This window comes from Dreissena polymorpha, chromosome 10 (genome assembly GCF_020536995.1).
Source record: "Dreissena polymorpha isolate Duluth1 chromosome 10, UMN_Dpol_1.0, whole genome shotgun sequence".
NCBI classification, from domain to species: Eukaryota; Metazoa; Mollusca; class Bivalvia; order Myida; family Dreissenidae; genus Dreissena; species Dreissena polymorpha.
This window is the reverse complement of record NC_068364.1, coordinates 29,495,749-29,597,652: the sequence shown is the minus strand read 5'-3', so window position 1 is coordinate 29,597,652 and position 101,904 is coordinate 29,495,749. Positions and strand designations below refer to the sequence as shown.

Sequence of the window (101,904 nt, the reverse complement as noted above, 5' to 3'; positions counted from 1 at the left end):
AGCTGATTTCTACTGTGAATCGTGCGTGAAGTTTTACTGCCGGATATGTATTGTCATGCACAGCCAGTTGTTTACAAAACATGCCCCCCTTTGGAAGGGAAGATATGAAGAAATGGCCAGTGGCCAAGAAGGTGGAGGATTTTCTTTTGAAATGTGATGTCCATAAAGAAGAAAGCCTGAACATGTTTTGTGATGAACATAATGAGCTGTGCTGCACAAATTGTGCATTCCTTAATCACAGGTATATTTGTACTTCACTTTAATTATTGAAAAAAACACCACCTTTAAGAAACAAACGTAAGGTTTTCAAACTTCTTTGCAAGGAAGTAGGATTATTAGATTTTTTTATATATTTTATGATATCAACGAAAGATTTGTTGTTTCAAGAAACAATTAATATGTTAATGCGCAATTTTAATAAATAGGTTTTAGCTTTTTTGTAAGGGGGTAATTAATTTTACATCCAGTAAAATGTATGATGAAATGAATTTTTAGAATTAGATTTGAATAAATGAATATTTGTGTTTATATAATGTTGACGTATGGCTGGACTCTAATACATGAAATGCCTCATTCTGATTGTACCAAAGTATTATCAGAATCCCATGACAAAAACTTTCAAAAATAAGTATTTTAGTATTTTATACATTTTAAGTGTTTTTCCCCTTTTCTCTCAGACACTGCCCAAAGGTAACTCTTATCTCGGACATAATTAAAAGTCAGCCCACAGACCTTAAAAAACTGCTAGTTTCTATCCAAACAATTCTAGAAAAAATGAAGAAACTTCAAGACAACCAGGAGGCTAGCATTCAGTATGTTCAAAGTTCATATGATGAGCAGTTACAAATCATACAGGAAACTCGACGAAAAATAAATGCATCTATAGACATGATTGAACAGAAGACACTGAAGGAAATGAAAGATACTCTTACAAAACTGCAAGCCTCTTCCAAAAGCGAGGTTGACAAATACATCAGGCTTAGGGATGAATTGAAACAACTTCGAGAGGCCATACAGGACATTAGTGATAAAAACAAGCTGGATCTATCCTTTATAGCTTACAGGAAATTCGAGGACAAAATGCAGCAGGCTGGAACCTTTTTGAAGAAGAACTCTCGTCAGGTTAGAGTTTCAATAACATTTCAGACTGACAGTGAAATTGTACAGTACTTTTCCAATCTATCAGGTCTTAGGAGGATCGAACACAGTACCCAGACATTGATGGTGTTCACTGGGCAGGGGAAGTCTGTGCTAATGTGACAAAATCAAATGAATGGTTAGGGTGCTTTATCAAAGCCATCTGTGTTCTCCTGGATGGGCATGTCCTGGTTGCAGACTGGGGTAATAATTATTGCAATGTCAAGCTACTTGACCAGCAGTATCAGGTGGTGAGTGACTGTAGTGTGACTGCCTATCCATGGAATATGTGTCAGGTCACACCCAGTGAGGTGGCTGTGACTGTGGATCTTTTGCCCAACATACATGAGGTCCAGTTTATCACTGTCAAAAAAAAGGAAGCTGGTGACCGGAAGGAAGCTTCAGTTACAACATACCGTTAATGGAATAGCAAGCCACCAAGGAGACCTGTTTATTACTGCTAAGACTGCACTGTACAAGTACACAATGAGAGGGAAACAAGTCAGCAAGATGTATGAAGATACATCAGGTGCTGAGACAGGTAAAAATCAGAGTGGATTAATTTGGATATGATTAATTCGTTGATCAAATAAATGTATAATTTACCATCGATTTATTATTTCAGCTGAAGTTAAGAATACTTTGTTGATTTAGACACTCCCTGTATGCGTATGCCATGTCTATAAATGTATGTGAATTAACTTAATTTCATTGATATTAAAGTTCATAGATAAGTTAAATCGGGTGAATTTGTTGGTTATTTAAAAGTGCGGGCTTTTATGTCTGATATAAAAGACTTTGGAAATAAAAATTGGGTTAGACATTTTGTTTTGTTACTGAGCGGAAACTACAAAAGTTTATGTCTGTTGAATCATACTGGTTTCACAGTAGATAATGCATTCCTTCTTTTTACTATTGGTAATCTCTTTTTTTTTTTATTTGTAATTTAAGTTTTCCAAAAAAGGTGTGAACTTATTATTTTATCAACTGACTTTTTTAACTGATGATGAAACTTAATACAATATTTCAATTTCAATAACAACCGTATATATAGTTATTATTTTGTATGATTGTCATGTAAAATAATGTGTGTCAATACAATTTTAATCTTGTGTACATGTTTGGTAAATCTATTGTTACTGCATGTAGTTACACCAAATGACGCATATGCATATTGCATAAAATTAGCAAGGGTTTTGAAAAGGGGGTGCGAATTTTCCCATCAACGATTGTTATTGAGCAACGAAATTCTACCATTCATAAATCAAGCAAATTAAAAGGAGATATTTGACTTTTTTGAAAAAAATTATTTGTTTGCTGATATGGATAGTACCAGAGGCCTAGCATTGCTCTAAACGTGCTTATAGTGTTTTGTACAACAAACACTGATTAACAAAACTGGGTCTTCTCAAACCTGCTTCAATACTAAACAGAAATCAAAATGGTATAATTTGTAACTGTTATTTTTTAACAATTTTTAACAAATCATTTAGCATTTTCTACACGAATTTCATAAACATATAACAATAAAGGTTTCATAAAGACCCTATAACCAAAACCCCCAATTTTGTTTACTCGTCAATAATTGTTGAGTGAGAAGTCACCAAACGCATCCCCTGGTACAGGTATGCTTTGGTGGAATACTTCATTTCATCAAACACAAGTCAAATACAAACAAATCAACATAAAGAGAAAACAAAACACTGGAAAACAACTTAAATAATAATAATTATTATATAGTATCTGTCCTTCACTATTATTAACACAGTTTCAATACGATTTGCTATAAACCACTACACATATATTTCAATATCTTATGCTACTCTGTTTTGCAGTACATATGTGTGCTATGAGTCCCACAGGGGACAAGTTGTACATCTCTAACTACTCCGATGACAAGCTCCTCACCCTGGCCAGGGATGGTTCAGTTCTGGCTACCTTCACTGACCCTGCACTACAATGCCCACTTGGTATACACGTGACACCTGCAGGCCAGGTGCTGGTCAGTGGATGGGGTTCCAACACTATCCTTCAAGTAGATAGTGAGGGCAAGAGGAAACTGGCTACACTTGCTACACATGAGGATGGAGTGGAGAGCCCACGGTCAGTCTGCTACAACAGACACACTTCTTCCATCATCATTTTGGGTTGTCATAAGAACAGTTAGTTTCCTGATGTTCAATGTGCAATAGCGTAATTCTACATGTATCTTACTTAACCATTCAGATTATTTAAATTGTCATGGCATTGTATTTTTGTGCATTAAAACATTGTGTTATGGTTATAGTATTATTGCAGATGAATATATTTTCTAAACAAATGTATATAACATAAAGAGTTCCGGGATCATTAAATAACTGTCAACGAATATATTTATTTATATTGTTGCATCAATTAAATTTTTTAAATTTCTCTTTGACAAGTTGACAAGAACTGCTTGTCAAATTTGAGTTCATTATATAATGTCTGTTATCATCGTCAGATAACCACGTTCGACCCATTCCGCTCCATTTATCGACCGTGGGACACTACGAACTCTTTTCACCGTTTAAGGGTGTGTCAAATCCAGTAATTTCATTGGATCACTCACGATTGCATGAGGATTGTTTTACCAATAATACAACTCGTTCTATAGAGACTTCGGAGAGTAACGAATGAATTTGTCGTGGGTAACCGACGATGGTCTGTTATTAGCATAATATACAAAAATCGCATCCAACCAATTTAAAGGCAGTCATTTCTTTTTAAATAAATAAAAATTATTAATGACTACTAAAATGTGTTTAATTCTTAATTTTAAAGTATTATGAATAGTTGTGTTTCCTGCACTAAAAACACATTTCTTTTATATTAAATTGCATTTCAGCATCGCTGTCAAACATAGGTTTCGATTTGAATTAATTTCCAATGAAATGTTGATATTTTCTGCCAGTAGACCTAATTGAATAAATGTTAAATGAGCATGACTAATATGAAAATTGCAGCAATACAGGATTTTGCAATAAAGTAAACTCGAGTGTACATGATGAAGCTATTTAATCAAGTATCAAGACATATTAAGCAGCTTCAACAGTTTGACACGTAGCAATATTAATACATTTTGTGTGTACCCCCTTATAGTTGCCAGAGCGTTTATACGTGCATGTTGTGTTCTCATATAAAACAATGAGTATTATATTGCATTTTATGCACTTGTACATATTATAACATGTTGTTTTTCCTTATTGTTCCTAATTTACATTCAAACATTTTGAACTACGTATTTGACATATGACATCATTCCATCTGCAATAGTGACATTTCTGTAAATGAAATACATTCCATTAGTGGTTATACAATGCTTATTATGTACACAGCGCAGGAAATTTAGTTCAGACATTCAACTAATAAAAACAATTGACACAGTGTTAGTTTTTCCAGACAAATACCATTCCAGTAAGTTATATGTTGTGTGCCTGGAATTGATCTATACATATATTTGTTGTTTGTTTTCAATTTATTTGTTTAAGTACATTTACTTTAATTTATTCTGAAAATAGTTTGATTCCTAAGGGGTTTTCTTCTAAACGAAATTGGTTGCTAAGATTTGTCAACTATAATTTTATTAAACGACAATAACACCTAGAACGAACATTGTATTTTATACCTGTTTCTTTATCAGTAAAAAACTTTATCAGTACATGAAATGACATTATTATCGTTTTAAAATGCATTTGCTTGTACACTAACACTTTATGCAGACATCAATGAGTAAACTAATACTTAATGTCTTGAATAATTGTGAATATAAACTATGATTATGTCAACTTAATCTATACTCTTTTATTTGAATGCACCGCATTTTGTTAATCAATGAAACCATATTTCCCTTATTGTGTTTGTCACTCCAAACATTTGTACTGTAATAGCATGCAAGAGAAATTGAAGACATTGAAAGGTTTATATTAAACTCAGTTAAACTCATCAATACCACTTAAATGTGTATGTTTATTGTTGTTGAGATTCTCTTTTAGTTGTGATAAGGTACTTTAGAAGACATGTATTGTCAATTAATTAATTAAAAAATGTCTATATTGTAATGTAAAAGCTATTGATTGACATGTATAACATGTGTTAAAATACCATTTTTTTTGCTGATGCTCATAATTTAATCACTGTCCTCATATAACTTTTATCCAAAATATAGCTTTTTATCGGAACGGGTAACATATGTCTATTTAAAAAAAAATATAAACACACACACACACACACTCATGCGCACACACAAAACTACATATAACACATATACGTATATATATGCCGATACAACAAACCAACGTTAACAACCTTTGCTTAATACTCAGGTGAGCGACCTAGGGCCACCATAGCCCTCTTGTTTTGCTTAAAGGTTGTGTTAAAAAAAATAGCTATCGAAACAGGCGCATGTTTTGTTCAAGTTTTGGATAAGATTTAACCAAGGTATTTGACTTGATCCGAATACAGAGCGCATTTACTAAATGACTGTCTTCGGAATACCGAACGCTAGACGAAGAAATACGCCTACTATTTAGATTTTCATCGGACATAGATTTGCGAGACCATCTGGACGGAATCAACCCTTGACTCAGTGGCAATACATATTGATAACTCTTGAGGTTTTTTGCTTCATGGGGATTTTTGTAAAAAAAAAATTGCAATGAATAGCTGATACTTTTGAGGTTCACATTGCATTTCCATGGTGTTGTGGGTCTTGACCAAAGAAGCTGACGAACTGAGTGACCTTCAAGTTAAAAAAAAAGACGAAAGGCAAACTTAAATAAGTATTTCTTTCAAATCGCTGTGTTTCCGTCAATAATTGTGGCAATCGATGAGACCCATGTTCTAATAATTGATCCACACGAACACGAGGAGAAGTATGTCAATCGGAAGCATTACCACCATGTTAATATACAGACCACGTGTGATCATTAAGGTATTTCTTGCTTCATTTTAATAACTTGGTGTATTAGTTTAATGTTTTTGTATAGAGGTACTTCAAGAGTGATATTAGATGTTATGTTATGTCATCATATTTCAGGTGTATTCGCCAACATAAATGTCGCATAGCATGCAAGCCCCAATTATGCCCATGCATTTAGAACATAGGTACTTTTTGATTATTTGGAGGCTCATCATCATGGTAATTGCATTTTTCTAACGTAAATTAATGTTCTGTGCGATTAAATTTATTGTTATACATTTTCCTATTTCTCATGTTTCAATTAATATTTAAAAAGGTCATTTTAACGAATGGGGTGTTGAACCATATTATGTACGCTTCAAAGTCGATCATATACTGTAATTGTATTTAACGTGTTCTGCTCAAATGTTTGGAAGATCGGATTATGTTGGGGGACAGTGCCTTGCCATGCACGAAGTTCCTCATGACGCCTTACCTGCATCCTGGTGAGTAGTTCGTTCTTGAACACCTTTTCCCTTTACCTATAATTACAGTGTGCTGAATCTTTTCTTAAAATATAAGAATTATCCGCTGTCTAAATTGATTTTGATGTATAGTATGAAAATATATATAATATTTACACCAGGACACCCACAATAGCAGAGGTATAACGACGCCCATCCGAAGACAATGTACATGCTATCGAAAGAACATTTGGTGTACTGATACGGAGGGTTCATTTTCTTTATGGAAATGTATTAATTAAGTAGTAATTCAAGTGTCGATAAGCACTATTACCTTTATGTTTATCATAAAATATATTAAGTATGCACTGAATCAACTAAGTTGAATTTCATAAGGTTAACTTATATTTTGATAAAACATATTACGTAACAATTGAAAGGCTGTTTTAGCTCAAGGTAAACAATGAACAATGATATTACAATATTTAGCAATTAAAATACTTAAATAAAAATCTTAATAATAATTACAATAATACTAATACTGAATGATAATAATAATGACGATGCAGGAGAGATGTTTTCTTTATAACTTGTCTCTGGCAAGCCACACAAGATGTGTTGCCCGCAGATAGAACTCTCTCTAGGTCTTCAACAGTAATAACTGTTCGCTCTGAACCTCTACGGCCTGTATTATAAACCATCAGAAGTTGCTTCACTGCTTGCTCTTTTCTGATTGATTGGAAAGGTCATTATAGCATTTATTAAATAACCAGTTGTATATGTTTTAGCATTATTACAAAAATCTCGGTTCTTGGAATGACTGCTTCATACAACAGCTTCTTCAATAGCGAGGATAAAATTGATAATATTGTACATATAGGTTAAACAAATTTTATTTGTTTCATCACGATATAATGCACATAAATTGAACATAATTAATAAAGACATAGAGAGTAAAACAACTACATATTCTTATTTTAATGCCTTTCCTTAAACGAGTTTGCTGCATTTCCAAAAACAAGTTTACTGCTTTACCATGGCTAGGGTACATACTGACCCAAACTGTTCACAACTGACCTTATATTACAACCACTATGTTCGCAACTACACAAGTAGGCATGCTTAAAGAAAGCATGTCTCATGACATAAGTATACAGTACATCACAAGTACAGCACTGAATGTCATTAAAAGCGCTGTTTTGTTGATTAATATGGCTTTAAGATTTCATATATTTCAAGTTTCTCACATGAGACCCAAAACACCGTTTGTGATGCTTTAATAACAATTTTAGAACTTGACCTACCTATGATAAGAACAAATATTCTAAGCAAGTTTCTTTAATTTGACTTAATTTTTGATCCCATGGTACCAAGTTTCGAACTTGGCTTAGGAATTTGGAATACATGGTCTGACCAAGTTTAATGAAGAGTGGGCACTACTTGTGGCATCTAGAGCGTTCTTAAGCGTTAACTGTAATTTAACCTAGTAACCTAGGTGACCCAGTTTTGAACTCGAACGAATTATGATTAGGAAAAATGTTTTGACCAAGTTTCGTGAAGATTGAGCTATATTTGCGACCTCTTGAGTGTTCTCAAGACTGTTCTTAAATTTCACCAAGTGACCTCGTTTGTTACCCACTGACCCATTTTGTACTCAGCAGAGATATCACGTGGACAAACTGTCTGAAGAAGTTTTGTTGAGATTGGGCAATACATGTTACCTTAAGTGTTAACTAGGTTTTTATTTTGCTTTTTATTTTATTTGACCTTTTGAACTAGTTTTGACTTCTACTGATACAGTTTGCTTAAATCGGTCTAAATATTATTGGCCAAACATTCTAACTAGTTTAATACAGAATATGCTACAAACGTGACCTTTAGATTGTTCAAACGCCTTTTAATTAAGTTTACCCTGTGACCTTATTCGTGACCCCATGTGAAATCAGGTAAAATGTTATTTGGAAAGATTCTCTGAACTATTTTTTATGTAAATTGGGTTATACATTTGGCTTTAAGAGTGTTCACACACTATTTGCATTGGACCTTGTAACCTTGGTTTTTATCCCCCATGACCCAGTTTTAACAAATGACGGGATATTATTACAACAAAAGTTCTGACATAAGGATTGAGCTATAAATGTGGCCTTTAGAGTGATCACGAGCTTTTTTAATTAATTTGTTATAGTGACATTATTTGTTTATCCCAATTGAACAAACAATGCTCGACGAAGAAAAAAATGGCAAAAGCTTATTGTGCTTTGTTTTGAATTATACTAAAGAAACATGACAATCTAATAGTTTTAAAAATATATAAATAAATATAAACAAACTTTCTCAAAACAAGGAATGAAGAATGCACCTGTTACTTCTTATTTAATTCTACTTTAACATTACATAACAAAAACAATCTTCAAATACAAAAATCATATATTATATCCAATCAACAATCTAAGGGTATTGTCCACATATCAACAAACTGACGATTTCAAACTTTTTGGTCAGATCTATAAATTTAAGAAATAGAAACGCTTGAACGTAAACAGTACTTACATTATGTTGAGTTAAATACTAATCAACATTAAACATTCATACAAGAGCACCGCACAGCGGGTGCCAACGCTCCGCTGCAGGTGCGGTTTTGAATAAATGAAAGCTTGTCATATTTCGTTTTAGAGGTCACAGTGACCTTGACCTTTTGTATGTTACCCAAAAATGGGTGTGGCGTGTAGAACTCATCAAGGTGCATCTACATATGAAGTTTAAAAGTTGTAGGTGGAAGCACTTTGTTTATGGAGCAAATGGTAAGGTTTTTAGCATGGCAGTCGGCAAACACCGAACGGCGGACGACGAGCTGGCAATGACAATACCTTGGGTTTTCTCCGAAAACAGCCGAGCTAAAAATTACCAAACATATGCATAATAAGTTATCAAATCCTTTATGAGGTTTGATTAATGTCAGTTTTCACTTACAGTAAAATCATTAATATTCTTGAGCATGAAATTTCCTGGTTTTTCCAAATATGACTTTCGTGGACAGGTAAATTGTAAATTTCTAATTTTGGAGAAAACATAAGAAATTTGCTTTGGTCACTTTCCCATGTGTTTGTGTCAAAATATACCACCAAACGAACGTTATTGCCTTTGTTGTAATGAATTAGAGTTTGAAGATTAGTTTCATTTTGTTTGTAAATGTACTTTATACGTTGATATAAGAAGAACCTGCTGCCTAAAGCAATGTTATAATATTAAGCCTTTTGTTGATAAATTCCACCAATTGCTGAATACAATGATTAAATTTCAACTTATTAAATTAGCCAGTTTTGTAAAAGAAGCTCTGATTTTAAGAAATAATATTTCTAACGTTGTGACTTCACTTAAAATTGTTATCCTCCATATTTAACAAGTATTTTACCTAAAATTTTTCGTAACCGTATACGATGGTGCTTATGTTTATATTATAACAATGTTTATCTCTGTGACATACCTAGTGCTAAGACGATGTGCACTGTGCAAGTCTGAATTATTATTTTTCTTGTCTTGTCTTGTTAAATTCCTGGGTCGGTAAAAGCACCAAATCAACGATAATTAATGGTCCACGAATCATAATGATTTTACTGTATGCAATTTTTCATTTAAATTTAAGACATCAAATGTTTCTATTAAATAAAGTATGCCATAATATTCTTTGTGCCGCTAGGTGTCAGATTCCGTGGTAGTACGTTGGCGTCCCCATAGCGACCATTTTGTCTCTTGCTTTTCAATCGTTTTCACATCTGGCATTGACGATGCGCGACTTAACTGTGAAAGTTCTATGTCGGTTACTTCCTGCCTACGTTTTTTCACGAAGCGTCCACCTATATAGCCTAAAAACAAATTAAAATGTGCTTAACTGAACGAAAAACAAGTGAACCTCACTTTGGGAAAACTGGGCTTTATGTATAAGAGTAAAGTGTCCTTCCAGATAAGCTAGTGCGGTCCGCAAGGGCTAATCAGGGAAAACACTTTCTCCTTTTAAAAGAGATTTCCTTTAGACGAAAAATTCCATAAAAGCGGAAAATGTCATCCCTACATAGCTTGTGAGGACTGCCCAGTTTACCCAGACAGTGGCTCATTTTGTGAGTACTCCAAAAACAATGATGCATGTTTTCTTTGAAATGGTCAAATTTTAAATAAATATCTCTCCAGTGAACTCTACAATGAAGAACAATTCTTCCATATTAGGTTAGTTATGAACATGTCCATTTCTCAACGTACCAACAGAATTAAGCTCTCTTAGACAAACATTTTATTCAATATATCGTGTGTTTTGTTACAAGTACTTCTCTGGTCCAAATTAAAGCAAAAACTTTAACATCATTTATAATTGTCGTCACGACAGTTATTTCTTTTAAGAACCTTTTCCTGGACACGTACATTCGTGGATTTCTGAATCAGAAAAACTAAAAAAATTGCGTTGGTAATTTTCCAATGTGTTTGAGTAAAATTCGTGGATCAGTTAATCCATAAAATCAACCAAAATTAATGTTCCATATATAACATTTTTACAGTACTTACAAGATCATCAAATATTCTGTAACCTTAAATTCAAGATTTCTCACAAGCGGATGCATTCAGCATGCCATGTATTTTATATGAAATTCAGAATTGATCATGCAGTGTAAATCTATTTTATCTGATGAATAAATTTTGAGCATATACATGAGATTACTGTTTACCCCTCGAAATGATATTTAATCTTGTTGAACAATTGTATCTGACATACAAATTTTAAGAATATACAACAGTTTAACTCTGAATCTTTAACACATTGTTTGTTCCTCTATTTCCATAAAATCAAAAATCAATATGGTTGGAGAAGTAAACTGAATGTCATTACAAAAATATCTCCCCAACCTTAATACTTTGCCTTTCAGAGATCCCCCCCCCTCCACAACTCCACAGCAGTTAATATGCCACCTATTTCGCATTTCTCCAACGCCCCCACCCCCGGGAACAGTTGATATGCCTCATATTTTGCCTTACCCTTAGCTCCCCCAGCAACAGTTGCTATGCCTCCTTTTTTGCCTTACCCATAGCTCCCCCAGCAACAGTTGCTATGCCTCCTATTTTGCCTTACCATAGCTCCTCCAGCAACAGTTGCTATGCCTCCTGTTTTGCCTTACCCATAGCTCCTCCAGAAACAGTTGCTATGCCTCCTATTTTGCCTTACCATAGCTCCCCCAGCAACAGTTACTATGCCTCCTATTTTGCCTTACCCAAAGCTACTGTAACATTTGCTATACCTCCTTTTTTGCCTTACCCATAGCTCCCCCAGCAACAGTTGCTATGCCTCCTATTTTGCCTTGATAGCTCCCCAGCAACAGTTGCTATGCCTCCTATTTTGCCTTACCCATAGCTCCCCCAGCAACAGTTACTATGCCTCCTATTTTGCCATGCCCATAGTTCCCCCAGCAACAGTTGCTATGCCTAATATTTTGCCTTACCCATAGCTTCCCAAGCAACAGTTGCTATGCCTCCTATTTTGCCTTACCTATAGCTCCCCCAGCAACAGTTGCTATGTCTCCTATATCGCCTTACCCATAGCTCCCCCAGCAACAGTTGCTATGCCTCATATTTTGCCTTACCAATAGCTCCCCCAGCAACATTTTCTATTTCTCCTATTTAGCCTCACCATAGCTATCCCAGCAACAGTTGCAATGCCTCATATTTGCCTAACCCATAGCTCCCCCAGCAACAGTTGCTATGCCTCCTATTTTGCCTTACACATAGCGTTCCCTGCAACAGTCACTATGCCTCCTATTTTGCCTTTCCAATAGCTCCCCCTGCAACAGTGGCTATGCCTACTATTTAACCTTACCCATAGCTCCCCCCTGCAACAGTTGCTATGCCTCATATTTTGCCTTACCAATAGCTCCCCCAGCAACATTTTCTTTTTCTCCTATTTTGCCTCACAATAGCTATTCCAGCAACAGTTGCAATGCCTCATATTTGCCTAACCCATAGCTCCCCCAGCAACAGTTGCTATGCCTCCTATTTTGCCTTACCCATAGCGTTCCCTGCAACAGTTACTATGCCTCCTATTTTGCCTTTCCCATAGCTCCCCCTGCAACAGTTGCTATGCCTACTATTTAACCTTACCCATAGCTCCCCCAGCAACAGTTGCTATGCCTCCTATTTTGCCTTACCCATAGTTCCCCCAGCAACAGTTGCTAGGCCTCCTATTTTAAGGCCAACCAGCAATCCAAGTGGCCCTGCCACAGCTGTTCCTATAGCTGCCCCAATGATTGGAATCATGGCCGCTTTATACTTTGATGCCTGAAAACATGCAAGAGTATGTTTTAAGAATTAACGTTCATGTTATTTTTTTTTAGTTAACAATTATTTTAGTTCTAAGGCATGGGAATCAACAATTTAACAATAATGCTGAAATTCCAATATAAATTATATGGTGTTCTTTTTGTGTCATTTATTGGGGAATTCGACTCTGATGTTTTTTCTTTAATGATGAGAAAATTTAGTAAGTTTTGAGCTAGAATATTCCTGATAAAGGAAATATTGCAAGAGGTAAAACTAAATGCAACTGCTACATAATGAAATGTGATTTTTTTTCTAGGTCAAGAAAACGTATGAGGTAAATTAAAAAGAACAAAAATGTGTTCAAAGGACATGGATGCCAGTGCTATGTGTTACATGGCACAGATGAAGTGTTGTGTCACAGACATTATAGGAACAGCGAACATAACATACACATACCAGATCTTTTTAACTGTTTCTGCACATAAAGCCTATTTCACAATTGTGACATTGACATTTCAGCAAACATCATAGTTGGTGCATACAACATGATGTCTTGAAAGGCTAACAAATGTAGCCAGATAACTATAAAGAAATAAACCTGACAGTCACAAAAACATGTACTATCAATGTAACCATATAAGAACTATGGGCAAAAGTCACATAAATATGTACTATCAATGTTACCACATAAGAACTATGGACAAACTTCAAGTGTCTAATGTGACCTCGACCTTCAATCCACCGACATGATTTTTGCATATTAAAAGTCGTCTTGTTATGATGACAGTTTTTCCAATTTATTTTAAAATTACATAATGTACATCAAAGTTATGGGCCAGACAACTCGTACTTTCATTACATACATATGAGGAATATAAAGAAAACTCGAAGTGTCTGCTGTGACCTTGACCTCAAAGTGAGCAACATGGTTTTGCATAAGACACTTCTTCTTGATAGTATTATCATTTGTGCCTTAAGCCATATAATGAATATGACTTCAAACGAAAAAGATGAAGTTTGTTACCTTGCCTAACTGTTTGACTCCCTCCTGGACATCTAGCGAAATATATAAGGTTAGTTACCTTGCCTAACTGTTTGACTCCCTCCTGGACATCTAGCGAAATATATATGGTTTGTTACCTTGCCTAACTGTTTGACTCCCTCCTGGACATCTATAAATAGATAAGGTTTGTTACCTTGCCTAACTGTTTGACTCCCTTCTGGACATCAATAAATAGATAAGGTTTATTACCTAGCCTAACTGTTTGACTCCCTCCTGGACATCTATAAATAGATAAGGTTTATTACCTTGCCTAACTGTTTGACTCCCTCCTGGACATCTAGCGAAATATATAAGGTTTGTTACCTTGCCTAACTGATTGACTCCCTCCTGGACATCTATAAATAGATAAGGTTTGTTACCTTGCCTAACTGTTTACTCCCTCCTGGACATCTATAAATAGATAAGGTTTGTTACCTTGCCTAACTGTTTTACTCCCTCCTGGACATGTATCTAAATAGATAAGGTTTGTTACCTTGCCTAACTGTTTAACGCCCTCCTGGACATCTTTAAAAAGATAAGGTTTTTTACCTTGTCTAACTGTTTGAATCCCTCCTGGACATCTATAAAAAGATAAGGTTTGTTACCTTGCCTAACTGTTTGACTCCCTCCTGGACATCTATAAATAGATAAGGTTTGTAACCTTGCCTAGCTGTTTAACTCCCATCCTGGACATATATAATTAGATATGGTTTGTTACCTTGCCTAACTGTTTGACTCACTCCTGGACATCTGTAAATAGATAAGGTGTGTTACCTTGCCTAACTGTTTGACTCCCTCCTGGACATCTATAAATAGATAAGGTGTGTTACCTTGCCTAACTGTTTGACTCCCTCCTGGACATCTAGCGAAATATATAAGGTTTGTTACTTTGCCTAACTGTTTAACTCCCTCCTGGACATCTATCGAAATAGATAAGGTTTGTTACCTTGCCTAACTGTTTAACTCCCTCCTGGACATCTATCGAAATAGATAGTGTTTGTTACCTTGCCTAACTGTTTGACTCCCTCCTGGACATCTATTGAAATAGATCATGTTTTTACATTGCCTAACTGTTGGACTCCCTCCTGGACATCTATTGAAATAGATAGTGTTTGTTACCTTGCCTAACTGTATGACTCCCTCCTGGACATCTATCGAAATAGATAAGGTTTGTAACTGTTGGACTCCCTCCTGGACATCTATCGAAATAGATAAGGTTTGTAACCTTGCCTTACTGTTAAACTCCCTCCTGGACATCTATAAATAGATATGGTTTGTTACCTTGCCTAACTGTTTGACTCCCTCCTGGACATCTATAAATAGATAAGGTGTGTTACCTTGCCTAACTGTTTGACTCCCTCCTGGACATCTATCAAAATATATAAGGTTAGTTACATTGCCTAACTGTTTAACTCCCTCCTGGACATCTATCGAAATAGATAAGGTCTGTTACCTTGCCTAACTGTTTAACTCCCTCCTGGTCATCTATCGAAATAGGTAAGGTTTGTTACCTTGCCTAACTGTTTGACTCCCTCCTGGACATCTATCGAAATAGATAAAGTCTGTTACCTTGCCTAACTGTTTGACTCCCTCCTGGACATCTTTCAAAATAGATAAGGTTTGTTACCTTGCCTTATTGTTTGACTCCCTCCTGGACATCTATCGAAATAGATAAGGTTTGTTACCTTGCCTAACTGTTTGACTCCCTCCTGGACATCTATTGAAATAGATAAGGTTTGTTACCTTGCCTAACTGTTTAACTCCCTTCTGGACATCTATAGAAATAGATCAGGTTTGTTACCTTGCCTAACTGTTTGACTCCCTTCTGGACATCTATCGAAATAGATAAGGTTTTTTTACCTTGCCTTACTGCTTGACTCCCTTCTAGACATCTATCGAAATAGATAATGTTTGTTACCTTGCCTAACTGTATAACTCCCTCCTGGATATCTATAAATAGATGAGGTTTGTTACCTTCCCTATCTGTTTGATTCCCTCATGGACATCTATCGAAATAGATAAGGTTTGTTACCTTGCCTAACTGTTTGACTCCCTCCTGGACATCTATTGAAATAGATAAGGTTGCAATCGGTCACTTGCCTTAAATAAAGGACCAACTAATTGTTTTTAATGAAAATTCAATACTGCTCCAGCAGCTGGAGTTTCACTTCTTTATATTGTTACCTTGCCTAACTGTTTGACTCCCTCCTGAACATCTATCTGTGCCTTTTCCATGTTGTTTTCGATACGGTCGATTCCTTCCTGCTGATCCTGGACGTGAGAGATTAGGAAATGAAATCATGTGGAAATTAGAAAATTGGGATATGAAATAATTTGGAAATTAGAACTTTGGGAAATGAAACAATTTGGAAATGAGAAAATTGGGCAATAAAATATGAAAATGAGAAAATTGGTAAATAAAATAATCAGGTAATCGTATTGTTGGAAAATGAAATATTAAGGAAATGAGAATAATGGGAAATGAAATAATCAGGAAATTTGAAAGTTGGGAAATAAGAAAGTTGAGAAATAAGAAAGCTGGAAATAAAATAATCATGTAATTAGTTAGTAGGTGAATGAGTTTTGAATTGAGATAGTTGGGAAATCAAATAAACAGGAAAATTAGATAGTTTGGGGCATGATATAGTAGGGAAAGAAGATGGCAAATGAGATTGTTGGGACAAGGATTTAAAGAAAAATTATATATTAAAGAAATAAGATAATTGATGGAAAACAAGATGGCTGGGAAATGAGATGGTTGGAAAATGGTAAAGTTAGGAAAATTGGGAAATAAAAAATTGGTAATAATAGAACAGAACAGAACAAAAAGTTTATTTGTTTACTTTGAACAAGTCTAGTTCATCGTTATAAATACAAAACTGACAATATATAAGCAATATGCACATGCATAGCAATACGAAAGTGACAAAAATAGTATATAAAATGTGTTTAAAAAAAGAATAAATAATGGTCAATGGGAATTTAGATAATTGGGATTGAAGGTCGAAACAAATGTGATGTTAGAAGAAGATATTTGGGGAATATAATCATAGCTGTGAGAGGAATTAGTAGTAAATGGTTGTGAAAGGAATGGGATCAGTAGGAAATGACTGTGAAAGGCAATAGTTTTCAATTGACATAAATGAGTTACAAACTAGCTGAAAAGAGATGTTCAATGCTCCAGAAGAAGCTAATTGGAAAATGAGATTATTATTATTAAATAGCCTAGATATGTGACAGTATAGACAATTAAACAAATAGAAAAAAAGTAAACAATTTGGAGAATAACGACAAAAATTATTAATTGAGGTAATTACAAAATGTCATGTGACGTTTATGTTTTCAATCAATCAGACGAAATACTTTAATGGAACAAAGTATGGAAACTAACCTGAACTGCTGCTGCAAACTGGTGGATCATTGTGTTCAACTCCTGCAGGTTCTGCCGACAGCATTGAGATATTTCAGATAAACATATGAGTTCTGAGAAAACTGGGCTTAATGCATGTGCGCAAAGTGTCGCCCCAGATTATCATGTGCGGACGACACTTTTCGCCTAAATTGGATTTTTGCTAAGAAGAGACTTCATTTAAACGAAAAACGCCATTAAAGCGGAAAGTGTCGTCCCTGATTAGCCTGTGCAGACTGCACAGGCTAATCTGGGACAACACTATCACATGCATTATGCCCAGTTTTCTCAGAACAAGGCTCATATCATTAATATTTTTCTTATTTTATATTATTCACTGTATGTGACAGTAGCCTTCTTTGAACAGCTAGTGTACTTTATCATTTAATAATGCTACCATTCATAATGTGCAACAAATTTTAAAATCAAAATGTGTTGGGTATTAACTGTGCCTTATACATGGTAAAGTACAGTACACGTTTTTTGCACACATTGATGAAAGTGGCCTTTTCTTCTGTAACCATAATTTAAAGAAGTATGACTTTCTTTGATAGTCACCAGAAACAATATTTTATTTTATTATTGGAATAAAATGATAATTTAAAAACATGAATCATTGGGAAACAGTTTAGAAATTAGAAAGTTATAAACTAATTGATAACCATTTGGGCTTTTTCTGCTTTCATCCAAATTACTCCATGGCAACAAATCAGCTAATTTGGCTACAGGATATTGTTTTTGCCCACAACTGTTTCTTTATGAAACCTTGAGCAATCAAGCAAATAAGAAAGATTATAACTGCCTTTAATTACTATTTCGAATCAATAAAACTGAGTAAAAATAATATTTCTAAATAAATTACATCTTGTAAGATCTCCCAAGATTGCGCAACTTCTGAGTGCTCTGGTCGCTCGGCAACCTGGGTCTGTAGAAGGTCGTCATGAGACTGACCTTGACCTATCAAGGTCAAACCAGGTCCAGGAAACAACATGGTTGTCACATCATCTGGAGTATTCTCTGCGCTTCTTGAGGACTCTGAATGTGTGCCATTCAATTTCAAGATTAGAATTCAAATATAGGGGAACAAATCAACAGATTGTATACATTATTAAGGAATTAAAAATTGTGAATAACTTATGTTGATAAAGATATCAACCTTAATATAAATAAATTATGTATTTATGCATGTTATGGTGCAAGTAATCTGCAGTTAAGAGCAGTTAAACTTGATTTTCTGAAACATTTATAAAAATTAAAATTTTGAAAATTATAAAGCACATGAAGCAGCAAGTGCCACTCTTTCCCTATGGCTGGTAGAATAATTATTAAAACAATTCTAACTTCAAAACCACAGTGTACCATTCAACCAAACTAATCAACAAGATTTAATAAATAATGTTTGCAGCAACCCAGTAATGTAGGACTTATTTGAATGAAATGTTGCATAAAGATACTATGTATCATTGTAACACACACAAAAACAAGAGAGATAAAACGAGAAACTTCAGATTCAGGTCTTCAGGGTAAGTTAGGATATCCATGGATACATTAAACTGTAAAACCAATATTATTAGTTGGGCACTAATTTTTCACGGATTTGCATGGGTTCTCTTAACCATGAAATCATATGCCAAACAAACGTTCAAGTCGAAAATCAGACATTATAAAAAATCTATTATTTAAGATTAAAGATCAAACGACAATGCAAGATTTCATGAATCCACGAAATTTCATATGAACAAAAAATAAATGAATCTGTTGTAGTTTACGATACGCTATGGTATTAGACAGGCTTGTAACATTCACCAGGTATCAACAAATAACATTAAATTTTGGGCCTTCTTGGTGAACTGCTTAGTTTAATGACTGATGGAGGATAAAGAATGTAAAACTATTGACATTTAACAAATGTTTTTGCTGGACAGGTAAGCATAACAATCAAGTCGTTGCGTTCTAAATAGCAAATTAAATTGTCAATCAAAGCTACTCATATCAGTGCTTTTTTTCCACCATTTTAGAAATGGGGCCAGGCCCTTTGAATCTGAAAAATCTTGTGTTTTTACTAAAACTAGAAAGTTCGTGTTGTGTGTTTCTGCTAACAAATACTCTCAAAGTGTTTCAATTAACCCATTCATGCCTAGCGTCCTGAAAAAAGGACATTGCAAACAGCTGTTTGCTTAAAGGAATTTCAGAAAGTAATATTCTAAATATAGAAATAAATATACTAGACATCCCTAATTTTGGAAATACATTGATCCAATTAAGAAGGATGGGAGAGTCCACTAGACATAAATGGGTTAAATAATTACTATGGTTCATCTTATGGAACTGAATAGGAAAAATGAACTAAATGTTGCAATCCTTTTAAACAAAACATGTGTTTTTTGGAAACGTTAATTGGGTATATTATGCATTCATTTGGAATAAAATATACATTTTTTGCAGTTCGAAATGGGGACAAATTTCAGCCCCAAATTTAAGCAAAAAAGAATAATATGCTTTTGGTGACCATCTCAAATAACTCAAATAAATATTTCCTTACCAGTTGCAATGCTGAAAAAATCTTGAACTGATCCTAACGCAGACTTTTTCATGGGCAGGATTCTTTCGTCGAACGCTTCAAGGTCCTCGTCTTTTACCTGAAGCCGACACTTCTCGATCTCCAGCACGTTGGCCTTGATTTGCTGGATCGTACGGGAGGCGTTAATCTGCTCATTGTTGAGACTGGACCAGTCTTGTAACCGGCTGAACTGCAGACAAGAGAATCAGCATCAAAATATTAAACCCCATACCCTTGGGAGTTTTAGAGAATAAGATAAGATAAGCAATTAACTTATTCAGAACTGGGTCCATTACATTGTACATCATTAAACATGTTCTTTATAAGAATTACTTGATATTAAACAATACAGACCTAACATGGAAGATTGTTTGATCATATATAAAATATTCAAAGTCGTCAGACCATGACAAAAATGAATGACTGATGTGTGTATTTAAAAGTTTATGAGGTACCCCCGCGTCGCGGGTTGCATAACCCAGAGAGTTTGCCAGCATTCCTACCTGATTTGCTTGCAAGTCTGGTTGGTGGTCACCATACCTGACAGATTTTAGAAAATTGGGGACAATTTTGAAATAAAGCTGCAATTGAAGCTATTTAGATAATGAAAGATTGACTAATGCTTGGTCTTGTATTGGGGTGGAGGGGAGAGGAAACCACACCTGTTCAGTATGGTGACTCAGGTGTTTCTGGGGATTAAAATTGTATGACTGAACGTTTTTTTTAAATTTAGAACACATCCTTCTTACTTTTTTAAAATCATGTCTTCAAGTGTTAACTTATTAATAATGTTGGTCTCCATAGCAACCTCACCTTCTCCACATTTACTTTGTGCCTGTGTAATCGCTGCAGGTCAATGTCAATGACCTGTATAAACTTCCTGATGGAGATTTCCATGCGACGCAGCGGATACTTTGTGTAGTTGGAGGCCTCATCTGGGTCTCCATGCTTCTCTGGAGATGCCATTGGTAATATTCTGAAACATGCTTAAATTATGTTGATTTTATAAAAAATTAATTTGCTTAATTTTTCCAGCGAGGTCTATATACACCAACCTCATGTTGGTAGGTGCATTTTATTGATATTAATTAATGGCAAAAGAATTACAGGCTGCACATACATTAAACAGATGTTATCAGAATACTCACTAATTACTTAGACAAAAACCGAGCATATACCCAGCGATGTTTGTCCATCTTTATAAAGAACTGGAAAATGGCACGTTCCCAATTATGGAAAAACTACAAATTTCCCAACTGCTTTCAAAACAATTCCAAATTGAAGGAAACTATAAAATTTAAAACATAAATAAAATGCAACATTTAGTTAGTTTCTCTTTGCAGCTTTACGACTTGAACCACAGTAAATACAAGAGCACCGCATAACGGGTGCAAACGCTCTGCTGCAGGTGCAGTTTTGAATAAAACAAGGGCTGTTTGTAAAACATGCACACGCCCCCCCCTATATGGGGCTATAAGTTGTAGTAGCAGCCATTGTGTGAATACGTTTTTTGTCACTGTGAACGGTGGTGGTGGTGGTGGTGATGGTGGTGGTGGCTAGTAGCTAGCAAGACATAATCGTAGTAGTAGTAGTAGTAGTAAGTAGTAGTAGTAGTAGTAGTAGTCGTAGTAGTCTAAGTAGTAGTCGTAGAAGTAGTAGTAGTAGTAGTAGTAGAAGTAGTACGTAGTAGTAGTAGTAGTAGTAGTAGTAGTAGTAGCAGTAGGTAAGTCAGTTATAGTAGTAGAGTAGTAGTATAGTAGTAGTTGTTGTAGTCTTAGAGTAGTAAGAGCAGTAGTAGTTAGTAGTAGTAGTAGTAGTAGTAGATAGTAGTAGTAGTAGTAGTAGTAGTAGTAGTAGTAGTAGTAGTAGTAGTAGAGTAGTAGTAGTAGTAGTAGTAGTAGTAGTAGTAGTAGTACCAGTGGTGGTGGTGGTGGTGGTGGTGGTGGTGGTGGTGGTGGTAGTAGTAGCAGAAGAAATAATAGTAGTAGTAGTAGTAGTAGTAGTAGTAGTAGTAGTAGTAGTAGTAGTAGTAGTAGTAGTAGTAGTAGTTGTCGTAGTAGAAGTAGTAGTAGTAGAAGTAGTAGTAGTAGTAGTAGTAGTAGTAGTAGTAGTAGAAGTCGCCGTAGAAGTAGTCGTAGTAGTCGTCGTAGTTGTAGTAGTCGTAGTCGTAGTCGTCGTAGTCGTCGTAGTAGTCGTTGTCGTCGTAGTCGTCGTCGTAGTCGTAGTAGTAGTAGTAGTAGTAGTAGTAGTAGTAGAAGTAGTAGTAGTGGTAGTAGTAGTAGTAGTAGTAGTAGTCAGGGATCATATTTTTTTCGGTTTTGTCGGTCCTAGACCGATTGGGGTCATGAAAGACCGATTGAAAATCCCAAACAGTCGGTCCGATTCTGATTGCTATTAAAATTCCCATGTCATGAAATTGATTACACAGTGTACATGTTTACACACCCTAATGACATTCTTATCTTGATTAGGTGTGGTAAACCATTCGCTGCAGTCTCTAAACCGGTCAGGACCGGTTTATTGCACGTCAGACCAAGAATAAAAAACTTGTGATAGCGGATTAAAGACGCATCCGAAAAGACGCGTCTGAATGCACGCGCAGTAACTAAACAAAATATACCGATACATTTTCCACCAGCGTAATAATCCGGTATTATAATTATGAATGAAAGTCGCGGATCTGATCGACAGAACAGCCGAAAGTTAATTTTATGGGCGGAACTACAAATAAAATAGTACACAAGAAAAATAATATACATTGAATAAATCTTTAGTAAAACCGTGTAAGAATCGAAATAATTTGTGTACTTTATACTTTGTTGTTGAATAACTCACGGCTGGAAAATTAGATGCGTGGTTTCAAATGCTTCGCTCTCGTGATTAAATCCCTAAGCATCAAAACTATCGGACGTGGGTTATTTGACAACAAATTATTTCTTAATTATTTGGTTTAATGAAATACCAAATGATAAAACCAGTTGAGAAAACTCGTTCCATTTAAAAAAAAATGCCTAAGGGAATTTTACTTGTACATGTATTACACCACCTTCATGAGTGGCAAAATCAATGGTATATATTTTAACGTAATTTGTCATGATTTCGGATACACATTTTCGGATACTTTTCCCCATTTATATCCGGACCGATTGATGTTGCGGGAAAATATGATCCCTGGTAGTAGTAGTAGTAGTAGTAGAAGTAGTAGTAGTAGAAGTAGTAGTAGTAGTAGTAGTAGAAGTAGTAGTAGTAGTAGTAGTAGTAGTAGTAGTAGTAGTAGCAGTAGTAGTAGTAGTAGTAGTAGTAGAGTAGTAGTAGTAGTAGTAGTTGTTGTAGTAGTAGTAGTAGTAGTAGTAGTAGTAGTAGAAGTAGTAGTAGTAGTAGTAGTAGTAGTAGTAGTAGTAGTAGTAGTAGTAGTAGTAGTAGTAGTAGTAGTAGTGGTAGCAGCAGCAGCAGCAGCAGCAGTAGAAGTAGTAGTAGTATGCATTTCAAAAATGCAGTTAGCCTTACATTTGGTAAAATTTAAATATATTACAAGGGAGGCAAATGCAGTAACAATAAATTTAAACTTATTGCATTTGTTTCCCCTGTATATAAGAAATATATAATAGTGTATTACCTCCCCTGACCTGCTTATATTTATATTAATCAACAAAATTAAACATTTACACAATATTTAATATACAAAATATACAAAAAAACTCATATTCTGATAATATTTTTACTGATCCACTGTATTTTACTAAAAGGATGATGTTTCATTGGACTGATAATTATAGATTTAGGATTACAGACCAGTTGCTTCAGTAATATTGTTCAGAGTGTGCCCTGTTGGCCGCGTGTGCTTTCTTGAGTTATCATTCAAATACCATTTTACTATTTCGAGTCACCGTGACCTTGACCTTTGACCTAGTGACCTCAAAATCAATAGGGGTCATCTGTGAGTCATGATCAATGTACCTATGAAGTTTCATGATCCTAGGCCCAAGCGTTCTTGAGTTATCGTATGACAACCACCTGGTGGACGGACGGACCGACCGACCGACATGAGCAAAGCAATATACCCCCTCTTCTTCGAAGGGGGGCATAATTAAAGCTTGTCAGAATATTTTTTTTTTGGAGGTCACAGTTACCTTGACCTTTGACATCAAGGTGCTTCTACATATGAAGTTTCAAAGTTGTAGGTGGAAGCACTTTGATTTTAGAGCCAATGTCAAGTTTTTAGTAGACGGCGGACCACAGGACGAGCTGGCTATGACAATACCTCGGGATTTCTCCGAAAACAGCCGAGCTAATAAAATTGACAACTTTACAACATTTAGCTATCATTTTCAAAGTATTTGGGAGCAAACAATTAAATATTGAAAATTTGTTTTTTGTTAAATTTTTGAACGAAGTCATTAAAATTTCTTCAAAGCTTTGTTTACATTTAGCCCGATTATTCAGATTTACCGGTAAAGTAAAAACTTAGCAGAAGTGTATGAAGCAGACCATTTTTGCTTTTGGAAACTTCAAAGAAGTTCTGGATCTCAGAGATCGAAATGAGCATTCCTTGAACTAAAATTCTTAGCAAATTAAACAAACAATACAAAAGAGCACAGATACACCAAGTAGACAGATTTCAACATTGTGATGATTTTTTCCATATGACAACCTAAAATTCCCAATTAAAGGTTTATTTTTTTTAAATACAGTCATAAATCAGAACATTAGTTCATCTACCTCTCCAGGGGGCCGTTTCATAAACGACCGTACACCATTGTCCAATTTTAAGATACGAGAGAATTTTGTAATCTTAATATGTAGAAGAACTAGCTCGCCATGCTCGTCAAACATATAAGGCACTTGAGATGTCACTGTAATTAATTAAGTACTGAACATTAATAATCATATGATATGGACTTAAGCAATTATGTTTTTTCGAAAAATGTATCGTATCGTAAATGTGTACTACGATATTTATTGAAAACGGTCTCCTGCTCTATAACTTGCACTTATGTAACTAAGTATAACATTGAAAACACTTAAACTCAATTTTTAAGTATTTTTAAGCAATTAAACCAACACCAATTTCCATGTGTTTTGTCAAAACTAAGTATTTAGTTAGGCCACGACTTTTTTTTTTATTGGTTTACAAAAATTATTTTGAAAATGGTCCATCGGGCGGTCGAAAAAAAAAAAAAAAAAAAAAACATCATTGGAAAAATAAGTTAATATTAATAACATCAGAACAAAGACATCATATCTTTTATAACCTTAACACAGAGACGAAAAATCTAATTATGCAATGAAACACATCTATATCTTCAAATGAAATGAGTCACCTAAAAGCACCTTTTGAAACATCAGGCAATTTAAACACTCCATTAAATGACATGCGTTCTTCTCCCATTAAAACGAAAAACTGCGCTTCATTTCCGTAATTCGATGCGCACCATTACGCAATGCGATGCCCGTTGCATAAATCTTATACTAGTAAAAGATAAACTACTCATACACAAAGTTTGTGTTTGCTCTTATTGGACTTATGACATCGTCCATGAAAAAAAATCGAGGTAGATCGATCCCCGCGTCGTCGCGGTAATGTTTGTTAAAGTTGTTGTTGTCGTGAAAACTCGTTGATTTACAACGCAACACGTCTTTTTTAAACTGACGCGAATTAATACAATCATATTTGTCAACTTGGCTTTTGCTTTATTTTGATAATTTAATCCAAAGTTTAATGTTAGCAAGTGTTTTTACTGGAATTGTAAACAAGGAGCCAGTTAAAGTCTTCTGAAAATGTGCAGTCTGTGTGAATTGACAGTTTGACGTCATCAAAGGAAAGCCGCTTGCTGTCTGAAGCAATAAAGCGACAAATTTCGCGCCGACAAAATTGGCTTCCTTTGTCTAGCAATCAACATGCCGAACCAATCGTGCGTTTGTTTCTCAATTGCAATCCTTCAATTTAATAATAGCACGTGCATAGCTCCGCCTTCGAATCTTTTGCAGAGAACGGAGGCGGAGTTTAACGGTTAATTGAGCTAGTATTTTTAATACGCAAGTTGAGTTCCGATTTGCCGAAATTACTCGGCCCTAAGCATTAAAACGACAAATACATTTATCAATGATTTTCCGATATATACCGATTTGTTCCGATTTCCAAACTTTCTGTACAGTTCCTATAAACTATGGCGGACGTGTTTACAAAATTCCTAAACACATATATCGTAAATAATGGCAGTGTTTTATTGGATTATTTATACTAATTATCAAATTGCAAGGTTATACTTTTTATCTACTATAATATCGGGTATGTTTAATATAATAAACATGTTAAACAATATAGTTGCGTCACAGACTCGGAAATAAATTTTGATGCGGTCGACATTTTACTGACGCTGATTTTCCTATTGTCTGTAATTAAATAAATTTTGAGAAGTGCCCATAAAAGGACTGGTACATACTGTGTCACATTGAAAAATATCCCGATCTCTGTAATATATGTGAACCAATCGTTGATTGTACTTACTTGATTTTATTCGCAACCGTACTCAAACCGGATCGTTTTTTTTCTCGTTTCGCTCGTTTTTCAGTGCGGTCGGGAATAAAATATATAAAAAAAAGACGATTTTCCGATTTTATTTTTTTTCCCATTTTCCAAAAATTAGGGTCGGCGGTTTTGTAAACCAAGAAATATAAAAGTCGTGGCCTTAAGAAAAACACAAGCACACTGATCCTTGGTGAGCATGAACTGATGGTGCAGATTGGAATTATATACTAAGTCATTTCCTTGTGGATGCTGTTCAGGGCTTGCACTAAGAAATAAATTTTGGATGTCCTGACTTCCTGCCCTTTACTTATGGAAGTCCCAATAAGAAATGTTAAAAGTCCAAACAACTAAAATGGTGATGTTAAAGGAATGTCAACTGTGTAAATGATCACAAACTCTTCCCATCCATTTTTGTTCCAACCCTCAACTTTTTTGCCCAATTGAAGTCAAGTTTACAGCGAGAAATTCAGTTTTTGATAAAATTTGTTAAACTGGATTCTTCTATCAAAATTATGATTATGCCAACTTAGAAATACACAGAAATCATGTTGCATAGACTTTTGTCATGGAAATTACATTTTTAGTGGAAAATATCTTGTAAAGGTAAATTAAAGTTCAATAATTATTATTTTTTAACTGGATTCTTCTATCAAAATTATGATTGTGCCAACTTAGAAATACACAGAAATCATGTGGCATAGACTTTTGTCATGGAAATAACATTTTTAGTGGAAAATATCTTGTAAAGGTAAATTAAAGTTCAATAAAAAAAAACTTACGGGGACCGACCTACCCGATTTTTTTTTTTTGCGATGTCAGTGGAAACAAACATTTTTTAACGCGTTGCTTATGACATTGTAATCTTTTCATTTATATACAGATCAACATCATTACTGTGTGATTTTATATAACATGTTCCAGCTCCATCCTTGGTAAATAAATTTTGCAACCCTGTTGCATGGCAGATTTTGCAAAACATGCATTCGTTCTTTTCGTTAAACTCCAACCAGTCAAACTGCTTTAACCAAGTCGTCTTAAAAACATGCGACTTCGGTGCTTCAATTGCTTCAAGCGTACGTTGCGACATTCTGAAAACGAATGATAAGTGGTACAAGTTCAATGTTTTTGTCAAATTCATATCTGTGTTTGCCAATTAAAATATTTTGACAAGTTACAAACTGATCGCAATGTTCTTTATTGAAACAATGGTGCAGGCCTACTTACTGTTGCAACAATTTACAACTTTTGGCCAAACAGGGTCCAAGACGGGGTCTCAACTTATTTGCCAACATTCACATGCTTGTGTTATCAAAACATCGCGACAAAATAAACAAACACTTACTCCAATTAAGCGCTGTACGCCTAATCGTGAACAGCGAACGTGTTAAGGGTGTCGTCTGCTAAAATTCTTGAATACACAAGTGTCTACTGTGAGCCTGCCCCAATCGTATTGGAAAGGAGGCGGAGTTAAGACTGTTAAAGACGTGTGAAAAAAACATTGAATCTGCAGAAAGCAGTGTTGATTGAAGCATTATTTTAATGGACAGCTTACTTCACAGGTTGCTATTTTCGGCGTATGACCAATTTTTAGGAAGTACAGTGGATGTCATAGGGTTTTGTTATCGCTTTGTGATTCTGCTGAATGGAAAACAAAGATGTCGCGCAATTCTAAATATCAATACGTGAAAAAGATTCCTAAGAAAAAACCTGGCGGCAAAACAAAAACTGTTGATTTTTTTAAGCAAGCATCATTAAATAAACAAACATCGTCACGAAGTACAAGTCTTCCCTTTAAAACTCCTTCCATTGTTAATGATAGTAATTTAATAACAAGTGACTCTTTTGCATCATCATCATTGATTTCTGAAATCAAAGTGCTGTCTTATATTTAACATGTTGAAAGCAGTAGTTCTCCAGAAGAAAATGAAGCGCCTCCTAATAAAATGGTGCCTGATGTGACTGAAGTCTTTGTGTGAGCTTATTATGTGGAAAACTGTTGATAATGATGGTGTTTGTGGTGTTTGTGATTAAATATGCTGAGCTCATTCATGTAGTTTTAATCCCAATTTATTTTCCCAATTTCTTGAAAATGCCGATGAAATTCCCAATTTCAAAGCCATGGGCTATCTTCCCAAAAAGCCGATAAAAAGCCCTGGGCGTAATATACGTACGCCACTTAGTGCAAGCCCTGACTGTTAGATGAATGATAAATAAATAAAAACATTGTTTTATAAAGTCAAACAGAAATGTTCATGTGTCAATATACTTGTTGGCCCTTTTTGTCAACTAAAAATATTATCAATACAACCAGACTCCATTTCCCAAAATGGCCTGGAAAAATAAAAGATTTACTTTTTAAACAGAACTTAAAAGCTGTAACTGAAGTAAAAGCTAAGCATAGTTAAACAAGAAAACGTCGGAGACGGGTGATGCTCCCCAAAGGTTTTTTTTTGTCACAATATTGCACTATATATTCAGATAAAAGGAAACGTCTTGAGGGCAGAGTAGTTGCGGGGACAAGAATTTTTTATATAAAATTTCAAAGGGCCATTACTCTGTGAAAAATCATCCGACCAGAACCCGCTGATAATATGCACATCTCCTCTTGGTAGTGAAGCTTCCCATAAAGTTTCATTGAATTCCGGTCATTAGTTGCTGAGAAATAGCCTGGACAAGAATTGCACTATATGTTCAGTTAATGGAAAATTTCAAAGGGCCATAACTCTGTGAAATATCATCCAACCAGAACCCGCTGATAATATGCACATCTCCTCTTGGTAGTAAAGCTTCCCATAAAGTTTCATTGCATTCCGGTTATTAGTAGTCAATATAAATTGCCGCCTAAGAGTCTTTTGATGATTTTTGCTTTGGCAGACTCTTGGTGTCAATAGTCCACTTTATCTTTTTAATAGCGAGAGTTTTCCTTCTTTGTCTATATTGATGCGCAAGGAATTTGGTGCGCAACATTCAAGCCCCGATATCAGACAGTTAATATCAACGGATTGCAATAATATTTACATACCTGTGTAGATAATTCATTTCTCAATAATGTTCCGTAAGAATTATGTAATGACTCTTTCAATTTTGCACGCCTGACCAATTTAAATCAACACACTACTCACATTTTCAATTCCAATCGCTGTGCCCGCTGTATACGGCAGGTAGATTTTAATCGATAACGCAGCCTATAACACCGTAATGCCTTCTTCTGATTGGTTGATATTTAAATATTTCATAACATGGCGAGAGGTCAGTGATTGTATTGCGATTTAAGCAGAAGTTTAACTGAAACAAATTATGCCTTTTAACTTCAAATCGACGCTATTTGAGGTAAAAATGGACTAATTAACTAAAACTTTATGAGTTGGTAATGTTATTTTGCAATTTTAAGCATATTGATATAATAGTATTGTATTTATTTTTCGTTATGGTTTTTGCAGACCGGAGTTTCAGCGTTCAGATTTATTCTGAACGTGAATTATTTCAGCTACGGTTATTAGTTGCTGAGAAATAGCCCGGACAAAAATTGTGCACAAACGGACACACAGACGGGCAGACGAAGTGGCGACTGTATGCTCCCAAATTTTTTTTGGGGGGAGCATAAAAAGAACAAGATACGCTTACTCACGTTTAAATCTAAGGACTAAAAGCAAAAAAACTCTTCAAATAAAAAAACTAAAACTAAAATACCTGATATCTCGTTATAACTTACTAAAACGCAAATTTCAATTTGATGAAAATTGCATCTTCTTTATTCACATTTCTTGTTGTTTCAGGAAGCGATAGACAATAGTTTAAAATACAAATATATGTTATTCTGAAGTTTTGCTTTTTTCCTTGTTCTACTTTCGGTTTGTTTGCGAACAACGTTTAATCGATTACTCGAGTCGATTTGGTCTATTAGGTTACAAACCACTTGAATATTTGCACGAACACATTTATGGTGGACGAACCAGTTATCGAACACCTAAGAAATTACCTTAAATTATGTTAACATTGAAACACTTAAAATGACAAAAACATTTTGTTTTAACAAATGACTAACAGTTTAATCATTAAATAACTTATCTGTAAAGTTTTCCAGCAAATATCCTTCAAGAATTCATAACAATGATTCCCTGGTTATTGTCACCTCTAGCAGACAAAACAAAATGGCGGCCGATGTAAACATGACCTATTACCCGACACTTCATAAATACTACTCTAGCATATACAAAGTCACATGACTATCACGTGACCCGGACTCGGCGAAAAAATCTGCGTCGGCTGCAATCAAAATTGCAAACGGAAATATGCTTTTGGTGTGTAAATGCACGTTTTGATAAATGCATTCAAAAAGTAATAGCAAAAAACACATAAAACCGTGTAAATAACAATAAATGCATTCCTTTAACCTGTTTTCAGCGCATTTGTTTGAAGCTAAGTAGGCAAGTAGGTCAGTCACTTTATGTGCGACCATTTGTTTATCAATGTGACGTAATGCGCACTTTTGCGCATGTGCATACAGAATCAAAACAAAACGTCCGATAATAGGTGCTGTTCGATAACTGGTACTTACACGATAAAATGTATGAGTTTCCTTAATGTTTTGTATATATTTAAAAACATCTAAAAGCTTTATTAATGGAAGAAAAATTTGATACACATATTTGATGTGTACGCACGGGCATGTGTGGGGCTGGTGGCTTGGATGTGTGAGATGATATGTAGTGTCACTACATTTATCCATATTTTAGTTGGTCGTGGAATAAGCGAATAATGCAGCAACCTATATAACTATCTGCTTCAACCAGACCCAAGTCTCGTTCAGAACGATACTAAACCAGAAGCGGGTGACAAAAGTCCATCAATACTTAAGGTAGATGTTAAGGAGGCAATGCGCTTTCTAGAGTCAGGAAAATCTCAGGGAGAGGACAACGTCTCTTTCAACCTGATTAAGCACGGGGACAACGAATGCAGCAATGACGGAACTATGACAAAAGTTCTGTGAGAGAAGAAATTTCCAAGGAGTTGATCCAGTCTCTGGTCATCCCCAAAAAGTGGCATTTTCAAGCTAGGCGAGAATTATCGCACCATCAGCATCATCAGTCATCCGAATAAAGTCATGCTACGTACCATCCTCAATCGATTGAGAAGTAAGGCCGAGGAATTGCGGGCGGAAGAGCACAGTGGAACAAATCTTCATCCGCAGACCGGCAGAATCATCATTGAGAAAACACCTGCATCAGGAACGTGAGCTCTTCCACAATGTTATCGCCTTAAAGAAAGCTTTCGACCGCGTGTAACATAATAGCCTACAGAAGGTTATGGAGAAAATTGGACATTGACAAAGGGCTGGTGCAAGTCATGCAAGAACTCTACGGAAACGCCAGCAGCGCAGTTCCTCGTAATGGACAGAAGGGAGACTTCTTCGGAACATCAGTGGGCGTCAGTCAAGGATGTCTGCTCTCTCCCTGCCTGTTAACCTTTTCATCGAGAAGATAATGCAGGAGACCCTCCAATACCACCACACCTCTCTATCACCAACTTGAGATTTGCTGATGACATTGACCACATGAGAGGAACTTCAAGACCTTACCAAAAGACTGCACATACGGAATGGAGGTCAGCACGGTGAAGTCAAAGTTCATGGTGAACTTCAAGACAAACACAAGTGCATAATCTGAAAGTAGTGACAAGTTTTTAGTTATGAGGAGCTATCCTGTCCAAGGATGGCACCAGTACCGGTGAAGTCTGAATAAACATTACCGTGGCTACCGCAACGAATGATCAGTTTATTGACAAGTAGCTCGATCAGCTTCCCCACCAAGTAAAGGCCCTACAAGTCCCATGTAGTCTCTATCCTACGGTACGGTTCACGGGACGTGGAACGCAATCAGTATGTCCGGAACATGACTGCAACACTTTTTGACGAAATCTTACTTTGTTCGGACACTTAACCAGGCACGACTCTCTGTGCCAGAGTGCTTCATGGTGCGCTAGAGGAAGGTCGCCGTCGAGGTAGTCAGAAGAAAATCTGGATGTAAAATATGAAAGAGTGGACAGGATTGGATGAATAACTTGTAGTAGTCCTCAACAGACCAGTCTGGCGGAGGTTCTCCGTGTCGTCGTCCCTCATTTCCCCTACCCCATCATGCCAACGGCCATAGGAATGATGATGATGACGATGATGATGATGTTGTTGTTGTTGTTGTTAATGATTATCTTACTGACAATAACGTAGTGACGTAATCATCTATGTATAGAATGTGTTCTCTGCTGGTCAATTTCATTAATATGGTCCGTTGCGTCCCAGGCCGATTTGACCTAAAATCAATTTGGCTACACTCCATCATATAAATCATTGTCAAAAGACGCTCTGTAAAAGCATTTATTTGTTCAAGATCAAAAATAACAAACGTGTTTCTCAGATTTTTGGTTTGTTTACATATTTTTTTGCGAAATGGAGGCACCAATGTACGCCAAAAAGTATTCAGAAAGACCAACAAATGTAAGTTACAAAAATTTGTATTTTGATACACTCCAGGTATCCTTACCAAAAAAACACATCAAATTCGCCCCTTTCCAGTTTAGCGCCCCCTAGCGGTTAGCAGGTGATATCAAATCAAAGATGGCTGCCTATGGGGTCATAACCCATATGATATGAAGACATTGACAATCGATATATATACAGTAAAGTCGTTCGCTAAACACCATCAAAAAAGAATTAAACTCATCTACAAGGTAAATATGATTGTTTCTTCAATTATTCTTTTATAGTCAGCTGATTACATCTATTTAGTATCATCAAAATTGACGGTAGGCATCGGTGCGCTGTGTTGAAAAGAGCGGGTGGGGTAATGTAAATACATTACATATCGGTAGTTAATACATTGAAGTGTTAAATTTATGTTTGAAACAGCGTAAAAATATTTAATAAGTGAACTTTAACAATAATATGAATGTTTACCACCATAAATCAATCAATCATTATTTTAAAGTAATCCCATCAACACACAGGATGAAGTGCATTAATACCACTAAGCCTCTTAGGTTGAGTCAGTGCAACTGTAAATGCTGTAACAGGACTATTTCAGTGTCCGAAAGTATTTGATAAGTTGCATGTGTGTTTAAAATCTAGATAGAACATATAATAGTGTCACACAGCAATTAGTCACTGTCAGTGTGTTACAATGATATTACCAGTGTAATGGCAGAGGTAGTGTTCACCCATCAAGTGCCAAAGGTTACCAATTTGATTCTCTGTCAAGACAAGCCATAGTCAAGTAAAAAATAGTATTGTATGTATTTGTCTGAAAACAAATGAGCCAGAGTGTGGAGTCGCATAAATTGTTATTCTTTTTGCAGGATCTAAAATGTCGAAGAAACGTAAGCTCGGGGACGGCTCTACTAAAGATGTTCAGCTGTATTGTCTGTGCCGACAGAAGAATGACGAGAATGAAATGATGGTTGAATGTGACTTCTGCGATGGTTGGTTTCACCCACGTTGTGTTGACATGGATGAAGACGAGGCTGGTTATTTGTCTTCATGGAACTGCCCTGGTTGTATAGAGATCATGAATGAAAATCCAACATTGACTCGCAAAGGTAAACATTTTCTGTGAAGTGTTTAAATATATTTTGGAAATAGATCTGTTTTAAAATGTTAGCTTAGCATCTTTAGAAGTACTGACAGAATAGTGTACGGTTTGGATCCTTATCAGCTTGCACTTAAAGACACAAGCTGATCGGGATCGAAACTATTAACACTCACGCTAAGTCCATTTTCCTGTGACGCAGATTATATTATAATAAAATTTAATATTATAGACAAGGAATGCATGTGCCTATTGGGATTAGTGCTTCAGTATAGATAAAGCAGATACTCCTGTACAGTGTATATTGCATGATTTAAAGCCAAAAAAACAGGCAGTATTATTAGTTGTACATATTATAAATCATGTAGCTATAAAGTCAAAATCTGGTCACTTTCGCTCAGATGATTGGTACAACGACTAAAGGAGTCTCGTTATGTGAAAGCCTATATTATTATGTATGTTTTTGACAATGTGAATCTTGATGAGACAGTGTGGATCAAAACATTCATTGTTGGATTTCATGTAGCACTGGTCATATTTCATTCACTTGGCAACTTCTTTTGCAAATTAGCCATACCAAGCAAAAACTAATAATGAAAAAGTTGTAACTAGTTTTTTTCAAGATTCAAAAAGCAGTCTTCGCAGATGCCAAATTCTGTAATATTTAGATTCTATCTTCAAAATTATTTACCAGCAACTTATACATATACAAAGTCTCTGTAAGCATTTAACTTGAACAAAGTACTTTAATTAGTTAAATTTATTTATTACAGCTTTACTGGCTTTCCAAGGAAGAATTGCTCCAAAGAACGGCTGGGGTCAAGATTTCTATGTCACCGATATCGACGAGAAGGTCTTGGATGAGAAAGTCAAGACAAAACGACATAGAATTGAGGGATACAACCTTTTTCGAGAAGGCAAAGTATCAAAACTAAGTTGCGTGAAATCCGAATCCGGAAAATATATATATTTTAAGGGTGTCGCTGTCCCTTCTATGAAGGATAAGGACTACCATGTCCATTTGTGTCTGAAAAATGGTGGTACCTCCATGAAGTGGGCAACTTGCACCTGTCCTGCTGGTAATGATGGACAGTGCAAACATGTTGTGGCCATTGTGTACTTGATAATTGACCTCCATAGACAAGGAGTGGAGAAAATTCCAGACATCCAAACTTGTACAGATAAATTACAAATGTGGCATGTGCGAAAACCCATTTCTGACGAACCACTTTTGTTTAGTGACATTAACTTTGTAAAACATGACCCTTTCAAAGTGGCAAAGAGAGAATTGTGTTCTACAGTGAAATATCACAATCCTGTACCGCACTTTGCAAAAGCTGTGTCAAGTACACAGATTGAAAAACTTGTTAAATTGTATGACACTGGTGGGCTGAAATTGCCAGTTATAGAAACATTAAGGAGCAACAACTGTGAGCCAGTGTTACCAAAAGCCCAAAGTGATGCAAGTGACTTGAATGACATGCTCTTTGAGCGATTACAAGAAACAACCAGTACCTTCAGCAAAACTTGCCATGAATTCAGCGAAAATGAGAAGACATTCTATGAAGGACTTATCACCTGTGACATTAAGATGTCTAAAAACATTGAAAAACAAACACGGATGCAAAGCAAAAATGCTAAGTGGTTTTCTGAGCGCGAGTACAGAATAACATCTTCTACATTTGGAACATTTTGTAGAATGAAGTCAACAACTGATCCATGTAAAACATTTGACCAAAAAAAGGTGCACTTCACAAGTCGCAGTGTAAAACATGGGATCATGTATGAGAATGTTGCGTTTGCTAAATATGCACAACAGACAAATGTTACAGACAGTGCTGTAGGTCTGGTAGTGAATCCAAACATTCCATTTCTTGGTGCAAGTCCTGACCGAATAGTTCTGACAGAAGATAGGGTCATGAAGTTGGTAGAAGTGAAATGTCCATACAGTTTGTTTGATAGAAAAACTTCAATCCAGAAACAGATAAATAATAGATCATTCTATTTGAAAAAAGACAATGACAGAGTCAAGCTACATGAAAAGCATGACTATTACTTTCAGATTCAAGGACAGTTAAATATTTGTGGTATCGAAACATGTGACCTGGTTGTGTTTGTTCCCCCTGATGACATTATGATAGTTTGTGTGGAAAGGGACCAACACTTTTTCAACAGTGTCATGTTGCCTAAGCTGTCAGACATATGGTTCAACAAGTTACTGCCACATTTTGTTTCTTAATGCTTTCTGTAGTGTCAGTCTATGTTATTAGATGCATTCCTTTTATATTAGTGTATTATTTGAGTCGTGTTACAGGAAAAGGTACCTTAAGTAGATTGAAACCAGATAGAAAATCTCAGTCCGTTCTGAATCCAGTTTGCTATTCATCCAGTAAAGAATAGATGTTGAATCCCTATCAGACTGCACTTTTAAGCAAAGGCTGAACTATATTCAAACTTTACGTAATCTCCGTAAGGTCCCTTTTCCTGTGATATGGCTCATTACCTATGTCAGGAATTACACAGCTCTCCTTACAGTGAAAATGGTCTTTAATTGAGTGGAGTTAGTCGGAATAATACTGCATGTTTGAAATGTTGTGGTTAAAAAAAAACTGCCTTGTATAAAAATTGTAAAAATGTACTTTTATAGATCTGTAATATATGTTTATATCATATGTATTTTAACTGTTTGAATACAAATGGCATATATATCAGCATGACAAAATGTGTTTTCAGTTTAGTAAAGTTCTAGTTCACAAGTCATCTTAATTTAACCCTTTGCATGCTGGGAAATTTGCCGTCTGCTAAAATGTCGTCTGCTGAATTTCTAAAATTAGCATTTTCTTCGATTTTTTTCAAAGAATTTTATCAGAATAGCAAACAGTTTGGATCCTGATAAGACGCCACGTTCTGTGGCGTCTCATCTGGATCCAAACTGTTTGCAAAGGCCTTCAAAATTCGGTTCCCGCACTGAAAGGGTAAATGTGGTTAAAAAACTGCTGTCTCATGCTTGCTCATAATCTGTATAATATGTTGATATGTATTTTGAATGTTTCCATATGGAAATTCATGAATTAAAAGTGTAAAGTTTACTTCTGTTTTTAATTTTGATAAACATGAATGAAGAGTGACCATTCTCGTCTTAGATATAATGTCTGGTATAAATGGTGTCTGCTGAATTTCTACAGTTACAGGTTCTATATGATTTGAAAAACAAACGATCTTTGGCTTCCGATAAGTTCTATACACTAAGTTAATTTTCAAGTTTAACTTCAATGACTTCATTCATTACCAAATGGATCTTGATCGCTTTCTCATTTTTGCACCGAGAGGATTGATTCCACCAAGCACTCGTTTGAGAAGGCTCATGGACCTTTTCAAAAACCAATTAGATATACAACAAATGTACTATGTAAAAATTTTATTAAGCGTTCTATGCACATTTGAGGAATAACATTATTATTTAAATATATCAACAAATAAAAGCACTAAAAATAAGCATCATTTATAAATAATCAAAATCAAGAGATGACCTAATATTTTAACAGAGGTTTAGCTTTAATAAATAACAAGGACAATTGATTAGGAAAAAACAATTGTCTGCAGATTAAAATAAATCTTCATATTCAAGGTCATTTTTTTGGTTCTTCTGAAGAATAGCAGTAATAAATGTTGCTATCTCAAATTAACACAAACATTAGGAAAAGATATATAAATATTAAGTATCAAATTTAATTACAAGTATTTTCTGAAGTAGAGCTATAGCTATAATATATAATTTAATTTATATCTCAAATTATAAACATTAGTTTGGACTTCATAATATTATGACAATTCATTATTTCATTTCTTAAATGACATTCTAAACTCTTTAATTTCTATTCCATAAAGATGAATGATAATGACTAAAAAAAAAGTGATGTGACCAAACATTCATACACTCAGTGTTTCATCAGCACTATATAGATGATACAGAATAACAAATCTGCATATAAACATCTTGCAAAATTCTTTGTAACTATGGGAAGTCCTTGGCAACAATGGATAAAAAGGTGTCATAAATTATGGGACATCCTTCATATGGCACATGGCCTTAAGCAATATCCAGCTGATCAACTCTCGTCTACACAGTCACTAGGGGATCTATGACCCCTTGTTTATTGGCATTGATTGGGATTACAGTGGCCACCTGCAGTTTTAAGTGTGCATTATCTAATATTGCCAGCAGATCAATAAGTCACTAAAATTTTTTACAGGTTCTTATGCAGTAAGGGTTTAGGCAACATTTTAATTTTAATATTATAACTATGTTGTGTATTTTCCAAATCAGTCTTATAGCCTATAAATAGGATAATATATCAAATGCAGTAGAATATGAAATAGAGGACCAGACATGTATGTTTTATAACTCTATTATAAGATATATCACTATAGAGTCAATAATTATTTGAAAAATCCTGATTCTAGTTCCATCATGGACTATGTTATTTTATACATGTATGAAATTGAAAGTGATTCAAGGTGCATTAACTAAGTATTTAGTTCATATCCATATTAGGAGCCAATTTTCAGGGAAATTTCAGGTTTGCATGCTGACAAAAATAAAAATTATGGAAATCATTTCTTGATATTTCACATTAATCTGACAGTCGTGTCCAAATGGTTAACACTGTAAATGCTGGGAAATATGTCGTCTGCTGAATTTCTAAAAATATAATTTTAACTATCTGCTGAATTTCTAAAAATATCATTTTAACTTTCTTTCAAAAAACACTATCAAAATATCATTTAGTGGCATCTGATCAGGATCCAAACTGTAAAAAGTAAAGGCCATTAAAGTTTGGTTCCAGCACTAAAAGGGTTAAAATAAAATATAAACATATGAATTCAGGACTTTTCACAGTTTTCTGTATTAAATTTTCAATGATATTGTGTTTTTTTTCTTCAGTAATCTTACTTTAATTATATTTACACTTTAACACAATATTTAATACTGAACACACATATGAAATAACACTTGTTCAGTTTCTGCAAAATCACAAAGGCCGGCTTCCCATCTAGCGTGCCACAAAAGCCATTGTAAATTGTAACTGTTCAAACAAGGTTTCTGACAGAACCACAAAGAGGACCTTTTTATTTATTCTTAAATAAGCTACCAGTGAAATTGGCCAAGTGAGCACAAACCGTCCAAATTTTTTCCAACATTGGGCAAAGTGATATTGGGACTGTGTGTCTGAGTATTTCAAATTCTTTCACCTTTCTTATTGCTCGTTCCACATGCACTCGTACTGCGGCTATGTTCCTTGTCGCCGCAAGCTGTTGGGAGGTGAACTGAGCCTGGTTCTCAAGAAACGGGGGGATTGTTAACGATAGGTTTCTCTCCTTCAAATCCTCTTCAATATCAAAACCTTTGTCGGCCATGACTGAATCTCCCTCCTCCAGAATATCGTATAAGCCACAGTGCCTTACAATTTTTTTGTCACTGCATCTACCCGCATATAAACTTGAGATGAAAGTAATTTGGCCACTGGGTGCTATACCCACGAGTCCTTTGGCAGTGTTATGGTGTTTATAGGAGCTAAATGTTTCCCTTTGGCACACTGATGCTGACGGCTGTTCAATGAATATCTCTGTACAGTCAATAATGACTCGTGTGTCAGGGTAATCAGTCCGGAATGAAATGGGCATTGTTTTTCGCACCTGTTCGTGGGACGGCCAAATCGGTAGGCACCTTAACCTGTCAAACAGGAAAAGAATCCAGGTATTCACAATCTTCGAAATGTGTCCTTCAGATAAGTTATACAAGTCTGCAATTACTTTCTCTGGAAGACCTTTTCGAAGGCGGACCAATGTGAGAAAAAGTTCCTCTAGGGGAGACAGAGATCTGGATGGCCCCCTCTTCGACACAAACTCATACGCTTTACCTTGAGAAGTATTTTCCGAACCAACATAGTACAAAAAGTTACATTCAGGCTGAAGGAAGTGAAAGAAAGCACACATAGCTGTGTATGAAGGGAAGCCAGTGTAATATCTGATGTCACTATCAGAAGAACAGAACCGCACAATCGTAAACTTTTCTTTAGATCTTGCATGCAGCAGGGCTTTGTGCTGCTTGAAGAGGTCCTCTTTGTGTGGTGAAGGGTCTGCTTCAATGTCTTGAAGGCTGTCATCTGTAGATGAAGATTGCTTACTAGTGTTCAAGGTATCTGGCGAAGGAGAAACATCCTGTATGTCACAGTCATCAATGACATAGTCCATATTGTCACTTGGTCCAGAGTATGAATGATCTATCATGAATGAACTGCCAGAGACACACCTTTGACCACTTTCTGTCACTTTCAGCGTCTTAGGTGTTTTGTCCCTGAATAGCTTTCTACGTGGAATTTTTGGCGTGACCCATGAAAATATTGTGGGCAGAGCGTCTTTTTTCAACCTTCTACGCACTTGTCCTGGCACAGCCACTTCATAACAAGTTCCCTCAAAATGAGCTGAACATATCCTTGTATGCTTGTTCAAATTAAAGTTCTTTCCAATGTCTCTTCGAATGTTCTTTACCCATTTCTGTTTCAAACTTTCATCCTTGGGAAATGAATGGAAAGAAAGATTCTGCGAGGATTTCACTCTAGAGTCACTAGTACACAACGGCACACAGCAATGATGAGGCATCTGAAAAATAAACATAACAGACACTGTTATTGCCATTTTCAATGTTAAACTTAAGGGCCCGGAGAAAAAAATTCGGTTGGTCTGGAAAGCGGAAACAATCAATTTATTTTTTGGGGCCTATCATAAATGGAAAAAAAAAATTTTAAAAAAAAATCTGGAAATGCTTATCCTTTGAGAGCAACCAAACCAAAAATGAAAGTAAAAAATTTGCGACTCAGTTTTATCATATCCATTCATGAGAGGGAGGCAATAGAAGGTTAAACATCTCTTACCACTAGCACCGGCTTAAGCAGTATTCAATACTCAACACGAAGCGTTTTATATTCAGACGACCACACAGACTTTACATGTTTTAGTGTTTCCCTGATTTTAATAAAGTCAAAGAATGCATTTATGACATACTGTTCACATATGATAGTCGATACTGGAATTTCATTTAAAAATGATTGTCATCTATCAATGAGGATTCACATTTATTTAATATTAATATTTTTACATATAACATTTTATTTGGACGCTATTTTCAGCCTAAATCTACCTCATTTCAATGTACGTAGATATCAATGTGTTTACATTACCCCACCAAGTCTTTTCAACACAGCGCACGTCAATTTTGATGTAAGGACTTGATATTATCAGCTGGCATTAAGAAAAAACTGCAGAAACAAATATATTTACCTTTGTTGTGTTTGTTTCTCCTTTGATTATGTTTACGTTATGAATTTAATGTATATTTATCGATTTTCAATGCTTTCATATCATATGGGTCATGACCCCATAGGCAGCCATCTTTGTTTTGAAATCACCTGCTGACCGCTAGGGGCGCTAAACTGGAAAGTCGCGAATTGTATGGTCAGAAGCATGAGAATATAGTGAGTTATCTAGTGATCAATAATTACCAGTACTTCCAAACAATTTAAGCAAAAACTGTTATCTTTAAACACTCTTTCTTAGTAAAAACTGTGCCTGACTGGAATAATTTTAGTGATGACATTATGAACTCTTCAACTATAGACATTTTCAAAGCCGATGTATTAAAACATCAAAAGTACAGGGTATCAAAAAGTTGTTGCAACTTATTTTTGCAAAATTCAAAAAGTGTTTACCAAACTGGGGTCACATTGGGGCAAAGAAGAAAATGTTATAATAATGCAAACAAAAACATCATTATTCAGTACGTTTTATGAGTTCATTTAATAATAGCATTATTTAATATGTTTATTAAATACAGCGTTTTTTCTCTTTATAAAGTTGGTACTGTACAACAGCACCATTCCTAATGAGACAATTTTTTTCCAATTTAAAAAAATCTCAATTGGCACATAAAAAATCTGTTGTTGAGTTGCATACGAAAATGTTAATTTCCGTTTGTCAAATCAGAAAAGGCTACTCAATAGGTCAGTGTACGTGTGTTTTCACCACATCCCAACACTTAATCCAGTGTTGTCCAGATTTTCTGTTTACTCAGTACTGTTTACTGTAATACATGTACCTGCTGCAGTATTGAATCATCTAAAAGACCGTACTGATAAAGAAACAGCTTGATTGATTTGAATTTATTTTAAAGGAAATGTCTATTCAAAATCATTCTCAAAATAATTTAGGTAAAACAAAATTAAATGATTCCAATTGTCTCTAAGCTACATAGGTTTTATACTAAAATCAAAACATCCATGCTTTCCATACGGTAACGTGCTGTTTTACATAGGAGGTATTATTCTTGTGCGCTTTTTATGAAGGATGAACAAAAAAAGGTTTGTACAAAGTTTATTTGAAGCTACAATTTGATGACGTCGCGTTAAAATTGTTTTTTGTTTTTTTTCAAAAATGTGTTTCCAATGTCAAATTTAATAATAATCATTTGAGAATGCAATAAAACATAATAATAACAGTTCTAGGTAATCAATTAAATTATATGTATGTTAAAACGCTTTATGTGTACATCTTTTGACAATATTAAACATGAAATGCACGATTTCCATGAGGATTACACCAGGTTGCCATTATCAGTCTCGTAAGTAACTTGTCAAAAAATTCTCCTGGAGGAGTACAGCACAGTCACTGGGTAGTGTGGAAGGTATAGCAACGCCAACAAACTGACACAAAACCACTAACAATATCTATTGATAGTGACAATTGGTTATTAATGTGCCGAAATTCCAGTGCCCTGAAATTGCTTTCCTTATGAATCATTATTTTGATTTGCTTTGAAGTTTTAACACTTAACTTGATTTCTTTTTTCTTTACAGCCAAAAGAATTGATAAAATGGAAAAACGAAAGTAAGCCATATAATTTCTACATGTAATTAGCATGCTTGTTAATTGTTGTGTTTGATGACTGTGTTTTCTTAAGTTGCTGTAGATCTTCTTTAACGCAAACAAAAGTTTAAATGAAGACAATCATAAAAAATGTGTAATGTACTTATCTGATCTTTCATGTATAACAAAATGTATCAAAAGGATGGAGCTAAATAATATGCTTTTTGTTATCAAAGAAATTGTTTTCAAACTTAACATACATATATATTTTCATCACTTGCCAACACAAATTGTTAAATAATGATTTGAAACATTTAGAACATCAACATTAAAACAATGAACAACCATAAATTTGGAAAATACTTTCATTTCTGTTTAGATTTTTGTTCTGATTAATAGTGTAGACTACGATATTTTTTTAATTGAAAGATAATCTTCTAAATTATTTCATATTTGTGAGTATCTGACTAACTTGTAGAAAAAGCCCGGAAAAGAAAATTAAAAGAAGAAAAACTGCTCGCACAGATGAAGAAGAAAAAGGAAGAAGAACAGGCAGAAGAAACACAGAACATAAAACTGGTGGAGGAGGAACAGACACAGAAAACTAAAGGTACCTAGCTGTCTGTCTCTTAGCAACAGAAAACTAAAGGTACCCAGCTGTCTGTCTCTTAGCAACAGAAATCTAAAGGTACCAAGCTGTCTGTCTCTTAGCAACAGAAAACTAAAGGTACCAAAACTTAAGGTACCAAGCTGTCTGTCTCTTAGCAACATAAATCTAAAGGTACCAAGCTGTCTGTCTCTTAGCAACAGAAAACTAAAGGTACCCAGCTGTCTGTCTCTTAGCAACAGAAATCTAAAGGTACCCAGCTGTGTGTCTCTTAGCAACAGAAAACTAAAGGTACCAAGCTGTCTGTCTCTTAGCAACAGAAAACTAAAGGTACCAAGTGGATTGTCTCTTAGCAACAGAAAAGTAAAGGTACCAAGTAGATTGTCCATTAGCAGCAGAAAACTTAAAGGTAACAAGCAGTGTCTCTTGAATGTGGGGTAGGCAGTGATTTATTTGCCCAAAATAACAGCCTATTAAGGCTCTTCCCATTGGCAAAAAGTAACGATATTTCTAAAAAATCTGACCAAAATTTCCCCAAAAAGATGCCAAACCTTTTCAATAAAGTCATTGATTGGTTTATTGAATTTATAATACAGCAATATTATTCTGTAGCACTTTATAAATTAACTTTAAAAATGAAGTTAAAAATGCAATTTTATCCTACTACCAGATGAAAATCGAATGGTTGCTATTTTTAGATATTTTTTTTTGAGAATCTATTTTTGTCAACAACGGAAAACAAAATTTTCAAAAATGCAGTATTTTATCATGCTCTTTTCGAACCATGGTAGCGCTCGGCAAAGGTCACGCTACCATGGTTCTAAGCCTCGCATGATAAACTTTATCTTTACCCAAAACTCACATAATGTGCTGTAACAAATTGGATTACTGTTATTTATGATCATATCAATCATGTTTCATTTTCCCCAATTTCATGGTACATGGTTTCATCGCTACAAGTTAAGGACAAAGCAAAAATAGCTGAAAAGAAAATAACTTTACTAAAGCGATGTAAATTCAGCTTAACAAAATTTTGATGTAGAATCCCCGCCAATATCAGGGATCCCAACTGGGCTTGAAATTTTCTTCAGCCAAATATTTCTTTCCATCTTGAAATTCGTTTTCATGGAGGGGGGGGGGGGGATTTTTAGATTTTTTTTAAATGAAAAGTTGAAGACATTTTAAAATGAAAAAGACTTATGTTCTTATGTTAATATCAAGTTCCTTATCAAAGATTGATGAATATTAAGGAATATTCTTAACAAACTGACAACAAATTACTGAATTTTACTTGACAAATTTCCATAGCAGATCTGTCATCTCTGGTGTTCCACGTGCAATTGTGCTACTTTGAGGATTCTACACTGTATTTGTATATGAGTCTAGTTCTCTATGAAAACCCAGCTTAATGCATGTGCGTAAAGTGTTGCATTCCACACAGGCTAATCAGGGACAACTTTTTCCACTTAAACAGAATTGTTCCCTCTAAACAAAAATCCAGTGTTGGTGGAGGGTGTTGTCCCTGATTAGCCTGTGTGGGCCTTTGAGGCTAACATGGATGACACTTTACACAAATGCATTAAAGGGGCCTTTTCACATTTTGGTAAATCGACAGAATAAAAAAAAAAGTTTCAGATTCGCAACTTTTCGTTTTAGATATGATATTTGTGAGGAAACAGTAATACTGAATATTTACTATGCACTAAAAGAGCCATTATATGCATCTTTTGACAATTTAAAATCCTGAAAATTATAAAGCATTGCAATGCAAAATGATTGAATAATTTGCAGAGTTCTGTTGTAGTCGTTATTTGTTGTGATACTATGAGAATTGCTTACATAAAGTTTAAAATACATCACTCATTGTGTGAGCACAGATAGCCGAGTGGTGTAAGCGATGGACTTTTACTCCAGGGATCAGGGGTTTGAGCCCGGTTGAGGGTTACTTTTTTCTTTCTTTAATTTTATTCTTGTTTTTTTTAATGAAGCTTTTTAGATCCAATGTTTACATTTATCAATATAAAGCATTTAATGACAAACTTCAATACATGCCCAAATATGTGAAAAGACCCCTTTAAGCCCCATTTTCACATACATGAAGCATTTATCATATTTTATCAATATCTTTCATATTCCATGTGTTTTCAGGTCGACCATATACAGTGTCGATTGCCGTACCGGGGTCTATCCTGGATAATGCCCTTACTCCAGAACTGAGGACATATCTTGCTGGGCAGGTTAGTTACTGCTCCTTCACTATTACTGTAAAATCATTATTACGTTTTGGACATTAACCCATTTATGCCTAGTGGACTCTCCCATCCTTCTAAATTGGATCAATTTATTTCCAAAATTAGGGATGTCTAGTATATTTATTTCTATATTTAGAATATTTCTTAAAGAAATTCCTTTAAGCAAACAGCACAGACCTTGATGAGACCCGCATCATGCGGCATTGGTTTCATGGGACGACCATCTACGAATTTGAAACAAACACATATTAAAATACCTGACACAAAGTCCTCAAATATTTTTAGAAATCCACAAATGTGTGTGTCGACAAACAAGTTGTTTGTGAAAAAACACAATATTTCATGAATATACATGCTTTACAGTATTAATAAATCACAGTAAAAGTTGCCTTTAAGTCATGGCCTTTACACTTCTAATTCAATGGCATTGTCATATATCGATGGTCTTCATTTAAGTCGAACTTACAAAGACACAACTTTCCAGGAGGGCTATTTTTTCATTTTCATATTTATATGCACAATGCCATAGGTAAAAATTATTTGGCTTTGCATTTTACAATAATGTTCAGCTTCACATTTTTGAGTGTTCAGCTTCGCATTTTTGCATATTTTTATTTTCACAATCACAGTTCGGCATTTTATCATATGATCGGTTTGGCGTGATATGATTGGTAAGCCGGTTCGCCGTTTTCTGGGCATGTGCGCAGTGATTTCCTGCCCTACACAGTGCAAAAATCACAAAATGTCCAAAAATGTAGGTTTGTCATTTTAAATGGAGACCATCGATATGTTTCCTTTGTGAATGGATATATTGCTTTGCTGGACAGGTTGGTTACTGCTCAAACTCTTGTATTGTTCAGGTCTCTGAGTAGAAACAGCTTTTACATTTCAAAAGTTGATGTTGTTTCTTCTGTCATTCTTGGTTGTATTTTATTTGTATGCCTCCAGATCAAATGATCAGGGGGTATATTGTTTTTAGCCTGTTTTTCTGTCTGTCTGTAATTGTATGTGTGTGTCTGTCCCAAAACTGTTACCTTGCTAATAAAATGAAAACTCTTGGGTCTATGTTCTTTATATTTCACATGTGCATGCATCTCATTGAGATCTACAATAAAACATGGTTTGAGGTCACTAGGTGAAAGGTCAAGGTCACTTTGATCGATATTCAAAATATAACCTTGTTTCTAAAATAACTGCGGTGCGGCTTCAAAGTGCAGGAGGGGTCATTGTGTTTCACAAACACAGTTCTTGTTTTGAAAATCAATCCTTATTAAAAATATTTACAAGATAAGTATTGATGCAAAGCATCAAAGGGCGTCGGGAATTTCAGTGTAAAAGGCACTCAATGAAGTTACATCTAACAATTTTTTTTCTACTGTAAATATTAATATATTGGACGATTATTTTAAACAAAATAGAAAAATATACTGGTATAACCATTATCTATAATTTTGTGTTATAACCCCCAAATAACCATTATTTATGATGTTGTGTTATAACCCCCAAATAACCATTATCTATGATTTTGTGTTGTAACCCCCAAATATTTCATAGTTCATTTTATTTACATTGGTTTCCTTTTTTTTACTGGCAACCGTGTGCAGTTTTCATTAATGGAACAGAACTGTGTAGGTTTTAAAAAATCTGCTTCATCTTGTAAGCGTAATTTCATATTTTTCTCAACTTCAAGGGGAGATGATTCTGAACTTATTCTTACGTTGCTCATTAACGATAGGGGTTGAGTACTCATTGATATGAAAACACTGTAAAAGTTTGAAAAAAAATTGAATTGAATGAAAACTGTAAATTGCATAAAGAAGCTGCATTTCACAATACTTTCAAATTCAGTAAAAGATCATAAAAGATTTATTGCTCTGATATTCATCATTTTCAATAGGGTTTGAGTAATACTGATATAAAAACACTTAGCAAGTTTGGAAAGATTCAGACGAAAGTTGTGAAATCTTTTAAACAAATGTAAATAATTATTGTTTATTTTGTCAAATTTAATAGAAAAAATTCTGGACTTATTGACCCGATGTTTCTCATTTTTAATGAGGTAAAAATGCTCATTGATATGAAGACACTGTAAGTTTGGAAGGAATCTGATGACAAATGTTGACATAATCACCTAACCAAGCAGTTTTTCACTTTTATTTTTAAATTCAAATAGACATGGACTTATGGTCCGATATTGCTCATATAGAGAGTTTGGGTTGGGTCCTCATTGATAAAAAAACCAGTGCAAGTTTGGGATCAATCGGATGAAAATTTTGGACTTCGAACAACGATTTCAAAATGCCTAAAATTCTAAGGAAGATAACTATGGACGTAATGGTCTGATAATGCTAAAGGGCCCATACCACCCGGATAGTAATACGTGTCGCGCTTCGAGCTCTATATGTGGTTCTTAAAAAAAAAATTCCGAGGAGTGCTTGACTCTAGGGAAACGGGTTGCTGGAACACAGCTCCTCCTTGATATGCAGCTGCTTCCTTTATCGCAACTCATTGTTACAATCAATAATACGTGTCGCGCTTCGCGCTCTATATGTGGTAGGGATAGTACTTAGGGCCTATGATAGACAATCATAAAAATACATGGATAATAGATGTGTTGTTTGCATTTATTTGTTAATATAAAAACACGTGTATTTTTTTAATAAGATATTTAAGTGATGTAAGATATTTTAATAAACGTTGTCACAACGCGGCATCCATTAATTTTAATAAAAATGTCCAATTGAAGTAAAATGGATTTTAAAATGTCTACATAAAATAAAGCTTTATTATTGTTTGAAAAAAAATGTCAGCCGCCGAACTGTTCCGTTCATGCCGGAACCCGGGATTGAACCGGGGGCCTTTAGATGATTGTTGCGTAAACAACTTCAGTCTAACGCTCTCCCAACTGAGCTATTCCGGCTGACATCATTTATGTACTGCTATTAGGTGAAGTTGTGTATAGCGATCGTTATTTTATGTCTATTAATAAACTAATACATTGTACGTTTTCGTACCACAAGGCCTTCCAATAAACTTGCTTGCGCTGTTTGTCGTCAAATATCTTACTACATTGATTCTCCACTAAATAAGCAAATTAGAAAAACCACAAAATAAATATATTTTGATTATGTTTTGTTTTTATACAAAACCAGAAAGTTGCGCGTATTTGCCCAGTCCTTGTGATCTTTCCCCTGTGATCAGCTGTGGATCAGTTATTAATTAAAACAATTAGCTTTGCATTATTGGCAATAAATGTTGTAATAAATGTTATAGGCACAAATGCAGTACTTATTTACACTAATTTACACAAAAAATCACCACTATGCAAGATATTCTTAAAACAAAAATATATACATTGATCCTTTTAATAACTTCTCCTCCCATAAGCGAAAAAAAAATGCATTACATACTAGTTGCCGCTCTCCAGAGCGACACCAATGACAAGTATTACCAAAATAGCACATGAACAATTATGTTGGTAATTGTTTTTAGATAGCGAGAGCTGCTGCAGTGTTCAATGTGGATGAAATCATTGTGTTTGATGAATCTGGATACACTGAAAAGTATGTCTATAAATAGTATGGCTATAAAAAGTATGTCTATAAACAGTATGGCTATAAATGGTATGTCTATAAGTAGTATGGCTAAATAGTATGTCTATAAATAGTATGGCTAGTATGGCTATAAATAGTATGGCTATAAATAGTATGTCTATAAATAGTATGTGTATAAATAGTATGTGTATAAATAGTATAGCTAAAAATTGTATGGCTATAAATGGTATGACTTAAATAGTATGTCTGTAAATAATATGCCTATAAATAGTAGGTAGTATGTCTGTAAATAGTATATCTGTAAATAATATGTCTATCAATAGTATGTCTGTAAATAGTATGTCTATAAATAGTACCTCTGTAAATTATATGTCTCTAAAAAATAGTATGCCTGTAAATAGTATGTCTATAAATAGTATGTCTGTAAATAATATGTCTATTAATAGTATATCTATAAGTAGTTAGGCTAAACATTGTATTTCTATACATGTCTGTAAATGGTTCTTGCATTTAAATATTGTTGTTTTCATCAGATGAAGTCTTTACTGCAAATTCCAGATGACTAAGCTCATATTATTTAAATTATGTATAATTTGAAGTCATTTGAGTTTATATATTTTAAATATACTGTAAAGTCATTATTTTTTGTGTGACATTAATTATCATTGATTTTGTTTGTTTACCGATATACAAAATTCAGATTTAAACGCAAAATAAGTTGTTTTTTGTTTGTTTCTTTTTGGCAAAACTCAGAAGCCCACAAATTTACATGTCCACTAATTATTCTTTGTATACCACGAAATTTCATGCAGACCAATATAAATGATTTTACAATATAAAAATTATTTCTTGACAAGGTCCACGGACGGTGAGTTCAAGGGTATAGGCAAACATGGTCATGGAAATGTGCAGCTGGCGCGAATCTTACAGTATCTTGAGTGTCCACAATACCTCAGGAAAGTGTTCTTCCCTCAACACAAGGACTTGCAGTATGCAGGTATTGTAGCATGGACAACACAGGGGTTTCATTATCTTTTGAAGACTGCAAGAATAAGCTTCCTGTTATCCAAGTCTGATGTGGAGAATAAAAGAGTTTATCCCTTTCAGTGCAGGAACCGAATTTTGAAGGCCTTTGCAAACAGTTTGGACCCAGATGAGACGCCTCAGAACGTGGCGTCTCATCAGGATCCAAACTGTTTGCTATTCTGTTAGTATTCTTTGAAAAAAATCGAAGAAAATGCTAATTTTAGAAATTCAGCAGACGACATTTTAGCAGAAGACAAATTTCCGAGCATGCAAAGGGATATGAGCCTTGCTCTTGGAAAACTAGACATGATTCATGTGTGTGAAGTGTCATCCCAGATTAGCCTGTGCAGTCTGCACAGGCTAATTATGGACAACTCTTTCTGCCTTGACTATATTTTGTCTAAGAAGAAACTGCCTTTTAACAAAAAATACTATAAAAGCAGACTGCACAGGCTAATCTGGAACGACTCTTAACTCATGTTTTAAGCATTGTTTTTTCAGCACTAGGCTTATTTGGAATATTAGGTAGGCAGGTTTACAACTTAGAATTTCTGTAATATTATAATTATTAGTGTTGATATAGACTTTATAAGTAAATATATTCATCTTAGAAACGACAACAACTTGCAACATATAACCACATGCGAAATGATCAATGGGTATTCGTCATTTCTGTGACAAGTTTAATCCTTTCAGTGCTGGAACCGAATTTTGAAGGCCTTTGCAAACAGTTTGGATCCAGATGAGACGCCACAAAAAGTGGCGTCTCATCAGGATCCAAACTGTTTGCTATTCTGTTAGTATTCTTTGAAAAAAAATCGAAGAAAATGCTAATTTTTGAAATTCAGCAGACGACATTTTAACAGACAACAAATTTCCCAGCATGCAAAGGGTTAAAGCTTCATCCTTTTTGTGAAAGTGATAAGCAATTGTAAGTTTAAGCAAACAGAGCTTTAATAGCGAGTTTCATTATAAACTTATAGAAACTACATATTATTTAAAATTTTGGGACATATTGTCTGGAATAGGGAAATTTGAACAAAAAGCGTGACTGTCCTGCCAAATTCAGGACATATGGCATGCAGGATCATGGCCTAGCATCACAAACGTACTTGAGTCATTATTCTTACACAAATTAAAGGGTTTTTTGTCAATTTTTGAGATGAGTAGACCCATCATGCTTAATTTGCTGTTTATGAAACCTTTTTTGAGTTTTAAGTGTGAGTCAGGCCTGAGTTTGAGGAGAAATAAGTGTATAATATTATCCCTCGCCAAAGGGGGAGGGATATAGAATTGGCTTTGTCCATCCGTCTGTCAATCTGTTTGTGAGTCTGTCACAAAATTTTCAATTTGCGGTGAAATTGTTGATGAGCTGACTGACATTCTCAATACTCAGCGTCATGGAAACTCAAATCTCTTCTTCAGAGTTGAGCCAAAACAAACAAGAGAGAACATTCTTGGATACTTTGCCCATGACCCTGATTCCTATCTAATGCAGCTTCCGCTTTCTCTCTCCAGGTCTTTTGACCCTTGACCGTGTAGATACGTATTTTAACCCATTTTTTGTCCCGTAGAAAGTTTTAGTTTAATTTAAGACCTATCTTATTAAATCAAGTTTTAAAGGCTTCATTACGCATTTTTTGTTCCTTAGAAAGTTAAATTTAATTTAAGACCTAGTTAGCGAGGCTTTTTTCGGAGAAAACCCGAGATATTGTCATAGCCAGCTTGTCTGCCGTCGGCTGTAGGCGTCGTGCTGAAACCTTAACATTGGCTCTAAAATCAAAGTGCTTCCACCTACAACTTTGAAACTTCATATGTAGATGCACCTTGATGAGTTCTACGCGCCACACCCATTTTTGGGTCACTAGGTCAAAGGTGAAGATCACTGTGACCTCTAATATCAAACTTTAACATATGCTCTAAAATCAAAGTGCTTCCACCTACAACTATGAAACTTCATATGTAGTTGCACCTTGATGAGTTCTACATGCCACACCCATTTTTGGGTCACTAGGTCAAAGGTCAATGTCACTGTGACCCCTTATATAAAACTTTAACAAAAACCTTAACATCGCCTCTTTAATCAAAGTGCTTCCACCTACAACTTTGAAACTTCATATGTAGATGCACCTTGATGAGTTCTACACGCCACACCCATTTTGGGTCAATAGGTCAAAGGTCAAGGTCACTGTGACCTCAAAAAAAATAAAAAAAATCTGACAAGCTTTCGCAGCCGAGCGTGGCACCCGTTATGCGGTGCTCTTGTTTTAAAGTCTTCTTATCCAACCCTTAGATACTGATGAGCAGCAAGCAACATAAAATCTGAACTGACTGCGAGTTAGTCTCAGGCTGTTCTGGTTTTATGCTGTTTGCACATGGCCATTTTCACTTTGTTTCTTATGCAGGAAAGGGTTAAACCCCTTGTTGAGATTAGCTTTGTATCGGGAATCTTACCACTGTCAGTTTTTCAGGACTGTTGAACCCCTTGTATTGTCCTCACCACATGAGAGCCGAGGAGCAGACCCCTTACAGAGAGGGTGTGGTCCTTAACAAGCCCCCTAAAGAGGGGAGGGGCTCCTTTGTAAATGTTGGTCTCCTAAAGGTAGGACAGCAAGAACAGCCAGATGAAATGAGCTAGGCGTGAACAGAATGGCACCCTGCGTCTTTGGACCCACACCTTCTCTTTTAACATTATTATACACCAAATAAATGTTGGTTCCTTAAAGGTTGGACCAATTCTTAGTTTAAACCTATTCATTTTGGCTAGATTGCATAGAAAGCCATAGGCTTATAGGAAATGCTCTTGAGTACATTTCCTGGGCCTAGAAATATTCTTGATGTCTCAGGGGGAGATTCAAAGAACGCTCCTATCATGGGGATCAATCCGTGACCTCCCTGTTGCTAGGCAGGCACCATAACAACGCTAGGCGGTCACCATATCCAATACACCATGGCGACCAATTCTTACACTAAGGAATAATGAAAAATAGACTTTAAACCAAGAAAAGTACATCCAGCGTTTGAATACATGCAGGCAACCAGTGGTGTTTATGTCTGTAAAAGAATTATTCTACATAAAGAATGAATAAAATACAGACAGTTAATGCCAAGTTTGACTTAAAACTTAAGCAATTTTTGAATAATCAAATTTAAAGAACAGGCTTTACTCTCAGACTTGGTTGGTGAATACAGGCACAGGAAGAACGGCCAGTTTTAATGAGCTAAACCTGAATGGAATGGTGCTTTGTTCCATTTGACCCCACCTTCTCATTTTACATTATTATACAGCAAATGAATTTTCAATGAATTTAATAAATTATTACAGTGAAAGTAGTTTTTATAAATTCAACATTTTTTAATGAAAACATTTTTTTTTATTTAACATAAATTATGTACAAAACACATTTTATATTGAAATAAATCTCACAAATAATAAGACCCAGCAAGCTGAAGTGCCCTTTTAACAAAAGAGCACCCTGCCCTTATCGAATCCTAGCTAGAGCACGGATGCAATTCTTATGTTAAAAAGGGAGAACTTCATTGTAGAAGTCAGAAAAGGCTCATTTGCAAATGTAGGTCACCTTTAATGTAGGTCACCTTAAATGTAGGTCACCTTAAATGTAGGTCACCTTAAATGTAGGTTACCTTAAATGTAGGTCACCTTAAATGTAGGTTACCTTAAATGTAGGTCACATTAAATGTAGGTCACCTTAAATATAGGTTACCTTAAATGTAGGTCACCTTAAATGTAGGTCACATTAAATGTAGGTCACCTTAAATGTAGGTTACCTTAAATGTAGGTCATCTTAAATGGAGGTCATCTTAAATGTAGGTCACCTTAAATGTAGGTCACATTAAATGTAGGTCACATTAAATGTAGGTCATCTTATATGTAGGTCATCTTAAATGTAGGTCACATTAAATGTAGGTCATCTTAAATGTAGGTCACCTTAAATGTAGGTTACCTTAAATACAGGTCATCTTAAATGTAGGTCACCTAAAGTTTGGCAAATTTATTCAAACAGTGATTATCAGATAATAGAAAACTTAAGATATGTTGAAAACATTATTATTTAATGTATATTAGTTTTTGTTGACTTTGTGGGTAGACCAATCCATGAATTTAACACAAATTAATTGGAAAATGACCGACACAAAAAATTCTTTTTTTTTCTTTCTGGAAATCCATCAATTTACATGTCCATTAAAAAACTGTTTGTAAATGTGTGCAGTTTTTCTTATAAGTTATAAAAAAATAACATCCAAATCAACAAAAATTACTAACATTCGAGGAAACACTAATCAGTATAGAATATTTTCTAGCAACTATTAAGCCAGATTTGTTTATAAAATAGTGAAAGCTGGATTTTGTGAAAGGGGTTAAATTAACAATACGTATTTTTAAATAGCTTTATGCATGCTTAAATGCATTTTTTTCTATTATTTTTATTAAATTTTGAATAGAGATATGGTGTATTATATAATAAATATATATATTATTTTTTTAATGCATTAATGCCCTATATATGCTGTTAAATGTAAATACACACTTTAACATATTATTTTAATTGTTTTACATGGTATGTAAAGTCAACTTCTTGTATTTAAAATTGAAGAAATAAAACTGTACCATTATTCAAGTAACCTCTGAGATTATGGAATAACTGGAACAAGTGATTCAATAAGCCTTGTTCTGGGAAAACTGAGCTTAAAACATGCGCAGTCTGCACCGGCTAATCAGAAACAATACTTTTCGTTTGCACTGGATTTATGTTGAAGAGAACTCTTTTAAATGAAAAATTCTTAACAAGAAAGGTGTTGACTCTGATAAGCCTGTGAAGACGGCGCAGGCTAATCTGGGACCGCAATTTATGCAAATGAGTTAAACCCAGTTTTCCCAGAACACTTCTTAAATGTTATTTTAAATCGTGTATTTTCAGGATTGCCAAATTGACAAGCATCTGAAGGCCGGGCTGAGGGTTACCGTGAAGATGGATAACTCTACGTGGGGTATGTGAATTACACAAAACTGAACATTTAAGACTCGCTTTGGTTAAAAGTAATATCATTTTTGGAAAACTGGGCTTAATGCATGTGGGTTAGTGTCCTCCCAGATAAGCCTGTGAAGTCCGCTTAAGCTAATCCGGGATGACGCTTTCCACTTTGATAGCATGTTCTCTTTAAAGGAAGAACCTTCTGAACAGAATTTAAGTTAGGGCGGAAAGTGTCGTCCCGGATTAGCCTGTGCAGACTGATAGGGCGGAAAGTGTCGTCCCGGATTAGCCTGTGCAGACTGATAGAGCGGAAAGTGTCATCCCGGATTAGCCTGTGCAGACTGATAGGGCGGAAAGTGTCGTCCCAGATTAGCCTGTGCAGACTGATAGGGCGGAAAGTGTCGTCCCTGATTAGCCTGTGCAGACTTATAGGGCGGAAAGTGTCGTCCCTGATTAGCCTGTGCAGACTGATAGGGCAGAAAGTGTCGTCCCTGATTAGCCTGTGCAGACTGATAGGGCGGAAAGTGTCGTCCCTGATTAGCCTGTGCAGACTGATAGGGCAGAAAGTGTCGTCCCTGATTAGCCTGTGCAGACTGATAGGGCAGAAAGTGTCGTCCCTGATTAGCCTGTGCAGACTGATAGGGCAGAAAGTGTCGTCCCTGATTAGCCTGTGCAGACTGATAGGGCAGAAAGTGTCGTCCCTGATTAGCCTGTGCAGACTGATAGGGCAGAAAGTGTCGTCCCTGATTAGCCTGTGCAGACTGATAGGGCGGAAAGTGTCGTCCCGGATTAGCCTGTGCAGACTAAACCAGCTTATTTGTGACGACACTTAAAGCACAAGCATGAAGCCCATTTTTTCCCAGAACGAGGCACCTACTATTTGGCTCATAAAATGTTAAAATTAAAAGATTCTATATTGAATTCCTATTTGGTAATAAAGGAATTTCTTTGAACTGGAGATGAATTCTCATCCAGCATTAAACCTTACCCCCCCATATGAAGCAAAGTAAAAAATATCTTTTACAACCAGCATAAAACCAGAACAGCCTGCGAGTAACTGGCAGTCTGGTCAGGTTTTATGCTGTTTGCTGCTCATCAGTAACTAAGGGTTGGAAATGAAGCCTTTAAAATTTGTATCTAGTAAGAAATGTCTTTAATTAAATTTAACTTTCTAATTAAGGAACTACACATGCGTCAAAATACGTATCTAAGTGGTAAAGGGTTAATGAAGCTTTAAGCCCTGTTTTCCCAAAGCAAGGCTCATCAAGGTTTCCTTTCTCGCCAGATCGGAAGAACGTGAAAGGTGTTGTTGTTCCGCCCAGTCAGCCCCGGACTCACCAGGGCTTGTACTGGGGCTACACCGTACGCTTAGCCAACTCTCTCGGGACTGTGTTCGAGGAATGCCCGTACAAGGAAATGTATGACCTGACGATTGGAACATCAGACACTGGCAAGAGTGTGGACCAGTTTGAAGCTCCCACTAAAGAGTTCAGGTAAATACTGAATACAAATGTAGGTATCATTGTTGTTTTTAGCTCACCTGAGCACAACGTGCTCATGGTGAGCTTTTGTGATCGCCTTTTGTCCGTCGTAATCTTCATGTAACTTTGTCAAAATGTTTGTCTTAATGATATGTTGGTTGAGTTAAAAAATGGTTTCGGTCCATTGAAAAACATGGCCGCCAGGGGGCAAGGCAGTATTCCTTATATGGCTATAGAGAAACCTTGTGAACACCCTAAAAGTCACATTTTTTGGCCAATCATCATGAAACTTGGTCAAAACATTGGTTTCATTGATATCTCGGAGGAGTTCGAAAATGGTCCAGATCGGTGAAAAAACATGGCTGCCAGGGGGCGGGGCAGTTTTCTATATATGTATATAGTGCTAACATGTGAACACTCTAGAAGTCACATTTTTTGTCAAATTTTCATGAAATTTGGTCAGAACATTTGTTTCCTGGATAAGTTGGTTGAGTTCGAAAATGGTTTGGATTGGTTAAAAAACATGGCCGCCAGGGGGGGGGGGGGCGGTCTTTTTCCTAATGTTTATATAGTAAAAAAAGCTTGGGAACACTCTAGAAGTCACATTTTTTGCCATATCATCATGAAATTTTGTCTAAACATTGATTTTATAGATATCTCGGACGAGTTCGAAAATGGTCATGATCGGTGACAAAATATGGCCGCCAGGGGGCGGGGCAGTTTTCTCTTTATGTATATAGTGAAAAAATGTGAACGGTCTAGAAGACACATTTTTTGCCAAATCTTCATGAAATTTGGTCAGAACATTTGTTTCCGGGATATGACGGTTGAGATCGAAAATGGTTTGGATTGGTAAAAAAACATGGCCGCCAAGAGGGGGGTCTTTTTCCTTATATTTATACATATAAATATTTATAATGTAAAAAAGCTTGTGAACACTCTAGAAGTCACATTTTTTGTCCAATCAACATGAAACTTGGTCAAAACATTGGTTTTATGGATATCTTGGTTGAGTTTGAAAATAGCTGTGAATAGTGAAAAAACATGGCCGCCAGGGGGTGGGGCAGTTTTCTCTACATGTATATAAGAAAACGTGAAGAGTCTAGAAGACACATTTTTTGCCCAATCTTCATGACATTTGGTCAGAAGATTTTTTCCTGGATACAACGGTTGAGTTCAAAAATGGTTTTGATCCATCTAGTAACATGACCACCAGGGGGGGGGGGTCATTTTCCTTAAATTTATATACTAAAAAAGCTAGATAGGGCAGTTTTCTTTATATGTTTGTAAGAAGCATTTTCCTTATATATATATATTTATTTTTTTTATCTGGGTATTAAAAACATGGCTGCCAGGGTGGGTGGGATAATTTTCTATATAGGCCTATTGTGAATACTTTGGAACACCTTATTTTTAAAGTCAGTCTTCTCATACCAATAATTTGAAATATTTGCTGAAGCGTTTTAATCTTTGTGTCTTTCCATCTTAGTCTCTCAGGTGAGCGACCCAGGGCCCTTTGGGGCCTCTTGTTTAGCTCACCTGAGCACAACATGCACATGGTGAGCTATTGTGATCGCCTTTTGCTTGTCGTGTGTCGTCAACATTTGTCTTGTTAATACTCTAGAGGCCACATTTACTGTCTGATCTTCATAAACTTGTTCTGAAGATTTATCCCAATGATATATTGGTCAAGTTTGAAACTGGTTAACGTGAGATTAAAAACAAGGTCAATAGTTCAAATGACAGAAAATGCTTGTAAACACTCTTTATGAGTTTGAATCTCCAACTTAAGAGTTCAGAGTTCAGGTAAATACTCTGACATTCAACTTTTTGTTGATTTTATTGTATGACCTTGTGACATTTCTATCTATAAATAGATGACAAAACACCACGTTTAATTCCAAGAAACAATTAGTTAAATTACTGCAATATTATTTTTATTCATTGGACATAATCTTTCTATGGTTTTGTTGGTTGACAGATCGACAAAGTTAACGCAAACACATTGGAAAATGACAGAGGCAAATCACTTTTTTGTTTCCAAAATAAAAAATCCAGTAAATTACAAATCCTTAAATGTTGTTTTTTTGAAAAACCGTGCATTTTTTTTCTTACGAATATTGATAATTTTACAGTATTGAATACAAATGTACTTATCTTTGTGTTTATGCCCCCGGATCGAAAGATCGGGGGTATATTGTTTTTGGCCTGTCTGTCATTCATTCATTGTGTGTATCCCAAACTTTAACCTCGGTAAAGTTTTGCGATAACTTTTGAAATATTGAACATAGCAACTTGATATTTGGCATGCATGTGTATCTCATGGCGCTGCACATTTTGAGTGGTGAAAGGTCAAGGTCAAAGGTAAACAAAAAATCAAAGCGGCACAATAGGGGGCATTGTGTTTCTGACAAACACATCTCTTGTTTTTGGTCAAATTTGGGGCAGAAATTTGGCCCCAGTTTCCTATCTCAAACTTTGTTTCACCCCCCTCCCCCCCCCCAAAAAAAAAAAAAGACTGCACAAAATTCACAATTTAAGGTTTCCAAATTTTATTTTTTATTTTTGTAAATATCATCATTCAGTTCATCTCCAAAATTCAGCATAATTAGTTGAACCTAATTTGTCTAACGTGTTCGTATGGAGCGCACGATAATAATAATCTGAACAAAACAAAACTGTTTGACTGGTTTACAGGCACATGTTGATTGTGTTTGGCGGCATGCATGGTCTATCAGCCAGTCTGGAGTGTGATGAAACACTGGATATGGATGATCCCAGTCTGCTGTTCCAACATTACCTGAACACCTGCCCTGGGCAGGGGAGTAGTACCATCAGAACAGAGGTAAAATATTGTCTTATAACACTGTACTCTGTGGTATTTATTGCTTTATTTGACGTCATGATATTGAGTATATTTTTTTCTGTTTCTGTAGATAACAAAATCAAGTAATTTATTTTGGCCTCGCTTGGGAAAATGGTACTTTATGCATGTGTGTGAAGTGTGTGTGAAGTGTGTGTGAAGTGTGAAGTGTGTGTGAAGTGTGAAGTGTGTGTGAAGTGTGTGTGAAGTGTTATCCCAGATTAGCCTGTGTGGATTAGCCTGTGCAAATTTGAATCCATCGTGAGCAAATTTTTATAACATTTCGTTTTGAAATTTTTATTTATTTTGAGTACCAACAGTTAAGAGCTTGTTATAAAGTCTCAAATCATCAAATCATCAAAACAAAATTTGTCTTTGCAAACTACAAATATAAAAATGTCCGTCTCAAGGGCAAAATTGACTCAAGGGCAAGTAACCCTATGGGTACATTTGGCTAGCTCAATAAAACTGAGCCTCACTCTGACAAAACAGGGCTAAATGCATGTGCATAAAGTGTCATCCCAAATAGGCCTGTCATTTTTATGCTCCCCCAAAATTTATTATGGGGGCAGCATATAGTTGCCGCTGCATCTGTCTGTCTGTCTGTCTGTCTGTCTGTCTGTCTGTCCGTCTGTGCACAATTTTTGTCCGGGCTACTTCTCAGCAACTAATGACCGGAATTCAATGAAACTTTATGGGAAGCTTCACTACTAAGAGGAGATGTGCATATTATCAGCGGGTTCTGGTCGGATGATTTTTCATAGAGTTATGGCCTTTTGAAATTTTTGAAATTTTCCATTAACTGTACATATAGTGCAATTCTTGTCCGGCCTATTTTTAGCAACTAATGACCGGAATTTAATGAAATTTTATGGGAAGCTTCACTACCAAGAGGAGATGTGCATATTATTAGCGGGTTCTGGTCGGATGATTTTTCACAGAGTTATGGCCCTTTGAAATTTTCTATAAAAAAATTATTGTCCCCCCCAACTTTTGTGCCCTCAAGAGGTTTCCTTTTATCTGAATATATAGTGCAATATTGTGACAAAAAAAACTTTGGGGAGCATCACCCGTCTCCGACGGTTTCTTGTTTAACTATTGTAAACAATAAAAACGTCTTTGTTTCTTTCAGGAGGCCATCTTGATAACCATGTCTGCATTACGACAAAAACTGTTTAGCCGACCAAAAGCCAATGATGACACTTGATGAATGGCATGTATGGGGTAAAAAAATGGAATATCAGGAAGATTAAAATGACATGTTTGGCAGAAAATGCAATATCATGGTGTTATCAATGGAATATCATTGGTTTAAAAAGAATATAATGAGGTTAAAAAAAGAATTTCATGGTTAAAAATGGAATGTCATTGGGTTCAAAATGGAATATCAGGCATTTCAGGGACCTATATTTGTTTGTATAGGTCCCTTGGCATTTCAAGGATTGTTCACAGAGCCGAAAAAGCAATTAAAAAGTAACACACATGATGTTTTTTTATAATACATATAAAAGTTGCAACATGTTGAAGATTGTGTTGGAATAACTTGTCAATATGTATATATGTCATTCATGCATGCAATATTACACATGTTTGTTATTGCAATATAAATAAAATTAAATTGAAATAAAACTAGAATTATATCGCGTTTCACCATTTCCACGTGCAAAAATATGGAACCACACCTACCCCACGTGCCCAAGCGTCCAATCGTCACGGATGAATGATTTTATCGTGAGCTTGCATAGAACGTAGTCAAATGATCGTATGTACAATTTTAAATCAATATCTTTACTCATAACTGAGATATTCAAGTTTGAAAAGTGATGCGTTAGAAAAGTTTCCAAGTGTACAAAACTACATTATGACCGTATTATGCCATTTATCAATTTTGTTTCAAAAGTGAAGTTTTAGTTTTTGCCACAAATCGTTTGATTGATACATCTGAGCCATTTTAAAAGTTAACATCCTTTTTTAATCATTATGTTTAAGTTGAATTTATTCAAGTATTTTGTTATCATTCGAATGTCCAAGTATATTAATTGTTTTTGGTACCACATATTTGTAAAATGATTAAGAAATTTTCGCCGTTTTCATTCATCTTTCGTTTATTAGTGTTTTTTTTTCGCCGTGCTCAGTCATATATTTTGTTTTTAGTTGGGTTTTACGCCGTTTTCAGCGATATATATTTTTTTAGTTGTTTTTTTTTTCGCCTTGTCCAGTCATATCACGGCGATGCTCTGTTTGATGCCCTAGTGTGACTTACATACGAATAAAAAAGTATGTTTGCAAAAAACAATTGTGTTTACAGAGATCGATGCTCATTTATTGAGAACAATTGTGATCCGACTATCAGAATTCTGGGCTATTGTTTAATAGCGTAGACATTAATTAAAGAGGGATTCCTTAATTTCATTGCCGGTTAACGCCGTGTTCCGTTGAAACCTTTTCATCGATGTAGTAATTAATTCGACGTTTAACGGCCATTATACAGATTTCTGATCGAAATGTATCGATTTGTTATGTAGATTTTAAATACATTACAGTAGGCTTTTAACTGTTTGCCCGCCTGAACAGTTGTTTGCAGTGACAGGTTTATGTAGCATTATGTTCAGAAAAGAACATTCCGAGGTTTGCGTGGTAAACCATTGTAACTGCGTAATCATTTTACTAGTCAACGAAAAGGAATATATAAAAATGCTATGTCAACACGCATTTTGTCAAAAAGATCCCCATCTACACATAGGTATGTTAAGATCCGATGGCATAAACCCATTTATGCCTAGCGTCTAGAAAAAAGGCCTTGACAAACAGCGTAGACCCAGATGAGACGCCGCATGATGCGGCGTCACATCTGGGTCTGCGCTGTTTGCTTAAAGGAATTTCCGTAAGAAATATTCCAAATAAAGAAATAAATATACTGGACATCCCTTATTTGGGAAATAAATTGTTCCAATTTAGAAGGATGGAAGAGTCCACTTGGCATAAATGGGTTAATTAGGAACATAAACAGACGATTCTCAGATAAAGTAGCACCACTCGGGTTGAACAGAACTTCCGGCTGTTTGTTAGCGCAGTGATTTCCGGTAGCATGTGACTGGTTGGTAGTCACCATACCGGACAGGTGGGGTTTCCTCCGAGTATTCCGGCTTCCCCACAAAACTCAATGCTACAAGAAATTACTCAAACCCAATAAACTCAATCGTTCTTCAAACGCCCTTCCTACTTTTGTACCTGTGACCATTCCACAGTTTTTATAGCTGATTTTGAGTTTAGGCATATATTTGCAGCTTCTTAAATATGCTTTATTTCAGTAAACTTCGAGTATGTTTCTGCAAATATGACAAAAATATCATTCATCTACCTTATGACATACAGGATTAGACACCGTGCAGGGCAATGTAGTTATACACCGACTGATAAATCCATTTAAGGAGCAGACATTTAATCTGGCATTTATTTCGTTAACTTAAACCGATTGCGGGTCAAAAGGATTATTTTATTTTCCTATAACGCAGACATTGACAATCTACATACATCCTCGTTGAACATATATGTTAAACATGAATTGACGTTATTGTTATTTGATATGCGATACGATAATTGCTTGAACAATAACATGTTTACGAAAAAATATCCCTAAATCATTCAAGTTGAAAGCCTTTAACAATAATTGTCAATAATTAAATATTTTATTTTTCATAATCGGTATTTTCCCTTGCGTTGAAAGGGCTTCACAGTTGACAAGATGGTAGACTATTGTTCAATGTTTTTTATGTCATTCTTAATTGTTCGTGTTTCCCTCAAATTGTAAAGAGTGCCTTCAAAAATGACCTAAACAGGTTTGATGGAGTCCCAATTTACGGAACTCGATATGAGCCGCGCACCATGAAAATGGGTCTTAATGCTTGTGCGTTTAATGTAATTCCATATTGGACTGTAATGGGTCTTAATGCTTGTGCGTTTAATGTAATTCCATAGTGGACTGTACAGGAATGGGTCTAAATGCATGTGCGTTCAATGTAATTCCATATTGGACTGTAATGGGTCTAAATGCATGTGCGTTTAATGTAATTCCATATTGGACTGTAATGGGTCTAAATGCATGTGCGTTTAATGTAATTCCATATTGGACTGTAATGGGTCTAAATGCATGTGCGTTTAATGTAATTCCATATTGGACTGTACAGGAATGGGTCTAAATGCATGTGCGTTTAATGTAATTCCATATTGGACTGTACAGGTTGCACTGGCTAATCTGGGACGACACTTTCCGCTGTTATTGTATTTTTCGATTAAAGGAAGTCTCTTCTTGCTGAAAATCCAGTTTAGGTGGAAAATGTCGTCCCTGATGGGCCTGAGCGGACTGCACAGGCGAATCTGGGCCGGCACTTTGCGTGCATGCTTTAAGCCCGGTTTTCCCAGAGCGAGACTCGTACATATTACGCAACTCCTATACTTCCTACCAGCAAATTAATGCCATTAGTCATATTAAAAAGCAAAACACTTTCCAAAAATAAAAGACATTTATTGTGTTAAACAAACACAATGACTACCTTAATTTTAGATTATAAAACGAAGTAACTGATATATGTGCATTTCTATTAAAATTTTCTTACAAAGAACGGCTTTCTATTTAAAGCAATATGATGTTTTTTAATTGAAATGTTCGCTGCGTCGCATGGACGCAATAGGCAGTAAGAAGGTATATAATATACAGAAGCAAATGTCCATGCCCTACGGTTTTAATCACCCAAATTAATTTTTATGGTCACGACGCTCACTTGTTGTTGTTGTTTTTTTTAAATATTAAATGACTAAAATATATTAAATTATTATGATAATGCGTTTTGCTTGAATCCGTGTATACAAAGAAGTTTCACGAATTATAATTTAATTTTATGCCAAAAAAATGTGAATGATTAATATGCTTCAAAATTGAGGACACACGAGAGAATGCACACCAACAAAGTGAGGACATTTTTCAAACTGAGGACTTAAATTCGGGTCCCCATATTGTTACAATTAGAGGCTGAATGGGATTTGTTATTGTACTTCTTAAAACTATGTGTTTAAACCTTTTACTTTTCAATCTACAGCCTGTGTGATCTTAGATACGGCAATCAGAAGGTGCTCCTGTATCGTACCATTAGTGTCCTATTGGAAGATTAAATATTGATGAGGATGGATTCCCACGCGTCCACGCGACAATAAATAGTGTTTTAATTAGAACGTTTTCATTGATGCTTGTTGTAACTAATTGGAAGATTTACGACCGAGTCTATGTGGATGTTTTATTGAAATGGTTAGGACGATCTGCTACGTTGATATTTTCCGACAGGGTGTAAACAATGGCATTACATCGGGACTATTTGTAATCGTATGGAAAACACCTATAAATAAATTATAAGGTGACCATTCTAGTTTCAATTAAAAGGTTTAGGAATGCGCATTTGATAGTTGAGTGCTAGCATGTGCTATCTATTAAATGATAAGTATATTAGATACGATAACTTAACGCCCACCTCGACATTCGTAAATCTAAAGCTGGTGTGTCCTTGAACGGTGTAGTAGAAATTAATATCAACACGAATTAAATTTAGTTGCTTTGCTATTGATGACAGTTACTTGAACCTTTTGGGTCTGTTGCGCCATTAATGCGAATATATGAAAGTTTTGATAATCGTTGACGCGCCTACATCTAAAAATGCGCCCATGCTTCAAAATTAATGATTGTATTAAAAGGCGTTAGGCCATAAAGAAAGTGGCATTTGTTTCTACTCACATCTCCAAAATAGGGTAGGTAGGTCGGTTAAACTTTTTCTTTCGATTTTTTTACGATTTTCCACTAATAAAATATATATAATTACACTTTTTCCAATCTCTATTAAACATTATATTTTTTAGTTATTGATTGTTAATTGAAGTTTAATTTATCGAATATGGTTAGTGGAAACAAACAACTTGTTGTCTTATTGATGTTTATTCTTGTGGCCGATACAAATGCTAAAGGACCGATCTGACTATTACTTATGCAGGTCCTTTTTATCCTGGTTTTGTGAAGCGGCATTGGCCCCTCCCATTTTGTGGGAAAAAAACGAGTCGCTAATGTTCTAAATTGTGAAAAAATGAGTCGCGAACTTTCTAAAATTGTGGAAATTAGAGTCGCAAACTTCTTGATATTGTGAAAACTTGAGTCGTAAATTTCCCAAAATTGTGAAAAACAGCCATTCTAACAGAAGGAAAAAACCCTTGCTTATTGCGGTTGTATTCCGGTGATAGCCATGCGAGGCTGGTCGGGGGCGATATGAGCCGCGCTCTGGGAAAACAGGGCTTAATGAATGCGCATAAAGTATAGCCTGTGCAGTCCGCTTAGCTTGTCAGGGACAACACTTACCGTTTTAATGGAATTATGTGTAAGTCTTGTCTATACGAAAATCACACCCCTGATTATTCTGTGCGGCACTGCACATACAAATCTGGAAAAACATTTTAAACATGTCCATTAAGCCCCGTTTTCAAAGATCAAGGTCCATTTTAACCCATTAATGCCTAGTTGACTCTCCCATCCTTCTAAGTTGGATCAATTTATTTCCGAAATTATTGAAGTATAGTATATTTATGTCTATATTTAGAACAATTCTTACAGAAATTCCTTTAAGCAAACAGCGTAGACCCAGATGAGACGCCGCATCATGCGGCATCTCATCTGGGTTTACGCTGTTTGCAATGTCCTTTTTTCAGGACGCTAGGCATGAATGGGACAAAACCGGATCGTGATGTACATAAGCGTGCTCCCATAACTATGAAAGTCACAGGATACTGTTTTCAAACCCTCCATTATATGATGCTTGTAAGAGAAAAGCTGTCAACATTTGGCTGAAATAACATTAAGGTCTTGCTCAACGCTTTTCAAGTTTTTTTTTATACAATCTGCATTGAATATATAGGCAAATACTGATAGTAGCCATCACCCGATATTGCATTTATCTATTTAATATTTTTGTGAGCACCCTAATGTACATGTAAAGCATTTAAGATCACATAAAGCTCTAAATCGATTATTTTATTGCCTCTGAATCAATATTTGTATCGGCAATTATGTTACGCCACTAAATAAACCGGGTATCAAACAGTTTTACTAACAAATTCAAGTACATATATCATGAATAATTAATTGAAACATGCAGCATTCGATAACTGATATCTGATATACAATGCAAATACGGCTGTTGCCTCTGTTATTTCATATTTGCATATTTATAAAGCGCTTCATAACGTAAATATTTATTAACTAAAACAAACCTTACTATAATACAGGGATTATAATTGAGTCGTGTTCTGAGAAAAATGGGCGTAATGCATGTGCGTAAAGTGTCGTCCCAGATCAGCCGGTGCAGTTCGCATACGTTAATCAGGGACGACACTTTCCGCTTTTATGGTATTTTTAGTTTCAAGGAAGTCCCTCTTTACCGAAAATCAAGTTTAGGCGGAAAGTGTCGTCCCTGATTAGCCTGTGCGGACTGCACAGGCTAATCTGGGACGACACTTTACGCATATGCATAATGCCCAGTTTTCTCAGAACACGACACAATTAATGAGTTTGCACACAGGTTATATGGTTGTATACGTCTTCACACTTAAAATTCCGTCTAAGTTTTATGTATAAGAAATATAAATTATGCGAAAAACACGCAATAAACAGTGACCTGTCACGTCGTAAAACATAAATTATCAATAAATACTATAATGTTGGCCGATTCATAAAATAACCAAATATAGCCCGTGACAAAATATACGGTAATAATAGATCTAATCCTCGCTTATGTAATATTCGTGTATAAACGTGCCCTTAACCCATTTATGCCTAGCGTCCTGAAAAATGGACATTGCAAACAGCGTAGACCCAAATGAGACGCCGCATGATGCGGCGTCTCATCTGGGTCTGCGCTGTTTGCTTAAAGGAATATCTGTAAGAAATATTCTAAAAATAAAAATAAATATACTAGACATCCCTAATTTTGGAAATTACTTGATCCAATTTAGAAGGATGGGAAAGTCCACTAGGCATAAATGGGTTAACTAAAGTTTAGGATCGGTAAAATAATCCTCGTTCTACGACAACTGGACTTCATGCATTCGCTTTAATTGTCGTCTCAGATTAGCCTGTGCAGATTTTCGTTTAAAGAAAGTCTCTTCTAAACGAAAATTCCGTGAAGGCGGAACATGTCGTCCCTGATTGGCCTGTGTGGACTACACAGGCAAATCAAAGACATTCTTCTTACATACATTAAGTCCAGATTTTTTCAGAACAAGGCAAAAATGTCGCTGATAAATGTGCACACGACATACATCTGCTCCTGGTGCAGGATTCCGCACCAAAATAAATGGTTCGTTTACATTCACGCAATTTTTTTTTACCGCGTTTATTTGATAAATTAAAAAATAATCGCGACAATGTATTGCACTCCACGCGTCCCTGTCAACGAGAATTCACATTCAAGACGGAATTATTCGACGCTGTAATATAATTAAATTAAGAAAAAAAAAACGTTAATGTTTCGCACGACTGCGCGTCGCTGTCACCGCCGCGAGGTTACATTCCTAGCGTTGCTGAGCTCCACAACACTTCCGTTCTTGTCCTCGACGATCAGTTTGAGAATCCGGCCGCGCGAGAACGGATAGTCCGACACCTCGTTGTTGGCACGCAACCACGCGTCGTCCGTGGCGGTCTGGCGGTTCGGGAACCAGTCGCTGACCACTTCCGCCTTTTCCAGGTAGCCGCCGGGCCCGGCTAAGAACTCCGCCACCCACCTGTACTCGTTGCTTACGATGGAGTCGCCACTTCCGTTCGTTTTTATCGAGTTTTCGGACATATTAATGCTGGTTTTGTAGTTTTTATGATTATTATCAATGACTTCTCATCGACTGTAAAGATTGTCCGCGTTTTGTTTACCTACAACAACACCTCCGCTTAAATTTGTCAGTTGTTCCAACAGAGTCTATTTTAACACTAGTAAATCCAAAGATCTTTTCTCTGATTTGTTTATAAAAAAACTACACTATATCTTTTTCAAGATACTAGAAAGGTGTGTTTAAATTTATAACGCACGTCGATTTTGTAAAATCAGCGTCTTTTATCTATAAGAAATTCCACGCAGATGCACCCACTCTAACCTAAGTCTACCACTAATTTAACGCTTTTCCCACGTTTTCCGTCTTTTTCTTGTCAACGTTAAGCCTATGATATCGGTTTGATATCTCTAGTACAGCTGGGTCTTATTAAACATTTTGCCAATATTCTTAATTTCTATCTTAATTGTCCACCTCTATCATTTAGCGTATAGCTACGTCCACATATTTGCACCTGTAGCTGGTTTCGAGATTATACAACATTGTTCGATTGTTGAAATATTTTCTGAAAAAAATGACAAATACCTGAATCAACAACAAAACCTCTTCTCAACCTTCCGACAAATGAATGGTTTATATCCTATACGACAGTTTAGGAGGCCTAACTTTGACATTCAACATTCGTTCATAAAATGTTGTGATGACGTTGGTGTGGTAAACGCTGTTTAACAGTTTTTATGAAAGCGATGACGGTTAATTACTGGATTGAAAGGTGTGAGTGCAGTGAATATCACCAATTTGTTGTTTATTCATTAAAATGTGTTTATGTGTTCATGTTTTTAATTATATATATAGGACAATACATACATCAACACATATGTAAATAAATATGGTCGCATGTCTTAAAAAAAGACCATCGGAGGAACTTTTTTATACAATGTTCCTTCAATTTCAATTAAACTTAATTCACATGTATTGAAATAACAGGTCTCTTCGGTATTAATAGAGGTTACCGGAAGAAAATGATAAATAATATTAGCATTAGAACATTAAATAACATGCACGTATACCAATAAGTCTCCAAATTATTCAATCGTTTCGCGTTGCAACGCGTTATAATTTTCAGGTTTTTAAATCGTCAAAAGATGCATAAAATGGATACTTTAAAGCATGGTAAATGTTCAGTATTACTGTGTCCTCACAAATATCATATCGAATTTTGCGAATCTGAAACCTTTTTTTAAACTTTGTCAATTTACTAAAATGTGAAAAGGTCCATTTAAGTGTTTTCAGTCACTGTTGTAATATTGTTTTATGAAACAATAAATTACAAACGCAACCGGATCCTTATGTCCTTGAACGGCATAATAGGTTTAAGTGAAGACAAATCTTGAAAACCATAGTTTATGCTAAAAATCCTACAACATAATTGAGTTAATGAGCGCATAATGTTTTAGTTTGTACAATTTATATGCACCAATTATTATGATGCAAGAAAACATATTGGTTAATAAGTTAAAATGTGCAATCTTCCATTTTGGTTTCAAAATTGTCTGTGTCATTGATGTCGTTGTCTACGCAAAGTTAAACGTACGAGATTATATCCCTATAATATTTAACTTCGATCTGGGAAAACGGGGTTTAATGCATGTGGGTAAAGTGTTGACTCATATGAGCCTGTACAGCCCGCACAGGGACGGCATTTCCCGCTTTAACTAGATTTTCGTTACGAATAGACTTTAAAAATACCAGAACAACGGAAAATGTCGTCCCAGATCAGCCTGTGTGGACTGCACAGGCTAATTTGGGACAACACTTTACGGACATGCATTAACCACTGTTTTCACAGAACACGGCTCAATTGATTAGTCTGTATTTGCATCCTTTCCGAATATCATGTAATGCGAACATCCGTTTTACGAAATTTGAATAAAACTGATCGACAAAATCGAAACAAAAACCGACCCATAATAGCTCTTGAGTTATTCAAGCCTGCGTATACACTCGGGACGTCAACATCGAGCGGTAATTGGATCTTAGTGAAGAAAACCTGTATGCCCAATTACCGCTTTAAATCAATTATGACTACTCCGCATTGAATCGTTGAAAAAGGCTGTTAAATTGTAAGCTACGGTAATTGAGTTCATTTCTTTTTTGTTTAGAATTTTACTTTTCTCAGGGGCATACTATGACGTTTAGACCATTAAAGGGGCTTTTTCACGTTTTGGTATATTGACAAAATTAAAAAAAAAGTTGTTTCAGATATGCACATTTTTGTTTTAGTTATGATATTTGTGAGGAAACGGTAATAGTGAACATTTACCACGCTCTAAAATATCCATTATGCATCTTTTGACGATTTAAAAACCTGAAAATTATAAAGCGTTGTAACGCGAAACGATTAAATAATTTGGAGAGTTCTATTGTTGTAGTTATATTTTGTGAAACTACAAGGATTGCTTATATAAGTAAAAAATACATCCTTATTAGCATGAGCACGGATGACCGAGTGGTCTAAGTGGTAGGCTTTTACTCAAGGACTTACTGAAGCTTTTTCAGATTCAATGTTTACATTAATCAATATAAAGCATTTAATGACAAACTTCCAAAAACATGCCAAAATCTGTGAAAAGGCCCCTTTAAAACATGCCAAAATCTGTGAAAAGGCCCCTTTAAAGCATGCCAAAATCTGTGAAAAGGCCCCTTTAAGACAGAAATGAAGCATGTAATGCTCACTCTCGTTTTTAGTTGGTCGCGTTAGCTTACGCTAATTTTACAGAGCATATTTTGCAAATCATAACTAATAGTGTTGAACAGCTTGTAAAGTCTAGTGGTTATCTAGTGTCTCATTTTGTTTTATGTTTTGGAAAAAAGGGTATTAGTTTATGTTCGTAATAAAGAATAAATTACCTTCATTAAAAAATAAAGTAAAAATAGCAACGTAAAATTATTGTATTATTTTTATTATCATACTAAAAAAGCATGTTGATGCAGTTTTTAAGAGAATTTTGTTTAAGATAATCGGTAGCGCGTTTTACGACATCGGATTTTGGGCGTGAATATAACTCGGGTACAGTCTAAAATCGACCTGGTACGATTAAGTATATTTACCGTACCCTGGGTACAAGAATTACTTTTGGATGCTGTATAGTAAAGAATATATTTGTTTGTTTAAAAAGGGGAACGTATTAGTAAGAAAAAACGTTACTTATGACTAGTTGTGTAGTGGTACACTCCCAAAATAGATGTTCTATAGTCTCCTCACTATTTGAACAAAAAGAGCATATGGGTAATTCCAACATTTGCAAAATGTGCTTTAAAAAGTAAATAGTTTGTACCTATAATTCTGTGAATAATTCTACACTGGGTTGGAACCATTGGAAATGTGAATCGTTATGAATTGTAAAAGGCAAAAGAAAAAACATTTTCTATTTGGCATCATTTATTGGTGTATTTAGATTAAAACTCCGTTTCTGTTTGATTGCTATTTTATTTTCAGTTTTTTAACACATCATGCATTCGATCCGACCTAGGTTCTGGACTTAAGATTATCTTTAAACCTGCAGGAATAAAGGGCCTTTCTTATTTTGAATTTGTATTATGGTCCAATTGTATATTGTGAATTTTGAAATTATTAAATACAGCCTTTTAACACATTGATACGTGAGAAAATACATTTCAAGTTCGTATGTATGTAAGTCATCTTCTGATAAAAAGTTCCCATCATTATCAACGAGGGCCCCAATGTAATTGTATGGTATTGTACCAGGAATTAAAGAGTATGCTTTTATTTGCATTACGTATATCATAATTTTAGAAAAAAATTGATAATGAAATATATTATATTTTGCAATTCATTCATATTTGATTCTGTAAGTTATTGTTCTAGACAGTTAATTGTATTTATATGTATTGTATCTTGTTCAATACCCAATGAAGTATACTATTTCAATTAAAACGTGAAACGTGTTTACCACCAACCAAACTCACGTGTGCCGGGAGCTATAAAATTACCTCGCTAGCCGGACAGCCAGTAAAACATCTTTTTTTTTTTTTTTTTTTTTTTTAAATCCGAGTTTATTTACAGGTCCCATCGGCCTCTTCACGAGGTCTTTGAGGTCCGACCTGAAACAACAGTAAAACATCTTTTCCAGATGGTTCCTTATATAGATCTCAAGGAGCAGGCATGCGGCGTAATATTAGTTCGTCGCAGTGTAACATGCTAAAACAGACCCTAACAGCCGTTATGTAAGAGGTCGCGTGTCATTAATTTACTTTGATGTGGAAAGCAAGCCGACATTCAGCAGTGGCACGACATAGCGTCGCGCTGATTTAGTGTTAAACAAGTGAAATAAAATCACACCCTTTATCAGTTGAAGCAGTGGTGTTATTACAAATAGTCATGCATGAATAGAAGTGTCGTACCAAAGGCATAAATGTCGAGTTTAATTTGTTATTCATGTCCCAAAATGGCGACGTTAAAGTGATATTATGGGCATTTTGCACTGTTGAATTGAGCTGAAAAGAATTAACAGGTCAAACGAGTTATTTAAAATGTGGTTACTGACCAATTATCTACAACTTATCTTGCTACAAGTTGTTTATAAAATATATATATATTATATTCGATATTTTATATGATTCACCCAGTCCTCTAAGCCGAAATGATCCGTAAAACAAAATAGTGGCGTTGTGTCGTATGAACGAATCTGCACTAAAACTAGATTTAGATTCACATCGTAAATCGAATCATTTCTGTCGTCAGTTGTCAAATCGAAAGAACGGTTGATATTCAAATGCATTATTTTTCTCTTTCCGGGATATTGTTTTAGTATGTTGATGCTGCAGTAACAAAATATAAGTGTACATGAAGTGAAAACACCAAAAATAAACAACGATACGATGCGATATACACCTATAAACTGTAAGATGCCCATAATATCACTTTAAAAAAACGAAACTTGTATTATTAAATATATTGACTTTGAAGAAGAAAATGCAGTTAGAGCTTACAGCGAAAGTTATTTTGGCTTCTCTCCTCAAAATAAGAGACGCTTTATTTTTGCTTGACAGGTTGTTTTTCCTGTACATGCACTTTTGATCGCTATTCCAAGTAATACTAACGTTTGCTGATGAAGTTCAACAATGTTGTGTAAACTTAAAAAATAGTTAATGCAGTTCGGTATTTCATTCATAATTAACTAAATCAAAACAATAACAAGTACAATATTCTAAACAATATACTTGACAAACAGTTGAATATTTTAGAACACTAAAACATGCTATGTCAATTAATGTAATTTTATTTTAATTAATTTATGTATTATCTGACCCGACCCGACGGGAGTTTTCTCGGGTATTTTAATATTGACCCGCCGACTCGACCCGAATAATATTTTTGACCCGTGTGAGTAGTGGTAGTAGTAGTAGTAGTAGTAGTAGTAGTAGTAGTAGTAGTAGTAGTAGTAGTAGTAGTAGTAGTAATAGTAGTAGTAGTAGTAGTAGTAGTAGTAGTTGTAGTAGTAGTAGTAGTAGTAGTAGTAGTAGTAGTAGTAGTAGTAGTAGTAGTAGTAGTAGTAGTAGTAATAGTAGTTATAGTAGTTGTATAAGTAGTACTAGTAGTAGTAGTTGTTGTTGTTGTACTTAAATAAGAGCGGCTGCTCAAAATTGTTTTTATGCTCAAATTATTCCCGCATATTTGACAAAAAAATGTGGCTTTTTCATGTAATTTATGTTTAAAGTCACCAGGTCGTTAGCGTAATAAATGGACGTTTAAGCAAATGTGCCCTGAGGTTCCATAAGATTGCAACCAATGGCACTCTACAGCATCCCTTTTTTACAAGCAGATTCATATAAAATGTTTTCAAGTACACGTTATGCATAGCAATAAATGCGACATATATAACTCGCACCCATCTGAACCCATGTTTTAATATTTTAAAATAAATACTGTTCTGCAGTTTGAGCCGTCTTAACGTAGGGAGCTGGAACACCTCACAGGACTTGATTCCCGTGGAGAGAAACTTGTACAACAAACATAAGTATTTATGATTAAATACAGATTAATTAAAGATGGAGCGATGTATAAGTTGTTTTAAAGAAAACGAATTATTTTACGTGTAGTATATTATTCAGGAAACAAAGGGTAACTTAAAACCCACCTTTCCGATATGTTGACCACCAACCAAACTCACATGCACCAGGAGCAATAAAACCCGGGACGCCTGGGTGTGCACAGAGTGTGCCAACCACTGCGCTAGCCGGACAGCCTGTAAAAAACTTTCAACATATGGTTCCATATATGTTATCTAGATCTCAAGGAGCAGGGTCCGTATTCACCAAACAATTCTTAGACTTAAGTCTAAGAATAAAGAAAATTCTTTAAATTAGAATATTCAATAATTTCTTTAATTTTGAGTCAAACTCTGCAGTAAACATCTCTATCTATATATTTCTTCATATAGAACATTTTGTTAATGACATAATCACCAGTGGAGGCCTGTATATATTAAAAAACTGAACACATTTTTTTTGGTTCTAAGTCTATTCTTTATTCTTAAGTCTAAGAATCGGTTGGTGAATACGGAACCAGGCACGCGGCGTATTATCAGTTCGTCACAGAGTAACATGCTAAAACAGACCTTAACGTCCGTAAGTCAAGAGGTCGCGTGTCGTTAATTTTCTCTGATGTGGTAAGTGAGCCGACATTCAACAGTGCCATGGCATCGCGTTGCGCTGATTCGGTGTTGTACTACTACGAGTAGTACTACAAGTAAAAGTAATAGTAGTAGTAGTAGTAGTAGTAGTAGTAGTAGTAGTAGTAGTAGTAGTAGTAGTAGTAGTAGTAGTAGTAGTAGTAGTAGTAGTAGTAGTAGTAGTAGTAGTAGTAGTAGTAGTAGTAGTAGTAGTAGTAGTAGTAGTAGTAGCAGTAGTAGTAGTAGTAGTAGTAGTAGTAGTAGTAGCAGTGGTAGTAGTAGTAGCAGTAGTAGTAGTAGTAGTAGTAGTAGTAGTAGTAGTAGTAGTAGAAGTAGTAGTAGTAGTAGTAGTAGTAGTAGTAGTAGTAGTACTAGTAGTAGTAGTAGTAGTAGTAGTAGTAGTAGTAGTAGTAGTAGTAGTAGTAGTAGTAGCAGTGGTAGTAGTAGTAGCAGTAGTAGTAGTAGTAGTAGTAGTAGTAGTAATAGTAGTAGTAGTAATAGTAGTAGTAGTAAAGGAATAGTAGTATTAGTAGTAGTAGTAGCAGTAATAGTAGTAGTAGTAGTTATGGTAGTTATAGTAGTTATGGTAGTTATAGTAGTTATAGTAGTTATAGTAGCTATAGTAGTTGTATTATTAGAAGTAGTTATAGAAGTAGTTGTTATTGTATATATGCAATATGAAACGAACGTTTTTCGCCCTTCAAAAGCGTTTTTGTTAGCCAATATGAATATAAGAAAATTGTTGTTTGCACTGTTTGCAGTTTTATTTATGCCGATAATTAATTTGATAAAGCACTATAAAAGGTATTTAAAAGGTAAAACAATACAAGCAACAACAATACCGTCTAATTAATGTATCAATAGACTGGACATTACTGTTGCTCGTCAATAATCTGGATAACCTATAAATGATGATTACACATGTACTGAAAAGATATCTTCTGGTTTCATATTGATGCCTTACTTTAAGTTAAACGTTATCTATAAATCTGCAATCCTATTTGAAGTGATACAGATTATAATGATATATTATTTTAAAATTGATAGAAATTTTAATCCATTGTTCAAATTTCTGAATTGTTTTAAACATATATCCTTGTCAATATAAATCAAAATTTTTATGAAAATAAATTAATCTGTACTCGGTTTACCAATGCTAGAATAATCTTTTATAAGTGTGTCGATGGCAGCAATGTTAATAATAAATGATTAAATAATACTGTAACACCGTTAAAAAAACCTGAAAGTGGACAGGCGATATTATTACAGCGATATTTGAACAGTACAAATATCGTGCGTCGCCACGACTGTCGCGCAAACTATCCAGTATCGCTTCGTGTGTCTAGTGTCGCCCTTTGAACGCGACACTAGACACACGAGGCTATACTTGATATTTTTCTTGACAGTCGCGGCGACGCACGATAGTTTTTTTACAGTCGCGTCGACGCACGATAGTTTTCTTGACAGTCGCGTCGACGCACGATATATGTAACACGATATATCGCCTTTTGGGCTACCTACACAAGGGCGATATATCGTGTTAAATATATCGTGCGACGCCGCGACTGTCAAGAAAAATATCGTGCGTCGCCGCGACTGTCAATAAAAATATCGTGCGTCGCCGCGACTGTGAAGAAAAATATCAAGTATCGCTTCGTGTGTCTAGTGTCGCCCTTGAAGTCTAATGCAAATATCATTCCCGGAACATTTCCGTTACCATCCGGAAAACATTTAACACCACAAGAGATACTGAACATTATAGTAAGTGACACTATTAGCGTGTCTTCAATACCCTCTGGTAGAAAATGTTTTTATACTCCTTGACAATCAAACCAATTTGGAAAGCATTAAACATTGTAAACCCCCGAAATACTGGGATGACTGTGGTGCATGGGACTACAAGAAATCTCGTACAATAAAAACTAAATTTCTGCTAGGTGAATTAGAGGAGAATGGTGGGCGTAAGGTCAGTCACGTGGTTGTAAAAGATGATCTTGTACATGTTGAAGTTCGCGAAAAAGGTGCGAAAACATTTAAAGTTATTCTTCCCCAACCGCAAAAAGACCAATTAGTTACATTTCATCGCTATTACGCCGCTCTCATGAAAGACCGTAACTACAGGAGAAGAGTAACCTGGATTGATGGTTTACCAAAGACAATCAGAGGATTGCGAGAGGTCTCTATAATAGAATATACCGGTGACTACACAGATGTCCCCGCACCTCACGGAAATGCCAAACATTCATCTGAAAATTATACACGAACAAACCCAGAAATCCGCAAGAAAATATCGAAAAGGTCCATTACCCACTACCCATTTTTCTTACCAACAACTCACGGATCCGGATCAGAACACTACAGCAGAATACCCACGTGACCTTCGCCAATGTCAGAACATGAAATGAACTCTGAAATCAGATGATAGGCATCACAAAACGGCTCATAATATTGCCGACGAGGTGTTAAATGTAATAAGAATGTTGCCGGACGATCACCCTTTCGTTGCAGAAATAATTCACTCACGAGGAAATGCGCTGTCGTCAGTAATTTGTTACACTTATGATCAATTGACAGACTTCTCGACTTTCCTTAAAAGTAAAGAAGATGTGGTCGGAAGGGACAGAACATTTTGTTTAGGAAGGTGTTTTGTTACGATAACCGTGTACAAGTCGCAATAGCTTGTGCGGAAGGGTACGGGTGAGCCTCCAATTCTATTGGGGCCATTGTTTCTGCCTTGGGACGGTAAACAGGAGACGTACTTCCGTTTCTTGGCACATCTTAGGGGCATTCTGGATATCGAAATAAAAATATTGAAATTCTGATGGGATCTGATGACGAAAAAGCGTTAACTAATGCTATAGACTTAGCTTTTCCCGGCGTCAGAAATTTAATATTCGGCGATGGTGGCGTTGCTTAATCAGATACATCAGCCATGTTCGACGAGAGAAATTTCACACTAAAACAAAGTCTTATGGCTGAACATAGCGACATCTTACCCTATCATGAAAAGCATATTGAACACAAATTAATGAATAATGTTATATCACCAGAAGACAAACTTTGGACGAACAATAATACAGAAAGCATGAATCACAGATTCAAGTTGCTATTTTAATGGCAGCCACGAACTTGTAACTAAATTATACGGCCTTGTCAAAATGCAACTGGTTGATATGATAAGAGCTCTTTATGGGACTGGGAATTTTTGTTTAAACGGAATATATCAAAAAATGAAAATGTCACAGATAGCGTGGTCGTCAAAAGAGGAAGAAATGAAAGTTGTGTTGTTTCAAAAGTTCTTGAAAGCTTCCTCAGTTTTGGAACAAACAACTGTTATGTCTACTGACGGTACTTATTCGGTAAACAAAGTCCCGCGATTAGCTAAAAAAACCGAATACGCGAAAACGATGCAGAGCGTCTAGAACAACATCAAAGTGATTGTTAATAACTGGTTTGGAAACATATATAGTATCACTAAAAAATTACAAAAGAATGACACAGGCGCAACACTTTCAAGAGAAACATGTATTTCTAAATCGACAGTTTTTCAATTTTATTTATAGTTTTGAAGAAATGCCTTACAAATATGCCGTTTTATGACAGAAAATAATGCAAGTTGCATGGTAATTTAACTGTACAATTCAATAATTACTGGCGACCTTTACCTGCAAACGTGTTCAAACTTTGTACAGAGTGGTTTTTAATTGTTCAAAATTGAAATATATAAAACGTTATTTATTGTGTTTTAAATGCAGTTTTACTTATTGTATACTATCACTGGATGCATATCGCATATATATATATATATATATATATATGTATATATATATATATATATATATATATATATATATATATATATATATATTTACATTCACTCTTAGTTTTCTGTAGAAAAATGAACGAGTTCATTTTGCGTAACCCGTAAGCCGGCGATACCGCCTTCGAAGGCGGAGCTTCTAAAATCGGACCAATGGTTTCAAGACGCTGACGCGTAGTTATACAGTGACCAGTACCGTGACCACACTACTTTTGTAAATATAGTAACAAACATGAATTAACATTACCCGTTTGTTTACTTTGTTTCTTTGATGTTTCATTTCTCGATGTCTCGATTTATCCCATCAATTTTCTTAGTTGTCAAATATTTCTGTAAAAATATATTACAGAACCAGCTTTCCGTATTTTATTTTCATCACTTGAATACGCAATTTAAGACGTCTATCTTGTGTGACGTCATTTCGGTGACGAAACATTTTACGAAAACAATATGGACATGGTGTATTTTTTACAGTTAAATATTTGTTTAAAACATCGAACGAATCCAAAACGTATTTCGGATTGTGTGTTTGTCATGCATAACACCTTAAGAACAGACACTGGAAGTGTATATCGTTGTAACTTTAATGTTATTAGCATTGGATTAAAGTTGCCATTAAGGTAAGCGTGTCGTTTATACTAAATTTAGTTTGTATGACCCCTGTCAAAGCTTAAATAATGGCATTAATCTATTCTACAGCACAGTTTCAGCTGCAATCGATGTTTTAATTTCCCAAATAATGTGCTACGTGTAATTATAATTAATAGTAAAACTTCAGATCTCCTTTTCTTCGCGCAGGAATAATGATTAACAAAACCTTAAGGGGCGGGTCCTAGCTGTTCCCGAAACTAAGATTACAACATGTGTTGCCTCCTAAAAGCATACAATTCTGAGTTGTTTTTTATGCTTGAATATGTTTTAATTGTTTCAAATCAAAGGGCAAATATAAATATAAGAATTGATTCTTATTTTTCGGGCTTTTATGCAGTATGAACGCTCAGGGCGCGTATTGAAAATTTACCGAGAAGCGCTAGCTTTTATGACATTATTCGTTTAAATGAAGTCTCTTCTTAGCTAAAATCTATAAAAAAAAAAAAAAAAAAAAAAAAAAATCTAATTCATGCGGAAAGTGACTTCCCAGATTGGCCTGGGACGACACTTTACGCACATGCATTATGCCCAGTTTTCTCAGAACACGACTCATTGATACTTTAATTGTTGAACAATAACACACGGCTCTCACTTACCTTTCGTATTTTGATGAATGTACTATATGCAAGTCTTCTGTTCTGATGCAATTACTTTGGCTTGAGATTAATCGGTGTGAAATAACACCCTGTTAACAACTCAGCGCTTGATTATCATACAGTTACCAATGATGTAGAAATAACACCCTGTTAACAACTCAGCGCTTGATTATCATACAGTTACCAATGATGTAGAAATAACACCCTGTTAACAACTCAGCGCTTGATTATCATACAGTTACCAATGATGTATTTTTATTATCTCTGCTCTCATGCAGGCTGTTGCATAAGAAATATCCAGATGCTAAGGCAGGCGGAGCAATTACAATTGCGGGGCATAATGTATTTAATATGTATGGGTTGCCTTTGGTCATAAAATGCATTTCTAAAATATATATCAAAAGGAAATACCCCAGTTTACGATATAAATGTTTACACGAGTTGCTGTTTACATGTATTTATTTTACTATTATCTGGGGAATTTATTCTTGAATTTCGATTTCGTCAAGAGAATATAAGTGAACATTCAGGTGTAAAAACGCTACGCCCAGATATGTCATGTATTCTTCTCAATATGCTTACAATGGCTATCGCACTTTTTTGTTTATTTCATTAAATGAAGATATTGCCTACTGTCGGAATGCATATTTTCGATGAACCCAGTCATTATTACATTATATCTTATGTTGGTTATAAACCATATATTTTTGTCTTGAATATATGTCTCTATAACTTAAAAACGTGCTTTGCATCTGTACTAAATTTGGAAAGCATGCTTTGTGTATATATGTATATGTTTTGCTCTCCTACCCTGAAGGAAATACATATTGAATGAATGAATTAGCTAACAATGTCAGCGTCTGACTTGTACATGTGCCGATACTACTTAACCTCCCTTTATGGAAATATATTACACATAAAACAACATAAATCAAGTGACAGCATACGACAAGATTGAAAATGAAATAATTTTACCTAAGACATATTCATGTTTAAGCATTAGGAAAGTCCCAGTGAATCATGAAAGAATGTATATGTGCATAATCATAACATTTCATAATTACATAATTACATAATTAAAACCCTTTGATCAAGAGCGAGAGGAATGTTCAATTATAATACTTTAATTATTTATGAATGCATGTCATCACACAACCATTTGGTCCGATGTGTTTTATTTTTAAAATGTAAGGTATACTCACTAATTTGTTCATATTTATAAATTTTCATTTACTACTTTTTGCATTCGTCCGCATTTGTTTCTAATAATTCTGTACTGAAATAGAACATTATGTAAAAACAAACTGTTAGCTAATTCCACAATTAAGTGTGTCAATAAAAAACGTTATACTTACTGTTGTGTTGTTGTTTTGTTTTGGTTGCTTGAATACTTTAAATTTAGGAATACTTCATTTATTGTGAGGAACGATAATCAGCAACGACGAACAAAATTAAAATGTATCTAAATGGGGCATATCGATCGCTAGTACGGTATTTCATTTTTTGAAATAAATTTATACATTACAAAGAATTTATTTAATCATTTCTTAATACGGTCTGAATGTATGACACGTTTGCGGGGCCGGGAAATCGTAGTTGTAGTAGTAAAATGTATATGAATGCGCACAGACAATAACTGACTTTTAACGAGATATTACAGTTGAAAATATTCATTGAAGCAAGCGACAATTGAATACTTGAATACTTGTCAGATATTATGACAATAAAATATTGTTCGCAGATAGACCTTTTTAATAATCTTTGAGCTTTTCTTGATCTGTTTACCAATCTCAAACATATTGACGTGTGATGGCTGCAAAACGATTGCTCATTTAAAGATTGCCTCTCGTAAGAAAAAATAACACAAACAGAATTGTCAAAATTCACTAGGTAATCTGGGCAATGAGCACGTTAATAAACACTATTAGTATAACGAAATCGTGCAATTTTTATCTCTGTGTCTGTCAGCACGACGTTGACTGCATTGTTTGAGACCCGGAGTTTTTTCCCAGCACTCCCACCTAAACTATTAAAATTTTTTGCTAATTAATGATAGTAACTGTTTTCAGTTAAACAGCTATTTAGGCGATCCAAATTTACGTCACATAATTATTACGGATGCCAGAAAGCGAAAAATAACAGCGTAAAGAGAGCTTAGATTTCACCGCCTACATTTAATTAAAAAAATCTTTCAACATGTCTCCATTATGTGATTTTAACAGTGCATTACAACAAACAGAGCGTGACATTCGTGTTTTTGCATGTCTTTGTCCGTCTTTGCATGTCTTTGTCTGTCTTTGTATGTCTTTGCGTGTCTTTTGCAGTGTTTAGTAGGACCCGGTAAAACCCCTGTGTTAACCCTTGAAAATTAACTTCCTTCTTCATACATTTGTTTATTGTACGCACTTACCAACTTTAAATTGTTCAACTTCCTTGTTCAAATCTTTATTGTTTTATACAAACGGTTATCATCTAATTTAAAAAAAGGGAATGAATTATGTGCTTAAAATGTCTGTCGAGAAATTGATGATTTATAATTTTAATAATCATTTTGACAGAAGGTAAGGTTTTATCATTTACTATGTTGAGAACTTGAAAATGTTTTGTATTTTGCGCCTATGTCATGGTGTCTTATTTTCAGTTTTGAGTCGTTTTTATTCGTATTTCAAGTTGCCATGATGTTATTTTAAATAGGTTAAGGGATTCTGTTAGAATAACTGCGGATATTCGAAAACGGTTCCTCAATCAGATTTGCACATGACGGTATTCTTATTATTTATATTCTTCAAAAGGCTACTATCATAAGTAAAAAATGTCGAATATGAAACAATGCTGTCTTCTGCGCAAAAACAATTCATTTGGGTCAAACTGTGTTTATTTATACGAACCATTTTATGTAAAATTACATATTGTATGTCTCTCAATTAATTAACTTTGTTAATATCTCAGAAAATAAAGTCTTGTTAGTTAACATTTGCGTTTTCCGAAGATTATGTGTCCGTTGGAACCAGTCACTTATTAAACATATTGACAAAACAGAAGTGAAACAACATTACCAGTCTAACCAACAATCAAAGTACTGAAAGTACTGGTTTGACGATGCTTTTGAAGAGGATGGATATATACAGGATATTTGTTGGATTCGGTGGAATATCGAATTTCCCAGAAAAACAGCGAAAAATATCGATATTTTCACTGTTATTTTTCACTGTTTAAAACAGTGAAATACCAGTTTATTGCACTGATATTTCTGTATAAATTACCGGAAAGAATAAAATAAATAAGCATCCATATAAGTTAATCTACATCACCGCAATTGTGTAATTTCTATTGCTTGTCATTTATCCACAGTTCAATAGTTAATGGTTGTGGTGCAATCGTTTTCGTTCCTGGACACTGCACTCCCTTCAATAAGATTTATTTACCTAAATATCTCATATTTGAACTTAAATTGTTTTGGGAGTAATGGTCCAGACAACTGGATAAAACAGCAACAATATGCTTACCCATTATTTTTCGAGGAACATAATTGAGAATTCCTGTGCTAGCCCCTAATCACAGTATGTTTGGGTATAATAATAGTCAAATTTTGTTTTTCTTCTCAAAAGATTGTCATAGATTATAAGTTGAGGAATATATCATCCAAGACTACAACTTTTAGAAAGCCATTTTTTTCCATTTATTTTTATTGATAAACAAGGTTTTGTAACAATCTATACTATACATAGATAGCTTTAACAGCACAATGTGGCTCACCTGAAACTGATTGTTTCCTAGTGGTGTTAACTAACTTTTCATGAAGATCTAGAAAAAAGGCATTGTGAGTATGAACAAACTATTTGCGTCTATCCGATCTAGTTGAACCTTGTTACCGAGTTCCTACTTTTATTTATTTGAACATTCTGATCAACTGCCATGAAGATCAGGTAAAAAATGTAAGTGTTAACATAGATTGTAATGCTTTTAGTTTGACTGTCTACAGACCCCCTCCCCACGCGGTAGGATGGCATTTAGCAGTTGAACTGTCTGTCTGTCAGTCGTCGGTCCGAAAAGTTTAACATAGGCCATAACTTTTGCAATATTGAAGATTTAGCAACTTGATGTTTGGCATGCATGTGTATCTCATGAAGCTGCACAGTTTGAGTGGTGAAAGGTCAAGGTCATCCTTCAATGTTAAAGGTAAAAAAAAATCCAAGGGAAGTAATAAGCTTTAAAGGGAGATGATTTCTATACCATTGTGTTTCTGACGAACACATCTCTTGTTGCATACCATCTTGCCAAGGAACAAGAAATGGTTGTGTGGTTCCCCGCTTTGGATTTACGATGATCAGAAGGATTGAAGCCAGTTAAATGCAATTAAACCACAAAAAATGCGTCACGAAGCACTGTGAAATATATTTGACTGGTTCTTAGAATGGCACTTGGAGCTTGCTACGTCACTTTTTTCCATTTGGAATGAGGCTGAATACCGGACCCGATTTGGGGCCGAATACCGGACCCGATTTTTAACGAAAACGATACTGCAGCTTCAGTATTGGATAAATATTTTAAAAAGTACGTCCTCCTTCCAGCACTTACGATTTATAAAGAATATCTCAACATCTTTGTATTTAAAAAAAATGCCTTATGTTAAAACTTTAAAAAAAATCCCCTAGACCGGTGATAATTTTTTTCCAACATAATAACAAATGGGCCTCTGCCATGATTGCTGTAATTCGGGCTCTGGGATCATTCAGTTACAAAGCATATTTAAACAATGGATCATATCTCGTTAAACTGTCTGAATTAACTAGCCATAATTAAATGACAAAAGCACTACCAATACTGGTCTATTATCATTCTGGTCTGTGATTTATCTTTAGCCTCGTTGACCCTTTCTGTTGAAAACAATTTAAGCAGTGACACATACGCCGTTATAAATGTTATATTGTCTATGATAAAACAAAAAGATTCAAAAGGTTTAAACAGAATCTTTAGACATCAGTGGGCACAAGAAGATTTAAGGCTCCAAAAAACCTCACCTCTTTGAATCAAAGTTTGTTAATTGAGTGAATGATCTTATCAGAAAATCCAAACTGTTTAAAGGGGCAAATGAAAAGTATTATCCCATGACAATGCATATTCTTTGTTTTCAAAACGGTATTTATCTAAAAAAGATGTTTTATTTTTTGTTTTACATAGATGCCTTTAGTGGGAGTCAAACGTATGCTTACACAAAACCTACTTCCATGAAATTTTAACTTCACTTAAGTCCTCTTAGTAATAGTGTGCATGTGTATCGTGGATATTTATGTACATTTCATTATATATTATTACTACTACCAATTGTCCCATGCGTACTAAAAGTCTCCGTAGCGACAATTTCTTATTTAGGTATCCATATGTTTTAATCAGCGTTTATAAAATGGAGACATTATACAACAAATGTGTCCATAACCATTTAATCCAGTCTTGTTTAAATTTAATATTATTTTTCAAAATATAATAAGGTATTAACCATCATTCTACCCCTTTAATTATGTATATTTAACAATAAGATCACTATAATTTGGACAATTCAAAAGCCTATTCAAGTAATTAATCACCCAAATTGTCATTGTTCATAATTGATCATTTTTACCTGTTTGATAACTGTTGTAAATACACTTTGTAGTGACCGGTATATAAGATGAAACAGAGATAACACATTGTTTAATACTTGCTAAGGAGCCAATACTCAACATACATGCAGGTAACTGATGGCTTAAAACATAACCAATGCTATTGAATTTGATTATAGTGTACTTCATGAATATTTAAAGCTTGACAATTCATGCCAAAATCACTGAAGGCAAATTATTTAAGTTTTATGGATATTTTTTTTGTTTATCAATATCAATATAACAGGTTTTTATAATTGGTAGTTCTAAAATGTTGTGCAATTACCTAATTTAAATAGAATGCAAAATTGTAGAAGAAGAAAATTAAAACACATAATAGCAATGTATTAACTCAAATAATTATCCCCTGCCATAGGCGGAGGGATATTGTTTTGGCGTTGTCCGTCCGTCCGTCTTTCCGTCCGGAGCCATATCTTTTAAGTGGTTTTGCGGATTTCATTGAAACTTGGTATGAGTATATATATGGATAAGAGAATGATGCACGCAAAATCGCATTGTAAACCATCTCTTAATAACGGAGTTATGGCTCTTTGTATATTGAAAAATACTTTTGTTGTGTGTCCGGAGCCATATCTTGGAAATGCTTTGGCAGATTTCATTGAAACTTTGTAGGAGTATATATATATATTGTATATCAATAAGAGGATGAGGCACGCCATATGGCATTGTACACCATCTGTTAATAACGGAGTTAGGGTCCTTTGTATCTTGAAAAAATGCTTTTTGAGTGTCAAATATAACACTTTTGTGTCCAGAAGCATATTGGCGGGGGATATCAATTAAACGAATTTGCTTGTGTACATAGTTTTCCTTAAATGGCAATTCATATCTACCCACTTGGAATAGTTGTGTATGTGGGGAAACTAAAATCACTTAGTTAATGTGTCTGTTTGTTGGTCTGTAATACTTAACATTTCCAGAAAACATTTCTTTTAACCCATACTGTTCAATATACACGAGTTTCTGTTATATATCCAGGCCTTTCCCGCTCCATTTTGGGAAAACGCCACACTGGAAATTTGGGAATTTTGCGTCGTGAAAAAACCCATTTTGGGAAAAAAATAATCGCAAATAATTGGGGAAAATAATCGCATGTAAATAGTGTTTCTTATATTTCAAAGAAGCTGTTAATTGGTAAATAACGACTATTTTGATAACATATTAAAATTTTACAAAATATTATGAACATGTGTGATAAGTGCAGGTTTTTTTTATCTGATTTTGGGGTAAGTGCCTTGCCTTTTTTGAGGTGAAAAAAATCGCGCGAAACACCGGTTTAGGAGAAAAGAAAGAACGTCTTAAATAATCAATTATACATACTTTACTGTTTAAAAAACAAATTCACGGCAACAGATAATTTTATTATGCAATATTTTTATGACTCCTTCGAAGAAGAGGGGTTATATTGTTTTGCACATGTCGGTCGGTCGGTTGGATTGTTGGTCCGTCCAACAGATGGTTTCTGGAATGCCCTCCTTCGAAGAAGAGGGGGTATATTGTTTTGCACATGTCGGTCGGTCAGTCGGTCGGTCCGTCCACCAGATGGTTTCCGGATGATAACTAAAGAATGCTTAGGCCTAGGATCATGAAACTTCATAGGTACATTTATCATGACTGGCAGATGAGCTCTGTTGATTTTCAGGTCACTAGGTCAAAGGTCAAGGGTCAAGATCACAGTGACTCAAAACAGTAAAATGGTTTCCGGATGATAACTTAAGAATGCTTACGCCTAGGATCATGAAACTTCATAGGTTCATTGATCATGACTGACAGATGACCTCTATTGATTTTCAGGTCACTAGGTCAAAGGTCAAGGTTACATTGACTGGAAACAGTAAAATGGTTTCCAGATGATAACTCAATAATGCTTAAGCCTACAATCATGAAACTTCATATGTACATTGATCATGACTGGCAGATAGCCCCTATTGATTTTCAGGTCACTAGGTCAAAGGTCAAGCTCACAGTGACTCAAAACAATAAAATGGTTTCCGGATGATAACTCAAGAAGGCTTACGCCTAGGATCATGAAACTTCATAGGAACATTGATAATCACTGGCAGATGGTCCCTATTGATTTTCAGGTCACTAGTTCAAGGTCACAGTGACTCAAAATAGTAAAATGATTTCCGGATGATAACTCAAGAATGCTTAGGCCTAGGATCATGAAACTTCATAGGTACATTGATCATGACTGGCAGATGACCCCTAATGATTTTTAGGTCACTAGGTCAAAGGTCAAGGTAACAGTGACTTGAAACATTAAATAGTTTCCGGGTTATAACTCAAGAATACCTAGGCCTACGATCATGAAACTTCATAGGTACATTTATCATGACTGGCGGATGATCCCTATTGATTTTCAGGTTACTTGGTCAAAGGTCAAGGTCACAGTGACAAAAAACGTATTCACACAATGGCTGCATCTACAACTGACAGCCCATAGTGGGGAAAGCATGTTTTACAAACAGCCCTTGTTCTATTTTCTACACTGGATCAGGTTTACTTATATATTTAAAGATTAAAAAAAAATATTTTGGAATTGGGTTTTTTTTCAATTGGGAAAAAAACAACCAGATTTGCATTGGGAATGGGGCCGAAATTCGGACCCGTGGCATAGGGCGGAAACGGCCCTACATTCAATAACAAAGGGTCATTAAGTGTTTATCCCATGCGCATGTCTTTGCAAGCTTGATAGAAAACATAGTGGGTCTGTACACATCTTTTAACGCGTCGTTACATTTCTTATAATTGTTCTTATCGGCATAGCTTTCAACGGCTTTTTTTCTGATCAAAGCATCTTTTAAGCAAGTTTATGCTTATTTTGTTGAAGGCATCATTCCTGGCTACGGACTTTGGGTTTCTGAGGTAGGCTTTGTGGAGGTGGTGTTTCTCATCCAATAACTGTTTAATGTCCTCTCATCAAACCAGTCCTTGTGTTTCTTGCCCCATGGGTGTCTGTGGTTGTAGCATAAATCAGATTTCTTAGTAATGCCCAATCCAATGCGCCTCCAGAGCATTTACAAAGGAAATCTTGCAGCTGGCAGTCTTTAACTTGGCAATGTTCATCCCACCTTTAACTCTTTCTCAAGATAACATAGTTAATAAGATACTGGTGGTTTGAGCGAGGATGCATCCATGACGTTCGGTAACGGGTGTGAAGGGGCAAGATAGTGTTTGTGATCAGAAATTCATGCTCATCACATGTCTGGAGAAAAAAAGACCATTGCTGTTGCAGCGGACCACTCCATGATGTCCAAGGACTCCTTTTTAGTCCATGCCAACTCTTGGATTGAAGTCAATTTAACGTTTAGCTTGTCTCAACTTAACATTATTTGATTATTTTGGTCACCTGTGATGTTTATCTTATTGATATACAAATAAAGCGAATTAAGACTTATTAAAGTTACTTCTTGTAATTTGGGTAATTATAGGAAATTATAGTTAATTAAAGTAATAACATAGTCAGTGACAGTATTTAGTTGTAAGTTTTTTTTAATGATTGTCATTAAAGATAAGGTCAGATTAACCGAATGTTTCTCGTCGCAAAAAAGTGGCGACAACTTTTTTGGGTGTCAGTGAAAACCCTACATCACCAGAAAAGATAGCAAATTCGACTGGTTGGTAAAATAAGTTTAAAGTCTAAATTTAAATAATCTATCAAAGTAAAACAAACATGAACTAGTTCGCAGTTTTAAGCATATTAATTTCCTAGTATATTTTTTCTGACACGAGGTCCGACAGTTTCGGGAATTATCCCAGACCTCAGCAAATTTTATCGGAAATGTCCGCGGTCCGACGTCTTTTGCATGGGTTGATATACATATATATATATATATATATATATATATATATATAGATATAGATATATATATATATATATATATATATATATATAGATATATATATATATATATATATATATATATATATATATATATATATATATATATATATATATATATATATATATATATATATACTTTACTTATATTTTACTATTATATATATATATATATATATATATATATATATATATAGTCGCGTTCTGAAAAAACTGGGCATAATGAATGTGCGTTAAGTGTCGTCCCAGATTAGCATGTGCAGTCCACACAGGCTAATCAAGGACGACACTTTCCGCTTTTATGAGATTATTCGTTTAAAAGAAGTCTCTTCTTAGCAAAAATCTAATTCATGTGGAAAGTGACGTCCCATATTGGCCTGTGCGGACCGCAAAGGCTAATCTGGGACGACACTTTACGCACATGCATTATGCCCAGTTTTCTCCGAACACGACTCATTTATACTTTAATTTTTAAGCAATAACACACGGCTCTCGCTACTTTTTGTATTTTGATGAATGTACTATATGCAAGTCTTAATAAACTATCTGTTCTGATGCAAATACTTTGGCTTGATATCTAGATTAATCGGTGTGAAATAACACCCTGTTAACAGCTCAGCGCTTGATTATCATACAGTTACCAATGATGTATTTTTATTATCTCTGCTCTCATGCAGGCTGTTGCATAAGACATATCCAGATGCTTAGGCAGGTGGAGCAATTACAATTGCGGGGCATAATGCATTAAATATGTATGGGTTGCCTTTGGTCATAAAATGCATTTCTAAAATATATATCAAAAGGAAATATCCCAGTTTACGATATAAATGTTTACACGAGGTGCTGTTTACATGTATTTATTTTACTGTTATCTGGGGAATTTATTCTTGAATTTCGATTTCGTCAAGAGAATATAAGTGAACATTCAGGTGTAAAAACGCTACGCCCAGATATGTCATTTAATCTTATCAATATGCTTACAATGGCTATCGCACTTTTTTGTTTATTTTATTTAATGAAGATATTGCCTACTGTCGGAATGCATATTTTCGATAAACCCAGTCAGTATTACATTTTATCTTATGTTGGTTATAAACCATATATTTTTGACTTGAATATATGTCTCTATAACTTAAAAACGTGCTTTGCATCTGTACTAAATTTGGAAAGCATGCTTTGTGTATATATGTATATGTTTTGCTCTCCTACCCTGAAGGAAATACATATTGAATGAATGAATTAGCTAACAATGTCAGCGTCTGACTTGTACATGTGCCGATACTACTTAACCTCCCTTTATGGAAATATATTACACATAAAAAAACATAAATCAACTGACAGCATACGACAAGATTGAAAATGAAATAATTTTACCTAAGACATATTCATGTTTAAGCATTAGGAAAGTCCTTGTAAATCACGAAAGAATGTATATGTGCATAATCATAACATTTCATAATTACATAATTAAAACCCTTTGATCAAGAGCGAGAGGAATGTTCTATTATAATACTTCAATTATTTATGAATGCATGTAATCACACAACCATTTGGTCCGATGTGTTTTATTTTTAAAATGTATGGTATACTATATAATTTGTTCATATTTATAAATTTTTATTTACTAATTGTTGCATTCGTCCGCATTTGTTTCTAATAATTATGTACTGGAATAGAACATTATGTAAAAACAAACTGTTAGCTAATTCCACAATTAAGTGTGTCAATAAAAAACGTTATACTTACTGTTGTGTTGTTGTTTTGTTTTGGTTGCTTGAATACTTTAAATTTAGGAATACTTCATTTATTGTGAGGAACGAAAATCAGCTACGCCGAACAAAATTTAAACGTAGCATATCGATGGCTAGTAAGGTATTTCATTTTTTGAAATAAATTTATACATTACAAAGAATTTATTTAATCATTTCTTAATACGGTCTGAATGTATGACACGTTTGCGGGGCCCGGGAAATCGTAGTTGTAGTAGTAAAATGTATATGAATGCTCACAGACAATAACTTACTTTTAACGAGATATTACAGTTGAAAATATTCATTGAAGCAAGCGACAATTGAATACTTGAATACTTGTCAGATATTATGACAATAAAATATTGTTCGTAGATAGACCTTTTTAATAATCTTTGAGCTTTTCTTGATCTGTTTACCAATCCTAAACACGTGTAATGGCTGCAAAACTATTGCTAATTTAAAGATTGCCTCTCGTAAGAAAAAATATCACAAAAAGAATTGTCAAAATTCACTAGGTAATCTGGACAATGAGCACGTTAATAAACACTATAAGTATAACGAAATCGTGCAATTTTATCTTTGTGTCTGTCAGCACGACGTTGACTGCATTGTTTGAGACCCGGATTTTTTTCCCAGCACTCGCACCTAAACTATTAAAAGTTGTTGCTAATTAATGATAGTAACTGTTACTAGTTAAACAGCTATTTAGGCGATCCAAATTTACGTCACATAATTATTACGGATGCCAGAAAACGGAAAATAACAGCGTAAAGAGAGCTTAGATTTACCGCCTACATTTAATTAAAAAAATCTTCCAACATGTCTCCATTATGTGATTTTAACAGTGCATTACAACAAACAAAGCGTGGCATTCGTGTTTTTGCATGTCTTTGCCTGTCTTTGCATGTCTTTGTCTGCCTTTGCATGTCTTTGCATGTCTTTGTCTTTTTATGTCTTTGCATGTCTTTGGCAGTGTTTAGTAGGACCCGGTAAAACACCTGTGTTAACCCTTGAAAATTAACTTCCTTGTTCATACATTTGTTTATTGTACGCACTAACCAACTTTAAATTTCTCAACTTCCTTGTTCAAATCCTTCTTGTTTTATACAAACGGTTATCATCTTATTTATAAAAAGGGAATGAATTATGTGCTTCAAATGTCTGTCGAGAAGTTGATGATTTTAATAATCATTTTGACAGAAGGTAAGGTTTTATCATTTACTATGTTGAGAACTTGAACATGTTTTGAACTTTATGCCTATGTCATGGTGTCTTTTTTTTTTTTATTCAATATCATACATACAATGTAAACATGTATATGATCATACAACATAGTGATTGTACAAAGCAATAAAGTTCAAACAAGTTATACAAGATATGCTAATATATATTTTTTTAGAGAGAAAAAAAAAGAACAACAGAGGAATAGTTATGAAAAATGATGAGTTGTATAAAGTCGGAAGAAAGCATGCTGGACTTGTGTGTTTTGTTGTATATTCACAATGATCTTGCCAGATTGACAAAAATAAATAAATAAACATAACAGTTTTTGAGAGATAAACTAACATTATAGTGAATGTATATAAGTGGACAAAACATTATGAGAATTTAATCCGATTCCATTTTTGTTCAAAGATTTGTAATGAGTCATTACTGAGGGCTATTTCTTTCTCAATCTGGATTTTTAGTTTAAGACTATGGACAAAAACAATTAAAATTTGGTACTAGTTTTTTGTACTTCATGTTTAAGATAAAATATTTCATCAATATGACCATAAAATTCACAATATTATTACAGTCTATTGATTTCAATGAGTTAATTCCGAAACTTACATTTAAGAAAGATAGTTTAACGTTTAGTTGATGTTGTTCAAGAAAAGATATTAATTGATTCCAAATAGGCTGGATGTGTTTGCACTCCCCAAAAAGATGTTCTATAGTTTCAATGTTTTCACTGCAGAAGTCACACAAATTTGAGTTAGATAATTTACATTTAAAGAGATATTTATTTGTAGCTATAATTCTATGGATGTATTTATATTGAAAATTTCTCAGTGTGCTTTCAATAGTTGCTTTATATGGCATGGTAAATATGTGTTTCCAATTAAGTTCAATTTCTCCAAAAAGGACTTGCCATTTATTTTGGATTTTGGAGTTTTCTGTAGGATTTTTAATTTGTAGTGTGTAAAATATTTTATTTGTTTTGTTTTTTCTTCCAAGTATGTTTTCTACAAATGTTGTTCGAGTACATGGTGTATTATTTGTATTGATTTCAGATTTAATATGTATGGGTATGCTTTTGATTAGTGTGTAGTATTTCAGAAAATTATTTGAAGGTATTCCGTATATGTAGCATATATTATCAAAAGAGTAGAAATCCTTAATTCTGTAGTCATATAATTGGTCGACATATTTAATGCTTCGTTCTAACCAGTCTTTATAGAAAAACGTCTTATTGTTTGAAGTTATGTCTTTATTGTTCCATAAAATTGTTTTACTGCTGGTTTGGGTTTCTAAGTTATGAGTGACATCACTCCACGCTGATAGAACATCAGACAGAAATATGTTTTCGTTTGCAATTTCATGTAAGATAGTATTGCTAATGTTACATTAAAAGAGTGAGGAGTCACCATATTTTTTTAGGATTTTCTGGTAGAATAATTTCCATTTACTCGTATTGGTATTATCTAGGTATCTTTTAACCCAGCTGCATTTGATTGCATTCAAGAATGAGTCAATGTTCGTTAATTGGATACCTCCATTTTCTACAGATTGAATTAACTGAGTTCTTTTTATTTTATCAGGCTTACCGTCCCATATGAAATTAAATATTGCTGATTTTATATCGTTAATAACATCATTTGGTGGATTTGGGAGAACTGTTAATACATATATTAATTTAGGAAGTGCAAACGTTTTCAATACTGTGTTTTTTCCGATTAGTGTAAGTTTACGATGATGCCATGATTTTAAGCAGTTTTTGAAATTCTGTAATTTAGGTAGTATGTTTTTAAGAACTGTATCCTTTTCATTATTTGTGAAAGTAATTCCTAACGTTGTGGCTTCATCGGATGTCCAATTAAATTTCATTTCTTTTTTATATTGAACATTACTTTGTTTTAATTTACCTACTCGTAGCACAGTACATTTACTTTTGTTTAGTTTAAGACCCGATGTCGTTCCGTAAAGGGTTAGCGACTCTATTAGGTTATGGAAAGAATCGTAATTGTCATTTAAAAAATAAGTTGCATCGTCGGCAAATGATGATTGTTTGATTTCTTCGTCAGGTTCTAGTGATATGCCTTTTATGTGTTTATTTGATTGGATGTGATGTGATAGATACTCGATGCAAATAATAAATAGCGATGATGAGAGTGGACATCCTTGTCGAACCCCTCGTTCGATGTTAAAACTGTTTGAAAAGAAGCCATTGTTTATGATTATACTGTTAATATCGGTATAGAATAGTTTGACCCATTGAATGAGACTTTCGCCAAAATTCATATTTTCTAAGCAAGAGAACATAAATGAATGATCAAGCGAATCGAATGCCTTTTCAAAGTCTGCAAAGAATATTAGACCAGGATTATTTGAATTGTTGAAATAGTTGATGCATTCTTGGATAAGACGAACGTTTTCACCAATGTAGCGTCCTTTTATGAAACCAGATTGAGATTTTGAAATGATTGATGGTAATATTTTTTTAATTCTGTTTGCTATACTTTTAGTTGCAATTTTATAATCATTGTTTAGTAAACTAATCGGGCGCCAGTTTGATAACGATTCTAAGTTTTTTCCAGGTTTTGGAATAAGTGATATAATACCTTGTTTTTGTAGAGTAGTTAAGTTTTCGTTGTTAAATGAATAGTTAAGTGAATTAATTAGATGTGTTTTTATATCATTCCATAATATTTTATAAAATTCGATTGTGATGCCATCAGATCCTGGGCTTTTGTTATTTTGCATTTCTTTTAGGGCTAATCCAGATTCATATTCATTAAGCAATCCGTCGCACAGTTGTTTTTCCTCCTGGTTTAAAGCGTGATGTGTTTTTTTAAAAAGGGTGTTATTTTCAACATTTTTTCGTTTATAGAGGGTTTCGAAAAATAAACTTTGTTCTTCTAGTATTTGAGTTCTGTTTGTTATATCTTTGCCATTGACTACTAATTTGTGTACAGTTTTTTGTTCACTTCTACGTTTTTCAATGTTTGCGAAAAATTTTGTGTTTTTTTCATTGTGTTCAAGATGCTGTGCTCGCGCTCTTAGTATTATTCCATTGAGATGAGTATGATAGATTCCACCTAATATTTGTTTTTTTTTATTGTTATTTCATTTTCAATGTCGGTGGTATCATTTGTGTTTGTTTGATGCAATTGTTTTTCAAGTGTTTCAATGGTTTTGATGGTTTCAGTTTCAAGTTTGTGTGTTACTTTTTGTTTAAATGATGTGTATCTAATTGTTGTATTACGTATATTTCCTTTAATTACTTCCCATAAGGTGTTTGGGTTTGCGTCTTTATTATTTTGAACAGTATTTAATATTTCCTGTTTTATTTGTGTTTGATATTGTGTATCTAATAAGATGCTGTTGTTAATTTTAAAGTATCCTGGGCCTCTTTCAGGTTGTATATTGTGCAGTTTAAGTTCAACTAGAGAGTGGTCTGTCATAAATTCTGGTTTAATGCTACATGAGTCAATAATGTTGCAAAGTGACTCAGATATTAAAAAATAGTCTAATCTACAAAATATTGTTGGTTTTGTGTTTGAGTACCAGGTGAATTTGCTTTCTTTTGGATTTACTGTACGCCAGATGTCTATCATATTGTAGTTTTCAATAATATTATTCAAAATGTTTCTATTTTTAGGATGAGTATAAAGGTTTCCCTTCTTTTTATCTACTGATGGGTTCAGGACAGTATTGAAATCACCACCGATTATTATATTTTTATCTTGGTTATTAATTATGAAGGTTTGTAATGTTTCGTAAAATGTGGAATCGTCTATGTTAGGACCGTAGACGTTGATTAATGTTAATTGTGTTTCGTGTATTTTGATATCTATACTTGCTAGTCTGCCAATTATTATTTCGTTTAAGTTATCGACTGTGATCCCTGTATTGTTTTTAATCAAAAAAGCAAAGCCTTGTTTATTAGTATGTTGTCCACTAAGATTGATGTCTCCGTCCCATTCATCCTTTAAGATTTGTGCTAAAGAGTGTGTCAAGTGACTTTCTTGTAGTAGGCATAAAGTATATCTTTTTCGTCTAACCATTTGAAGATTTTTATTTGTTTGTCCTTTTTTTTTACCCTATTTACATTCAAAGTACATATTTTAATCATTTAAAGCGGTAGGGGGTAATGTAAATGATAATTTGTGTGTGCTTGTCCAGTTGGTTTCTATTTTAAGACATATGTCCATACATACAAACAAAAAAAGGAAACAAAGATTAGAGATACAAAAAGATGAATATACCATAGAAATGAGGAAGTAAAAAGAAATAATAACAAAAGTGAAAAAAAAGAACAATAAACGACTGGCCTCCAATAGAGACATGAAAAAAACATATTTCCGTACACTGGAAATACTCAAACTAATTGAGTAATAAAAGTGATCTGAGACATAAAATGTATGTCAGTAAATTCTAAAAAAACAGTTGTTGTTTTTTCATATCTTCAAAAGATAATTTTAGTGTAATAGAAATAAAGGACAGATAAGTACACTGTGCGCAGAAAATCACAGTCCAAATTACAAAAATAGCTATTTCATAAAAAATACATTGTGTTTTTCTTAATATTATCGTCTTTGGGATGATTTCGCGTCTAAACACATATGCAAGATTTAAAAGAAAACAACACAAAAAGGTTGTATATGTACAAAAAGAAAATACGAATATTATGTTCAGAGATGAATAAACACTGTTTTGTCAACATCGTAAAATTTTGATAATGTTCTGAAAAAACAACAACAACAAACAATTAGTATATATGACACCGTGCAATGGATGATCACTCTTTGAAAAATAAATCACTGAATAGCGAATTTCTTTTTCTACGAATAAAAAGAAATCGATTTTATATTTAGCATTATAAATGTACGTTTCCTGGTTTCAATATGATATAGTTTACATTTAATAATGTAAAAAGAGTCGATCCACCAATGTGTTATTATCGACATCAACATTTAACAAGTTACACGTAACCTGGTGTGTGTTGGGGGTGGGTATGTGGGTGTTTGCGTGCTTGCTGTGTGCGTGTGTTGTGTTGGTGCGGGCATGAGCGTGTGTCCGCAAGTTTGTGTTTGTGCGTGTGTTTGCGTGTACTTGTGTGTGTGTGTGAGCGCGTGTGTATCCGTACGCGCGTTTGTGCGGGCATGAGCGTGCGTGTGCAAGTTTGTGTATGCGCGTGTGCGCGCGTGCGTGTGTTTGCGTGTACTTGTGTGTTTGTAAGCGCGTGTGTATCCACACACGCGTTTGTGCCTACGTGTGTGTGCTCGTGCGTTTGTGTGTGAGTGTACGTGCGTGTGTGTGAGCGCGTGTGTTTCCGCGTGCGCGTGAGTGCGCTTTCGTGTGTGTGCATGCGCGCATGTATGTGTGTGCATTCGTTTGAGTGTGTGCGTATGCTGGTTTGACTTTTCGTGCACGCGAACGTGTGAGTTTTGGGCATGCGCGCTATGTGGTTGCGCGTACGTGTATGTGTTTGTGCGTCCGTACGTGTGGGTTTGCCCGTCTGTGTACGTTGTCATACTTATTTAGCGTAGATAACTTTAATAACAATAATAACTAAATATGGTTATTGCAGTTACAAAAATATGTGTTAATATTAAGAGACATATGCTCTATAATGAAACGCACACGAAAACGTAGGGTAAATCTGCTAAATTAAAACAGGTTAACAGGTTATTTTGTACATCTGTCTCCTTGTCGATCCAAATATACGAAAAACGAAATATGCTTAGATCGACTAACGGGTACTCACACTTTTTACTAAATAAAGAAAGGCTTGTTAGAAGTAATCTACATTTGGAATGAAAATCTCATCTTTTAATTTCGTCTGTATCCGGCCGTCAGTTTATCTAGCTCCGAAAAAAGATGAACTAGACTAACTACCGGATGTGTTTATACTAAGTTATCAAAATTATGAGCGTGTAACTCTAATGGGAATGTAGTATTTGGTTAAAAAATGTTTACGAGAGTAGTTAGATAACAACATATGTGATGTGGTATTATAGAGTAAATCTTATTTACAGATTGCATATATCTGCATGTTTAGCACAAACGTTCGGTATATATTATAAGCACCGCACGCTACATATTTAAATATATATCGGTGGCATAAAACAGTGTACAGATGTGTGAAATTATAGCAATGCACGTGTAAAATATCTAGGTTCAAGTATAAATAAGCATGAGTAGCTACATTGACAAATATAAAATGTTACATCTTGTAATTGTATACTATTGTATAATAAACATAGCTACATCGACAAATATAAAATTTTACATTATTAGATAATTATGTTAAACTTTATAATAAACATATTTTTAATATTTTTATGAATGGATGTGTTTTCATGTTTATCGGTGGTTGTAAAGCACGTGATGTGTGCATGCGTGTGTTTGTGCTCGCGTGTTTGTAGGGGATGTAGGTATATATAATGATATGTCGGTGAATGCGTGCGTGCATGGGTGCTTGCGCGTTTGTGTGTGTGTTGTACAATTATAAAAAACCACAGTTTATGAAAAGGGTTGCAGACAACAGGTGCTCAAAGGAGCCATATCCGTTATATATTAAAATATATATCAATTACATAAAAACAGTGTACAGATGTGTTGTATTATAATAATGCACGTGTAAAATATCTAGGATCAAGTATAAATGAGCATGAATAGCTATATTGACAAATATAAGATGTTACATCATTAGATAATTATGTACTTTTGTATAATAAACATAACTATTTTTCATTCGTGCCAGGTTTATTTCGTGCGTGCATGCGTACGTGCGTGTGTGTGTCTGTGTGTTGTACAGTTACAAAAACAACAGTTTATGAAATAGTTGCACGACAACGTTTCTATGGGTGCACAAAGGAGCCATATCCGGGACCAGAGTTATTGGAACTGTTCGAAGGCTTAAGATCTGTTGACCGGTTTTGGGTTGCTTTCATCTGACACTTTGCGGGCATATGTTGTACCGGGTGTCATCTGGTTTCTGTTTGGCCATGGTTTTGCCAGCCAAAGTCTGTATTTGTCAGATGACACTATCTCATTGCGCTCATGTCCTCGGTATCGCACGAATAGCTTTCCGTCGCGGGACCAAGCCTTCTCCACTAATTCGGGTTCTTTCAGACGTAATGAAGCTAAAACTTCTGCATTTGTCTTTGTGAGGTCCTCGTTTATATATATGCCAGTACCTTTCAATAGTTTGGCACGTTTCATGACCTCAATTTTTGTTTGCCGCCTGACAAATTTGACGATAACTGGTCGGCTTTTATTTGGTATGTATTTTCCAAGACGATGGGCAACGTAAACATCCGTACTTCCCAATTTAAGGCCAATCTTTTGACTCAACATTTTCATAGTTTCATCGGCCACGGTCATTGATGCCTGTTGGTCAGTGTCATTTGAGAGGCCAGAAATCCGGATACTGTTTCGTCTTCCGTATTGCTCTAGATCGTTGAGACTTGAACTTTGGCTATATTCTGTTTCTCATTGCTTTAATTTAAGGGCCTCTATCTCGACTTTCTGATCGTTAACTTGTTTTTTCAATGCATCTAGCTCATTTTTGTGTTCGAAAATGCTTCCTTCCATGATTTTAAGCGTTTTTAGAACACTTCCAAGGAATTTTTCTTTAATTTCATCCAGTGTTTCCTTGATTATATTTTTTATTAAGGAGGTGTCATTTTTAGTTAGCACATTGTCCACTGTTTGGAACAGATTTCATCGAGGCGTTTTTCGATCGAGGATTCAGTTTTTTCTGTCGCGGTTTTGTTCACAAAGTCAGCCATACTTTTCTGGTTTGTTTTGTCTTGTTCCGTCTTCGATTTTGTACCTCTTTTTTTTGTTTGCTTGCTTTGTTTAATTGAATTTGGTGTTTCGAAGACAGGTAAATCCAGGAGGCTTGTATCGGCTGTGTTGCTTTCACTCGCTGTTGATGAGTGTTCCCTTTTACTCATTATAGTGCGCTTTTGAAGTTGTAAGATGTTGTCAGTTTTTTCCCGTGGCCGTGCAAGTGATTAACGGTTACTTCAGATAGTCGCGACTTCAAAATTTTCAAGTAGAAAAACCTGGTCAAGCGTGAAGAATTAACTGAACATAATGGGTATTAAGCTGAAAGGATTTAGCTTGTTTGTCAGTTTTTTTATAAGTTTGTGAATGCTATTTTTATCTTTATCTTTATAAGATTTGAAACATATCGCACCCCACCCGCTCGAAAAAAAGCGAGGGGTATTGCAAGTGAGAACTACCATTTAAAGCACGTTTAAACAAAATGTCATTACTTGGCTTTCCTGTAATAGTCCATATTAATATATTTCATCCATTGAAAACATTCACATTCGCTCAGATCACTCGCGATTATTTTTATTTCATATATTTCATTTTTATTGTATATGTTTACATTTAAACCGGAACCGGTGTCATGGTGTCTTATTTTCAGTTTTGAGTCGTTTTTATTCGTATTTCAAGTTGCCATGATGTTATTTTAAATAGGTTAAGGGATTCTGTTAGAATAACTGCGGATATTTGAAAACGGTTCCTCAATCAGATTTGTACATGACGGTATTCTTATTATTTATATTCTTCAAAAGGCTACTATCATAAGTAAAAAATGTCGAATATGAAACAATGCTGTCTTCTGCGCAAAAACAATGCATTTGGGTCAAACTGTGTTTATTTATACGAACCATTTTATGTAAAATTACATATTGTATGTCTCTCAATTAATTAACTTGGTTAATATCTCAGAAAATAAAGTCTTGTTAGTTAACATTTGCGTTTTCCGAAGATTATGTGTCCGTTGGAACCAGTCACTTATTAAACATATTGACAAAGCAGAAGTGAAACAACATTACCAGTGCAACCAACAATCAAAGTACTGAAAGTACTGGTTTGACGATGCTTTTGAAGAGGATGGATATATAGAGGATATTTGTTGGATTCGGTGGAATATCGAATTTCCCAGAAAAACAGCGAAAAATATCGATATTTTCACTGTTTAAAACAGTGAAATACCAGTTTATTGCACTGATATTTCTGTATGAATCACCGGAAAGCATAACAAAGATTAAATGTATCAATACACCTTTTATACACATGTCAGTATAAAGACAGGTTTTTATCATGGAACCGCTCTTACATGTAAATATAGAGCATCTTTAAGTATTTTAACCTCACTCTGGTAAAATGAGGT

The 101,904-nt window shown here is 34.9% G+C and overlaps 4 protein-coding genes and 1 non-coding gene across 9 annotated transcripts; 2 read left to right on the top strand and 3 right to left on the bottom strand.

Annotated features, from left to right (window-relative positions):
• Positions 1 to 7,399: 7,399 nt before the first annotated feature.
• Positions 7,400 to 30,235, bottom strand: LOC127848130 (syntaxin-17-like). 3 transcript variants are annotated; one of them, XM_052380426.1, is made up of 8 exons: positions 30,069 to 30,235; positions 20,641 to 20,803; positions 19,810 to 20,017; positions 18,130 to 18,302; positions 17,250 to 17,300; positions 16,043 to 16,129; positions 12,705 to 12,834; positions 7,400 to 10,382 (listed from the first exon to the last, which is right to left on the bottom strand). In XM_052380426.1, the coding sequence occupies exons 2-8, from the start codon at positions 20,791 to 20,793 to the stop codon at positions 10,213 to 10,215; spliced, it is 972 nt and encodes a 323-aa protein (XP_052236386.1). In that variant the 5' UTR covers positions 20,794 to 20,803; positions 30,069 to 30,235; the 3' UTR covers positions 7,400 to 10,212. The 3 variants fall into 3 exon arrangements, with proteins under 3 accessions (XP_052236386.1, XP_052236388.1, XP_052236387.1); XM_052380428.1 differs by having other exon boundaries at positions 30,047 to 30,234; XM_052380427.1 differs by having other exon boundaries at positions 20,641 to 20,813; positions 30,069 to 30,234.
• A 2,479-nt stretch (positions 30,236 to 32,714) lies between these two features.
• On the top strand, positions 32,715 to 61,230 carry LOC127847778 (putative methyltransferase C9orf114). Its single transcript, XM_052379916.1, has 11 exons — positions 32,715 to 32,846; positions 42,846 to 42,876; positions 43,334 to 43,465; positions 45,611 to 45,699; positions 49,207 to 49,277; positions 50,126 to 50,265; positions 52,766 to 52,896; positions 55,235 to 55,304; positions 56,574 to 56,781; positions 59,467 to 59,614; positions 60,765 to 61,230. Exons 1-11 carry the CDS (start codon positions 32,799 to 32,801, stop codon positions 60,837 to 60,839), a joined length of 1,143 nt encoding a protein of 380 aa, XP_052235876.1. The 5' UTR covers positions 32,715 to 32,798; the 3' UTR covers positions 60,840 to 61,230.
• LOC127847776 (uncharacterized) lies at positions 32,909 to 37,022 on the top strand. 3 transcript variants are annotated; one of them, XR_008034166.1, is made up of 3 exons: positions 32,909 to 33,079; positions 33,704 to 33,943; positions 34,166 to 34,627. XR_008034166.1 is itself a non-coding variant. In XM_052379912.1 (3 exons), the coding sequence occupies exons 2-3, from the start codon at positions 33,712 to 33,714 to the stop codon at positions 36,170 to 36,172; spliced, it is 1,698 nt and encodes a 565-aa protein (XP_052235872.1). In that variant the 5' UTR covers positions 32,909 to 33,079; positions 33,704 to 33,711; the 3' UTR covers positions 36,173 to 37,022. The 3 variants fall into 3 exon arrangements, 2 of the variants coding, with proteins under 2 accessions (XP_052235872.1, XP_052235873.1); XM_052379912.1 differs by lacking the exon at positions 34,166 to 34,627 and adding an exon at positions 34,707 to 37,022; XM_052379913.1 differs by lacking the exons at positions 32,909 to 33,079; positions 34,166 to 34,627 and adding an exon at positions 34,707 to 37,022 and having other exon boundaries at positions 33,112 to 33,943.
• On the bottom strand, positions 37,420 to 41,422 carry LOC127847777 (uncharacterized). Its single transcript, XM_052379914.1, has 2 exons — positions 41,275 to 41,422; positions 37,420 to 40,596 (listed from the first exon to the last, which is right to left on the bottom strand). Exon 2 carries the CDS (start codon positions 40,594 to 40,596, stop codon positions 39,064 to 39,066), a length of 1,533 nt encoding a protein of 510 aa, XP_052235874.1. The 5' UTR covers positions 41,275 to 41,422; the 3' UTR covers positions 37,420 to 39,063.
• Trnaf-gaa (transfer RNA phenylalanine (anticodon GAA)) lies at positions 48,545 to 48,634 on the bottom strand. The gene is given in 2 exon segments: positions 48,545 to 48,580; positions 48,598 to 48,634. It is a non-coding gene; the product is annotated as a tRNA-Phe (tRNA).
• Positions 61,231 to 101,904: the final 40,674 nt, after the last annotated feature.

Coding starts and splice junctions, on each gene's coding strand:
- LOC127848130 (XM_052380426.1), bottom strand. CDS start 20,793: ATGGCATCTCCAGAGAAGCATGGAGACCCAGATGAGGCCTCCAACTAC. Junction 18,303..19,809: donor TTTTTTCAGCATTGCAACTG/GTAAGGAAATAT, acceptor GCACACATTCAG/AGTCCTCAAGAAGCGCAGAG. Junction 10,383..12,704: donor TGTTGCTGGGGGAACTATGG/GTAAGGCAAAAT, acceptor ATTTGTTTTTAG/GCTATATAGGTGGACGCTTC.
- LOC127847778 (XM_052379916.1), top strand. CDS start 32,799: ATGGAGGCACCAATGTACGCCAAAAAGTATTCAGAAAGACCAACAAAT. Junction 32,847..42,845: donor ATTCAGAAAGACCAACAAAT/GTAAGTTACAAA, acceptor TTTTCTTTACAG/CCAAAAGAATTGATAAAATG. Junction 42,877..43,333: donor GATAAAATGGAAAAACGAAA/GTAAGCCATATA, acceptor ACTAACTTGTAG/AAAAAGCCCGGAAAAGAAAA.
- LOC127847776 (XM_052379912.1), top strand. CDS start 33,712: ATGTCGAAGAAACGTAAGCTCGGGGACGGCTCTACTAAAGATGTTCAG. Junction 33,944..34,706: donor TCCAACATTGACTCGCAAAG/GTAAACATTTTC, acceptor TATTTATTACAG/CTTTACTGGCTTTCCAAGGA.
- LOC127847777 (XM_052379914.1), bottom strand. CDS start 40,596: ATGCCTCATCATTGCTGTGTGCCGTTGTGTACTAGTGACTCTAGAGTG.